Here is a 144,179-nt window from a genome sequence, read left to right as displayed (position 1 = left end):
TTTGTCTTTACTCTGCAAAACTGTATTTCCTTGTATGTTGTATTCTTACATATTCTTTCGAGAGAAAACTCTCCTGTGCCTTCTCTTTTGTAGCTACACACTTAGACATACAAGAAACCCGAAAGCTTTTCGAGTTATAATGAGTTGTTTAGGAATAACAAGATAATTTCGCACGATGCAGTATTTCCTTAAAACATGATTATCTGTAAAATTTTAACGAAAGAAAATTCTCCTATGGGTTCTCTTTTGAGGCTACACGTTGAGACGTACACGCCACACCAGTTCTTTTCGAGTTACAATGTGTTGTTTAGGAGATACAAGCTAATTTTGTACAATGCGTTATTTCTTCTCTTAAAGTGTTTCCAATACATACGTATTTGTCTTTACTCTGCAAAACTGTATTTCCTTCTAGTGTGGTATTCTTACATATTCTTTCGAGAGAAAACACTCCTGAGCCCTCTCTTTTGAGGCTACACACTTAGACATACACGAAACACGAAAGCTTTTCGAGTTACAACATGTTGTTTAGGTAAAACAAGATAATTTTGCACGATGCGGGATTTCCTTAAAACGTGATTTTCTGAAAATTTTTGACGAAAGAAAATTCTCCTATCGGTGCTCTTTTGCGACTACTCGTTTAGACTTACACGCAACACCAATTTTTTTCGAGTTAAAACGTGTTGTTTAGGAGATACAAGCTAATTTTGTAAGATGCGTTATTTCTTCTCCTAAAGTGTTTCCAATATGTGCGTATGTGTCTTTACTCTGCAAAAATGTATTTCCTTATAATGTGGTATTCTTACATATTCTTTCGAGAGAAAACTCTCCTGTGCCTTCTCTTTTCAGGCTACACACTTAGACATACACGCAACACAAAAGCTTTTCGAGTTACAACGTGTTGTTTAGGAATAACAAGATAATTTGTCATGATGCGGGATTTCCATAAAACGTGATTTTCTGAAAATTGTGACGAAGGAAAATTCTCCTATGGGTTCTCTTTTGAGGCTATATGTTTAGACGTACACGCCACACCAATTCTTTTCGAGTTACAACATGTTGTTTAGGAGATACAAGCCAATTTTGTATGATGCGATATTTCTTCTAGAAAAGTGTTTCCAATACTTATGTATTTGTCTTTACTCTGCCAAACTGTATTTCCTTATAATGTGGTATTTTACATATTCTTTCGAGAGAAAACTCTCCTGTGCCGTCTCTTTTGAGGCTACACACTTAGACATACATGCAACACGAAAGCTTTTCGAGTTACAACGTGTTGTTTAGGAATAACAAGATAATTTCGCACGATGCGGATTTCCTTAAAACGTGATTTTCTGAAAATTTTGACGAAAGAAAATTCGATGGGTACTCTTTTGATGCTACACGTTTAGACGTACACGCCACACAGAATCTTTTCGAGTTACAACGTGTTGTACAGGACATACAAGCTAATTTTGTACGATGTGTTATTTCTTCTCGTAAAGTGTTTCTAATAGGTACATATTTGTCTTTACTCTGCAACACTGTATTTCCTTATAACATGGTATTTTTACATATTCTTTCGATAGAAAACTCTCCTCTGCCTTCTTTTTTTGAGGCTACACACTTAGGCATACACGCAACACGAAAGCTTTTCGAGTTACAACGTGTTGTTTAGTCAAAACAAGATAATTTCGCAAGATATGAGATTTCTTTAAAACGTGATTTTCTGAAAAATTTTGACTAAAGAAAATTCTCCTCTGGGTTCTCTTTTGAGGCTACACGTTTACACGTACATGCCACACCAATTCTTTTCTAGTTACAACGTGTTGTTTAAGAGATACAAGCTAATTTTGTAAGATGCGTTATTTCTTCTCGTAAAGTGTTTCCAATACGTACGTATTTGTCTTTACTCTGCAAAACTGTATTTCCTTATAATGTGGTATTCTTACATATTCTTACGAGAGAAAACTCTCCTGTGCCTTCTCTTTTGAGGCTACACTCTTAGACATACACGCAACACGAAAGCTTTTCGAGTTACAACGTGTTGTTTAGGAATAACAAGATAATTTCGCACGATGCGGATTTCCTTAAAACGTGATTTTCTGAAAAATTTTGACGAAAGAAAATTCTCCTATGGGTTCTCTTTTGAGGCTACACGTTTAGATGTACACGTCACACTAATTCTTTCCGAGTTAAAACGTGTTGTATAGGAGATACAAGCTAATTTTGTACGATGCGTTATTTCTTCTCGTAAAGTGTTTCTAATATGTACATATTTGTATTTACTCTGCAACACTGTATTTCCTTATAATGTGATATTCTTACATATTCTTTGGAGAGAAAACTCTCCTCGGCCTTCTCTTTTGAGGCTACACACTTAGAAATACATGCAACATGAAAGCTTTTCGAGGTACAACGTGTTGTTTAGGAAAAACAAGATAATTTTGCAAGATGCGAGATTTCCTTAAAACGTGATTTTCTGAAAAATTTTGACGAAAGAAAATTCTCCTATGGGTTCCCTTTTGAGGCCACACGTTTAGACGTACACGCCACACCAATTCTTTTCGAGTTACAACGTGTTGTTTAGGAGATACAAGCTAATTTTGTACAATGCGTTATTTCTTCTCATAAAGTGTTTCCAATAGGTACATATTTGTCTTTACTCTGCAAAAATGTATTTCCTTATAATGTGGTATTCTTACATATTCTTTCGAGAGAAAACTCTCCTGTGCCTTCTCTTTTGAGGCTGCACACTTAGACATACACGCAACACGAAAGCTTTTCTTGTTACAACGTGTTGTTTAGGAAAAACAAGATAATTTCGCACGAAGCAGGATTTCCTTAAAACGTGATTTTCTGAAAAATTTTAACGAAAGAAAATTCTCCTATGGGTTCCCTTTTGAGGCTACTCGTTTAGACGTACATGCCACACCAATTCTTTTCGAGTTACAACGTGTTGTTTAGGAGATACTAGCTAATTTTGTAAGATGTGTTATTTCTTCTCATAAAGTGTTTCCAATACGTACGTTTTTGACTTTACTCAGCAAAACTGTATTTCCTTATAATGTGGTATTCTCACATATTCTTTCGAGTGAAAACTCTCCTGAGCCTTCTCTTTTGAGGCTACACACTTAGACATACACGCAACACGAAAGCTTTTCGATTTGCAACATGTTGTTTAGGAAAAACAAGATAATTTCGCACGATGCGGGATTTCCTTAAAACGTGATTTTCTGAAAAATTTTGATGAAAGAAAATTCTCCTATGGGTTCTCTTTTGAGGCTACACGTTTAGACGTACACGCCACACCAATTCCTTTCGAGTTACAACGTGTTGTTTAGGAGATACAAGCTAATTTTATAGGATGCGTTATTTCTTCTCGTAAAGTGTTTCCGATATGTACGTATTTGTCTTTACTCTGCAAAACTGTATTTCCTTATAATGTGGTATTCTTACATATTCTTTCGAGAGAAAACTCTCCTGTGCCTTCTCTTTGGAGGCTACACACTTAGACATACACGCAACTCGAAATCTTTTCGAGTTACAACGTGTTGTTTAGGAATAACAAGATAATAGCGCATGATGCTGGATTTCCTTAAAACATGATTTTCTGAAAAATTTTGACGAAAGAAAATTCTCCTATGGGTTCTCTTTTAAGGCTACACATTTAGACGTACATGCCACATCAATTCTTTTCGAGTTACAACGTGTTGTTTAGGAGATACAAACTAATTATGTATGATGCGTTATTTCTTCCGTAAAGTGTTTCCAATATGGACGTATTTGTCTTTACTCTGCAACATTGTATTTCCTTATAACGTTGTATTCTTACATATTCTTTGAGAGAAACCTCTCCTGTGCCTTCTCTTTTGAGGCTACACACTTAGACATACACGCAACACGAATGCTTATCGAGTTACAACGAGTTGTTTAGGAATAACCAGATAATTTCGCATGATGCGGGATTTCCTTAAAATGAGATTTTCTGAAAAATTTTGACGAAAGAAAATTCTCCTATGGGTTCTCTAATGAGGCTACAACTTTAGACGTACATGCCACACCAATTCTTTTCGAGTTACAACGTGTTGTTTAGGAGATACAAGCTAATTTTGTACGATGTGTTATTTCTTCTCGTAAAGTGTTTCCAATACGTAAGTATTTGTCTTTACTCTGCAACACTGTATTTCCTTATAACATGGTATTCTTACATATTCTTTCGAGAGAAAACTCTCCTGTGCCTTCTCTTTTGACGCTACACACTTAGGCATACACGCAACACAAAAGCTTTTCGAGTTACAACGTGTTGTTTAGGAATAACTAGGTAATTTCGCACGATGCGGGATTTCCTTAAAGCGTGATTTTCTGAAAAATTTTGACGAAAGAAAATTCTCCTCTGGGTTCGCTTTTGAGGCTACACGTTTAGACGTACACGCCACACCAATTCTTTTCGAGTTACAAGGTGTTGTTTAGGAGATACAAGCTAATTTTGTAGGTGCATTATTTCTTCTCCTAAAGTTTTTCCAATATGTATGCTTTTGTCTTTACTCTGCAAAACTGTATTTCCTTATAACGTGGTATTCTTAAATATTCTTTCGAGAGAAAACTCTCCTGTGCCTTCTCTTTTGAGGCTACACACTTTGACATACACGCAACATGAAAGCTTTTCGAGTTACAACGAGATGTTTAGGAATAACAAGATAATTTCGCACGATGCGGGATTTCTTTAAAACGTGATTTTGTGAAAAATTTTGACGAAAGAAATTTCTCCTATGGGTTTTCTTTTGAGGCTACACGTTTAGACGTACACGCCACACCAATTCTTTTCGAGTTACAACGTGTTGCTTAGGAGATACAAGCTAATTTTGTATAATGCGTTATTTCTTCTAGTAAAGTGTTTCCAATACTTACAGATTTGTCTTTACTCTTCAAAACTGTATTTCCTTATAACGTGGTATTCTTGCATATTCTTGGAGAGAAAACTCTCCTGTGCCTTCTCTTTTGAGGCTACATACTTAGACATACACGCAACACGAAAGCTTTTCGAATTACAACGTGTTGTTTAGGAAAAACGAGATAATTTCGCAGGATGCGGGATTTCCTTAAACGTGATTTTCTGAAAAATTTTGACGAAAGAAAATTCTCCTATGGGTTCTCTTTTGAGGATACACGTTTAGACGTACACGCCACACCAATTCTTTTCGAGTTACAACGTGTTGTTTAGGAGATACAAGCTAATTTTGTACGATGCGTTATTTCTTCTCATAAAGTGTTACCAATAGGTAAGTATTTGCCTTTTCTCTGCAACAGTGTTTTTCCTTATAACGTGGTATTCTTACATATTCTTTGAGAGTAAACTCTCCTGTGCCTTCTCTTTTGAGGCTACACACTTAGACATACACGCAACACGAACGCTTTTCGAGTTAAAACGAGGTGTTTAGGAATAACAAGATAATCTCGCAAGATGGGGGATTTCCATAAAATGTGATTTTCTGAAAAATTTGACGAAAGAAAATTCTCCTATGGGTTCTCTAATGAGGCTACAAGTTTAGACGTACATGCCACACCAATTCTTTTCGAGTTACAACGTGTTGTTTTAGGAGATACAAGCTAATTTTGTACGATGCGTTATTTCTTCTCGTAAAGTGTTTCCTATACATATTTGTCTTTACTCTGCAAAACTGTATTTCCTTATAACATGGTATTCTTACATATTCTTTCGAGAGAAAACTCTCCTGTGCCTTCTCATTTGACGCTACACACTTAGGCATACACGCAACACGAAAGCTTTTCGAGTTACAAAGTGTTGTTTAGGAATAACTAGGTAATTTCGCACGATGCGGGATTTCCTTAAAACGTGATTTTCTGAAAAATTTTGCCAAAAGAAAATTCTCCTCTGGGTTTGCTTTTGAGGCTACACGTTTAGACGTACACGCCACACCAATTCTTTTCGAGTTAAAAGGTGTTGTTTAGGAGATACAAGCTAATTTTGTAGGATGCATTATTTCTTCTTCTAAAGTTTTTCCAATATGTATGCTTTTGTCTTTACTCTGCAAAACTGTATTTCCTTATAACGTGGTATTCTTACATATTCTTTCGAGAGAAAACTCTCCTGTGCCTTCTCTTTTGAGGCTACACACTTTGACATACACGCAACACGAAAGCTTTTCGAGTTACAACGATATGTTTAGGAATAACAAGATAATTTTGCACGATGCGGGATTTCTTTAAAACGTGATTTTGTGAAAAATTTTGACGAAAGAAATTTCTCCTATGGGTTCTCTTTTGAGGCTACACGTTTAGACGTACACGCCACACCAATTCTTTTCGAGTTACAAAGTGTTGCTTAGGAGATACAAGTTAATTTTGTATGATGCGTTATTTCTTCTCGTAAAGTGTTTCCAATACGTACAGATTTGTCTTTACTCTGCAAAACTGTATTTCCTTATAATGTGGTATTCTTACATATTCTTTGAGAGAAAACTCTCCTGTGCCTTCCCTTTTGAGGCTACACTCTTAGACATACACGCAACACGAAAGCTTTTCGAGTTACAACGTGTTGTTTAGGAATAATAAGATAATTTCGCATGATGCGGGATTTCCTTAAAACGTGATTTTCTGAAAAATATTGACGAAGGAAAATTCTCCTATGGGTTCTCTTTTGAGGCTACACGTTTAGACGTACACGCCACACCAATTCTTTTCGAGTTACAACGTGTTGTTTAGGAGATACAAGCTAATTTTGTAGGATGCGTTATTTCTTCTCGTAAAGTGTTTCCAATACATACGTATTTGTCTTTATTCTGCAAAACTGTATTTCCTTATAATGTGGTATTCTTACATATTCTTTCGAGAGAAAACTGTCCTGTGCCTGCTCTTTTGAGGCTACACACTTTGATATACATACAACACGAAAGCTTTTCGAGTTACAACGAGATGTTTAGGAATAAAAAGATAATTTCGCACGTTGAGGGATTTCTTTAAAACGTGATTTTGTGAAAAATTTTGACGAAAGAAATTTCTCCTATGGGTTCTCTTTTGAGGCTACACGTTCAGACGTACACGCCACAACAATTCTTTTCGAGTTAAAACGTGTTGTTTAGGAGATACAAGCTAATTTTGTACGATGCGTTATTTCTTCTCGTAAAGTGTTTCCAATACGTACGGATTTGTCTTTACTCTGCAAAACTGTATTTCCTTATAATGTGGTATTCTTACATATTCTTTGAGAGAAAACTCTCCTGTGCCTTCTCTTTTGAGGCTACACGTTTTGACGTACATACCACACCAATTCTTTTCGAGTTACAACGTGTTGTTTAGGAGATACAAGCTAATATTGTACAATGCGTTATTTCTTCTCATAAAGTGTTTCCAATAGGTACATATTTGTCTTTACTCTGCAAAAATGTATTTCCTTATAATGTGGTATTCTTACATATTCTTTCGAGAGAAAACTCTCCTGTGCCTTCTCTATTGATGCTACACACTTAGACATACACGCAACACGAAAGCTTTTCTAGTTACAACGTGTTGTTTAGGAATAACAAGATAATTTCGCACGATGCGGGATTTCCTTAAAACGTGATTTCTGAAAAATTTTGACGAAAGAAAATTCTCCTATGGGTTCTCCTTTGAGGCTACACGTTTAGACGTACACGCCACACCAATTCTTTTCGAGTTGCAACGTGTTGTTTAGGAGATACAAGCTAATTTTGTACGATGCGTTATTTCTTCTCGTAAAGTGTTTCCAATAGGTACGTATTTGTCTTTACTCTGCAAAACTGTATTTCCTTATAATGTGGTATTCTTACATATTCTTTCGAGAGAAAACTCTCCTGTGCCTTCTCTTTTGAGGCTACACACTTAGACATACACGCAACAGGAAAGATTTTCGAGTTACAACGTGTTGTTTAGGTAAAACAAGATAATTTCGCACGATGCGGGATTTCCTTAAAACGTGATTTTCTATAAAAATTTGAGGAAAGAAAATTCTCCTATGGGTTCTCTTTGGAGGCTACACGTTTAGACGTACAGGCCACACCAATTCTATTCGAGTTACAACGTGTTGTTTAGGAGATACAAGCTAATTTTGTACGATGCCTTATTTCTTCTCTTAAAGTGTTTCCAATATGTAAGTATTTGTCTTTACTCTGCAACAATGTATTTCCTTATAATGTGGTATTCTTACATATTCTTTCGAGAGAAAACTCTCCTGTGCCTTCTCTTCTGACGATACACACTTAGGCATACACACATCACGAAACCTTTTCGAGTTACAACGTGTTGTTTAGGAATAACTAGATTATTTCGCACGATGCGGGATTTCCTTAAAACGTGATTTTCTGAAAAATTTTGACGAAAGAAAATTCTCCTCTCGGTTCTCTTTTGAGGCTACACGTTTAGACGTACACACCACACCAATTCTTTTCGAGTTACAACGTGTTGTTTAGGAGATACAAGCTAATTTTGTACGATGCGTTATTTCTTCTCATAAAGTGTTTCCAATACATACTTATTTGTCTTTACTCTGCAAAAATGTATTTCCTTATAATGTGGTATTCTTACATATTCTTTCGAGAGAAAACTCTCCTGTGCTTTCTCTATTGATGCTACACACTTAGACATACACGCAACACGAAAGCTTTTCGAGTTACAACGTGTTGTTTAGGAATAACAGGATAATTTCGCAAGATGCGGGATTTCCTTAAAACGTGATTTTCTGAAAAAATTTTGACGCAAGAAAATTCTTCTATGGGTTCTCTTTTGAGGCTACATGTGTAGACGTACACGCCACACCAATTCTTTTCGAATTACAACGTGTTGTTTATGAGATGCAAGCTAATATTTTACGATGCATTATTTCTTCTCCTAACGTGTTTCCAATACGTACGTATTTGTCTTTACTCTGCAAAAATGTATTTCCTTATAATGTGGTATTCTTACATATTCTTTCGAGAGAAAACTCTCCTGTGCCTTCTCTATTGATGCTACACACTTAGACATACACGCAACACGGAAGCTTTTTGAGTTACAACGTGTTGTTTAGGAATAACAGGATAATTTCCCAAGATTCGGGATTTCCTTAAAACCTGATTTTCTGAAAAAATTTTGACGAAAGAAAATGCTTCTATGGGTTCTCTTTTGAGGGTACACGTTTAGACGTACACGCCACACCAATTCTTTTCGAATTACAACGTGTTGTTACGAGATGCAAGCTAATATTTAAGATGCTTTATTTCTTCTCATAAAGTGTTTCCAATACGTACGTATTTGTCTTTACTCTGCAAAAATGTATTTCCTTATAATGTGGTACTCTTACATATTCTTTCGAGAGAAACCTCTCCTGTGCCTTCTCTGTTGATGCTACACACTTAGACATACACGCAACACGAAAGCTTTTCGAGTTACAATGTGTTGTTTAGGAATAAGAAGATAATTTCGCACGATGCGGGATTTCCATAAAACGTGATTTCCTGAAAAATTTTGACGAAAGAAAATTCTCCTATGGGTTCTCTTTTGAGGCTACACGTTTAAACGTACATGCCACACCAATTCTTTTCGAGTTACAACGTGTTGTTTAGGAGATACAAGCTAATTTTGTACCAAGCGTTATTCCTTCTCGTAAAGTGTTTCCAATATGTACGTATTTGTCTTTACTCTGCAACACTATATTTCCTTATAACGTGGTATTCTTACATATTCTTTTGAGAGAAAACTCTCCTGTGCCTTCTCTTTTGACGCTACACACTTAGGCATACACGCAACACGAAAGCTTTTCGTGTTACAACGTGTTGTTTAGGAATAACTAGAAAATTTCGCACGATGCGGGATTTCCTTAAAATGTGATTTTCTGAAAAATTTTGATGAAAGAAAATTCCCCTTGGGTTCTCTTTTGAGGCTACACGTTTAGACGTACACGCCACACCAATTCTTTTCAAGTTACAATGTGTTGTATAGGAGATACAAGCTAATTTTGTACGATGCGTTATTTCTTCTTGTAAAGTGTTTCCAATATGTAAGTATTTGCCTTTATTCTGCAAAACTCTATTTCCTTATAATGTGGTATTCTTACATATTCTTTCGATAGAAAACTCTCCTATGCCTTCTATTTTGAGGCTACACAGTTAGACATACATGCAACACGAAAGCTTTTAGAGTTACAACATGTTGTTTAGGAATAACAAGATAATTTCTCATGATGCGGGATTTCCTTAAAACGTGATTTTTTGAAAAATTTTGACGAAGGAAAATTCTCCTATGGGATTTCTTTTGAGGCTAAACGTTTAGACGTACACGGCACAGCAATTCCTTTCGAGTTACAACATGTTGTTTAGGGAATACAAGCTAATATTGTAGGATGCATTATTTCTTCTCTTGAAGTGTTTCCAATATGTACGTATTTGTCTTTACTTTGCAAAACTGTATTTCCTTTATGTTGTATTCTTACATATTCTTTCGAGAGAAAACTCTCCTGTGCCTTCTCTCTTGTAGCTACACACTTAGACATACAAGAAACCCGAAAACTTTTCGAGTTATAATGAGTTGTTTAGGAATAACAAGATAATTTCGCACGATGCAGTATTTCCTTAAAACATGATTATCTGTAAAATTTTGACGAAAGAAAATTCTCCTATGGGTTCTCTTTTGAGGCTACACGTTGAGAAGTACACGCCACACCAGTTCTTTTCGAGTTACAACGTGTTGTTTAGGAGATACAAGCTAATTTTGTACAATGCGTTATTTCTTCTCTTAAAGTGTTTCCAATACATACGTATTTGTCTTTACTCTGCAAAACTGTATTTCCTTCTAGTGTGGTATTCTTACATATTCTTTCGAGAGAAAACACTCCTGAGCCTTCTCTTTTGAGGCTACACACTTAGACATACACGCAACACGAAAGCTTTTCGAGTTACAACATGTTGTTTAGGTAAAACAAGATAATTTCGCATGATGCAGGATTTCCTTAAAACGTGATTTTCTGAAAAATTTTGACGAAAGAAAATTTTCCTATCGGTGCTCTTTTGCGACTACTCGTTTAGACTTACACGCCACACCAATTCTTTTCGAGTTACAACGTGTTGTTTAGGAGATACAAGCTAATTTTGTAAGATGCGTTATTTCTTCTCATAAAGTGTTTCCAATACGTACGTTTTTGACTTTACTCTGCAAAAATGTATTTCCTTATAATGTGGTATTCTTACATATTCTTTCGAGAGAAAACTCTCCTGTGCCTTCTCTTTTGAGGCTACACACTTAGACATACACGCAACACGAAAGCTTTTCGAGTTACAACGTGTTGTTTAGGAATAACAAGATAATTTCTCATGATGCGGGATTTCCATAAAACGTGATTTTCTGAAAATTTTGACGAAGGAAAATTCTCCTATGGGTTCTCTTTTGAGGCAATATGTTTAGACGTACACGCCACACCAATTCTTTTCGAGTTACAGCATGTTGTTTAGGAGATACAAGCCAATTTTGTATGATGCGATATTTCTTCTAGTAAAGTGTTTCCAATACGTACGTATGTGTCTTTACTCTGCAAAACTGTATTTCCTTATAATGTGGTATTCTTACATATTCTTTCGAGAGAAAACTCTCCTGTGCCTTCTCTTTTGAGGCTACACACTTAGACATACACGCAACACGAAAGCTTTTCGAGTTACAACGTGTTGTTTAGGAATAACTAGATAATTTCGCACGATGCGGGATTTCCTTAAAACGTGATTTTCTGAAAAATTTTGACGAAAGAAAATTCTCCTCTGGGTTCGCTTTTGAGGCTACACGTTTAGATGTACACGCCACACCAATTCTTTTCGGGTTACAACGTGTTGTTTAGGAGATACAAGCTAATTTTGTAGGATGCATTAATTCTTCTCCTAAAGTTTTTTCAATACGTACGTTTTTGTCTTTACTCTGCAAAACTGTATTTCCTTATAACGTGGTATTCTTACATATTCTTTCGAGAGAAAACTCTCCTGTGCCTTCCCTTTTGAGGCTACACACTTTGACATACACACAACACGAAAGCTTTTCGAGTTACAACGAGATGTTTAGGAATAACAAGATAATTTTGCACGATGCGGGATTTCTTTAAAACATGATTTTGTGAAAAATTTTGACGAAAGAAATTTCTCCTATGGGTTCTCTTTTGAGGCTATACGTTTAGACGTACACGCCACACCAATTCTTTTCGAGTTACAACGTGTTGCTTAGGAGATACAAGATAATTTTGTATGATGCGTTATTTCTTCTCGTAAAGTGTTTCCAATACGTACGGATTTGTCTATACTCTGCAAAACTGTATTTCCTTATAATGTGGTATTCTTACATATTCTTTCGAGAGAAAACTCTCCTGTGCCTTCTCTTTTGAGGCTACACTCTTAGACATACACGCAACACGAAAGCTTTTCGAGTTACAACGTGTTGTTTAGGAATAACTAGGTAATTTCGCACGATGCGGGAGTTCCTTAAAACGTGATTTTCTGAAAAATTTTGACGAAGGAAAATTCTCCTATGGGTTCTCTTTTGAGGCTACACGTTTAGACGTACACGCCACACCAATTCTTTTCGAGATACAACGTGTTGTTTAGGAGATACAAGCTAATATTGTACGATGCCTTATTTCTTCTCGTAAAGTGTTTCCAATACGTACGTATTTGTCTTTACTCTGCAAAACTGTATTTCCTTATAACGTGGTATTCTTACATATGCTTTGAGAGTAAACTCTCCTGTGCCTTCTCTTTTGAGGCTACACACTTAGACATACACGCAACACGAAAGCTTTTCGAATTACAACGTGTTGTTTAGGAAAAACAAGATAATTTCGCAGGATGCGGGATTTCCTTAAATGTGATTTTCTGAAAAATTTTGACGAATGAAAATTCTCCTATGGGTTCTCTTTTGAGGCTACACGTTTAGACGTACACGCCACACCAATTCTTTTAGAGTTACAACGTGTTGTTTAGGAGATACAAGCTAATTTTGTACGATGCGTTATTTCTTCTCGTAAAGTGTTTCCAATACGTACATATTTGTCTTTACTCTGCAAAAATGTATTTCCTTATAATGTGGTATTCTTACATATTCTTTCAAGAGAAAACTCTCCTGTGCCTTCTCTATTGATGCTACACACTTAGACATACAGGCAACACGAAAGCTTTATGAGTTACAACGTGTTGTTTAGGAAAACAAGATAATATCGCACTATGCTGGATTTCCTTAAACGTGATTTTCTGAAAAAATTTGACGAAGGAAAATTCTCCTATGAGTTCTCTTTTGAGGCTACACGTTTAGTCGTACACGCCACTCCAATTCTTCTCGAGTTACAACGTGTTGTTTAGGAGATACAAGCTAATTTTTACGATGCATTATTTCTTCTCCTAAAGTGTTTCCAATACGTAGGTATTTGTCTTTACTCTGCAAAACTGTATTTCCTTATAATGTGGTATTCTTATATATTCTTTCGAGAGAAAACTCTCCTGTGCCTTCTCTTTTGAGGCTACACACTTAGACATACACGCAACACGAAAGCTTTTCGATTTACAACGTGTTGTTTAGGAATAACAAGATAATTTCGCATGATGCGGATTTCCTTAAAACGTGATTTTCTGAAAAATTTTGACGAAAGAAAATTCTCCTCTGGGTTCTCTTTTGAAGCTACACGTTTAGATGTACACGCCACACCACTTCTTTCCGAGTTACAACGTGTTGTATAGGAGATACAAGGTAATTTTGTATGATGCGTTATTTCTTCTCGTAAAGTGTTTCTAATATGTACATATTTGTCTTTACTCTGCAACACTGTATTTCCTTATAACGTGATATTCTTACATATTCTTTCGAGAGAAAACTCTCCTCTGGCTTCTCTTTTGAGGCTACACACTTAGACATACACGCAACACGAAAGTTTTTGGAGTTACAACGTGTTGTTTAGGAAAAACAAGATAATTTTGCAAGATGCGAGATTTCCTTAAAACGTGATTTTCTGAAAAATTTTGACGAAAGAAAATTCTCCTCTGGTTTCTTTTTTGAGGCTACACGTTTAGACGTACATGCCGCACCATTCTTTTCGAGGTACAACGTGTTGTTTAGGAGATACAAGCTAATTTTGTAAGATGCGTTATTTCTTCTCGTAAAGTGTTTCCAATACATACGTATTTGAGTTTACTCTGCAAAACTGTATTTCCTTATAATGTCGTATTCTAACATACTCTTTCGAGAGAAAACTCTCCTGTGCCTTCTCTTTTGAGGCTACACACTTAGACATACACTCAACACGAAAGCTTTTCGTGTTACAACGTGTTGTTTAGGAAAAACAAGATAATTTCGCACGATGCGGGATTTCCTTAAAACGTGATTTTCTGAAAAATTTTGACGAAAGAAAATTCTCCTATGGGTTCCCTTTGGAGGCTACACGTTTAGACGTACAGGCCACACCAATTCTTTTCGAGTTACAACGTGTTGTTTAGGAGATACAAGCTAATTTTGTAGATGCGTTATTTCTTCTCATAAAGTGTTTCCTATAAGTACGTATTTGTCTTTACTCTGCAAAACTGTATTTCCTTATAATGTGGTATTGTTACATATTCTTTCGAGACAAAACTCTCATGTGCCTTCTCTATTGATGCTACACACTTAGACATACAGGCAACACGAAAGCTTTACGAGTTACAACTTGTTGTTTAGGAAAACAAGATAATAGCGCACGACGTGGGATTTCCTTAAAACGTGATTTTCTGAAAAATTTTGAGGAAAGAAAATTCTCCTATGGGATCTCTTTTGAGGATACACGTTTAGACGTACACGCCACACCAATTCTTCTCGAGTTACAACGTGTTGTTTAGGCGATACAAGCTAATTTTTAAGATGCATTATTTCTTCTCCTAAAGTGTTTCCAAAACGTAGGTATTTGTCTTTATCTGCAAAACTGTAGTTCCTTATAATGTGGTATTCTTATATATTCTTTTGAGAGAAAACTCTCCTGTGCTTTCCCTTTTGAGGCTACACACCTAGACATACACGCAACAGGAAAGCTTTTCGATTTACAACGTGTTGTTTAGGAAAAACAAGATAATTTCGCACGATGCGGGATTTCCTTAAAACGTGATTTTCTGAAAAATTTTGACGACAGAAAATTCTCCTATCGGTTCTCTTTTGAGGCTACACGTTTAGATGTACGCGCCACACCAATTCCTTCGAGTTACAATGTGTTGTTTAGGAGATACAAGCTAATTTTGTAAGATGCGTTATTTCTTCTAGTAAAGTGTTTCCAATACATACGTATTTGTGTTTACTCTGCAAAACTGTATTTCCTTATAATGTGGTATTCTTACATATTCTTTCGCGAGAAAACTCTCCTGTGCCTTCTCTTTTGAGGCTGCACATTTAGACATACACGCAACACGAAAGCTTTTCGTGTTACAACGTGTTGTTTAGGAAAAACAAGATAATTTCGCACGATGCGGGATTTCCTTAAAACGTGATTTTCTGAAAAATTTTGATGAAAGAAAATTCTCCTATGGCTTCCCTTTTGAGGCTACACATTTAGACATACACGCCACACCAATTCTTTTCGAGTTACAACGTGTTGTTTAGGAGATACAAGCTAATTTTGTACGATGCGCTATTTCTTCTCATAAAGTGTTTCCAATATGTACGTATTTGTCTTTACTCTGCAAAAATGTATTTCCTTATAATGTGGTATTCTTACATATTCTTTCGAGAGAAAACTCTCCTGTGCCTTCTCTACTGATGCTACACACTTAGACATACACGCAACACGAAAGCTTTACTAGTTACAACGTGTTGTTTAGGAAAACAAGATAATATCGCACGATGTGGGATTTCCTTAAAACGTGATTTTCTGAAAAATTTTGAGGAAAGAAAATTCTCCTCTGGGTTCTCTTTTGAGGATACACGTTTAGACGTACACGCCACACCAATTCTTCTCGAGTTACAACGTGTTGTTTAGGAGATACAAGCTAATTTTTACGATGCATTATTTCTTCTCCTAAAGTGTTTCCAATACGTAGGTTTTTGTCTTTACTCTGCAAAACTGTATTTCCTTATAATGTGGTATTCTTATATATTCTTTCGAGAGAAAACTCTCCTGTGCCTTCTCTTTTGAGGCTACACACTTAGACATACACGCAACACGAAAGCTTTTCGATTTACAACGTGTTGTTTAGGAATAACAAGATAATTTCGCATGATGCGGATTTCCTTAAAACGTGATTTTCTGAAAAATTTTGACGAAAGAAAATTCTCCTCTGGGTTCTCTTTTGAGGCTACACGTTTAGACGTACACGCCACACCACTTCTTTCCGAGTTACAACGTGTTGTATAGGAGATACAAGCTAATTTTGTATGATGCGTTATTTCTTCTCGTAAAGTGTTTCTAATATGTACATATTTGTCTTTACTCTGCAACACTGTATTTCCTTATAACGTGATATTCTTACATATTCTTTCGAGAGAAAACTCTCCTCTGGCTTCTCTTTTGAGGCTACACACTTAGACATACACGCAACACGAAAGTTTTTGGAGTTACAACGTGTTGTTTAGGAAAAACAAGATAATTTTGCAAGATGCGAGATTTCCTTAAAACGTGATTTTCTGAAAAATTTTGACGAAAGAAAATTCTCCTCTGGTTTCATTTTTGAGGCTACACGTTTAGACGTACATGCCGCACCATTCTTTTCGAGGTACAACGTGTTGTTTAGGAGATACAAGCTAATTTTGTAAGATGCGTTATTTCTTCTCGTAAAGTGTTTCCAATACATACGTATTTGAGTTTACTCTGCAAAACTGTATTTCCTTATAATGTCGTATTCTAACATACTCTTTCAAGAGAAAACTCTCCTGTGCCTTCTCTTTTGAGGCTACACACTTAGACATACACGCAACACGAAAGCTTTTCGTGTTACAACGTGTTGTTTAGGAAAAACAAGATAATTTCGCACGATGCGGGATTTCCTTAAAACGTGATTTTCTGAAAAATTTTGACGAAAGAAAATTCTCCTATGGGTTCCCTTTGGAGGCTACATGTTTAGACGTACAGGCCACACCAATTCTTTTCGAGTTACAACGTGTTGTTTAGGAGATACAAGCTAATTTTGTAGATGCGTTATTTCTTCTCATAAAGTGTTTCCTATAAGTACGTATTTGTCTTTACTCTGCAAAACTGTATTTCCTTATAATGTGGTATTCTTACATATTCTTTCGAGACAAAACTCTCATGTGCCTTCTCTATTGATGCTACACACTTAGACATACAGGCAACACGAAAGCTTTACGAGTTACAACTTGTTGTTTAGGAAAACAAGATAATAGCGCACGACGTGGGATTTCCTTAAAACGTGATTTTCTGAAAAATTTTGAGGAAAGAAAATTCTCCTATGGGATCTCTTTTGAGGATACACGTTTAGAAGTACACGCCACACCAATTCTTCTCGAGTTACAACGTGTTGTTTAGGCGATACAAGCTAATTTTTACGATCCATTATTTCTTCTCCTAAAGTGTTTCCAATACGTAGGTATTTGTCTTTATCTGCAAAACTGTAGTTCCTTATAATGTGGTATTCTTATATATTCTTTCGAGAGAAAACTCTCCTGTGCTTTCCCTTTTGAGGCTACACACTTAGACATACACGCAACACGAAAGCTTTTCGATTTACAACGTGTTGTTTAGGAAAAACAAGATAATTTCGCACGATGCGGGATTTCCTTAAAACGTGATTTTCTGAAAAATTTTGACGACAGAAAATTCTCCTATCGGTTCTCTTTTGAGGCTACACGTTTAGATGTACGCGCCACAACAATTCCTTCTAGTTACAACGTGTTGTTTAGGAGATACAAGCTAATTTTGTAGGATGCGTTATTTCTTCTCATAAAGTGTTTCCAATACATACATATTTGTGTTTACTCTGCAAAACTGTATTTCCTTATAATGTGGTATTCTTACATATTCTTTCGAGAGAAAACTCTCCTGTGCCTTCTCTTTTGAGGCTACACACTTAGACATACACGCAACATGAAAGCTTTTCGTTTTACAACGTGTTGTTTAGGAAAAACAAGATAATTTCGCACGATGCGGGATTTCCTTAAAACGTGATTTTCTGAAAAATTTTGACGAAAGAAAATTCTCCTATGGGTTCCCTTTGGAGGCTACACGTTTAGAAGTACACGCCACACCAATTCTTTTCGAGTTACAACGTGTTGTTTAGGAGATACACGCTAATTTTATACGATGCGTTATTTCTTCTCATAAAGTGTTTCCAATACGTACGTATTTGTCTTTACTCTGCAAAAATGTATTTCCTTATAATGTGGTATTCTTACATATTCTTTCGAGGCAAAGCTCTCCTGTGCCTTCTCTATTGATGCTACACACTTAGACATACATGCAACACGAAACCTTTACGAGTTACAACATGTTGTTTAGGAAAACAAGATAATATCGCACGATGTGGGATTTCCTTACAACGTGATTTTCTGAAAATTTTTGTGGAAAGAAAATTCTCCTCTGCGTTCTCTTTTGAGGATACACGTTTAGACGTACACGCCACACCAATTCTTCTCGAGTTACAACGTGTTGTTTAGGAGATACAAGCTAATTTTTACGATGCATTATTTCTTCTCCTAAAGTGTTTCCAATACGTAGGTATTTGTCTTTACTCTACAAAACTGTATTTCCTTATAATGTGGTATTCTTATATATTCTTTCGAGAGAAAACTCTCCTGTGCCATCTCTTTTGAGGCTACACACTTAGACATACACGCAACACGAAAGCTTTTCGATTTACAACGTGTTGTTTTGGAAAAACAAGATAATTTCGCACGATGCGGGATTTCCTTAAAACGTGATTTTCTGAAAAATTTTGAGGAAAGAAAATTCTCCTATGGGTTCTCTTTTGAGGCTACACGTTTAGACGTACATGCCACATCAATTCTGTTCGAGTTACAACGTGTTGTTTAGGAGATACAAGCTAATTTTTACGATGCGTTATTTCTTCTCGTAAAGTGTTTGCAATAAGTACATTTTTGTCTTTACTCTGCAACAGTGTATTTCCTTATAATGTGGTATTCTTACATATTCTTTCGAGTGAAAACTCTCCTGTGCCTTCCCTTTTGAGGCTGCACACTTATGCATACACGCAACACGAAAGCTTTTCGAGTTACAACGTGTTTTTTGGGAATAACAAGATAATTTCGCACGATGCGGGATTTCCTTAAACATGATTTTCTGAAAAATTTTGACGAAAGAAAATTCTCCTCTGAGTTCTCTTTTGAGGCTACACGTTCAGACGTACATGCCACACCAATTCCTTTAGAGTTACAACGTGTTGTTTAGGATTTACAAGATAATTTTGTACGATGCGTTATTTCTTCTCGTAAAGTGTTTCCAATAAGTACGTGTTTGTCATTACTCTGCAAAACTGTATTTAATTATAACGTGGTATTAATACATATTCTTTCGAGAGAAAACTCTCCTGTGCCTTCTCTTTTGAGGCTACACACTTAGACATACACGCAACATGAAAGCTTTTCGTGTTACAACGTGTTGTTTAGGAAAAACAAGATAATTTCGCACGATGCGGGATTTCCTTAAAACGTGATTTTCTGAAAAATTTTGACGAAAGAAAATTCTCCTATGGGTTCCGTTTCGAGGCTACACGTTTAGAAGTACACGCCACACCAATTCTTTTCGAGTTACAACGTGTTGTTTAGGAGATACAAGCTAATGTTGTACGATGCGTTATTTCTTCTCATAAAGTGTTTCCAATACGTACGTATTTGTCTTTACTCTGCAAAAATGTATTTCCTTATAATGTGGTATTCTTACATATTCTTTCGAGACAAAGCTCTCCTGTGCCTTCTCTATTGATGCTACACACTTAGACATACAAGCAACACGAAAGCTTTACGAGTTACAACGTGTTGTTTAGGAAAACAAGATAATATCGCACGATGTGGGATTTCCTTAAATGAGATTTTCTGAAACATTTTGAGGAAAGAAAATTCTCCTCTGCGTTCTCTTTTGAGGATACACGTTTAGACGTACACGCCACACCAATTCTTCTCGAGTTACAACGTGTTGTTTAGGAGATACAAGCTAATTTTTAAGATGCATTATTTCTTCTCCTAAAGTGTTTCCAATACGTAGGTATTTGTTTTTACTCTGCAAAACTGTATTTCCTTATAATGTGGTATTCTTATATATTCTTTCGAGAGAAAACTCTCCTGTGCCTTCTCTTTTGAGGCTACACACTTAGACATGCACGCAACATGAAAGCTTTTCGATTTACAACGTGTTGTTTAGGAAAAACAAGATAATTTCGCACGATGCAGGATTTCCTTAAAACGTGATTTTCTGAAAAATTTTGAGGAAAGAAAATTCTCCTATGAGTTCTCTTTTGAGGCTACATGTTTAGACGTACACGCCACATCAATTCTGTTCGAGTTACAACGTGTTGTTTAGGAGATACAAGCTAATTTTTGCGATGCGTCATTTCTTCTCATAAAGTGTTTGCAATAAGTACATTTTTATCTTTACTCTGCAACAGTGTATTTCCTTACAATGTGGTATTCTTACATATTCTTTCGAGTGAAAACTCTCCTGTGCCTTCCCTTTTGAGGCTGCACACTTATGCATACACGCAACATGAAAGCTTTTCGAGTTACAACGTGTTTTTTAGGAATAACAAGATAATTTCGCACGATGCGGGATTTCCTTAAAACATGATTTTCTGAAAAATTTTGACGACAGAAAATTCTCCTCTGAGTTCTCTTTTGAGGCTACACGTTCAGACGTACATGCCACACCAATTCTTTTAGAGTTACAACATGTTGTTTAGGAGATACAAGATAATTTTGTACGATGCGTTATTTCTTCTCGTAAAGTGTTTCCAATAAGTACGTGTTTGTCTTTACTCTGCAAAACTGTATTTCCTTAAAATGTGGTATTCTTACATATTCTTTCGAGAGAAAACTCTCCTGTGCCTTCTGTTTTGAGGCTACACACTTAGGCATACACGCAACACGAAAGCTTTTCGAGTTACAACGTGTTGTTTAGGAATAACTAGATAATTTCGCACGATGCGGGATTTCCTTAAAACGTGATTTTCTGAAAAATTTTGATGAAAGAAAATTCTCCTCTGGGTTCTCTTTTGAGGCTACACGTTTAGATGTACACGCCACACCAATTCTTCTCGAGTTACAACGTGTTGTTTAGGAGATACAAGCTAATTTTGTACGATGCATTATTTCTTCTCTTAAAGTGTTTCCAATACCTACGTATTTGTCTTTACTTTGCAAAACTGTATTTCCTTATAATGTGGTATTCTTACATATTCTTTCGAGAGAAAACTCCCTTGTGCCTTCTCTTTTGAGGCTACACACTTACTCATACACGCAACATGAAAGCTTTTCGAGTTACAACGTGTTGTTCAGGAATAACAAGATAATATCGCAAGATGCGGGATTTCCTTAAAACGTGATTTTCTGAAAAATTTTGACGAAAGAAAATTCTCCTCTGGGTTCTCTTTTGAGGCTACACGTTTAGACGTACGCGCCACACCAATTCTTTTCGAGTTACAACGAGTTGTTTAGGAGATACAAGCTAATTTTGTAAGATGTGTTATTTCTTCTCGTAAAGTATTTCCAATACGTGTGTATTTGTCTTTACTCTGCAACACTCTATTTCCTAATGACGTGGTATTCTTACATATTCTTTGAGAGAAAACTCTCCTGTGCCTTCTCTATTGATGCTACACACTTAGACATACACGCCACACGAAAGTTTTCCGAGTTACAACGTGTTGTTTAGGAATAACAGGATAATTTCGCACAATGCGGGATTTCCTTAAAACGTGATTTTCTGAAAAATTTTGACGAAAGAAAATTCTCCTATGGGATCTCTTTTGAGTCTTCACATTAAGACGTACACGCCAGACCAATTCTTTTCGAGTTACAACGTGTTGTTTAGGAGAAACAAGCTAATTTTTTAAGATGTGTTATTTCTTCTCTTAAAGTGTTTCCAATACGTACGTTTTTGACTTTACTCAGCAAAACTGTATTTCCTTATAATGTGGTATTCTTACATATTCTTTCGAGTGAAAACTCTCCTGAGCCTTCCCTTTTGAGGCTACACACTTAGACATACACGCAACACGAAAGCTTTTCGATTTACAACGTGTTGTTTTGGAAAAACAAGATAATTTCGCACGATGCGGGATTTCCTTAAAACGTGATTTTCTGAAAAATTTTGACGAAAGAAAATTTTCCTATGGGTTCTCTTTTGAGGCTACACATTTAGACGTACATGCCACACCAATTCTTTCCGAGTTACAACGTGTTGTATAGGAGATACAAGCTAATTTTGTACGATGCGTTATTTCTTCTCGTAAAGTGTTTCTAATATGTACATATTTGTATTTACTCTGCAACACTGTATTTCCTTATAACGTGATATTCTTACATATTCTTTCGAGAGAAAACTCTCCTCTGCCTTCTCTTTTGAGGCTACACACTTAGACATACACGCAACACGAAAGCTTTTCGAGGTACAACGTGTTTAGGAAAAACAAGATAAATTTGCAAGATGTGAGATTTCCTTAAAACGTGATTTTCTGAAAAATTTTGACGAACGAAAATTCTCCTCTGGTTTCTCTTTTGAGGCTACACGTTTAGACGTACATGCCACACCAATTCTTTTCGAGTTACAACGTGTTGTTTAGGAGATACAAGCTAATTTTGTAAGATGCTTTATTTCTTCTCGTAAAGTGTTTCCAATACATACGTATTTGTGTTTACTCTGCAAAACTGTATTTCCTTATAATGTGGTATTCTTACATATTCTTTCGAGAGAAAACTCTCCTGTGCCTTCTCTTTTGAGGCTACACACTCAGACATACATGCAACACGAAAGCTTTTCGTGTTATAACGTGTTGTTTAGGAATACTAAGATAATTTTGCACGATGCGGGATTTCCTTAAAACGTGATTTTCTGAAAAATTTGACGAAAGAAAATTCTCCTATGGGATCTCCTTTGTGTCTACACGTTTAGACGTACACGCCACACCAATTCTTTTCGAGTTACAACGTGTGGTTTAGGAGATACAAGCTAATTTTGTACGATGCTTTATTTCTTCTTGTAAAGTGTTTCCAATAGGTACGTATTTGTCTTTACTCTGAAAAACTGTATTTCCTTATAACGTGGTATTCTTACATATTCTTTCGAGAGAAAAGTCTCCTGTGCCTTCTCTTTTGAGGCTACACACTTAGACATACACGCAACACGAACGCTTTTCGAGTTACAAGGAGTTGTTTAGGAATAACAAGATAATTTCGCACAATGTGGGATTTCGTTAAAACGTGATTTTCTGAAACATTTTGACGCCAGAAAATTCTCCTATGGGTTCTCCTTTGAGGCTACACATTTAGACGTACACGCCACACCAATTCTTTTCGAGTTACAACGTGTTGTTTAGGAGATACAAGCTATTTTTTTACAATGTGTTATTTCTTCTGGTAAAGTGTTTCCAATACGTACGTATTTGTCTCTACTCTGCAAAACTGTATTTCATTCTAATGTGGTATTCTTACATATTCTTTCGAGAGAAATCTCTCCTGTGCCTTCTCTTTGGAGGCTACACACTTAGACATACACGCAACATTAAAGCTTGTCGAGTTACAACGTGTTGTTTAGGTAAAACAAGATAATTTCGCAAGATGTGGGATTTCCTTAAAATGTGATTTTCTGAAAAATTTTGAGGAAAGAAAATTCTCCTATTTGTATTCTTTTGAGGCTACACATTTAGACTTACACGCCACACCAATTCTTTTCGAGTTACAACGTGTTGTTTAGGAGATACATGCTAATTTTCTACGATGCGTTATTTCTTCTCATAAAGTGTTTCCAATACTTTCATATTTGTCTTTACTCTGCAAAACTGTATTTCCTTATAATGTGGTATTCTTATATATTCTTTCGAGAGAAAACTCTCCTTAGCCTTGTCTTTTGAGGCTACACACTTAGACATACACGCAACACGAAAGCTTTTCGAGTTACAACGTGTTGTTTAGGAAAAACAAGATAATTTCGCACGATGCGGGATTTCGTTAAAACTTGATTTTCTGAAAAATTTTGACGAAAGAAAATTCTCCTATGGGTTCTCTTTTGAGGCTACACGATTAGACGTTCACGCCACACCAATTCCTTTCGAGTTACAACGTTTTATTTAGGAGATACAAGCTAATTTTGTAGGATGCTTTATTTCTTCTCATAAAGTGTTTGCATTACGTATGTATTTGTCTTTACTCTGCAAAATATATTTCTTTATAATGTGGTATTCTTACATATTCTTTCGAGAGAAAACTCTCCTGTGCCTTCTCTTTTGAGGCTACACACTTAGACATACACGCAACGCGAAAGTTTTTCGAGTTACAACGTGTTGTTTAGGAATAACAAGATAATTTCGCCCGATGCGGGATTTCCATAAACGTGATTTTCTGAAAAATTTTGACGAAAGAAAATTCTCCTATGGGTTCTCTTTTGAGGCTACACGTTTAGACGTACACGCCACACCAATTCTTTTCGAGTTACAACGAGTTGTTTAGGAGATACAAGCTAATTTTGAATGATGCGTTATTTCTTCTCGTAAAGTGTTTCTAATACTTACGTATTTGTCTTTACTCTGCAAAATTGTATTTCCTTATAATGTGGTATTCTTACATATTCTTTCGAGAAAAAACTCTCCTGAGCCTTCTCTTTTGAGAGTACACACTTAGACATACACGCAACACGAAAGCTTTTCGAGTTACAACCTGTTGTTTAGGAAAAACAAGATAATTTTGCACGATGCGGGATTTCCTTAAAACGTGATTTTCTGAAAAATTTTGACGAAAAAAAATTCTCCTATGGGTTCTCTTTTGAGGCTACACGTTTAGACGTACACGCCACACCAATTCTTTTCGAGTTACAACGTGTTGTTTACGAGATACAAGCTAATTTTCTAGGATGCGTTATTTCTTCTCGTAAAGTGTTTCCAATACGTACATATTTGTCTTTACTCTGGAAAAAAGTATTTCCTTATAATGTAGTATTCTTACATATTCTTTCCAGAGAAAACTCTCCTGTCCCTTCTCTTTTGAGGCTACACACTTAGACATACACGCAACACCAAATATTTTCGAGTTACAACGTGTTGTTTAGGAAATACAAGATAATTTTGTAAGACGCATTATTTCTTCTTGTATAATTTTAGTATTTCTAAAATGTACATATTTGTCTTTACTCTGCAAAACTGTATTTCCTTGTAACGTGGTATTCTTACATATTCTTTCTAGAGAAAACTCTCCTGTGCATTCTCTGTTGAGGCTACACACTTAGACATACACGCAACTCCAAAGCTTTTCCAGTTAAAACGTGTTGTTTAGGAAAAACAAGATAATTTAGCACGATGCGGGATTTCCTTAAAACTTGGTATTCTGACATATTTTTTAGACAGAAAACTCTCCTTTCCGTTCTCTTTTGAGGCTAAACGCTTAGACATACACGCAACACCAAATATTTTCGAGTTACAACGTGTTGTTTAGGAAATACAAGATAATTTTGTACGGTGCGTTATTTCTTCCCATAAAGTTTAAGTATTTCTAATATATACGTATTTGTCTTTAATCTGCAAAACTGTATTTCCTTATAACATGGTATTCTTACATATTCTTTCGAGAGAAAACTCTCCTGTGCATTCTCTTTTGACGCTACATGCTTAGACATACACGCAACACCAAAGCTTTTTGAGTTACAACGTGTTGTTTAGGAAAACCAAGATAATTTTCCACGGTGCGTTATTTCTTCTCGTGAAGTTTAAGTATTTCTAATATGTAAGAATTTGTCTTTACTCTGCAATACTGTACTTCCTTATAACGTGGTATTCTTACATATTCTTTTGAGAGAAAACTCCTGTGCATTCTTTTTTTATGTTACACGCTTAGACATACACGCAACACCAAAGCTTTTCGAGCTCCAACGTGTTGTTTAGGCAAAACAAGATAATTTTGTACGATGAGTTATTTCTTCTTGTAAAGTTTAAGTATTTATAATATGTACATATTTGCCTTTACTCTGCAAAACTGTATTTCCTTCTAACATGGTATTCTTACATATTCTTGCGAGAGAAAACTCTCCTGTGCATTCCCTTTGAAGCTACACACTTAGACATACACGCAACACCAAAGCTTTTTGAGTTAAAACATGTTGTTTAGGAAAAACAAGATAATTTCGCACAATGCAGGATTTCCTTATAACGTGGTATTCTGACATATTTTTTAGAGAAAAAAATCTGCTGTGCATTTTCTTTTGAGGCTACATGCTTAGACAAACACGCAACACCAAATCTTTTCGAGATACAATGTGTTGTTTAGGAAAAACAAGATAATATTGCACGATGCTTTATTTCTTCTGATAAAGTTTAAGTATTTCTAATAAGTGTGTATTTGCCTTTACTATGCAACTCTGTATTTCCTTATAATGTGGTATTCCTAAATATTCTTTCGAGAAAAAACACTCCTGTGCGTTCTGTTCTGAGGCTACACGCTTAGACATACATGCAACACTAAAGCTTTTCGAGTTATAACGTGTTGTTTAAGAAAAATAAGATAATTTCACACGATGAGGGATATCCTTATAACGTGGTATTCTGACATATTTTTTCGAGAGAAAACTCTCCTGTTCGTTCTCTTTTGAGGCTACACGCGTAGACATAAACGCAACACCAAAGCATTTCGAGTTACATGTTGTTAAGGAAAAAGAAGATAATTTCTCAGGATGCAGGATTTCCTTAAAATGTGGTATTCTGACATATTTTTTTTTCAGACAAAACCCTCCTGTGCCTTCTCTTTTGAGGCTACAAGCTTAGACATACACGCAACACCAAAGGTTTTCGACCTCCAACGTGTTGTTTAGGAAAAACAAGATAATTTTGTACGATGCGTTATTTCTTCTTGTAAAGTTTAAGTATTTCTAATATGTACGTATTTGCCTTTACTCTGCAAAACTGTATTTCCTTGTTAAGTGGTATTCTTACATATTCTTGCGAGAGAAAACTCTCCTGTGCATTCTCTTTTGAGGCTACACACTTAGACATCCACGCAACACCAAAGCTTTTCGAGTTAAAACATGTTGTTTAGGAAAAACAAGATAATTTCGCACGATGCAGGATTTCCTTATAACGTGGTATTCTGACATATTTTTCCGACAAAAAACACTCCTGTGCATTCTCATTTGAGGCTACACGCTTAGACATACACGCAACACCAAATCTTTTTGAGTTACAACGTGTTGTTTAGGAAAAACAAGTTAATTTTCACGATGCGTTATTTCTTCTTGTAAAGTTTAAGTATTTCTAATAAGTACGTATTGTGCTTACTCTGAAACACTGTATTTCCTTATAACGTGGTATTCTTACATATTCCTTCGAGAGAAAACTCTCCTGTGCGTTCTCTTTTGAGGCTACACACTTAGACATACACGCAACACCAAAGCTGTTCGAGTTACAACGTGTTGTTTAAGAATAACAAGATCATTTCACACGAAGCAGGATTTCCTTAAAACATGGTATTCTGACATAATTTTTCTAGAGAAAACTCTCCTCTGCATTCTCATTTGAGGGTACATGCTTAGACATACACGCAACACCAAATATTTTCTAGTTACAACGTGTTGTTTAGGAAAAACAAGATAATATTGCACGATGCATTATTTCTTCTCATAATGTTTAAGTAATTCTAATAAGTACTTATTTGTCTTTACTCTGCAACACTGTATTTCCTTATAATGTGGTATTCTTACATATTCTTTCGAGAGAAAACTCTCCTGTACGTTCTGTTTTGAGGCTACACGCTTAGACATACACGCAACATGAAAGCTTTTCTAGTTACAACCTGTTGTTTAAGAAAAACATGATAATTTCACACGATGCGGGATATCCTTAAAACGAGGTATTCTGACATATTTTTTCGAGAGAAAACTCTCCTGTGCTTTCTCTTTTGAGGCTATACGCTTAGACTTAAACGCAACACCAAAGCATTTCGAGTTACATGTTGTTTAGGAAAAACAAGATAATTTTTCACGATGCGGGATTTCCTTAAAACGTGGTATTCTGACATATTTTTTCAGAGAAAACTCTCCTGTGCATTCTCGTTTGAGGCTACAAGCTTAGATGTACACGCAACACCAAATCTTTTCAAGTTACAACGTGTTGTTTAGGTAAAACAAGATAATTTTGCACAATGCGTTATTTCTTTTGGTAAAGTTTAAGTATTTCCAATACGTATGTATTTGTCTTTACTCTGCAACACTATATTTCCTTATAACGTGGTATTCTTACATATTCTTTCGAGAAAAAACTCTCCTGTGCATTCTCTTTTGAGGCTACTCGCTTAGACATACACGCAACACCAAACCTTTTCGAGTTACAACATGTTGTTTAAGAAAAACAAGATAATTTCGCACGATGCGGGATTTCCTTACAACGTGGTATTCTGACATATTTTTTCGAGAGAAAACTATTCTGTGCGTTCGCTTTTGAGGCGACATGCTTAGATATACACGCAACACCAAATCTTTTCGAGTTACAACGTGTTGTTTAGGAAATACAAGATAATTTCGCAGGATGATGGATTTCCTTAAAACGTATTCTGACATATTTTGTCGAGAGAAAATTCTCCTGTGGGTTCTCTTTTGAGGCTACATGTTTAGGCATACACGCAAGACCAAATCATTTCGAGTTATAAAGTGTTGTTTAGGAAAAACAAGATAATTTTGCACGATGCATTATTTCTTCTCGTAAAGTTTAAGTATTTCCAATACGTACATATTTGTCTTTATATTCTGCAACACTGTATTTCCTTATAACATGGTATTCTTACATGTTCTTCCGAGAGAAAACTCTCCTGTGCATTCTTTTTTGAGGCTGCACGCTTAGGCAAAAACGCAACACCAAAACTTTTCGAGTTACAACAAGTTGTTGAGGTAAAACAAGATAATTTCGCACGATGCAGGATTTCCTTAAAATGTAGTAATCTGACATATTTTTTCGAGAGAAAACTCTCCTGGCATTCTCTTTTGAGGCTATACGCTTAGACATACACTCAACACCAAAGCTTTTTGAGTTACAACGTGTTGTTTAGGAAAACAAGATAATTTCGCACGATGCAGGATTTCCTTAAAACGTGGTATTCCTACATATTTTTTCAAGGGAAAATTCACCTGTGTGTTCTCTTTTGAGGCGACACGTTTAGACATACACGCAACACCAAATCTTTTCGAGTTACAACGTGTTTTTTAGGAAATACAAGATAATTTTGTAAGATGCAATATTTCTTCTCGTAAAGTTTAAGTATTTCTAATACGTACGTATTTTTCTTTACTCGGCCACACTGTGTTTCCTTATAACGTGGTATTCTTAAATATTCTTTCATGAGAAAACTCTCCTGTGCGTTCTCTTTTGAGGCTGCACGCTTAGACAAAAACGCAACACCAAAGCTTTTCGAGTTACAGCAAGTTGTTTAGGAAAAACAAGATAATTTCGCACGATGAGGGATTTCCTTAAAACGTGGTATTCTGACATATTGTTTCGAGAGAAAACTCTCTTGTGCCTTCTCCTTTGAGGCTACTCGCTTAGACATACACGGAACACCAAATCTTTTCGAGTTACAACGTGTTTTTTTAGGAAATGCAAGATAATTTTGTACGATGCGTAATTTCTTCTCGTAAAGTTTAAGTATTTCTTATAAGTACTTATTTGTCTTTACTCTGCAACACTGTATTTCCTCATAACGTGGTATTCTTACATATTCTTTTGAGAGAAAACTCTCCTGTGTATTATCTTTTGAGGCTGCATGCTTAGCCAGACACGCAACACCAAACCTTTTCGAGGTACAACGTGCTGTTTATGAAAAACATGATAATTACCCACGATGGAGGATTTACTTAAACGTGGTATTCTGACATATTGTTTCCAGAGAAAACTCTCCTGTGCGTTCTCTTTTGATGCAACACGCTTAGTCATATATGCAACACCAAATCTTTTCGAGTTACAACGAGTTGTTTCAGAAAAACAAGATAATTTTGCATGATGTGTTATTTCTTCTCGTAAAGGTTATGTATTTCTAATACGTACGTATTTGTCTTTACTCTGCAACACTGTATTTCCTTGTAACGTGGTATTCTTACATGTTCTTTTGAGAGAAAACTCTCCTGTGCGATCTCATTTGAGACTAAACACTTAGACAAACACGCAACACCAAAGCTTTTCGAGTTAAAACATGTTGTTTAGGAAAAACTGGATAATTTCCCATGATGCGGGATTTCCTTAAAACGTGGTATTCTGACATATTTTTTCGAGAGAAAACTCTCCTGTGAGTTCTCTTTTGAGGCTACACGCTTAGACATACACGCAACACCAAATATTTTCGAGTTACAACGTGTTGTTTAGGAAAAACAAGATAATTTTGCATGATGCTTTATTTCTTCTCAAAAAGTTTAATTATTTCTAATTCGTAAGTATTTGTCTTTACTCTGCAACACTGTATTTCCTCATAACGTGGTATTCTTACATATTCTTTCAAGAGAAAACTCTCCTGTGCGTTCTCTTTTGAGGCTGCGCACTTAGAGAAAAACGCAACACCAAAGCTTTTCGAGTTACAACAAGTTGTTTAGGAAAAACAAGATAATTTCGCACAATGAGGGTTTTCCTTAAAACGTGGTATTCTGACATATTGTTTCGATAGAAAACTCTCTTGTGCCTTCTCCTTTGAGGCTACTCGCATAGACATACACGCAACACCAAATCTTTTCGAGTTACAACGTGTTTTTTAGGAAATACAAGATAATTTTGTACTATGCTAAATTTCTTCTCATAAAGTTTAAGTATTTCTAATAAGTAGGTATTTGTCTTTACTCTGCAACAGTGTATTTCCTTATAAACAGGTATTCTTACACATTCTTTTCAGAGAACACTCTCCTGTGCATTCTCTTTTGAGGCTACAAGCTTAGACATACATGCAACACCAAAGCTTTTCGAATTACACCATATTGTTTAGGAAAACCAGATAATTTTGCACGATGCATTATTTCTTCTCGAAAAGTTTAGGTATTTCCAATACGTATGTATTTGTCTTTACTCTGCAACACTGTATTTTCTTATAACGTGGTATTCTTACATATTCTTTCGAGAGAAAACTCTCCTGTGCGTTCTCTTTTGAGGCTACACACTTAGACAAACACGCAACACCAAAGCTTTTCGAGTTAAAACATGTTTTTTAGGAAAAACAAGATAATTTCCCACGATGCGGGATTTCCTTAAAACGTGGTATTCTGACATATTTTTTCGAGGGAAAACTCTCCTGTGCATTAGCATTTGAGGCTAAACGCTTAGACATACACGCAACACCAAATCTTTTCGAGTTACAGCCTCTTCTTTAGGTAAAACAAGATAATTTTGCACGATGCTTTATTTCTTCTCATAAAGTTTAAGCATTTCTAATACTTACGTATTTGTATTTTTTTCTGAAACACTGTATTTCCATGTAATGTGGTATCTTACATATTCTTACGAGAGAAAACTCTCCTCTTCATTCTCATTTGAGGCTACACGCTTAGACATACAGGCAACACCAAAGATTTTTGAGTTACAACGTGTTGTTTAGGAAAAACAAGATATTTCCGCACGATGCGGGATTTCCTTAAAATGTGGTATTCTGACATATTTTTCGAGAGAAAACTCTCCTGTCGGTTCTCTTTTGAGGCTACACATTTAGACATACAGGCAACACCAAATCTTTTGAGTTACAACGTGTTGTTTAGGAAATACAAGATAAATTTGTACGATGCATTATTTCCTCTTGTAAAGTTTAAGTATTTCTAATAGGTACGTATTTGTCTTTACTATGCAACACTGTATTTCCTTATAACGTGGCATTCGTACTTATTCTTTCGAGAGAAAACGCTCCTGTGCATTCTCTTCTGAGGCTATACGCTTAGACATACACACAACACCAAATCTTTTGGAGTTACAACGTGTTGTTTAGGAAATACAAGATAATTTTGTACGATGCGTTATTTCTTCTCATAAGGGTAAGTATTTCTAATACGTTGTATTTGACTATTCTGCAACACTGTATTTCCTTGTAATGTGGTATTCTTACATAATCTTTCGAGAGAAAACTCTCCTGTGCGTTCTCTTTTGAGGCTACAAGCTTAGAAATACACGCAACACCAAAGCTTTTCTAGTTATACCGTGTTGTTTAGGAAAAACAAGATAATTTTGCAGGATGCATTATTTCTTCTCATAAAGTTTAAGAATTTCCAATACATAAGTATTTGTTTTTACTCTGCAACACTGTATTTCATTATAAGGTGGTATTCTTACATATTCTTTCTAGAGGAACCTCTCCTTTGCGTTCTCTTTTGAGGCTGCATGCTTAGACAAAAACGCAACACCAAAGATTTTCAAGTTACAACAAGTTGTTTAGGAAAAACAAGATAATTTCGCATGATGTGGGATTTCTTTAAAACGTGGTATTCTGAAATTTTTTTTTCGAGAGAAAACTCTCCGGGCCTTCTCTTTTGAGGCTACACGCTTAGACATACAGGCAACACCAAATCTTTTCGAGTTACAATGTGTTGTTTAGGAAAAACAAGATAATTTTGCACGAGGCACGATTTCCTTAAAACGTGGTATACTTACATATTTTTTCAAGGGAAAATTCACCTGTGTGTTCTCTTTTGAGGCGACACGTTTCGTTTAGACATACACGCAACACCAAATCTTTTCGAGTTACAACGTGTTTTTTAGGAAATACAAGATAATTTTGTAAGATGCGTTATTTTTTCTCGTAATGTTTAATTATTTCTAATACGTACACATTTTTCTTTACACTGCAACACTGTATTTCCTTGTAACGTGGTATTCTTACATATTATTTCGAGAGAAAACTCTCCTGTGCGTTCTCTTTTGAGGCTACACACTTAGACATACATGCAACACCAAGGCTTTTTGAGTTACAACGTGTTGTTTAGGAAAAGCAAGATATTTCGCACGATGCGGGATTTCCTTAAAACATGGTATTCTGACATATTTTTTCGAGAGAAAACTCTCCCATGCATTCTCTTTTGAGGCTACAAGATTAGATATCCACTCAACACCAAATCTTATCTAGTTACAATGTGTTGTTTAGGAAAAACAAGATAATTTTGCACAATGTGTTATTTCTTCTAGTAAAGTTCAAGTATTTCCTATACGTACCTATTTGTCTTTAATCTGCAACACTGTATTTCCTTATAACATGTTATTATTACATATTCTTTCGAGAGAACACTCTCCCGTGCATTCTCTTTTGAGGCTGCATGCTTAGACATTCACGCAACACCCAGGCATTTCGAGTTACAACGTGTTGTTGAGGAAAAACAAGATAATTTCGCACGATGCCGGATTTCCTTAAAACGTGGTATTCTGACATATTGTTTCGAGAGAAAACTCTCCTGTGTGTTCTCTTTTGAGGCTGCATGCTTAGACAGACACGCAACAACAAAGGTTTTCGAGTTACAACGTGTTGTTTAGGAAAAACAAGATAATTTCGCACGATGCAGGATTTCCTTAAAACGTGGTATTCTGACATATTTTTTCAAGAATAAATTCTCCTGTGTGTTCCCTTTTGAGGCTACACGTTTAGACATACACGCAAAACCAAAACTTTTCGACTTAGAACATGTTGTTTAGGAAATACAAGATAATATTCTACGATGCGTTATTTCATCTCCTAAAGTTTAAATATTTCTAATACGTACGTATTTGTCTTTACTCTGCAACACTGTATTTCCTTGTAAGGTGGTATTCTTACAAATTATTTCGAGAGAAAACTCTCCTGTGCGTTCTCTTGAGGCAACACACTTAGACATACATGCAGCATCAAAGCTTTTCGAGTTAAAACGTGTTGTTTAGGAAAAGCAAGATATTTCGCACGATGCAGGATTTCCTTAAACATGGTATTCTGACATATTTTTTCTAGAGAAAACTCTCCTATGCATTCTCTTTTGAGGCTACAAGCTTAGACATCCACGTAACACCAAATCTTTTCGAGTTTCAATGTGTTGTTTAGGAAAAACAAGATAATTTTGGATGATGCGTTATTTCTTCTCATAAAGCTTAAGTGTTTCCAATACGTATGTATTTGTCTTTACTCTGCAACTCTGTATTTCCTCATAACGTGGTATTTTTACATATTCTTTCGAGAGAAAACTCTCCTGTGCGTTCTCTTTTGAGGCTACACGCTTAGACATACACGCAACACCAAACCTTTTCGAGTTACAATGTGCTGTTTAGGAAAAACAAGATAATTTCGCACGATGCGGGATTTCCTTAAAAGTGGTATTCTGACATATTTTTTCGAGAAAAAACTCTCCTGTGGGTTCTCTTTTGAGGCTACACGTTTAGACATACATGCAACACCAAATCTTTTCAAGTTACAACATATTGTTTAGGAAACACAAGATAATTTTGTTCGATGTGTAATTTCTACTCGTAAGGTTTAAGTATTTCTAATACATACATAATTGTCTTTACTCTGCAACACTGTATTTCCTTATAAACTTGTATTCTTACCTATTCTTTCGAGAGTAAACTCTCCTGTGCGTTCTCTTTTGAGACTACACACTTAGACATACATGCAACACCAAAGCTTTTGGAGTTAAAACATGTTGTTTAGGAAAAACAGGATAATTTTCCACGATGCGAGATTTCCTTAAAACGTGGTATTCTGATATTTTTTCGATAGAAAAATCTCCTGTGCATTCTCTTTTGAGGCTACACGCTTAGAAATACATGCAACACCAAATCTTTTCGAGTTACAACATGTTGTTTAGGAAAAACAAGATAATTTTGCACGATGCTTTATTTCTTCTCAAAAAGTTTAAGTATTTCTAATATGTAAGTATGTCTTTACTCTGCAACACTGTATTTCCTTATAACGTGGTATTTTTACATATTCTTTCAAGAGAGAACTCTCTTGTGCATTCTCTTTTGAGGCTGCGCGCTTAGACAGAAACGCAATACCAAAGCTTTTCGAGGTACAACAAGTTGTTTAGGAAATACAAGATTTCGCACGATGCAGGATTTCCTTAAAATGTGGTATTCTGACATATTGTTTCGAGAGAAAACTCTCTTGTGCCTTCTCTTTGGGGCTACTCGCTTAGACATACACGCAACACCAAATCTTTTCGAGTTACAACGTGTTTTTTAGGAAATGCAAAATAACTTTGTGTGATGCATAATTTCTTCTCATAAAGTTTAAGTTTTTCTAATACGTACGAATTTGTCTTTACTCTGCAACACTGTATTTCTTTGTAACGTGGTATTCTTACATATATGCGTTCTCTTTTGAGGCTACACACTTAGACATACATGCAACACCAAAGCTTTTCGAGTTAAAAAGTGTTGTTTAGGAAAAACAAGATACTTTCGCATGATGCGGGATTTCCTTAAAAGTGGTATTCTGACATATTTTTTCGATAAAAAACTCTCCTGTGCATTCACTTTTGAGGCTACATGCTTAGTCATACACGCAACACCAAATCTTTTTGGGTTCCAATGTGTTGTTTAGGAAAAACAAGATAATTTTGCACGATGTGTTATTTTTTCTCGTAAAGGTTATGTATTTCAAATACATCCGTATTTGTCTTTACTCTGCAACTCTGTATTTCCTTGGACGTGGTATTCTTCCATATTCTTTTGAGAGAAAACTCTCCTGTGCGTTCTCTTTTGAGACTACATACTTAGACATACACGCAACACCAAAGCTTTTCGAGTTAAAACATGTTGGTTAGGAAAAAAAGGATAATTTCCCACGATGCGGGATTTCCTTAAAACGTGGTATTCTGACATATTTTTTCGAGAGAAAACGCTCCCGTGCGTTCTCTTTTGAGGCTACACGCTTAGACATACACGCAACACCAAAGCTTTTCTAGTTACAACGTGTTGTTTAGGAAAAACATGATAATTTTGCACGATGCTTTATTTCTTCTCAAAAAGTTTAAGTATCTCTAATACGTAAGTATTTGTTTTTACTCTGCAACTCTGTATTTCTTTATAACGTGGTATTCTTACATATTCTTTCAAGAGAAAACTCTCCTGTGCGTTCACTTTTGAGGCTGCGTGCTTAGAGAAAAACGCAACACCAAAGCTTTTCGAGTTACAACAAGTTGTTTAGGAAAAACAAGATAATTTAGCACGATGAGGGATTTCTTTAAAACGTGGTATTCTGACATATTGTTTCGAGAGAAAACTCTCTTGTGCCTTCTCCTTTGAGGCTACTCGCTTAGACATACACACAACACCAAATCTTTCGAGTTACAACGTGTTTTTTAGGAAATGCAAGATAATTTTGTACGATGCTTAATTTCTTCTCATAAAGTTTAAGTATTTCTAATAAGTACGTATTTGTCTTACTCTGCAACACTGTATTTCCTTATAACGTGTTATTCTTACATATTCTTTTGAGAGAACACTCTCCTGTGCATTCTCTTTTGAGGCTGCACACTTAGACATACACGCAACACCCAAAACTTTACGAGTTACAACGTGTTGTTTAGGAAAAACAAAATAATTTCGCACGATGCAGGATTTCCGTAAAACGTGGTATTCTGACATATTTTTTTGAGAGAAAATTCTCCTGTGGGTTCTCTTTTGAGGCAACACATTTAGACATACAGGCAACACCAGATCTTTTGAGTTACAACGTGTTGTTTAGGAAATACAAGATAATTTTGTATGATGTGTTATTTCTTCTTGTAAAGTTAGAGTATTTCTAATACATACGTATTTGTCTTTCCTCTGCAACACTGTATTTCCTTTTAAAGTGGTATTCGTACATATTCTTTCGAGAGAGAGGCTACAAGCATAGAAATACACGCAACACCAAAGCTTTTCGAGTTACACCGTGTTGTTTAGGAAAAACAAGATAATTTTGCACGATGCATTATTTCTTCTTATAAAGTTTAAGTATATCCAATACGTACGTATTTGTCTTTACTCTGCAACACTGTATTTCATTATAACGTGGTATTCTTATATATTGTTTCGAGAGAAAAGTCTCCTGTCCGTTCTCCTTTGAGGCTGCACGCTTAGACAAAAACGCAACACCAAAGCTTTTCGAGTTACAACAACAAGTTGTTTAGGAAAAACAAGATAATTTCGCACGATGCAGGATTTCTTTAAAACGTGGTATTCTGAAATATTTTTTCGAAAGAAAACTCTCCTGTCGTTCTTTATTGAGGCTACATGCTTAGACATACACGCAACACCAAAGCTTTTCGAGTTACAACTTGTTTAGGAAAAACAAGATAATTTCGCACGAGGCACGATTTCCTTAAAACGTGGTATTCTTACATATTTTTCAACGGAAAATTCACCTGTGTGTTCTCTTTTGAGGCGACACGTTTCGTTTAGACATACACGCAACACCAAATGTTTTCGAGTAACAACGTGTTTTTTAGGAAATTAAAGATAATTTTGTAAGATGCGTTATTTCTTCTCATAAAGTTTAAGTATTTCTAATACGTATGTATTTTTCTTTACTCTGCAACAATGTATTTCCTTGTAACGTGGTATTCTTACATATTATTTCGAGAGAAAAATTCCCTGGGCCTTCTCTTTTGAGGCTACACACTTAGACATACATGCAGCACCAAATCTTTTCGAGTTACAACGTGTTGTTTAGGAAAAGCAAGATATTTCGCACGATGCGGGATTTCTTAAAACGTGGTATTCTGACATATTTTTTGGAGAGAAAACTCTCCTATGCATTCTCTTTTGAGGCTACAAGCTTAGGCATCCACGCACCACCAAATCTTTTCAAGTTACAATGTGTTGTTTAGGAAAAACAAGATAATTTTGCACGATGCGTTATTTCTTCTCATAAAGTTTAAGTATTTCCGATACGTACATATTTGTCTTTACTCTGCAACACTGTATTTCCTTATAACGTGATATTCTTACAGATTCTTTCGAGACTAAACTCTCCTGTGCGTTGTCTTTTGAGGTTGCATGCTTAGACATACACGCAACACCAAAGTATTTCGAGTTACAACGTGTTGTTTAGGAAAAACAAGATAATTTCGCAGGATGCGGGATTTCTTTAAAACATGGTATTCTGACATATTTTTCGAGACAAAACTCTCCTGTGCGTTCTCTTTTACGATACACACTTAGACATACACGCAACCCCAAATCTTTTCGAGTTAAAACGCGTTGTTTAGGGAATACAAGATAATTTTGTACCATGCGTTATTTCTTCTCTTAAAGGTTAAGTATTTCTAAAGGTATGTATTTGTGTTTACTCTGTAACACTGTATTTCCTTGTAACGTGGTATCCTTACATATTATTTTGAGAGAAAACTCTCCTGTGAGTTCTCTTTTGAGGCTACACACTTAGACATACATGCAGCACCAAAGGTTTTCAAGTTACAACGTGTTGTTTAGGAAAAACATGATAATTTTGCACGATGCGTTATTTCTTCTCGTAATGTTTAAATATTTCCAATACGTACGTATTTGTCTGTATTCTGTAACACTGTATTTCCTTATATTGTGGTATTCTTACATATTCTTTCGAGAAAAAACTCTCCTGTGTATTCTGCAACACTGTATTTCCTTATAATGTGGTATTCTTACATATTCTTTTGAGAGAAAACTCTCCTGTGCAATATCTTTTGAGGCTGCATGCTTAGACATACATGCAACACCAAGGCATTTCGAGTTACAACATGTTGTTTAGGAAAAACAAGATAATTTCGCACGATGCCGGATTTCCTTAAAATGTGGTATTCCCACATATTTTTCGAGAGAAAACTCTCCTGTACGTGCTCTTTTGAGGCTATACAATGAGACATGCACGCAACACCAAAGCTTTTCGAGTTACAACGTGTTGTTTAGGAAAAACAAGATAATTTCTCACGATGTAGGATTTCCTTAAAACGTGGTATTCTGACCTATATTTTCAAGGGAAAATTCTCCTCTGTGTTCTCTTTTGAGGCTGCACGTTTAGACATACACGCAACATCAAATCATTTCGAGTTACAACATGTTGTTTAGGAAATACAAGATGATTTTTCACGATACGTTATTTCTTCTTGTAAAGTTTAAGTATTACTAATACGTACTGATTTGTCTTTACTATGCAACAATGTATTTCCTTGCAACGTGGTATTCTTACATATTATTTCGAGAGAAAACTCTCCTGTGCGTTCTCTTTTGAGGCTAGACACTTAGACATACATGCAGCATCAAAGCTTTTCGAGTTACAACGTGTTGTTTAGGAAAAGCAAGATATTTCGCACAGTGCAGGTTTTCCTTAAAACATGGTATTCTGACATATTTTCCCGAGAGAAAACTCTCCTGTGCGTTCTCTTTTGAGGCTACACTCTTTGACATACACTCAACATCAAATCTTTTCGAGTTACAACGTGTTGTTTAGGAAAAACAAGATAATTTTGCACGATGCTTTATTTCTTCTCAAAAAATTTAAGTATTTCTAATATGTACATATTTGTCTTTACTGTTCAACACTGTATTTCCTTATAACGTGCTATTCTTACAGATTCTTTCGAGACAAAACTCTCCTGTGCATTCTCCTATGAGGCTGCAAGCTTAGACATACACGCAACACCAAAGCATTTCGAGATACAACGTGTTGTTTAGGAAAAACAAGATAATTTCACAAGATGCGGCATTTCCTTAAATCGTGGAATTCTTACATATTCTTTCGAGAGAAAACTCTCATGTGCTTTCTCCTTTGAGGCTAGACACTTAGACATACACGCAACGCCAAAGCTTTTCTAGTTAAAACGTGTTGTTTAGGAAAAACAAGATAATTTCACATGGTGCGGGATTTACTTAAACGTGGTATCCTTACATATTCTTTCGAGAGAAAACTCTCCTGTGCGTTCTCTTTTGAGGCTACACAATTAGACATACACGCAACACCAAAACATTTCGAGATACAACGTGTTGTTTAGGAAAAACAAGATAATTTCACAAGATGCGGCATTTCCTTAAATCGTTGAATTCTTACATATTCTTTCGAGAGAAAACTCTCATGTGCTTTCTCCTTTGAGGCAAGACACTTAGACATACACGCAACGCCAAAGCTTTTCTAGTTAAAACGTGTTGTTTAGGAAAAACAAGATAATTTCACATGGTGCGGGATTTACTTAAACGTGGTATCCTTACATATTCTTTCGAGAGAAAACTCTCCTGTGCGTTCTCTTTTGAGGCTGCATGCTTACACATACACGCAACACCAAAGCATTTCGAGTTACAACATGTTGTTTAGGAAAAACAAGATAATTTCGCACGATGCGGGATTTCTTTAAAACGTCGTATTCTGACATACATTTTAAGTGAAAATTCTCCTGTGCGTTCTCTTTTGAGGCTACACAATTAGACATACACGCAACACCAAAGCTTTTCGAGTTACAACATGTTGTTTAGGAAAAACAAGATAATTTCGCACGATGTAGGATTTCCTTAAAACGTGGTATTCTGATATATTTTTTCAAGAGAAAATCCTCCTGTGTGTTCTCTATTGAGGCTACACGTTTAGACATACACGCAACACCAAATCTTTTCGAGTTACAACGTGTTGTTTAGGAAATACAAAATAATTTTGTACGAAGCATTATTTCTTCTTGTAAAGTTTAAGTATTTCTAATATGTACGTACTTGTCTTTACTCTGCAACACTGTATTTCCTTGTAACGTGGTATTCTTACATATTATTTTGAGAGAAAACTCTCCTGTGCGTTCTCTTTTGAGGCTAGACACTTAGACATGCATGCAGCATCAAAGCTTTTCGAGTTACAACATGTTGTTTGGAAAAACAAGATAATTTCGCATGATCCGGGATTTCCTCATGACGTGGTATTCTGACATATTTTTTCGAGAGAAAACTCTCCTGTGCGTTCACTTTTGAGGCTACACAATTAGATATACACGCAACACCAAAGCTTTTCGAGTTACAACCTGTTTTTTAGGAAAAACAAGTTAATTTCGCACGATGCGGATTTCCTTAAAACTTGGTATTCTGACATATTTTTTCGAGAGAAAACTCTCCTGTGCATTCTCTTTTGAGGCTATACAATTAGACATACACGCAACACCAAAGATTTTCGAGGTACAACGTGTTGTTTAGGAAAAACAAGATAATTTCGCATGATGCGGGATTTCCTTATGACGTGGTATTCTGACATATTTTTTCGAGAGAAAACTCTCCTGTGCGTTCTCTTTTGAGGCTACACAATTAGATATACACGCAACACCAAAGCTTTTCGAGTTACAACCTGTTTTTTAAGAAAAACAAGTTAATTTCGCACGATGCGGATTTCCTTAAAACTTGGTATTCTGACATATTTTTTCGAGAGAAAACTCTCCTGTGCATTCTCTTTTGAGGCTATACAATTAGACATACACGCAACACCAAAGATTTTCGAGTTACAACGTGTTGTTTAGGAAATACAAGATAATTTTGTACGATGCCTTATTTCTTCTTCTAAAGTTTACGTATTTCTAATACGTACGTACTTATCTTTACTCTGCAACACTGTATTTCCTTGTAACATGGTATCCTTACATATTATTTCAAGAGAAAACTCTCCTGTGTGTTCTCTTTTGAGGCTAGACACTTAGACATACATGCAGCATCAAAGCTTTTCGAGTTACAACGTGTTGTTTTGGAAAATCAAGATATTTCGCACGATGCCGGATTTCTTTAAACATGGTATTCTGACATATTTTTTTCGAGAGAAAACTCTCCTGTGCGTTCTCTTTTGAGGCTACACTCTTAGACATACACTCAACACCAAATTTTATCGAGTTACAACGTGTTGTTTAGGAAAAAAAAACAATTTAATTTTGCACGGTGCATTATTTCTTCTCAAAAAATTTAAGTATTTCTAATACGTACGTATTTGTCTTTATTCTGCAACACTGTATTTCCTTATAACATGGTATTCTTACATATTCTTTCAAGAGAAAACTCTCATGTGCGTTCTCTTTTGATGCTGCGTGCTTAGACAAAAACGCAACACCAAAGCTTTTCGAGTTACAACAATTTGTTTAGAAAAAACAAGATAATTTCGCATGATGCGGGATTTCCTTATGACGTGGTATTCTGACATATTTTTTCGAGAGAAAACTCTCCTGTGCGTTCTCTTTTGAGGCTACACAATTAGACATACACGCAACACCAAAACATTTCGAGATACAACGTGTTGTTTAGGAAAAACAAGATAATTTCACAAGATGCGGCATTTCCTTAAATCGTTGAATTCTTACATATTCTTTCGAGAGAAAACTCTCATGTGCTTTCTCCTTTGAGGCAAGACACTTAGACATACACGCAACGCCAAAACTTTTCTAGTTAAAACGTGTTGTTTAGGAAAAACAAGATAATTTCACATGGTGCGGGATTTACTTAAACGTGGTATCCTTACATATTCTTTCGAGAGAAAACTCTCCTGTGCGTACTCTTTTGAGGCTGCATGCTTAGACATACACGCAACACCAAAGCATTTCGAGTTACAACATGTTGTTTAGGAAAAACAAGATAATTTCGCACGATGCGGGATTTCTTTAAAACGTCGTATTCTGACATACATTTTAAGTGAAAATTCTCCTGTGCGTTCTCTTTTGAGGCTACACAATTAGACATACACGCAACACTAAAGCTTTTCGAGTTACAACCTGTTGTTTAGGAAAAACAAGATAATTTCGCACGATGTAAGATTTCCTTAAAACGTGGTATTCTGATATATTTTTTCAAGAGAAAATCCTCCTGTGTGTTCTCTATTGAGGCTACACGTTTAGACATACACGCAACACCAAAGCTTTTTGAGTTACAACGTGTTGCTTTGGAAAATCAAGATATTTCGCACGATGCCGGATTTCCTTAAAACATGGTATTCTGACATATTTTTTCGAGAGAAAACTCTCCTGTGCGTTCTCTTTTGAGGCTACACTCTTAGACATACACTCAACACCAAATTTTTTCAAGTTACAACGTGTTGTTTAGGAAAAAAACAATTTAATTTTGAACGATGCATTATTTCTTCTCAAAAAATTTAAGTATTTCTAATACATACGTATTTGTCTTTACTCTGCAACACTGTATTTCCTTATAACGTGGTATTCTTACATATTCTTTCAAGAGAAAACTCTCATGTGCGTTCTCTTTTGATGCTGCGTGCTTAGACAAAAACGCAACACCAAAGCTTTTCGAGTTACAACAATTTGTTTAGGAAAAACAAGATAATTTCGCATGATTCGGGATTTCCTTATGACTTGGTATTCTGACATATTTTTTCGAGAGAAAACTCTCCTGTGCATTCTCTTTTGAAGCTACACAATTAGACATACACGCAACACCAAAGCTTTCAGAGTTACTACCTGTTGTTTAGGAAAAACAAGTTAATTTCGCATGATGCGGGATTTCCTTAGAACTTGGTATTCTGACATATTTTTTCGAGAGAAAACTCTCCTGTGCAATCTCTTTTGAGGCTACACAATTAGACATACACGCAACACCAAAGATTTTCGAGGTACAACGTGTTGTTTAGGAAAAACAAGATTATTTCGCACGATGTAGTATTTCCTTAAAACCTGGTATTCTGACATTTTTTTTCAAGAGAAAATTCTCCTGTGTGTTCGCTTTTGGGGCTACACGTTTAGACGTACACGCAACCCCAAATCTTTTCGAGTTACAACGTGTTGTTTAGGAAATACAAGATAATTTTGTACGATGCCTTATTTCTTCTTGTAAAGTTTAAATATTTCTAATACGTACGTACTTGTCTTTACTCTGCAACACTGTATTTCCTTGTAACATGGTCTCCTTACATATTATTTCAAGAGAAAACCCTCCTGTGTGTTCTCTTTTGAGGCTAGACACTTAGACATACATGCAGCATCAAAGCTTTTCGAGTTACAACGTGTTGCTTTGGAAAATCAAGATATTTCGCACGATGCCGGATTTCCTTAAAACATGGTATTCTGACATATTTTTTCGAGAGAAAACTCTCCTGTGCGTTCTCTTTTGAGGCTACACTCTTAGACATACACTCAACACCAATTTTTTTCGAGTTACAACGTGTTGTTTAGGAAAAAAACAATTTAATTTTGCACGATGCACTATTTCTTCTCAAAAAATTTAAGTATTTCTAATACGTACTTATTTGTCTTTACTCTGCAACACTGTATTTCCTTATAACGTGGTTTTCTTACATATTCTTTCAAGAGAAAACTCTCATGTGCGTTCTCTTTTGATGCTGCGTGCTAAGACAAAAACGCAACACCAAAGCATTTCGAGTTACAACAATTTGTTTAGGAAATAAAAGATAATTTCGCATGATGCGGGATTTCCTTATGACGTGGTATTCTGACATATTTTTTCGAGAAAACTCTCCTGTGCGTTCTCTTTTGAGGCTACACAATTAGACATACACGCAACACCAAAGCTTTTCGAGTTACAACCTGTTTTTTAGGAAAAACAAGTTAATTTCGCATGATGCGGGATTTCCTTAAAACTTGGTATTCTGACATATTTTTTCGAGAGAAAACTCTCCTGTGCATTCTCTTTTGAGGCTACACAATTAGACATACACGCAACACCAAAGATTTTCGAGGTACAACGTTTTGTTTAGGAAAAACAAGATTATTTCGCACGATGTAGTATTTCCTTAAAACCTGGTATTCTGACATTTTTTTTTCAAGAGAAAATTCTCCTGTGTGTTCGCTTTTGAGGCTACACGTTTAGACGTACACGCAACCCCAAATCTTTTCGAGTTACAACGTGTTGTTTAGGAAATACAAGATAATTTTGTACGATGCCTTATTTCTTCTTGTAAAGTTTAAGTATTTCTAATACCTACGTACTTGTCTTTACTCTGCAACACTGTATTTCCTTGTAACATGGTCTCCTTACATATTATTTCAAGAGAAAACTCTGCTGTGTGTTCTCTTTTGAGGCTAGACACTTAGACATACATGCAGCATCAAAGCTTTTTGAGTTACAACGTGTTGCTTTGGAAAATCAAGATATTTCGCACGAAAACGTATTTCCTTAAAACATGGTATTCTGACATATTTTTTCGAGAGAAAACTCTCCTGTGCATTCTCTTTTGAGGCTACACTCTTAGACATACACTCAACACCAAATTTTTTCGAGTTACAACGTGTTGTTTAGGAAAAAAAACAATTTAATTTTGCATGATGCACTATTTCTTCTCAAAAAATTTAAGTATTTCTAATACGTACTTATTTGTCTTTACTCTGCAACACTGTATTTCCTTATAAAGTGGTATTCTTACATATTCTTTCAAGAGAAAACTCTCATGTGCGTTCTCTTTTGATGCTGTGTGCTTAGACAAAAACGCAACACCAAAGCTTTTCGAGTTACAACAATTTGTTTAGGAAAAGCAAGATAATTTCGCATGATGCGGGATTTCCTTATGACGAGGTATTCTGGCATATTTTTGAGAGAAAACACTCCTGTGCGTTCTCTTTTGAGGCTACACAATTAGACATACACGCAACACCAAAGCTTTTCGAGTTACAACCTGTTGTTTAGGAAAAACAAGTTAATTTCTCATGATGCGGGATTTCCTTAGAACTTGGTATTCTGACATATTTTTTCGAGAGAAAACTCTCCTGTGCATTCTCTTTTGAGGCTACACAATTAGACATACACGCAACACCAAAGATTTTCGAGGTACAACGTGTTGTTTAGGAAAAACAAGATTATTTCGCACGATGTAGTATTTCCTTAAAACCTGGTATTCTGACATTTTTTTTCAAGAGAAAATTCTCCTGTGTGTTTGCTTTTGAGGCTACACGTTTAGACTTACATGCAACACCAAATCTTTTCGAGTTACAACGTGTTGTTTAGGAAATACAAGATAATTTTGTATGATGCCTTATTTCTTCTTGTAAAGTTTAAATATTTCTAATACGTACGTACTTGTCTTTACTCTGCAACACTGTATTTCCTTGTAACATGGTATCCTTACATATTATTTCAAGAGAAAACTCTCCTGTGTGTTCTCTTTTGAGGCTAGACACTTAGACATACATGCAGCATCAAAGCTTTTCGAGTTACAACGTGTTGTTTTGGAAAATCAAGATATTTCGCTCGATGCCGGATTTCCTTAAAACATGGTATTCTGACATATTTTTTTCGAGAGAAAACTCTCCTGTGCGTTCTCTTTTGAGGCTACACTCTTAGACATACACTCAACACCAAATTTTTTCGAGTTACAATGTGTTGTTTAGGAAAAAAACAATTTAATTTTGCACGATGCATTATTTGTTCTCAAAAAATTTAAGTATTTCTAATACGTACTTATTTGTCTTTACTCTGCAACACTGTATTTCCTTATAACGTGGTATTCTTACATATTCTTTCAAGAGAAAACTCTCATGTGCGTTCTCTTTTGATGCTGCGTTCTTAGACAAAAACGCAACACCAAAGCTTTTCGAGTTACAACAATTTGTTTAGGAAATAAAAGATAATTTCGCAGGATGCAGGATTTCCTTATGACGTGGTATTCTGACATATTTTTTCGAGAGAAAACTCTCCTGTGCGTTCTCTTTTGAGGCTACACAAGTAGATATACACGCAACACCAAAGCTTTTCAAATTACAACCTGTTTTTTAGGAAAAACAAGTTAAATTCGCAAGATGCGGATTTCCTTAAAACTTGGTATTCTGACACATTTTTTCGAGAGAAAACTCTCCTGTGCATTCTCTTTTGAGGCTACACAATTAGACATACACGCAACACCAAAGATTTTCGAGGTACTACGTGTTGTTTAGGAAAAACAAGATTATTTCGCACGATGTAGTATTTCCTTAAAACCTGGTATTCTGACATTTTTTTTCAAGAGAAAATTCTCCTGTGTGTTCTCTTTTGAGGCTACACGTTTAGACGTACACGCAACCCCAAATCTTTTCGAGTTACAACGTGTTGTTTAGGAAATACAAGATAATTTTGTACGATGCCTTATTTCTTCTTCTAAAGTTTACGTATTTCTAATACGTACGTACTTGTCTTTACTCTGCAACACTGTATTTCCTTGTAACATGGTATCCTTACATATTATTTCAAGAGAAAACTCTCCTGTGTGTTCTCTTTTGAGGCTAGACACTTAGACATACATGCAGCATCAAACCTTTTCGAGATACAACGTGTTGTTTTGGAAAATCAAGATATTTCGCACGATGCCGGATTTCCTTAAAACATGGTATTCTGACATATTTTTTTCGAGAGAAAACTCTCCTGTGCGTTCTCTTTTAAGGCTACACTCTTAGACATACACTCAACACCAAATTTTTTCGAGTTACAACGTGTTGTTTAGGAAAAAAAAACAATTTAATTTTTCATGATGCATTATTTCTTCTCAAAAAATTTAAGTATTTCTAATACGTACTTATTTGTCTTTACTCTGCAACACTGTATTTCCTTATAACGTGTTATTCTTACATATTCTTTCAAGAGAAAACTTTCATGTGCGTTCTCTTTTGATGCTGCGTGCTTAGACAAATTCGCAACACCAAAACTTTTCGAGTTACAACAATTTGTTTAGGAAATAAAAGATAATTTCGCATGATGCGGGATTTCCTTATGACGTGGTATTCTGACATATTTTTTCGAGAGAAAACTCTCCTGTGCGTTCTCTTTTGAGGCTTTACAATTAGATATACACACAACATCAAAGCTTTTCGAGTTACAACCTGTTTTTTAGGAAAAACAAGTTAATTTCGCATGATGCGGGATTTCCTTAGAACTTGGTATTCTGACATATTTTTTCGAGAGAAAACTCTCCTGTGCATTCTCTTTTGAGGCTACACAATTAGACATACACGCAACACCAAAGATTTTCGAGGTACAACGTGTTGTTTAGGAAAAACAAGATTATTTCGCACGATGTAGTATTTCCTTAAAACCTCGTATTCTGACATTGTTTTTCAAGAGAAAATTCTCCTGTGTGTTTGCTTTTGAGGCTACACGTTTAGACGTACACGCAACCCCAAATCTTTTCGAGTTACAACGTGTTGTTTAGGAAATACAAGATAATTTTGTACGATGCCTTATTTCTTCTTGTAAAGTTTAAGTATTTCTAATACGTACGTACTTGTCTTTACTCTGCAACACTGTATTTCCTTGTAACATGGTGTCCTTACATATTATTTCAAGAGAAAACTCTCCTGTGTGTTCTCTTTTGAACCTAGACACTTAGACATATATGCAGCATCAAAGCTTTTCGAGTTACAATGTGTTGCTTTGGAAAATCAAGATATTTCGCACGATGCCGGATTTCCTTAAAACATGGTATTCTGACATATTTTTTCGAGAGAAAACTCTCCTGTGCATTCTCTTTTGAGGCTACAATCTTAGACATACACTCAACACCAAATTTTTTCGAGTTACAACGTGTTGTTTAGGAAAAAAACAATTTAATTTTGCACGATGCACTATTTCTTCTCAAAAAATTTAAGTATTTCTAATACGTACTTATTTGTCTTTACTCTGCAACACTGTATTTCCTTATAACGTGGTATTCTTACATATTCTTTCAAGAGAAAACTCTCATGTGCATTCTCTTTTGATGCTGCGTGCTTAGACAGAAACGCAACACCAAAGCTTTTCGAGTTACAACAATTTGTTTAGGAAAAGCAAGATAATTTCGCATGATGCGGGATTTCCTTATGACGTGGTATTCTGACATATTTTTGAGAGAAAACTCTCCTGTGCGTTCTCTTTTGAGGCTACACAATTAGACATACACGCAACACCAAAGCTTTTCGAGTTACAACCTGTTGTTTAGGAAAAACAAGTTAATTTCGCATGATGCGGGATTTCCTTAGAACTTGGTATTCTGACATATTTTTTCGAGAGAAAACTCTCCTGTGCATTCTCTTTTGAGGCTACACTCTTAGACATACACTCAACACCAAATTTTTTCGAGTTACAACGTGTTGTTTAGGAAAAAAACAATTTAATTTTGCACGATGCACTATTTCTTCTCAAAAAATTTAAGTATTTCTAATACGTACTTATTTGTCTTTACTCTGCAAAACTGTATTTCCTTATAACGTGGTATTCTTACATATTCTTTCAAGAGAAAACTCTCATGTGCATTCTCTTTTGATGCTGCGTGCTTAGACAGAAACGCAACACCAAAGCTTTTCGAGTTACAACAATTAGTTTAGGAAAAGCAAGATAATTTCGCATGATGCGGGATTTCCTTATGACGTGGTATTCTGACATATTTTTGAGAGAAAACTCTCCTGTGCGTTCTCTTTTGAGGCTACACAATTAGACATACACGCAACACCAAAGCTTTTCGAGTTACAACCTGTTGTTTAGGAAAAACAAGTTAATTTCGCATGATGCGGGATTTCCTTAGAACTTGGTATTCTGACATATTTTTTCGAGAGAAAACTCTCCTGCGCATTCTCTTTTGAGGCTACACAATTAGGCATACACGCAACACCAAAGATTTTCGAGGTACAACGTGTTGTTTAGGAAAAACAAGATTATTTCGCACGATGTAGTATTTCCTTAAAACCTGGTATTCTGACATTTTTTTTCAAGAGAAAATTCTCTTGTGTGTTCGCTTTTGAGGCTACACGTTTAGACGTACACGCAACCCCAAATCTTTTCGAGTTACAACGTGTTGTTTAGGAAATACAAGATAATTTTGTACGATGCCTTATTTCTTCTTGTTAAGTTTAAATATTTCTAATACGTACATACTTGTCTTTACTCTGCAACACTGTATTTCCTTGTAACATGGTCTCCTTACATATTATTTCAAGAGAAAACCCTCCTGTGTGTTCTCTTTTGAGGCTAGACACTTAGACATACATGCAGCATCAAAGCTTTTCGAGTTACAACGTGTTGCTTTGGAAAATCAAGATATTTCGCATGATGCCGAATTTCCTTAAAACATGGTATTCTGACATATTTTTTCGAGAGAAAACTCTCCTGTGCGTTCTTTTTAGTGGCTACACTCTTAGACATACACTCAACACCAAATTTTTTCGAGTTACAACGTGTTGTTTAGGAAAAAAAACAATTTAATTTTGCACGATGCACTATTTCTTCTCAAAAAATTTAAGTATTTCTAATAGGTACTTATTTGTCTTTACTCTGCAACACTGTATTTCCTTATAACGTGGTATTCTTACATATTCTTTCAAGAGAAAACTCTCATGTGCGTTCTCTTTTGAGGCTACACAATTAGACATACACGCAACACCAAAGATTTTCGAGGTACTACGTGATGTTTAGGAAAAACAAGATTATTTCGCACGATGTAGTATTTCCTTAAAACCTGGTATTCTGACATTTTTTTTCAAGAGAAAATTCTCCTGTGTGTTCTCTTTTGAGGCTACACGTTTAGACGTACACGAAAGCCCAAATCTTTTCGAGTTACAACGTGTTGTTTAGGAAATACAAGATAATTTTGTACGATGCCTTATTTCTTCTTCTAAAGTTTACGTATTTCTAATACGTACGTACTTGTCTTTACTCTGCAACACTGTATTTCCTTGTAACATGGTATCCTTACATATTATTTCAAGAGAAAACTCTCCTGTGTGTTCTCTTTTGAGGCTAGACACTTAGACATACATGCAGCATCAAACCTTTTCGAGTTACAACGTGTTGTTTTGGAAAATCAAGATATTTTGCACGATGCCGGATTTCCTTAAAACATGGTATTCTGACATATTTTTTTCGAGAGAAAACTCTCCTGTGCATTCTCTTTTGAGGATACACTCTTAGACATACACTCAACACCAAATTTTTTTCGAGTTACAACGTGTTGTTTAGGGAAAAAAAAACAATTTAATTTTGCACGATGCATTATTTCTTCTCAAAAAATTTAAGTATTTCTAATACGTACTTATTTGTCTTTACTCTGCAACATTGTATTTCCTTATAACGTGGTATTCTTACATATTCTTTCAAGAGAAAACTTTCATGTGCGTTCTCTTTTGATGCTGCGTGCTTAGACAAAAACGCAACACCAAAATTTTTCGAGTTACAACAATTTGTTTAGGAAATACAAGATAATTTCGCATGATGCGGAATTTCCTTATGACATGGTATTCTGACATATTTTTTTCGAGAGAAAACTCTCCTGTGCGTTCTCTTTTGAGGCTACACAATTAGATATACACGCAACACCAAATCTTTTCGAGTTACAACCTGTTTTTTAGGAAAAACAAGTTAATTTCGCATGATGCGGGATTTCCTTAGAACTTGGTATTCTGACATATTTTTTCGAGAGAAAACTCTCCTGTGCATTCTCTTTTGAGGCTACACAATTAGACATACACGCAACACCAAAGATTTTCGAGGTACAACGTGTTGTTTAGGAAAACAAGATTACTTCGCACGATGTAGTATTTCCTTAAAACCTGGTATTCTGACATTTTTTTAAAGAGAAAATTCTCCTGTGTGTTCGCTTTTGAGGCTACACGTTTAGACGTACACGCAACCCCAAATCTTTTCGAGTTACAACGTGTTGTTTAGGAAATACAAGATAATTTTGTACGATGCCTTATTTCTTCTTGTAAAGTTTAAGTATTTCTAATACGTACGTACTTGTCTTTACTCTGCAACACTGTATTTCCTTGTAACATGGTGTCCTTACATATTATTTCAAGAGAAAACTCTCCTGTGTGTTCTCTTTTGAGGCTAGACACTTAGACATACATGCAGCATCAAAGCTTTTCGAGTTACAACGTGTTGCTTTGGAAAATCAAGATATTTCGCACGATGCCGGATTTCCTTAAAACATGGTATTCTGACATATTTTTTTCGAGAGAAAACTCTTGTGCATTCTTTTTAGAGGCTACACTATTAGACATACACTCAACACCAAATTTTTTTCGAGTTACAACGTGTTGTTTAGGAAAAAAACAGTTTAATTTTGCACGATGCACTATTTCTTCTCAAAAAATTTAAGTATTTCTAATACGTACTTATTTGTCTTTACTCTGCAACACTGTATTTCCTTATAACGTGGTATTCTTACATATTCTTTCAAGAGAAAACTCTCATGTGCGTTCTCTTTTGATGCTGCATGCTTAGACAAAAACGTAACACCAAAGCTTTTCGAGTTACAACAATTTGTTTAGGAAAAGCAAGTTAATTTCGCATGATGCGGGATTTCCTTATGACGTGGTATTCTGACATATTTTTTCGAGAGAAAACTCTCCTGTGCGTTCTCTTTTGAGGCTACACAATTAGATATACACGCAACACCAAAGCTTTTCGATTTACAACCTGTTTTTTAGGAAAAACAAGTTAATTTCGCAAGATGCGGATTTCCTTAAAACTTGGCATTCTGACATATTTTTCGAGAGAAAACTCTCCTGTGCATTCTCTTTTGAGGCTACACAATTAGACATACACGCAACACCAAAGATTTTCGAGGTACTACGTGATGTTTAGGAAAAACAAGATTATTTCGCATGATGTAGTATTTCCTTAAAACCTGGTATTCTGACATTTTTTTTCAAGAGAAAATTCTCCTGTGTGTTCTCTTTTGAGGCTACACGTTTAGACGTACACGCAAGCCCAAATCTTTTCGAGTTACAACGTGTTGTTTAGGAAATACAAGATAATTTTGTACGATGCCTTATTTCTTCTTCTAAAGTTTACGTATTTCTAATACGTACGTACTTGTCTTTACTCTGCAACACTGTATGTCCTTGTAACATGCTATCCTTACATATTATTTCAAGAGAAAACTCTCCTGTGTGTTCTCTTTTGAGGCTAGACACTTAGACATACATGCAGCATCAAACCTTTTCGAGTTACAACGTGTTGTTTTGGAAAATCAAGATATTTTGCACGATGCCGGATTTCCTTAAAACATGGTATTCTGACATATTTTTTTCGAGAGAAAACTCTCCTGTGCGTTCTCTTTTGAGGATACACTCTTAGACATACACTCAACACCAAATTTTTTTGAGTTACAACGTGTTGTTTAGGAAAAAAAACAATTTAATTTTGCACGATGCACTATTTCTTCTCAAAAAATTTAAGTATTTCTAATACGTACTTATTTGTCTTTACTCTGCAACATTGTATTTCCTTATAACGTGGTATTCTTACATATTCTTTCAAGAGAAAACTTTCATGTGCGTTCTCTTTTGATGCTGCGTGCTTAGACAAAAACGCAACACCAAAACTTTTCGAGTTACAACAATTTGTTTAGGAAATACAAGATAATTTCGCATGATGCGGGATTTCCTTATGACATGGTATTCTGACATATTTTTTTCGAGAGAAAACTCTCCTGTGCGTTCTCTTTTGAGGCTACACAATTAGATATACACGCAACACCAAATCTTTTCGAGTTACAACCTGTTTTTTAGGAAAAACAAGTTAATTTCGCATGATGCGGGATTTCCTTAGAACTTGGTATTCTGACATATTTTTTCGAGAGAAAACTCTCCTGTGCATTCTCTTTTGAGGCTACACAATTAGACATACACGCAACAACAAAGATTTTCGAGGTACAACGTGTTGTTTAGGAAAACAAGATTACTTCGCACGATGTAGTATTTCCTTAAAACCTGGTATTCTGACATTTTTTTTTAAGAGAAAATTCTCCTGTGTGTTCGCTTTTGAGGCTACACGTTTAGACGTACACGCAACCCCAAATCTTTTCGAGTTACAACGTGTTGTTTAGGAAATACAAGATAATTTTGTACGATGCCTTATTTCTTCTTGTAAAGTTTAAGTATTTCTAATACGTACGTACTTGTCTTTACTCTGCAACACTGTATTTCCTTGTAACATGGTGTCCTTACATATTATTTCAAGAGAAAACTCTCCTGTGTGTTCTCTTTTGAACCTAGACACTTAGACATATATGCAGCATCAAAGCTTTTCGAGTTACAACGTGTTGTTTTGGAAAATCAAGATATTTCGCACGATGCCGGATTTCCTTAAAAGATGGTATTCTGACATATTTTTTTCAAGAGGAAACTCTCCTGTGCATTCTCTTTTGAGGCTACACTCTTAGACATAGACTCAACACCAGATTTTTTTGAGTTACAACGTGTTGTTTAGGAAAAAAACAATTTAATTTTGCATGATGCATTATTTCTTCTCAAAAAATTTAAGTATTTCTAATACGTACGTATTTGTCTTTATTCTGCAACACTGTATTTCCTTATAACGTGGTATTCTTACATATTCTTTCAAGAGAAAACTCTCATGTGCATTCTCTTTTGATGCTGCGTGCTTAGACAAAAACGCAACACCAAAGCTTTTCGAGTTACAACAAGTTGTTTAGGTAATACAAGATAATTTCGCATGATGCGGGATTTCCTTATGACGTAGTATTCTGACATATTTTTTCGAGAGAAAACTCTCCTGTGCGTTCTCTTTTGAGGCTACACAATTAGATATACAGGCAACACCAAAGCTTTTCGAGTTACAACCTGTTTTTTTAGGAAAAACAAGTTAATTTCGCACGATGCGGATTTCCTTAAAACTTGGTATTCTGACATATTTTTTCAAGAGAAAACTCTCCTGTGCATTCTCTTTTGAGGCTACACAATTAGACATACACGCAACACCAAAGATTTTCGAGGTACAACGTGTTGTTTAGGAAAAACAAGATTATTTCGCACGATGTAGTATTTCCTTAAAACCTGGTATTCTGACATTTTTTTTCAAGAGAAAATTCTCCTGTGCGTTCTCTTTTGAGGCTACACGTTTAGACATACACGCAACCCCAAATCTTTTCGAGTTACAACGTGTTGTTTAGGAAATACAAGATAATTTTGTACGATGCCTTATTTCTTCTTGTAAAGTTTAAGTATTTCTAATACGTACGTACTTGTCTTTACTCTGCAACACTGTATTTCCTTGTAACATGGTCTCCTTACATATTATTTCAAGAGAAAACTCTCCTGTGTGTTCTCTTTTGAGGCTAGACACTTAGACATACATGCAGCATCAAAGCTTTTTGAGTTACAACGTGTTGCTTTGGAAAATCAAGATATTTCGCACGATGCTGGATTTACTTAAAACATGGTATTCTGACATATTTTTTCGAGAGAAAACTCTCCTGTGCATTCTCTTTTGAGGCTACACTCTTAGACATACACTCAACACCAAATTTTTTCGAGTTACAACGTGTTGTTTAGGAAAAAAACAATTTAATTTTGCACGATGCACTATTTCTTCTCAAAAAATTTAAGTATTTCTAATACGTACTTATTTGTCTTTACTCTGCAACACTGTATTTCCTTATAACGTGGTATTCTTACATATTCTTTCAAGAGAAAACTCTCATGTGTGTTCTCCTTTGATGCTGCGTGCTTAGAGAAAAACGCAACACCAAAGCTTTTCGAGTTACAACAATTTGTTTAGGAAAAGCAAGATAGTTTCGCATGATGCGGGATTTCCTTATGACGTGGTATTCTGACATATTTTTGAGAGAGAAAACTCTCCTGTGAGTTCTCTTTTGAGGCTACACAATTAGACATACACACAACCCCAAAGCTTTTCGAATTACAACCTGTTGTTTAGGAAAAACAAGTTAATTTCGCACGATGCGGATTTCCTTAAAACTTGGTATTCTGACATATTTTTTCGAGAGAAAACTCTCCTGTGCATTCTCTTTTGAGGCTAAACAATTAGACATACACGCAACACCAAAGATTTTTAGGTACAACGTGTTGTTTAGGAAAAACAAGATTATTTCGCACGATGTAGTATTTCCTTAAAACGTGGTATTCTGACATTTTTTTTCAAGAGAAAATTCTCCTGTGTGTTCTCTTTTGAGGCTACACGTTTAGACGTACACGCAACCCCAAATCTTTTCGAGTTACAACGTGTTGTTTAGGAAATACAAGATAATTTTGTACGATGCATTATTTTTTCTTGTAAAGTTTAAGTATTTCTAATACATACATATTTGTCTTTACTCTGAAACACTGTATTTCCTTGTAATGTGGTATTCTTACATATTATTTCGAGAGAAAACTCTCCTGTGCGTTCTCTTTTGATGCTAGACACTTAGACATACATGCAGCATCAAAGCTTTTCAAGTTACAACGTGTTGTTTAGGAAAAGCCAGATATTTTGCACGATGCAGGATTTCCTTAAAACATGGTATTCTGACATATTTTTTTTTTTGAGAGGAAACTCTCCTGAGTGTTCGCTTTTGAGGCTATACTCTTAGACATACTCTCAACACCAAATCATTTCTAATTACAACGTGTTGTTTAGGAAAAAAACAATTTAATTTTGGACGATGCTTTATTTCTTCTCAAAAAATTTAAGTATTTCTAATACATACTTATTTGTCTTTACGCTGCAACACTGTATATCCTTATAATGTGGTATTCTTACATATTCTTTCAAGAGAAAACTCTCATGTGCGTTCTCTTTTGAGGCTGCACACTTAGACAAAAACGCAACATCAAAGCTTTTCGAGTTACAACATGTTGTTTAGGAAAAACAAGGTAATTTCGCACGATACTGGATTTCCTTAAAACGTGGTATTCTGACGTATTTTTTCGAGACAAAACTCTCCTGTCCGTTCTCTTTTGAGGCTACACAATTAGACATACACGCAACACCAAAGATTTTCAAGTTACAACATGTTGTTTAGGAAAAACAAGATAATTTCGCACGATGTAGTATTTCCTTAAAAGGTGGTATTCTGACATTTTTCAAGAGAAAATTCTCCTGTGTGTTCTCTTCTGAGGCTACACGTTTAGACATACACGCAACACCAAATCTTTTCGAGTTACAACGTGTTGTTTAGGAAATAAAAGATAATTTTGTACGATGCCTTATTTCTTCTAAAGTTTAAGTATTTCTAATACGTACGTACTTGTCTTTACTCTGCAACACTGTATTTCCTTGTAACATGGTATTCTTACATATTATTTCGAGAGAAAACTCTCCTGTGCGTTCTCTTTTGAGGCTAGACACTTATACATACATGCAGCATCAAAGCTTTTCGAGTTACAATGTGTTGTTTTGGAAAATCAAGATAATTCGCACGATGCCGGATTTCCTTAAAACATGGTATTCTGACATATTTTTATTCGAGAGAAAACTCTCCTGTGCGTTCCCTTTTGAGGCTACACTCTTAGACATACACTCAACACCAAATCTTTTCAAGTTACAACGTGTTGTTTAGGAAAAAAACAATTTAATTTTGCACGATGCCTTATTTCTTCTCAAAAAATTTAAGTATTTCTAATACGTATGTATTTGTCTTTACTCTGCAACATTGTATTTCCTTATAACGTGGTATTCTTTCATATTCTTTCAAGAGAAATCTCTCATTTGCATTCTCTTTTGAGGCTGCGCGCTTAGACAAAAACGCAACACCAAAGCTTTTCGAGTTACAACAATTCATTTAGGAAAAACAAGATAATTTCGCATGATGCGGGATTTCCTTAAAACGTGGTATTCTGAAATATTTTTTCGAGAGAAAACTCTCCTGTGCGTTCTCTTTTGAGGCTACACAATGAGACATACACGCAACACCAAAGCTTTTCGAGTTACAACCTGTTGTTTAGGAAAAACAAGTTAATTTCGCACGATGCGGGATTTCCTTAAAACGTGGTATTCTGACATATTTTTTCGAGAGAAAACTCCCCTGTGCAATCTCTTTTGAGGCTACACAATTAGACATACACGCAACACCAAAGATTTTTGAGTTACAACGTGTTGTTTAGGAAAAACAAAATTATTTCGCACGATGTAGTATTTCCTTAAAACCTGGTATTCTGACATATTTTTTCAAGAGAAAATTCTCCTGTGTTTTCTCTTTTGAGGCTACACGTTTAGACATACACGCAACACCAAATCTTTTCGAGTTACAACGTGTTGTTTAGGAAATACAAGATAATTTTGTACGATGCATTATTTCTTCTTGTAAAGTTTAAGTATTTCTAATACGTACGTTTTTGTCTTTACTCTGCAACACTGTATTTCCTTGTAACGTGGTATTCTTACATATTATTTCGAGAGAAAACTCTCCTGTGCATTCTCTTTTGAGGCTAGACACTTAGATATACATGCAACATCAAAGCTTTTCGAGTTACAACGTGTTGTTTAGGAAAAGCAAGATATTTCGCACGATGCAGGATTTCCTTAAAACATAGTATTCTGACATATTTTTTTGAGAGAAAACTCTCCTGTGTGTTTGCTTTTGAGGCTACACTCTTAGAAATACACTCAACACCAAATCATTTCAAGTTACAACGTGTTGTTTAGGAAAAAAACAATTTAATTTTGCACGATGCTTTATTTCTTCTCAAAAAATTTAAGTATTTCTAATACGTACTTATTTGTCTTTACTCTGCAACACTGTATGTCCTTATAATGTGGTATTCTTACATATTCTTTCAAGAGAAAACTATCATGTGCGTTCTCTTTTGAGGCTGTGCGCTTAGACAAAAATGCAACACCAAAGCTTTTTGAGTTACAACAATTTGTTTAGGAAAAACAAGATAATTTCGCACGATGTGGGATTTCCATAAAACGTGGTATTCTGACATATTTTTTCGAGAGAAAATTCTCCTGTGGGTTCTCTTTTGAGGCTACACATTTAGACATACAGGCAACACCACATCTTTCGAGTTACAACGTGTTGTTTAGGAAATACAAGATAATTTTGTATGAAGTGTTATTTCTTCTTGTAAAGTTTAAGTAGTTCTAATACGTACGTATTTGTCTTTACTCTGCAACATTTTATTTCCTTATAACGTGGTATTCGTACATATTCTTTCTAGAGAAAACTCTCCTGTGCGTTCTCTTTTGAGGCTACATGCTTAGATATACACGCAACACCAAAGCTTTTCGAGTTTTACACCATGTTGTTTAGGAAGAACAAGATAATTTTGCAAGATGCATTATTTCTTCTCGTAAAGTTTAAGTATTTCCAATACGTATGTATGTGTCTTTACTCTGCAACACTGTATTTCCATATAACGTGGTATTCTTATATATTCTTTCAAAAGAAAACTCTCCTGTGCGTTCTCTTTTGAGGCTTCATGCTTAGACAAAAACGCAACACCAAAGCTTTTCGAGTTACAACAAGTTGTTTAGGAAAAACAAGATAATTTCGCACGAGGCGGGATTTCTTTAAAACGTGGTATTCTGAAATATTTTTTCGAAAGAAAACTCTCCTGTCGTTCTCTATTGAGGCTACACGCTTAGACATACACGCAACACCAAAGCTTTTCGAGTTACAACTTGTTTAGGAAAAACAAGATAATTTCGCACGAGGCACGATTTCATTAAAACGTGGTATTCTTACATATTTTTCAAGGGAAAATTCACCTGTGTGTTCTCTTTTGAGGCGACACGTTTCGTTTAGACATACACGCAACACCAAATGTTTTCGAGTTACAAGGTGTTTTTTAGGAAATTAAAGATAATATTGTAAGATGTGTTATTTCTTCTTGTAAAGTTTAAGTATTTCTAATACGTACTTATTTGTCTTTACTCTGCAACAATGTATTTCCTTGTAACGTGGTATTCTTACATATTATTTCGAGAGAAAACTCTCCTGTCCGTTCTCTTTTGAGGCTAGACACCTAGACATACATGCAGCATCAAAGCTTTTCGAGTTACAACTTGTTGTTTAGGAAAAGCAAGATATTTCACACAATGCTGGTTTTCCTTAAAACATGGTATTCTGACATATTTTCTCGAGAGAAAACTCTCCTGTGCGTTCTTTTTTGAGGCTACACTCTTTGACATACACTCAACACCAAATCTTTTCGAGTTACAACGTGTTGTTTAGGAAAAACAAGATAATTTTGCACGATGCTTTATTTCTTCTCAAAAAATTTAAGTATTTCTAATATGTACATATTTGTCTTTACTGTGCAACACTGTATTTCCTTATAACATGGTTTTCTTACATCTTCTTTTGAGACAAAACTCTCCTGTGAGTTCTCCTTTGAGGCTCCAAGCTTAGACATACACGCAACACCAAAGCATTTCGAGATACAACGTGTTGTTTAGTAAAAAACAAGATAATTTTGCAAGATGCGGCATTTCCTTAAAACGTGGAATTCTTACATATGCTTTCGAGAGAAAACTCTCATGTGCGTTCTCTTTTGAGGCTAGACACTTAGACATACACGCAACGCCAAAGCTTTTCTAGTTAAAACGTGTTGTTTAGGAAAAACAAGATAATTTCGCATGGTGCGGGATTTACTTAAACGTGGTATTCTTACATATTCTTTCGAGAGAAAACTCTCCTGTTCATTCTCTTTTGAGGCTGCATGCTTAGACATACACGCAACACCAAAGCATTTCGAGTTACAACATGTTGTTTAGGAAAAACAAGAAAATTTCGCACGATGCGGGATTTCTTTAAAACGTGGTATTCTGACATACTTTTTTGAGTGAAAATTCTCCTGTGCATTCTCTTTTGAGGCTACACAATTAGACGTACACGCAACACCAAAGCTTTTCGAGTTACAACGTGTTGTTTAGTAAATACAAGATAATTTTTTACGATGTGTTATTTCTTCTCGTAAAGTTTAAGTATTTCTAATAGGTACGTATTTGTCTTTACTCTGCAACACTGTATTTCCTTATAAAGTGGTATTCTTACATATTCTTTCGAGAGAAAACTCTCCTTGCATTCTCTTTTGAGGCTGCACGCTTAGACATACACACAACACCAAAGCTTTTCGAGTTACAACGTGTTGTTTAAGAAAAAAAAAGATAATTTCGCACGATGCGGGATTTCCTTAAACGTAGTATTCTTATATATTCTTTCTAGAGAAAACTCTCCTGTGCATTCTCTTTTGAGGCTGCATGCTTAGACAAAAACGCAACAACAAATCTTTTCGAGTTACAACAAGTTGTTTAGGAAAAAAAGATAATTTCGCACAATGCAGGATTTCCTTAAAACGTGGTATTCTGACATATTTTTTAGAGAGAAAATTCTCCTGTGGGTACTCTTTTGAGGCTACACGTTTAGACATACACGCAACAACAAATCTTTTCGAGTTACAACGTGTTGTTTAGGAAATATAAGATCATTTTGTATGATGCGTTATTTCTTCTCGTAAAGTTTAAGTATTTCTAATATGTACGTATTTGTCTTTACTCTGCAAAACTCTATTTCCGTATAACATGCTATTCTTACATATTCTTGCGAGAGAAAACTCTCCTGTGCATTCTCTTTTGAGGCTACACACTTAGACATACACGCAACACCAAAGGTTTTCGAGTTTAAACATGTTGTTTAGGAAAAACAAGATAATTTTGCACGATGAAGGATTTCCTTAAAACATGATATTCTGAAATATTTTTTCGAGAGATAATTCTCCTGTGGGTTCTCTTTTGAGGCTACACGTTTAGACATACACGCAACACCAAATCTTTTTGAGTTACAACGTGTTGTTTAGGAAAAACAAGATAATATTGCACGATGCGTTATTTCTTCTTGTAAAGTTTAAGTATTTCTAATAAGTACGTATTTGTCTTTACTCTGCAACACTGTATTTCCTTTTAACGTGGTATTCTTACATATTCTTTCGAGTGAAAACTCTCCTGTGCGTTCTGTTTTGAGGCTACACGCCTAGACATACACGCAACACCAAAGGTTTTCAAGTTACAAGGTGTTGTTTAGGAAAAACCAGATAATTTGGCACGATCGGGGATTTCCTTAAAACGTGGTATTCTGACATATTTTTTGACAGAAAACTCTCCTGTGCGTTCTCTTTTGAGGCTACAAGCTTAGACATACATTCAACACCAAATCTATTCGAGTTACAATGTGTTTTTTATGAAAAGCAAGATAATTTCGCACGATGCGGGATTTTCTTAAAACGTGGTATTCTGACATATTTTTTCGAGAGAAAATTCTCCTGTGGGTTCTCTTTTGAGGCTACACATTTAGACATACAGGCAACACCAGATCTTTCGAGTTACAACGTGTTGTTTAGGAAATACAAGATAATTTTGTACGATGCGTTATTTCTTCTTGTAAAGTTTAAGTATTACTAATATGTATGTATTTGTCTTTAATCTGCAAAATTGTATTTCCTTGTAACGTGGTATTCTTACATATTCTTAAGAGAGAAAACTCTCCTGTGCATTCTCTTTTGAGGCTACACACTTAGACATACACGCAACACCAGAGCTTTTCAAGTTAAAACATGTTGTTTAGGAAAAACAAGATAATTTCGCACAATGCAGGATTTCCTTATAACGTGGTATTCTGACATGATTTTTCGAGAAAAAAATCTCCTGTGCGTTCTCTTTTGAGGCTACACGCTTAGACAAACACGCAACACCAAATCCTTTTGAGTTACAACGTGATGTTTAGGAAAAACAAGATAATTTTGCACGATGCTTTATTTCTTCTCGTAAAGTTTAAGTATTTCTAATACCTACGTATTTTTCTTTACTCTGAAACACTGTATTTCCTTATAACATGGTATTCCTACATATTCTTTCAAGAGAAAACTCTCCTGTGCGTTCTCTTTTGAGGCTACACACTTAGACATATTCGCAACATCGAAGCTTTTCGAGTTACAACGTGTTGTTTAAGAAAACAAGATAATTTCGCACGATGCAGGATTTCCTTAAAACGTGGTATTCTGACATATTTTTTCGAGAGAAAACTCTCCTGGGCGTTCTCTTTTGAGGCTACAAGCTTAGACATACAGGCAACACCAAATCACTTCGAATTACAACATGTTGTTTTGGAAAAACCAGATAATTTTGCACGATGTGTTATTTCTTCTGGTAAAGTTTAAGTATTTCAATTATGTACGTTTTTGTCTTTAATCTGCAACACTATATTTCCTTATAACGTGGTATTCTTACATATTCTTTCGAGAGAAAACTCTCCTGTGAGTTCTCTTTTAAGGATGCACGCTTAGACAAATACAGAACACCAAAGCTTTTCGAGTTACAACAAGTTGTTTAGGAAAAACAAGATAATTTCTCACGATGCGGGATTTTCTTAAAACGTGGTATTTTGACGTGTTTTTTTCGAGAGAAAACTCTCCTGTGCATTCTCTTTTGAGGCTAAACGCTTAGACATACACGCAACACCAAAGCTTTTCGAGATACAACGTGTTTTTTAGGAAATACAAGATAATTTTGTATGATGTGTTATTTCTTCTCGTAAATTTTAAGTATTTCTAATATGTACGTATTTGTCTTTACTCTGCAAAACTGTATTTTCTTGTAACGTGGTATTCTTACATATTCTTGCGAGAGAAAACTCTCCTGTGCATTTTCTTTTGAGGCTATACTCCTAGACATACACGCAACACCAAAGCTTTTCGAGTTACAACAAGTTGTTTAGGATAAAAAAGATAATTTCGCACGATGCAGGATTTCCTTAAAATGTGGTTTCTGACATATTTTTTTCGAGAGAAAACTCTCCTGTGCATTCTCTTTTGAGGCTACACGCTTAGACATACATGCAACACCAAAGCTTTTCGAGTTACAACGTGTTGTTTAAGAAAAACAAGATAATTTTGCATGATGCTTTATTTCTTCTCGTAAAGTTTAAGTATTTCTAATACGTACATATTTTTCTTTACTCTAAAACACTGTATTTCCTTATAACGTGGTATTCTGACATATTTTTTCGAGAGAAAATTCTCCTGTGGGTTCTCTTTAGAGGCTACACGTTTAGACATACACGCAACACAAAATCTTTTCGAGTTAAACGTGTTGTTTAGGAAAACCAAGATAATTTTGCACAACGCGTTATTTCTTCTTGTAAAGTTTACATATTTGTAATATGTACGTAGTTGCCTTTACTCTGCAATTCTATATTTCCTTATAACGTGGTATTCTTACATATTCTTTCGAGAGAAAACTCTCCTGTGCGTTCTCTTTTGAGGCTACACACTTAGACATACACTGAACACCAAAGCTTTTCGAGTTACAACGTGTTGTTTAAGAAAATCAGGATAATTTCTCATGATGCGGGATTTCCTTAAAATGTGGTATTCTGACAGATTTTGTTGAGAGAAATTTCTTCTGTGGGTTCTCTTTTGAGGCTACACGTTTACACATACACGCAACTCCATATCTTTTCGAGTTACAACGTGTTGTTTAGGAAAAACAATATAATATTGCACGATGCGTTATTTCTTCTCCTAAAGTTTAAGTATTTCTAATACGTACTTATTTGCCTTTAATCTTCAACACTGTATTTCCTTCTAACATGGTATTCTTGCATATTCTTTCGAATTAAAACTCTCCTGTGCGTTCTCTTTTGAGGCTACACGCTTTGACATACACGCAACACCAAAGCTTTTCGAGTTACAACATGTTGTTTAGGAAAACCAAGATAATTTTGCACGATGCGTTATTTCTTCTCGTTAAGTTTTAGACAAACATGCAACACCAAATCTTTTCGAGTTACAATGTGTTGTTTAGGAAAAACAAGATAATATTGCATGATGCGTTATTTCTTCTCATAAAGTTTAAGTATTTCTAATAACTATGTATTTTTCTTTACTCTGCAACACTGTATTTCCTTATAATGTGGTATTCTTACATATTCTTTCGAGAGAAAACTCTCCTGCGCGTTCTGTTTCGAGCCTACACGCTTAGACATACACGCAACACCAAAGCTTTTCAAGTTATAACGTGTTGTTCAAGTAAAACAAGATAATTTCCCACGATGCAGGATATCCTTAAAACGTGGTATTCTGACATATTTTTTCGAGAGAAAACTCTCCTGTGCGTCCTCTTTTGAGGCTACACACGTAGACATAAACGCAACACCAAAGCTTTTCGAGTTACAAGTTGTTTAGGAAAAACAAGATAATTTCTCACGATGCGGGATTTCCTAAAAATGTGGAATTCTGACATATTTTTTCAGAGAAATCTCTCCTGTGCGTTCTCTTTTGAGGCTACAAGCTTAGACATACACGCCACACCAAAGCTTTTTGAGCTCCAACGTGTTGTTTAGGAAAAACAAGATAATTTTGTACGATTCATTATTTCTTCTTGTAAAGTTTAAGTATTTCTAATATGTACGTATTTGCCTTTATTCTGCAAAACTGTATTTCCTTGTAACGTGGTATTCTTACATATTCATGCGAGAGAAAACTCTCCTGTGCATTCTCTTTTGAGGCTACACACTTAGACATACACGCAACACCAAAGATTTTTGAGTTAAAACATGTTGTTTAGGAAAAACAAGATAATTTCGCACGATGCAGGATTTCCTTATAACGTGGTATTCTGACATATTTTTTTGAGAAAAAACTCTCCTGTGCATTCTCATTTGAGGCTACACGCTTAGACATACACGCAACACCAAATCTTTTTGAGTTACAACCTGTTGTTTAGGAAAAACAAGTTAATTTTGCACGATGTGTTATTTCTTCTCGTAAAGTTTAAGTATTTCTAATACGTACGTATTGTCTTTACTCTGAAACACTGTATTTCCTTATAACGTGCTATTCTTACCTATTCCTTCGAGAGAAAACTCTCCTGTGCATTCTCTTTTGAGGCTACACACTTAGACATACACGCAACACCAAAGCTATTTGAGTTACAACGTATTGTTTAAGAATAACAAGATAATTTCAAACGAAGCAGGATTTCCTTAAAACGTGGTATTCTGACATATTTTTTCGAGAGAAAACTCTCCTCTGCATTCTCATTTGAGGCTACATGCTTAGACATACACGCAACACCAAATCTTTCCTAGTTACTACGTGTTGTTTAGGAAAAACAAGATAATATTGCGCGATGCATTATTTCTTCTCATAAAGTTTAAGTATTTCTAATAAGTACGTATTTGTCTTTACTCTGCAACACTGTATTTCCTTATAATGTGGTATTCTAACATATTCTTTCGAGAGAAAACTCTCCTGTGCGTTCCGTTTTGAGGCTACACAGTTAGACTTACACGCAACACCAAAGCTTTTCAAGTTATAACGTGTTGTTTAAGAAAAACAAGATAATTTCGCACGATGCAGGATATCCTTAAAACGTGGTATTCTGACATATTTTTTCGAGAGAAAACTCTCCTGTGCTTTCTCTTTTGAGGCTACACGCTTAGACATAAACACAACACCAAAGCATTTCGAGTTACATGTTGTTTAGGAAAAGCAAGATAATTTCTCACGATGTGGGATTTCCTTAAAGCGTGGTATTCTGACATATTTTTTCAGAGAAAACTCTCCTGTACGTTCTCCTTTGAGGCTACAAGCTTAGACATACACGCAACACCAAATCTTTTTGAGTTACAACGTGTTGTTTAGGAAAAACAAGATAAGTTTGCACAATGCGTTATTTCTTCTGGTAAAGTTTAAGTAATTACAATACGTATGTATTTGTCTTTACTCTGCAACACTATATTTCCTTATAACGTGGTATTCTTACATATTCTTTCGAGAGAAAACTCTCCTGTGCATTCTCTTTTGAGGCTACACGCTTAGACCTACACGCAACACCAAACATTTTCGAGTTACAACATGTTGTTTAAGAAAAACAAGATAATTTCGCACGATGCGGGATTTCCTTAAAACGTGGAATTCTGATTTATTTTTTCGAGAGAAAAATCTCCTGTGGGTTCTCTTTTGAGGCTACACGTTTAGACATACACGCAACTCCATATCTTTTCCAGTTACAACGTGTTGTTTAGGAAAATCAAGATAATATTGCACGATGCGTTATTTCTTCTAGTAAAGTTTAAGTAATTCTAATACGTACGTATTTGTCTTTACTCTGCAACAATGTATTTCCTTATAACGTGGTATTCTTACATATTCTTTCGAATTAACACTCTCCTGTGCGTTCTCTTTTGAGGCTAGATGCTTAGACATACATGCAACAACAAAGCTTTTCGAGTTACAACGTGTTGTTTGGGAAAAACAAGAGAATTTCTCACGATGCAGGATTTCCTTAAAACGTGGTATTCTGACATATTTTTTCGAGAGAAAATTCTCCTGTGGGTACTCCTTTGAGTCTACACGTTTAGACACAGATGCAACACCTAAGCTTTTCGAGTTACAACGTGTTGTTTAGGAAAAACAAGATAATTTCGCACGATGCAGGATTTCCTTAAAACGTGGAATTCTGACATATTTTTTCGAGAGAAAATTCTCCTGTGGGTTCTCTTTTGAGGATACACGTTTAGACATACACGCAACACCATATCATTTCAAGTTACAATGTATTGTTTAGGAAAACAAGATAATATTGCACGATGCATTATTTCTTCTCGTAAAGTTTAAGTATTTCTAATATGTACGTATTTGTCTTTACTCTGCAACACTGTATATCCTTATAACGTGGTATTCTTACATGTTCTTTCGAATTAAAACTCTCCTGTGCGTTCTCTTTTGAGGCTACACGCTTAGACATAAACGCAACACCAAAGCTTTTCGAGTTACAATGTGTTGTTTAGGAAACCAAGATAATTTTGCAGGATGCGTTATTTCTTCTCGTAAAGTTTAAGTATTTCCAATAAGTAGGCATTTGTCTTTACTCTGCCACACTGTATTTCCTTCTAATGTGGGATTGTTACATATTCTTTTGAGACAAAACTCTTCTGTGCGTTCTCTTTTGAGGCTGCACGCTTAGAAATATATGCAACACCAAAGCTTTTCGAGTTACAACAATTTGTTTAGGAAAAACAAGATAATTTCGCACGATACGGGATTTCCTTAAAACGTGGTATTCTGACATAATGTTTCAAGAGAAACCTCTCCTGTGCGTTCTCTTTTGAGGCTAAACGCTTAGACATACACGCAACAACAAAGCTTTTCTAGTTACAATGTGTTGTTTGGGAAAAACAAGATAATTTAGCACGATGCAGGATTTCCTTAAAACGTGGTATTCTGACATATTTTTTCGAGATTTCTCCTGTGGGTTCTCTTTGGAGGCTACACCTTTAGACATACACGCAACACCAAATCTTTTCGAGTTACAACGTGTTGTTTAGGAAATACAAAATAAATTTTTTAAGATACATTATTTCTTCTGATAAAGTTTAAGTATTTCTAATACGTATGTATTTGTCTTTTCTCTGCAACACTGTATTTCCTTAAAACGTGGTATTCTTACATATTCTTTCGAGTGAAAACTCTCCTGTGTGTTCTCTTTTGAGGCTACACGCTTAGACATACAGACAACACCAAAGCTTTTCGAGTTACAACGTGTTGTTTACGAAAAAAAGATCATTTCACACGATGCGGGATTTCCTTAAAACGTGGAGTTTTGACATATTTTTTGAGAGAAAACTCTTCTGTGCATTCTCTTTTGAGGCTACATGCTGAGACATACAAGCAACACCAAAGCTTTTCGGGTTACAACGTGTTGTTTAGGAAAAACAAGAGAATTTCACATGATGCAGGATTTCCTTAAAACGTGGTATACTGACATATTTTTTCGAGAGAAAATTCTCCTGTGGGTACTCCTTTGAGTCTACACGTTTAGACATACACGCAACACCAAATCTTTTCGAGTTACAACATGTTGTTTAGGAAATACAAGATAATTTTGTACGATTCGTTATTTCTTCTCCTAAAGTTTAAGTATTTTTAATACGTACATATTTGTCCTTACTATGCAACACTGTACTTCCTTATAACGTGGTATTCTTACATATTCTTTCTAGAGAAAACTCTCCTGTGCGTTCTCTTTTGAGGCTACACGCTTAGACACACACGCAACACCAAAGCTTTTCGAGCTACCACGTGTTGTTTAGGAAATACAAGATAATTTTGAACGTTGCGTTATTTCTTCTTGTAAAGTTTAAGTATTTCTAATATGTACGTATTTGTCTTTACTCTGCAAAAGTGTATTTCCTTGTATCGTGGTATTCTTACATATTCTTGCCAGAGAAAACTCTCCTGTGCATTCTCTCTTGAGGCTACACTCTTAGACATACACGCAACACTAAAGCTTTTCGAGTTACAACAAGTTGATTGGGGAAAAAAGGTAATTTCCCACGATGCGTGAATTCCTTAAAACGTGGTATTCTGACATATTTTTTCGAGAGAAAACTCTCCTGTGCGTTCTCCCTTGAGGCTACATGCTTAGACATACACGCAACACCAAAGCTTTTCGAGTTACAACGTGTTGTTTAGGAAAACCAAGATAATTTTGCAGGATGCGTTATTTCTTCTCTTAAAGTTTAAGTATTTCCAATAAGTACGTATTTGTCTTTGCTCTGCAAAACTGTGTTCCCTTATAACGTGGCATTCTTACATATTCTTTCAAGAGAGAACTCTGCTGTGCGTTCTCTTTTGAAGCTGCACGCTTATACAAAAATGCAACAACAAAGCTTTTTGAGTTACAACAAGTTGTTTAGGAAAAAAAAGATAATTTCGCACGATGCGGGATTTCCTTAAAAAGTGGTATTCTGGCATATTTTTTCGAGAGAAAACTCTCCTCTGCATTCTCTTTTGAGGCTACATGCTGAGACATACAAGCAACTCCAAACCTTTTTGAGTTACAACGTGTTGTTTAGGAAAAACAATATAATTATGCATGATGCATTAATTCTTCTCGTAAAGTTTAAGTATTTCCAATATGTACGTATTTGTCTTTACTCTGCAACATTGTATTTCCTTATAACGTGGTATTCTTACATATTCTTTCTAGAGAAAACTCTCCTGTGTGTTCTCTTTTGAGGCTACACGCTTAGACATACACGCAACACCAAAGCTTTTCGAGTTACAAGATGTTGTTTAAGAAAAACAAGATAATTTCGAACGATGCGGGATTTCCTTAAAACGTGATATTCTGACATATTTTTTCAAGAGAAAACTCTCCTGTGCGTTCCCTTTTGAGGCTAGACGCTTAGACATACACGCAACAACAAAGCTTTTCGAGTTGCAACGTGTTGTTTGGGAAAAACAAGATAATTTCGCACGATGCAGGATTTCCTTAAAACGTGGTATTCTGACATATTTTTCGACATTTCTCCTGTGGGTTCTCTTTTGAGGCTACACCTTTAGACATACACGCAACACCAAATCTTTTCGAGTTACAACGTGTTGTTTAGGAAATACAAGATAATTTTTTAAGATACATTATTTCTTCTCGTAAAGTTTAAGTATTTCTAATACGTATGTATTTGTCTTTTCTCTGCAACACTCTATTTCCTTAAAACATGGTATTCTTACATATTCTTTCGAGTGAAAACTCTCCTGTGTGTTCTCTTTTGAGGCTACACGCTTAGACATACACGCAACACCAAAGCTTTTCGAGTTACAACGTGTTGTTTAGGAAAACCAAGATAATTTTGCACGATGCATTATTTCTTCTTGTAAAGTTTAAGTATTTCCAATAAGTACGTATTTGTCTTTACTCTGCAAAACTGTATTTCCTTATAACGTGGTATTCTTACATATTCTTTCGAGAGAAAGCTCTGCTGTGTGTTCTCTTTTGAGGCTGCACGCTTAGAGAAAAATGCAACACCAAAGCTTTTCGAGTTACAGCAAGTTGTTTAGGAAAAAAAGATAATTTTGCAAGATGCGGGATTTCCTTTAAACGTGGTATTTTGACATATTTTTGAGAGAAAACTCTCCTGTGCATTCTCTTTTGAGGCTACATGCTGAGAAATACAAGCAACACCAAAGCTTTTCGGGTTACAATGTGTTGTTTAGGAAAAACAAGAGAATATCTCACAATGCAGGATTTCCTTAAAACGTGGTATTCTGACATATTTTTTCGAGAGAAAATTCTCCTGTGGGTACTCCTTTGAGTCTACACGTTTAGACATATACGCAACACCAAATCTTTTCGAGTTACAACATGATGTTTAGGAAATACAAGATAATTTTGTACGATTCGTTATTTCTTCTCCTAAAGTTTAAGTATTTCTAATAAGTACGTATTTGTCCTTACTCTGCAACACTGTACTTCCTTATAACGTGGTATTCTTACATATTCTTTCTAGAGAAAACTCTCCTGTGCGTTCTCTTTTGAGGCTACACGCTTAGACATACACGCAACACCAAAGCTTTTCGAGTTACCACGTGTTGTTTAGGAAATACAAGATAATTTTTAACGTTGCGTTATTTCTTCTTGCAAAGTTTAAGTATTTCTAATATGTACGTATTTGTCTTTACTCTGCAAAAGTTTATTTCCTTGTATCGTGGTATTCTTACATATTCTTGCCAGAGAAAACTCTCCTGTGCATTCTCTCTTGAGGCTACACTCTTAGACATACACGCAACACTAAAGCTTTTCGAGTTACAACAAGTTGTTTAGGAAAAAAAGGTAATTTCCCACGATGCGTGAATTCCTTAAAACGTGGTATTCTGACATATTTTTTCGAGAGAAAACTCTCCTGTGCGTTCTCCTTTGAGGCTACACACTTAGACATACACGTAACACCAAAGCTTTTCGAGTTACAATGTGTTGTTTAGGAAAACCAACATAATTTGGCAGCATGCGTTATTTCTTCTCTTAAAGTTTAAGTATTTCCAATAAGTACGTATTTATCTTTGCTCTGCAAAACTGTATTCCCTTATAACGTGGTATTCTTACATATTCTTTCGAGAGAAAACTCTGCTGTGCGTTCTCTTTTGAACCTGCACGCTTATACAAAAACGCAACAACAAATCTTTTCGAGTTACATCAAGTTGTTTAGGAAAAAAAAGATAATTTCGCACGATGCGGGATTTCCTTAAAAAGTGGTATTCTGACATATTTTTCCGAGAGAAAACTCTCCTCTGCATTCTCTTCTGAGGCTACATACTGAGACATAAAAGCAACACCAAACCTTTTTTAGTTACAACGTGTTGTTTAGGAAAAACAACATAATTATGCACGATGCATTAATTCTTCTCTTAAAGTTTAAGTATTTCCAATATGTACGTATTTGTCTTTACTCTGCAACACTGTATTTGCTTATAACGTGGTATTCTTACATATTCTTTTGAGAGAAAACTCTGCTGTGCGTTCTCTTTTGAGGCTGCACGCTTAGACAAAAACGCAACACCAAAGCTTTTCGAGTTACAGCAAGTTGTTTAGGAAAAAAAGATAATTTCGCACGATGCGTGATTTCCTTAAAACGTGGTATTTTGACATATTTTTTTTGAGAGAAAACTCTCCTGTGCACTCTCTTTTGCGGCTACATGCTGAGACATACAAGCAACACCAAAGCTTTTCGAGTTACAACGTGTTATTTAGGAAAAACAAGATAATTTTGCATGATGCGTTATTTCTTCTCATAAAGTTTAAGTATTTCCAATACGTACGTATTTTTCTTTACTCTGCAATACTGTATTTCCTTATAACATGGTATTCTTACATATTCTTTCAAAAGAAAACTCTCCTGTGCATTCTCTCTTGAGGCTACACACTTAGACATACACGCAGCACCAAAGCTTTTCGAGTTACAACGTGCTGTTTAAGAAAAACAAGATAATTTTGCACGATGCGGGATTTCCTAAAAACGAGGTATTCTGACATATTTTTTGAGAGAAAACTCTCCTGTGCGTTCTCTTTTGAGGCTACATGCTTAGACATACACGCAACACCAAATCCTTTCGAGTTACAACGTGTTGTTTAGGAAATACAAGATAATGTTGTACGATGCTTTATTTTTTCTCGTAATGTTTAAGTATTTCTAATAACGTATGTATTTGTCTTTACTCTGCAGCTCCTTTACTCTCCTTATAACGTGGTATTCTTACATATTCTTTCGAGAGAAAACTCTCCTGTGCGTTTTCTTTTGAGGCTGCATGCTTAGACAAAAAGTCAACACAAAAGCTTTTCGAGTTACAACACTTTGTTAAGGAAAAAAAAGATAAATTCGCACGATGCAGGATTTCCTTCAAACGTGGTATTCTGACATATTTATTCGATAGAAAACTCTCCTGTGCGTTCTCTTTTGAGGCTACACGCTGAGACATACAAGCAACACCAAAGCTTTTCGAGTTACAATGTGTTGTTTAGGAAAAACAAGATAATTTCGCATGATGCAGGATTTCCTCAAAACATGGTATTCTGACATATTTTTTCAAGAGAAAATTCTCCTGTGCTTTCCGTTTTGAGGCTACACTTTTAGACATACACGCAACACCAAATCTTTTCGAGTTACTATGTGTGGTTTAGGAAAAACAAGGTAATTTTTCACGTTGCATTATTTCTTCTCGTAAAGTTTAAATATTTCCTTATAACGTGGTATTCTTACATATTCTTTCGAGAGAAATCTCTCCTGTGCATTCTCTTTTGAGGATGCACACTTAGACAAAAACACAACACCTAAGCTTTTCGAGTTACACAAGTTGTTTAGGAAAAACAAGATAATTTCTCACGATACAGGATTTTCATAAACGTGGTATTCTGACTTATTTTTTCGAGGGAAATCTCTCCTGTGTGTTCTGTTTTGACGCTACAACCATAGACATACACGTAACACAAAATCCTTTCGAGTTACGTGTTGTTTAGGAAAAACAACATAATTTTGCATGATGCGTTATTTCTTCTCGTAAAGTTTAAGTGTTTCCAATATGTACATATTTGTCTTTACGCTGCAACACTATATTTCCTTATAATGTGGGATTCTTACATATTCTTTCTAGAGAAAACTCTCCTGTGCATTCTCTTTTTGAGGCTACACGCTTAGACATACACGCAACACCAAATATTTTCGAACTACAACATGTTGTTTCGGAAAAACCAGATAATTACGCACTATGCGTGATTTCCTTAAAACGTGGTATTCTGACATATTTTTTAGAGAGAAAACTCTGCTGTGCGTTCTTTTGAGGCTAAACGCTTAGACATACACGCAACTCCAAATCTTTTCGAGTTACATCGTGTTGTTTAGGAAATACAAGATAATTTTGTACGATCGTTATTTCTTCTCGTAAAGTTTAAGTATTTCTAATACGTATGTACTTGTCTTTAATCTGAAACACTGTATTTTCTTATAAAGTGGTATTCTTACATATTCTTTCTAGAGAAAACTCTCCTGTGCATTCTCCTTTTGAGGCTACACGCTTAGACATACACGCAACACCAAATATTTTCGAACTACAACATGTTGTTTCGGAAAAACCAAATAATTACGCACTATGCGTGATTTGCTTAAAACGTGGTATTCTGACATATTTTTTCGAGAGAAAACACTCCTGTGCGTTCTCTTTTGAGGCTACATGTTTAGATATACATGTCACACCAAATCCTTTCGAGTTACAATGTGTTGTTTAGGAAATACAAGATAATTTTGTACGATGCGTTATTTCTTCTCGTAAAGTTTAAGTATTTCTAATATGTACGTTTTGTTCTTTACTCTGCAAAACTGTATTTCCTTGTAACATGGTATTCTTACACTTTCTTGCGAGAGAAAACTCTCCAGTCTATTCTCTTTTGAGGCTACACACTTAGACATACACGCAACATCAAAACTTTTCGAGTTAAAACATGTTGTTTGGGAAAAACAAGATAATTTCGCACGATGAAGGATTTCCTTAAAACGTGGTATTCTGACATATTTTTTCGACAGAAAACTCTCCTGTGCGTTGTCTTTTGAGGCTATACGCTGAGACATACAAGCAACACCAAACCTTTTCGAGTTACAACGTGTTGTTTTAGAAAACCAAGATAATTTTGCACGATGCAGGATTTCCTTAAATCGTGGTATTCTGACATATTTTTTCTAGAGAAAATTCTCCTGTCGGTTCTCTTTTGAGGCTACCCGTTTAGACATACACGTAACACAAAATCTTTTTGAGTTACAACGTGTTGTTTAGGAAATACAAGATAATTTTGTATGATGTGTTATTTCTTCTCATAAACTTTAAGTATTTCTAATATGTAGGTATTGGTTTTTACTCTGAAACTCTGTATTGCGCTATAACGTGGAATTCTTACATATTATTTCGAGAGAAAACTTTCCTGTGCATTCTCTTTTGAGGCTACACGCTTAGACATACACGCAGCACCAAAGCTTTTCGAGTTACAAAGTGTTGTTTAAGAAAAAAAAGGTAATATAGCACGATGCGGGATTTCCTTAAAATGTGGTATTCTGACATATTTTTACGACAGAAAACTCCCCTTTGCGTTCTGTTTTGAGGCTAAATGCTTAGACATACACGCAACACCAAATATTTTCGAGTTACAATGTGTTGTTTAGGAAATACAAGATAATTTTGTAAGACGCATTATTTCTTCTTGTAAAGATTTAGTATTTCTAAAATGTACATATTTGTCTTTACTCTGCAAAACTGTATTTCCTTGTAACGTGGTATTCTTACATATTCTTTCTAGAGAAAACTCTCCTGTGCATTCTCTGTTGAGGCTACGCACTTAGACATACACGCAACTCCAAAGCTTTTCCAGTTAAAACGTGTTGTTTAGGAAAAACAAGATAATTTCGCACGATGCGGGATTTCCTTAAAACTTGGTATTCTGACATATTTTTTAGACAGAAAACTCTCCTTTCCGTTCTCTTTTGAGGTTAAACGCTTAGACATACAAGCAACACCAAATATTTTCGAGTTACAACGTGTTGTTTAGGAAATACAAGATAATTTTGTACGGTGCGTTATTTCTTCCCATAAAGTTTAAGTATTTCTAATACATACGTATTTGTCTTTAATCTGCAAAACTGTATTTCCTTATAACATGGTATTCTTACATATTCTTTCGAGAGAAAACTCTCCTGTGCATTCTCTTTTGACGCTACATGCTTAGACATACACGCAACACCAAAGCTTTTTGAGTTACAATGTGTTGTTTAGGAAAACCAAGATAATTTTGCACGGTGCGTTATTTCTTCTCGTGAAGTTTAAGTATTTCTAATATGTAAGAATTTGTCTTTACTCTGCATTACTGTACTTCCTTATAACATGGTATTCTTACATATTCTTTCGAGAGAAAACTCCTGTGCGTTCTTTTTTTATGTTACACGCTTAGACATACACGCAACACCAAAGCTTTTCGAGCTGCAACGTGTTGTTTAGGCAAAACAAGATAATTTTGTACGATGAGTTATTTCTTCTTGTAAAGTTTAAGTATTTATAATATGTACGTATTTGCCTTTACTCTGCAAAACTGTATTTCCTTCTAACTTGGTATTCTTACATATTCTTGCGAGAGAAAACTCTCCTGTGCATTCCCTTTGAGGCTACACACTTAGACATACACGCAACACCAAAGCTTTTTGAGTTAAAACATGTTGTTTAGGAAAAACAAGATAATTTCGCACAATGCAGGATTTCCTTATAACGTGGTATTCTGACATATTTTTAGAGAAAAAAATCTGCTGTGCATTTTCTTTTGAGGCTACATGCTTAGACAAACACGCAACACCAAATCTTTTCGAGTTACAATGTGTTGTTTAGGAAAAACAAGATAATATTGCACGATGCTTTATTTCTTCTGATAAAATTTAAGTATTTCTAATAAGTATGTATTTGCCTTTACTATGCAACTCTGTATTTCCTTATAATGTGATATTCCTAAATATTCTTTCGAGAAAAAACACTCCTGTACGTTCTGTTCTGAGGCTACACGCTTAGACATACATGCAACACCTAAGCTTTTCGAGTTATAACGTGTTGTTTAAGAAAAATAAGATAATTTCACACGATGCGGGATATCCTTATAACGTGGTATTCTGACATATTTTTTCGAGAGAAAACTCTCCTGTTCATTCTCTTTTGAGGCTACAGGCGTAGACATAAACGCAAGACCAAAGCATTTCGAGTTACATGTTGTTTAGGAAAAAGAAGATAATTTCTCAGGATGCCGGATTTCCTTAAAATGTGGTATTCTGACGTATTTTTTTCAGACAAAACCCTCCTGTGCCTTCTCTTTTGAGGCTACAAGCTTAGACATACACGCAACACCAAAGGTTTTCGAGCTCCAACGTGTTGTTTAGGAAAAACAAGATAATTTTGTACGATGCGTTATTTCTTCTTGTAAAGTTTAAGTATTTCTAATATGTACGTATTTGCCTTTACTCTGCAAAACTGTATTTCCTTGTTACGTGGTATTCTTACATATTCTTGCGAGAGAAAACTCTCCTGTGCATTCTCTTTTGAGACTACACACTTAGACATACACGCAACACCAAAGCTTTTCGAGTTAAAACATGTTGTTTAGGAAAAACAAGATAATTTCGCACGATGCAGGATTTCCTTATAACGTGGTATTCTGACATATTTTTCCGACAAAAAACACTCCTGTGCATTCTCATTTGAGGCTACACGCTTAGACATACACGCAACACCAAATCTTTTTGAGTTACAACGTGTTGTTTAGGAAAAACAAGTTAATTTTGCACGATGCATTATTTCTTCTCGTAAAGTTTAAGTATTTCTAATAAGTACGTATTGTCTTTACTTGAAACACTGTATTTCCTTATAACGTGGTATTCTTACATATTCCTTCGAGAGAAAACTCTCCTGCGAGTTCTCTTTTGAGGCTACACGCTTAGACATACACGCAACACCAAATATTTTCGAGTTACAACGTGTTGTTTAGGAAAAACAAGATAATTTTGCATGATGCTTTATTTCTTCTCAAAAAGTTTAATTATTTCTAATTCGTAAGTATTTGTCTTTACTCTGCAACACTGTATTTCCTCATAACGTGGTATTCTTACATATTCTTTCAAGAGAAAACTCTCCTGTGCGTTCTCTTTTGAGGCTGCGCACTTAGAGAAAAACGCAACACCAAAGCTTTTCGAGTTACAACAAGTTGTTTAGGAAAAACAAGATAATTTCGCACAATGAGGGATTTCCTTAAAACGTGGTATTCTGACATATTGTTTCGATAGAAAACTCTCTTGTGCCTTCTCCTTTGAGGCTACTCACGTAGACATACATGCAACACCAAATCTTTTCGAGTTACAACGTGTTTTTTAGGAAATACAAGATAATTTTGTACTATGCTGAATTTCTTCTCATAAAGTTTAAGTATTTCTAATAAGTAGGTATTTGTCTTTACTCTGCAACACTGTATTTCCTTATAAACAGGTATTCTTACACATTCTTTTCAGAGAACACTCTCCTGTGCGTTCTCTTTTGAGGCTACAAGCTTAGACATACATGCAACACCAAAGCTTTTCGAATTACACCATATTGTTTAGGAAAACCAGATAATTTTGCACGATGCATTATTTCTTCTCGAAAAGTTTAGGTATTTCCAATACGTATGTATTTGTCTTTACTCTGCAACACTGTATTTTCTTATAACGTGGTATTCTTACATATTCTTTCGAGAGAAAACTCTCCTGTGCGTTCTCTTTTGAGGCTACACACTTAGACAAACACACAACACCAAAGCTTTTCGAGTTAAAACATGTTTTTTAGGAAAAACAAGATAATTTCCCACGATGCGGGATTTCCTTAAAACGTGGTATTCTGACGTATTTTTTCGAGGGAAAACTCTCCTGTGCATTAGCATGTGAGGCTAAACGCTTAGACATACACGCAACACCAAAGCTGTTCGAGGTACAACGTGTTGTTTAAGAATAACAAGATAATTTCACACGAAGCAGGATTTCCTTAAAACATGGTATTCTGACATATTTTTTCGAGAGAAAACTCTCCTCTGCATTCTCATTTGAGGGTACATGCTTAGACATACACGCAACACCAAATATTTTCTAGTTACAACGTGTTGTTTAGGAAAAACAAGATAATATTGCACGATGCATTATTTCTTCTCATAATGTTTAAGTAATTCTAATAAGTACTTATTTGTCTTTACTCTGCAACACTGTATTTCCTTATAATGTGGTATTCTTACATATTCTTTCGAGAGAAAACTCTCCTGTACGTTCTGTTTTGAGGCTACACGCTTAGACATACACACAACACCGAAGCTTTTCGAGTTATAACGTGTTGTTTAAGAAAAACAAGATAATTTCACACGATGCGGGATATCCTTAAAACGAGGTATTCTGACATATTTTTTCGAGAGAAAACTCTCCTGTGCTTTCTCTTTTGAGGCTATACGCTTAGACTTAAACGCAACACCAAAGCATTTCGAGTTACATGTTGTTTAGGAAAAAGAAGATAATTTCTCATGATGCGGGATTTCCTTAAAACGTGGTATTCTGACATATTTTTTCAGAGAAAACTCTCCTGTGCGTTCTCGTTTGAGGCTACAAGCTTAGATGTACACGCAACACCAAATCTTTTCGAGTTACAACGTGTTGTTTAGGTAAAACAAGATAATTTTGCACAATGCCTTATTTCTTTTGGTAAAGTTTAAGTATTTCCAATACGTATGTATTTGTCTTTACTCTGCAACACTATATTTCCTTATAACGTGGCATTCTTACATATTCTTTCGAGAAAAAAACTCTCCTGTGCATTCTCTTTTGAGGCTACTCGCTTAGACATACACGCAACACCAAACCTTTTCGAGTTACAACATGTTGTTTAAGAAAAACAAGATAATTTCGCACGATGCGGGATTTCCTAACAACGTGGTATTCTGACATATTGTTTCGAGAGAAAACTATTCTGTGCGTTCGCTTTTGAGGCGACATGCTTAGATATACACGCAACACCAAATCTTTTCGAGTTACAACGTGTTATTTAGGAAATACAAGATAATTTCGCAGGATGATGGATTTCCTTAAAACGTATTCTGACATATTTTGTCGAGAGAAAATTCTCCTGTGGGTTCTCTTTTGAGACTACATGTTTAGACATACACGCAAGACCAAATCATGTCGAGTTATAAAGTGTTGTTTAGGAAAAACAAGATAATTTTGCACGATGCATTATTTCTTCTCGTAAAGTTTAAGTATTTCCAATACATACATATTTGTCTTTATTCTGCAACACTGTATTTCCTTATAACGTGGTATTCTTACATGTTCTTCCGAGAGAAAACTCTCCTGTGCATTCTTTTTTGAGGCTGCACGCTTAGGCAAAAATGCAACACCAAAACTTTTCGAGTTACAACAAGTTGTTGAGGTAAAACAAGATAATTTCGCACGATGCTGGATTTCCTTAAAATGTGGTAATCTGACATATTTTTTGGAGAGAAAACTCTCCTGGCATTCTCTTTTGAGGCTATACGCTTAGACATACACTCAACACCAAAGCTTTTCGAGTTACAACGTGTTGTTTAGGAAAACAAGATAATTTCGCACGATGCAGGATTTCCTGAAAACGTGGTATTCCTACATAATTTTGCAAGGGAAAATTCACCTGTGTGTTCTCTTTTGAGGCGACACGTTTAGACATACACGCAACACCAAATCTTTTCGAGTTACAACGTGTTGTTTAGGAAAACAAGATAATTTCGCACGATGCAGGATTTCCTTAAAACGTGGTATTCCTACATATTTTTTCAAGGGAAAATTCACCTGTGTGTTCTCTTTTGAGGCGACACGTTTAGACATACACGCAACACCAAATCTTTTCGAGTTACAACGTGTTTTTTAGGAAATACAAGATAATTATGTAAGATGCAATATTTCTTCTCGTAAAGTTTAAGTATTTCTAATACGTACGTATTTTTCTTTACTCGGCCACACTGTGTTTCCTTATAACGTGGTATTCTTAAATATTCTTTCAAGAGAAAACTCTCCTGTGCGTTCTCTTTTGAGGCTGCACGCTTAGACAAAAACGCAACACCAAAGCTTTTCGAGTTACAGCAAGTTGTTTAGGAAAAACAAGATAATTTCGCACGATGAGGGATTTCCTTAAAACGTGGTATTCTGACATATTGTTTCGAGAGAAAACTCTCTTGTGCCTTCTCCTTTGAGGCTACTCGCTTAGACATACACGGAACACCAAATCTTTTCGAGTTACAACGTGTTTTTTAGGAAATGCAAGATAATTTTGTACGATGCGTAATTTCTTCTCGTAAAGTTTACGTATTTCTTATACGTACTTATTTGTCTTTACTCTGCAACACTGTATTTCCTCATAACGTGGTATTCTTACATATTCTTTTGAGAGAAAACTCTCCTGTGTATTATCTTTTGAGGCTGCACACTTAGCCAGACACGCAACAACAAACCTTTTCGAGGTACAACGTGCTGTTTACGAAAAACATGATAATTACCCACGATGCAGGATTTATTAAACGTGGTATTCTGACATATTGTTTCAAGAGAAAACTCTCCTGTGCGTTCTCTTTTGATGCAACACGCTTAGTCATATATGCAACACCAAATCTTTTCGAGTTACAACGAGTTGTTTCGGAAAAACAAGATAATTTTGCACGATGTGTTATTTCTTCTCATAAAGGTTATGTATTTCTAATACGTACGTATTTGTCTTTACTCTGCAACACTGTATTTCCTTGTAACGTGGTATTCTTACATGTTCTTTTGAGAGAAAACTCTCCTGTGCGATCTCTTTTGAGACTAAACACTTAGACAAACATGCAACACCAAAGCTTTTCGAGTTAAAACATGTTGTTTAGGAAAAACTGGATAATTTCCCACGATGCGGGATTTCCTTAAAACGTGGTATTCTGACATATTTTTTCGAGAGAAAACTCTCCTGTGAGTTCTCTTTTGAGGCTACATGCTTAGACATACACGCAACACCAAATATTTTCGAGTTACAACGTGTTGTTTAGGAAAAACAAGATAATTTTGCATGATGCTTTATTTCTTCTCAAAAAGTTTAATTATTTCTAATTCGTAAGTAATTGTCTTTACTCTGCAACACTGTATTTACTCATAACGTGGTATTCTTACATATTCTTTCAAGAGAAAACTCTCCTGTGCGTTCTCTTTTGAGGCTGCGCACTTAGAGAAAAACGCAACACCAAAGCTTTTCGAGTTACAACAAGTTGTTTAGGAAATACAAGATAATTTTGTACTATGGTAAATTTCTTCTCATAAAGTTTAAGTATTTCTAATAAGTAGGTATTTGTCTTTACTCTGCAACACTGTATTTCCTTATAAACAGGTATTCTTACACATTCTTTTCAGAGAACACTCTCCTGTGCGTTCTCTTTTGAGGCTACAAGCTTAGACATACATGCAACACCAAAGCTTTTCGAATTACACCATATTGTTTAGGAAAACCAGATAATTTTGCACGATGCATTATTTCTTCTCGAAAAGTTTAGGTATTTCCAATACGTATGTATTTGTCTTTACTCTGCAACACTGTATTTTCTTATAACGTGGTATTCTTACATATTCTTTCAAGAGAAAACTCTCCTGTGCGTTCTCTTTTGAGGCTACACACTTAGACAAACACGCAACACCAAAGCCTTTCGAGTTAAAACATGTTTTTTAGGAAAAACAAGATAATTTCCCACGATGCGGGATTTCCTTAAAACGTGGTATTCTGACATATTTTTTCGAGGGAAAACTCTCCTGTGCATTAGCATGTGAGGCTAAACGCTTAGACATACACGCAACACCAAATCTTTTCGAGTTACAGTGTCTTCTTTAGGTAAAACAAGATAATTTTGCACGATGCTTTATTTCTTCTCATAAAGTTTAAGCATTTCTAATACTTACGTATTTGTATTTTTTTCTGAAACACTGTATTTCCATGTAATGTGGTATCTTACATATTCTTACGAGAGAAAACTCTCCTCTTCATTCTCATTTGAGGCTACACGCTTAGACATACAGGCAACACCAAAGATTTTTGAGTTACAACGTGTTGTTTAGGAAAAACAAGATATTTCCGCACGATGCAGGATTTCCTTAAAATGTGGTATTCTGACATATTTTCGAGAGAAAACTCTCCTGTCGGTTCTCTTTTGAGGCTACACATTTAGACATACAGGCAACACCAAATCCTTTGAGTTACAACGTGTTGTTTAGGAAATACAAGATAAATTTGTACGATGCGTTATTTCCTCTTGTAAAGTTTAAGTATTTCTAATAGGTACGTATTTGTCTTTACTATGCAACACTGTATTTCCTTATAACGTGGTATTCGTACTTATTCTTTCGAGAGAAAACTCTCCTGTGCATTCTCTTCTGAGGCTATACGCTTAGACATACACGCAACACCAAATCTTTTGGAATTACAACGTGTTGTTTAGGAAATACAAGATAATTTTGTACGATGCGTTATTTCTTCTCATAAGGGTAAGTATTTCTAATACGTTGTATTTGTCTATTCTGCAACACTGTATTTCCTTGTAATGTGGTATTCTTACATAATCTTTCGAGAGAAAACTCTCCTGTGCGTTCTCTTTTGAGGCTACAAGCTTAGAAATACACACAACACCAAAGCTTTTCTAGTTATACCGTGTTGTTTAGGAAAAACAAGATAATTTTGCAGGATGCATTATTTCTTCTCATAAAGTTTAAGAATTTCCAATACATAAGTATTTGTTTTTACTCTGCAACACTGTATTTCATTATAAGGTGGTATTCTTACATATTCTTTCTAGAGAAACCTCTCCTGTGCATTCTCTTTTGAGGCTGCATGCTTAGACAAAAACTCAACACCAAAGATTTTCGAGTTACAACAAGTTGTTTAGGAAAAACAAGATAATTTCGCATGATGCGGGATTTCTTTAAAACGTGGTATTCTGAAATTTTTTTTCGAGAGAAAACTCTCCGGACCTTCTCTTTTGAGGCTACACGCTTAGACATACAGGCAACACCAAATCTTTTCGAGTTACAATGTGTTGTTTAGGAAAAACAAGATAATTTTGCACGAGGCACGATTTCCTTAAAACGTGGTATTCTTGCATATTTTTTTCAACGGAAAATTCACCTGTGTGTTCTCTTTTGAGGCGACACGTTTCGTTTAGACATACACGCAACACCAAATCTTTTCGAGTTACAACGTGTTTTTTAGGAAATACAAGATAATTTTGTAAGATGCGTTATTTTTTCTCGTAAAGTTTAATTATTTCTTATACGTACACATTTTTCTTTACACTGCAACACTGTATTTCCTTGTAACGTGGTATTCTTACGTATTATTTCGAGAGAAAACTCTCCTGTGCGTTCTCTTTTGAGGCTACACACTTAGACATACATGCAACACCAAGGCTTTTCGAGTTACAACGTGTTGTTTAGGAAAAGGAAGATATTTCGCATGATGCGGGATTTCCTTAAAACATGGTATTCTGACATATTTTTTAGAGAGAAAACTCTCCCATGCATTCTCTTTTGAGGCTACAAGATTAGATATCCACGCACCACCAAATCTTATCGAGTTACAATGTGTTGTTTAGGAAAAACAAGATAATTTTGCACAATGCGTTATTTCTTCTAGTAAAGTTCAAGCATTTCCTATACGTACCTATTTGTCTTTACTCTGCAACACTGTATTTCCTTATAACATGTTATTATTACATATTCTTTCGAGAGAACACTCTCCCGTGCATTCTCTTTTGAGGCTGCATGCTTAGACATTCACGCAACACCCAGGCATTTCGAGTTACAACGTGTTGTTGAGGAAAAACAAGATAATTTCGCACGATGCTGGATTTCCTTAAAACGTGGTATTCTGACATATTGTTTCAAGAGAAAACTCTCCTGTGTGTTCTCTTTTGAGGCTGCATGCTTAGACAGACACGCAACAACAAAGGTTTTCAAGTTACAACGTGTTGTTTAGGAAAAACAAGATAATTTCGTACGATGCAGGATTTCCTTAAAACGTGGTATTCTGACATATTTTTTCAAGAATAAATTCTCCTGTGTGTTCCCTTTTGAGGCTACACGTTTAGACATACACGCAAAACCAAATCTTTTCGACTTACAACATGTTGTTTAGGAAATACAAGATAATATTCTACAATGCGTTATTTCATCTCCTAAAGTTTAAGTATTTCTAATACGTACGTATTTGTCTTTACTCTGCAACACTGTATTTCCTTGTAAGGTGGTATTCTTACAAATTATTTCGAGAGAAAACTCTCCTGTGCGTTCTCTTGAGGCAACACACTTAGACATAGATGCAGCATCAAAGCTTTTCGAGATAAACGTGTTGTTTAGGAAAAGCAAGATATTTCGCACGGTGCGGGATTTCCTTAAACATGGTATTCTGACATATTTTTTCTAGAGAAAACTCTCCTATGCATTCTCTTTTGAGGCTACAAGCTTAGACATCCACGTAACACCAAATCTTTTCGAGTTTCAATGTGTTGTTTAGGAAAAACAAGATAATTTTGGATGATGCGTTATTTCTTCTCATAAAGCTTAAGTGTTTCCAATACGTATGTATTTGTCTTTACTCTGCAACTCTGTATTTCCTCATAACGTGGTATTTTTACATATTCTTTCGAGAGAAAACTCTCCTGTGCGTTCTCTTTTGAGGCTACACGCTTAGACATACACGCAACACCAAACCTTTTCGAGTTACAATGTGTTGTTTTGGAAAAACAAGATAATTTCGCACGATGCGGGATTTCCTTAAAAGTGGTATTCTGACATATTTTTTCGAGAAAAAAATCTCCTGTGGGGTCTCTTTTGAGGCTACACGTTTAGACATACATGCAACACCAAATCTTTTCAAGTTACAACATATTGTTTAGGAAACACAAGATAATTTTGTTCGATGTGTAATTTCTACTCGTAAGGTTTAAGTATTTCTAATACATACATAATTGTCTTTACTCTGCAACACTGTATTTCCTTATAAAGTTGTATTCTTACCTATTCTTTCGAGAGTAAACTCTCCTGTGCGTTCTCTTTTGAGACTACACACTTAGACATACACGCAACACCAAAGCTTTTGGAGTTAAAACATGTTGTTTAGGAAAAACAGGATAATTTTCCACGATGCGAGATTTCCTTAAAACGTGGTATTCTGATATTTTTTCGATAGAAAAATCTCCTGTGCATTCTCTTTTGAGGCTACACGCTTAGAAATACATGCAACACCAAATCTTTTCGAGTTACAACATGTTGTTTAGGAAAAACAAGATAATTTTGCCCAATGCTTTATATCTTCTCAAAAAGTTTAAGTATTTCTAATATGTACGTATTTGTCTTTACTCTGCAACACTGTATTTCCTTATAACGTGGTATTTTTTACATATTCTTTCAAGAGAGAACTCTCTTGTGCATTCTCTTTTGAGGCTGCGCGCTTAGACAGAAACGCAATACCAAAGCTTTTTGAGGTACAACAAGTTGTTTAGGAAAAACAAGATTTCGCACGATGCAGGATTTCCTTAAAATGTGGTATTCTGACATATTGTTTCGAGAGAAAACTCTCTTGTGCCTTCTCCTTTGAGGCTACTCGCTTAGACATACACGCAACACTAAATCTTTTCGAGTTACAACGTGTTTTTTAGGAAATGGAAAATAACTTTGTGTGATGCATAATTTCTTCTCGTAAAGTTTAAGTTTTTCTAATACGTACGAATTTGTCTTTACTCTGCAACACTGTATTTCTTTGTAACGTGGTATTCTTACATATATGCATTCTCTTTTGAGGCTACACACTTAGATATACATGCAACACCAAAGCTTTTCGAGTTAAAACGTGTTGTTTAGGAAAAACAAGATATTTTCGCACGATGCGGGATTTCCTTAAAAGTGGTATTCTGACATATTTTTTCGATAAAAAACTCTCCTGTGCATTCTCTTTTGAGGCTACATGCTTAGTCATACACGCAACACCAAATCTTTTCGGGTTCCAATGTGTTGTTTAGGAAAAACAAGATAATTTTGCACGATGTGTTATTTTTTCTCGTAAGGTTATGTATTTCAAATATATCCGTATTTCTCTTTACTCTGCAACTCTGTATTTCCTTGGACGTGGTATTCTTCCATATTCTTTTGAGAGAAAACTCTCCTGTGCATTCTCTTTTGAGACTACATACTTAGACATACACGCAACACCAAAGCTTTTCGAGTTAAAACATGTTGTTTAGGAAAAACAGGATAATTTCCCACGATGCGGAATTTTCTTAAAACGTGGTATTCTGACATATTTTTTCGAGAGAAAACGCTCCTGTGCGTTCTCTTTTGAGGCTACACGCTTAGACATACACGCAACACCAAAGCTTTTCTAGTTACAACGTGTTGTTTAGGAAAAACATGATAATTTTGCACGATGCTTTATTTCTTCTCAAAAAGTTTAAGTATCTCTAATACGTAAGTATTTGTTTTTACTCTGCAACTCTGTATTTCTTTATAACGTGGTATTCTTACATATTCTTTCAAGAGAAAACTCTCCTGTGTGTTCACTTTTTAGGCTGCGTGCTTAGAGAAAAACGCAACACCAAAGCTTTTCGAGTTACAACAAGTTGTTTAGGAAAAACAAGATAATTTAGCATGATGAGGGATTTCCTTAAAACGTGGTATTCTGACATATTGTTTCGAGAGAAAACTCTCTTGTGCCTTCTCCTTTGAGGCTACTCGCTTAGACATACACACAACACCAAATCTTTCGAGTTACAACGTGTTTTTTAGGAAATGCAAGATAATTTTGTACGATGCTTAATTTCTTCTCATAAAGTTTAAGTATTTCTAATAAGTACGTATTTGTCTTACTCTGCAACACTGTATTTCCTTATAACGTGTTATTCTTACATATTCTTTTGAGAGAACACTCTCCTGTGCATTCTCTTTTGAGGCTGCACACTTAGACATACATGCAACACCAAAGCTTTTGGAGTTAAAACATGTTGTTTAGGAAAAACAGGATAATTTTCCACGATGCGAGATTTCCTTAAAACGTGGTATTCTGATATTTTTTCGATAGAAAAATCTCCTGTGCATTCTCTTTTGAGGCTACACGCTTAGAAATACATGCAACACCAAATCTTTTCGAGTTACAACATGTTGTTTAGGAAAAACAAGATAATTTTGCCCAATGCTTTATATCTTCTCAAAAAGTTTAAGTATTTCTAATATGTACGTATTTGTCTTTACTCTGCAACACTGTATTTCCTTATAACGTGGTATTTTTTACATATTCTTTCAAGAGAGAACTCTCTTGTGCATTCTCTTTTGAGGCTGCGCGCTTAGACAGAAACGCAATACCAAAGCTTTTTGAGGTACAACAAGTTGTTTAGGAAAAACAAGATTTCGCACGATGCAGGATTTCCTTAAAATGTGGTATTCTGACATATTGTTTCGAGAGAAAACTCTCTTGTGCCTTCTCCTTTGAGGCTACTCGCTTAGACATACACGCAACACTAAATCTTTTCGAGTTACAACGTGTTTTTTAGGAAATGGAAAATAACTTTGTGTGATGCATAATTTCTTCTCGTAAAGTTTAAGTTTTTCTAATACGTACGAATTTGTCTTTACTCTGCAACACTGTATTTCTTTGTAACGTGGTATTCTTACATATATGCATTCTCTTTTGAGGCTACACACTTAGATATACATGCAACACCAAAGCTTTTCGAGTTAAAACGTGTTGTTTAGGAAAAACAAGATATTTTCGCACGATGCGGGATTTCCTTAAAAGTGGTATTCTGACATATTTTTTCGATAAAAAACTCTCCTGTGCATTCTCTTTTGAGGCTACATGCTTAGTCATACACGCAACACCAAATCTTTTCGGGTTCCAATGTGTTGTTTAGGAAAAACAAGATAATTTTGCACGATGTGTTATTTTTTCTCGTAAGGTTATGTATTTCAAATATATCCGTATTTCTCTTTACTCTGCAACTCTGTATTTCCTTGGACGTGGTATTCTTCCATATTCTTTTGAGAGAAAACTCTCCTGTGCATTCTCTTTTGAGACTACATACTTAGACATACACGCAACACCAAAGCTTTTCGAGTTAAAACATGTTGTTTAGGAAAAACAGGATAATTTCCCACGATGCGGAATTTTCTTAAAACGTGGTATTCTGACATATTTTTTCGAGAGAAAACGCTCCTGTGCGTTCTCTTTTGAGGCTACACGCTTAGACATACACGCAACACCAAAGCTTTTCTAGTTACAACGTGTTGTTTAGGAAAAACATGATAATTTTGCACGATGCTTTATTTCTTCTCAAAAAGTTTAAGTATCTCTAATACGTAAGTATTTGTTTTTACTCTGCAACTCTGTATTTCTTTATAACGTGGTATTCTTACATATTCTTTCAAGAGAAAACTCTCCTGTGTGTTCACTTTTTAGGCTGCGTGCTTAGAGAAAAACGCAACACCAAAGCTTTTCGAGTTACAACAAGTTGTTTAGGAAAAACAAGATAATTTAGCATGATGAGGGATTTCCTTAAAACGTGGTATTCTGACATATTGTTTCGAGAGAAAACTCTCTTGTGCCTTCTCCTTTGAGGCTACTCGCTTAGACATACACACAACACCAAATCTTTCGAGTTACAACGTGTTTTTTAGGAAATGCAAGATAATTTTGTACGATGCTTAATTTCTTCTCATAAAGTTTAAGTATTTCTAATAAGTACGTATTTGTCTTACTCTGCAACACTGTATTTCCTTATAACGTGTTATTCTTACATATTCTTTTGAGAGAACACTCTCCTGTGCATTCTCTTTTGAGGCTGCACACTTAGACATACATGCAACACCCAAAACTTTACGAGTTACAACGTGTTGTTTAGGAAAAACAAAATAATTTCGCACGATGCAGGATTTCCGTAAAACGTGGTATTCTGACATATTTTTTTGAGAGAAAATTCTCCTGTGGGTTCTCTTTTGAGGCAACACATTTAGACATACAGGCAACACCAGATCTTTCGAGTTACAACTTGTTGTTTAGGAAATACAAGATAATTTTGTATGATGCGTTATTTCTTCTTGTAAAGTTAGAGTATTTCTAATACATACATATTTGTCTTTCCTCTGCAACACTGTATTTCCTTTTAAAGTGGTATTCGTACATATTCTTTCGAGAGAGAGGCTACAAGCATAGAAATACACGCAACACCAAAGCTTTTCGAGTTACACCATGTTGTTTAGGAAAAACAAGATAATTTTGCACGATGCATTATTTCTTCTTATAAAGTTTAAGTATATCCAATACGTACGTATTTGTCTTTACTCTGCAACACTGTATTTCATTATAACGTGGTATTCTTATATATTGTTTCGAGAGAAAAGTCTCCTGTTCGTTCTCCTTTGAGGCTGCACGCTTAGACAAAAACGCAACACCAAAGCTTTTCGAGTTACAACAAGTTGTTTAGGAAAAACAAGATAATTTCGCACGATGCAGGATTTCTTTAAAACGTGGTATTCTGAAATATTTTTTCGAAAGAAAACTCTCCTGTCGTTCTTTATTGAGGCTACATGCTTAGACATACAAGCAACACCAAAGCTTTTCGAGTTACAACTTGTTTAGGAAAAACAAGATAATTTCGCACGAGGCACGATTTCCTTAAAACGTGGTATTCTTACATATTTTTTCAACGGAAAATTCACCTGTGTGTTCTCTTTTGAGGTGACACGTTTCGTTTAGACATACACGCAACACCAAATGTTTTCGAGTAACAACGTGTTTTTTAGGAAATTAAAGATAATTTTGTAAGATGTGTTATTTCTTCTCATAAAGTTTAAGTATTTCTAATACGTACGTATTTTTCTTTACTCTGCAACAATGTATTTCCTTGTAACGTGGTATTCTTACATATTATTTCGAGAGAAAAATTCCCTGGGCCTTCTCTTTTGAGGCTACACACTTAGACATACATGCAGCACCAAATCTTTTCGAGTTACAACGTGTTGTTTAGGAAAAGCAAGATATTTCGCACGATGCGGGATTTCTTTAAAACGTGGTATTCTGACATATTTTTTGGAGAGAAAACTCTCCTATGCGTTCTCTTTTGAGGCTACAAGCTTAGACATCCACGCACCACCAAATCTTTTCAAGTTACAATGTGTTGTTTAGGAAAAACAAGATAATTTTGCACGATGCATTATTTCTTCTCATAAGTTTAAGTATTTCCGATAAGTACATATTTGTCTTTACTCTGCAACACTGTATTTCCTTATAACGTGATATTCTTACAGATTCCTTCGAGACAAAACTCTCCTGTGCGTTGTCTTTTGAGGTTGCATGCTTAGACATACACGCAACACCAAAGTATTTCGAGTTACAACGTGTTGTTTAGGAAATACAAGATGATTTCGCAGGATGCGGGATTTCCTTAAAACATGGTATTCTGACATATTTTTTTCGAGACAAAACTCTCCTGTGCGTTCTCTTTTACGATACACGCTTAGACATACACGCAACCCCAAATCTTTTCGAGTTAAAATGCGTTGTTTAGGGAATACAAGATAATTTTGTACCATGCGTTATTTCTTCTCTTAAAGGTTAAGTATTTCTAATAGGTATGTATTTGTCTTTACTCTGTAATACTGTATTTCCTTGTAACGTGGTATCCTTACATATTATTTTGAGAGAAAACTCTCCTGTGAGTTCTCTTTTGAGGCTACACACTTAGACATACATGCAGCACCAAAGGTTTTCAAGTTACAACGTGTTGTTTAGGAAAAACATGATAATTTTGCACGATGCGTTATTTCTACTTGTAATGTTTAAATATTTCCAATACGTACGTATTTGTCTGTATTCTGTAACACTGTATTTCCTTATAATGTGGTATTCTTACATATTCTTTCGAGAAAAAACTCTCCTGTGTATTCTGCAACACTGTATTTCCTTATAATGTGGTATTCTTACATATTCTTTTGAGAGAAAACTCTCCTGTGCGTTCTCTTTGGAGGCTGCATGCTTAGACATACATGCAACACCAAGGCATTTCGAGTTACAACATGTTGTTTAGGAAAAACAAGATAATTTCGCACGATGCGGGATTTCCTTAAAATGTGGTATTCTGACATATTTTTTCGAGAGAAAACTCTCCTGTACGTGCTCTTTTGAGGCTATACAATGAGACATGCACGCAACACCAAAGCTTTTCGAGTTACAACGTGTTGTTTAGGAAAAACATGATAATTTCTCACGATGTAGGATTTCCTTAAAACGTGGTATTCTGACCTATATTTTCAAGGGAAAATTCTCCTCTGTGTTCTCTTTTGAGGCTGCACGTTTAAACATACACGCAACATCAAATCATTTTGAGTTACAACGTGTTGTTTAGGAAATACAAGATAATTTTTCACGATACGTTGTTTCTTCTTGTAAAGTTTAGGTATTTCTAATACGTACTGATTTGTCTTTACTCTGCAACAATGTATTTCCTTGCAACGTGGTATTCTTACATATTATTTCGAGAGAAAACTCTCCTGTGCATTCTCTTTTGATGCTAGACACTTAGACATACATGCAGCATCAAAGCTTTTCGAGTTACAACGTGTTGTTTTGGAAAAGCAAGATATTTCGCACAATGCAGGTTTTCCTTAAAACACGGTATTCTGACATAATTTCTCGAGAGAAAACTCTCCTGTGCGTTCTCTTTTGAGGCTACACTCTTTGACATACACTCAACACCAAATCTTTTCGAGTTACAACGTGTTGTTTAGGAAAAACAAGATAATTTTGCACGATGCTTTATTTGTTCTCAAAAAATTTAAGTATTTCTAATATGTACATATTTGTCTTTACTGTGCAACACTGTATTTCCTTATAACGTGGTATTCTTACAGATTCTTTCGAGACAAAACTCTCCTGTGCGTTCTCCTATGAGGCTGCAAGCTTAGACATACACGCAACACCAAAGCATTTCGAGATACAACGTGTTGTTTAGGAAAAACAAGATAATTTCGCACGATGTAGGATTTCCTTAAAACGTGGTATTCTGATATATTTTTTCAAGAGAAAATCCTCCTGTGTGTTCTCTATTGAGGCTACACGTTTAGACATACACGCAACACCAAATCTTTTCGAGTTACAACGTGTTGTTTAGGAAATACAAAATAATTTTGTACGATGCATTATTTCTTCTTGTAAAGTTTAAATATTTCTAATATGTACGTACTTGTCTTTACTCTGCAACACTGTATTTCCTTGTAACGTGGTATTCTTACATATTATTTCGAGAGAAAACTCTCCTGTATGTTCTCTTTTGAGGCTAGACACTTAGACATGCATGCAGCATCAAATCTTTTCGAGTTACAACGTGTTGTTTGGAAAAACAAGATAATTTCGCATGATGCGGGATTTCTTTAAAACGTGGCATTCTGACATATTTTTTCGAGAAAAACTCTCCAATGCGTTCGCTTTTGAGGCTACACAATTAGACATACACGCAACACCAAAGCTTTTCGAGTTACAAGGTGTTGTTTAGGAAAAACAAGATAATTTCGCACGATGCGGGATTTCCTTAAAACGTGGTATTCTGACATATTTTTTCGAGAGAAAACTCTCCTGTCCGTTCTCTTTTGAGGCTACACAATTAGACATACACTCAACACCAAAGATTTTTGAGTTACAATATGTTGTTTAGGCAAAACAAGATAATTTCGCATGATGTAGTATTTCCTTAAAACCTGGTATTCTGACATATTTTTTCAAGAGAAAATTCTCCTGTGTTTTCCCTTGTGAGGCTACACGTTTAGACATACACGCAACAACAAATCTTTTCGAGTTACAACGTGTTGTTTAGGAAATACAAGATAATTTAGTATGATGCATTATTTCTTCTTGTAAAGTTTAAGTATTTCTAATACGTATGTATTTGTCTTTACTCTGCAACACTGTATTTCCTTGTAACGTGGTATTCTTACATATTATTTCGAGAGAAAACTCTCCTGTGCGTTCTCTTTTGAGGCTAGACACTTAGACATACATGCAGCATCAAAGATTTTCGAGTTACAACGTGTTGTTTAGGAAAAGCAAGATATTTCGCACGATGCCGGATTTCCTTAAAACATGGTATTCTGACATATTTTTTTTCGAGAGAAAACTCTCCTGTGGGTTCTCTTTTGAGGCTACACTCTTAGACATACACTCAACACCAAATGTTTTCTAGTTACAACGTGTTGTTTTGGAAAAAAACAACTTAATTGCACGATGCTTTATTTCTTCTCAAAAAATTTAAGTATTTCTAATACGTACTTATTTGTCTTTACTCTCAACAGTGTATTTCCTTATAACGTGGTATTCTTACATATTCTTTCAAGAAAAAACTCTCATGTGCGTTTTCTTTTGAGGCTGCGTGCTTAGACAAAAACGCAACACCAAAGCTTTTCAATTTACAACAATTTGTTTAGGAAAAACAAGATAATTTCGCACGATGCTGGATTTCCTTAAAACGTGGTATTCTGACATATTTTTTCGAGAGAAAATTCTCCTGTGGGTTCTCTTTTGAGGCTACACATTTAGACATACAGGCAACACCAGATCTTTCGAGTTACAACGTGTTGTTTAGGAAATACAAGATAATTTTGTACGATGTGTTATTTCTTCTTGTAAAGTTTAAGTAGTTCTAATACGTACTTATTTGTCTTTACTCTGCAACACTGTATTTCCTTATAACGTGGTATTCGTATATATTCTTTCTAGAGAAAACTCTCCTGTGCGTTCTCTTTTGAGGCTACACGCTTAGACATACACGCAACACTAAAGCTTTTCGAGTTACATCATGTTGTTTAGGAAGAACAAGATAATTTTGCACGATGCATTATTTCTTCTCGTAAAGTTTAAGAATTTCCAATACGTACGTAAGTGTCTTTACTCTGCAACACTGTATTTCCTTATTACGTGGTATTCTTACATATTCTTTCGAAAGAAAACTCTCCTGTGCATTCTCTTTTGAGGCTGCATGCTTAGACAAAAATGCAACACCAAAGCTTTTCGAGTTACAACAAGTTGTTTAGGAAAAACAAGATAATTTCGCACGATGCGGGATTTCCTTAAAACGTGGTATTCTGACATATTTTTCGAGAGAAAACTCTCCTGTGCGTTCTCTTTTGACGATACACGCTTAGACATACACACAACCCCAAATCTTTTCGAGTTACAACGTGTTGTTTAGGAAATACAAGATAATTTTGTACGATGCGTTATTTCTTCTCGTAAAGGTTAAGTATTTCTAATATGTACGTATTTGTCTTTACTCTGCAACACTATTTCCTTGTAACGTGGTATCCTTACATATTATTTCGAGAGAAATCTCTCCTGTGCGTTCTCTTTTGAGGCTACATACTTAGACATACATGCAGCACCAAAGGTTTTCGAGTTACAACGTGTTGTTTAGGAAAAGCAAGATTTTTTTTGCACGATGCAGGATTTCCTTAAAACGGTGTATCTGACATATTTTTTCAAGGGAAAATTAACCTGTGTGTTCTCTTTTGAGGCTACAGGTTTAGACATACACGCAATATCAAATCCTTTCGAGTTACAACCTGTATTTTAGGAAATAAAAGATAATTTTGTATGATGCGTCATTTCTTCTCCTAAAGTTTAAGTATTTCTAATACGTACATATTTGTCTTTACTCTGTCACACTGTATTTCCTTGTAACTTGGTATCCTTACATATTATTTGGAGAAAAACCTCTCCTGTGCGTTCTCTTTTGAGGCTACACACATAGACATACATACAGCACCAAAGGTTTTCGAGTTACAGCGTGTTGTTTAGGAAAAGCAAGATTTTTTTTTTGCACGATGCAGGATTTCCTTAAAACGTGGTATTCTGACAATTTTTTTGGAGAGAAAACTCTCCTATGTGTTCTATTTTGAGGCTACACACTTAGAAATCCAAAAACACCAAATCTTTTCGAGTTACAATGTGTTGTTTAGGAAAAACAAGATAATTTTGCACGATGCGTTATTTCTTCTCGTAAAGTTTAAATATTTCCAATACGTACGTATTTGTCTGTACTCTGCAATACTGTATTTCCTTATAATGTGGTATTCTTACATATTCTTTCGAGAGAAAACTCTCCTGTGCATTCTCTTTTGAGGCTGCAAGCTTAGACATACACGCAACACCAAAGCATTTTGAGTTACAACATGTTGTTTAGGAAAAACAAGATAATTTCGCACGATACGGGATTTCCTTAAAACGTGGTATTCTGACATATTTTTTTCGAGAGAAAACGCTCCTGTCCGTTCTCTTTTGAGGCTACACAATTAGACATACACGCAACTCCAAAGATTTTCGAGTTACAAGGTGTTGTTTAGGAAAAACCAGATAATTTCGCACTATGTAGTATTTCCTTAAAACGTGGTATTCTGACATTTTTTGAAGAGAAAATTCTCCTGTGTGTTCTCTTCTGAGGCTACACGTTTAGACATACACGCAACACCAAATCTTTTCGAGTTACAACGTGTTGTTTTGGAAATACAAGATAATTTTGTACGATGCCTTATTTCTTCTTGTAAAGTTTAAGTATTTCTAATACGTACGTACTTGTCTTTACTCTGCAACACTGTATTTCCTTGTAACATGGTATCCTTACATATTATTTCAAGAGAAAACTCTCCTGTGTGTTCTCTTTTGAGGCAGGACACTTAGAAATACATGCAGCATCAAAGCTTTTCGAGTTACAACGTGTTGTTTTGGAAAATCAAGATATTTCGCACGATGCCGGATTTCCTTAAAACATGGTATTCTGACATATTTTTTTCGAGAGAAAACTCTCCTGTGCGTTCTCTTTTGAGGCTACACTCGTAGACATACACTCAACACCAAATTTTTTCGAGTTACAACGTGTTGTTTAGGAAATACAAGATAACTTTGTACGATGTGTTATTTCTTCTTGTAAAGTTTAAGTAGTTCTAATACGTACTTATTTGTCTTTACTCTGCAACACTGTATTTCCTTATAACGTGGTATTCGTATATATTCTTTCTAGAGAAAACTCTCCTGTGCATTCTCTTTTGAGGCTACATGCTTAGACATACACGCAACTCTAAAGCTTTTCGAGTTACATCATGTTGTTTAGGAAGAACAAGATAATTTGCACGATGCATTATTTCTTCTCGTAAAGTTTAAGTATTTCCAATACGTACGTGTCTTTACTCTGCAACACTGTATTTCCTTATTACGTGGTATTCTTACATATTCTTTCGAAAGAAAACTCTCCTGTGCATTCTCTTTTGAGGCTTCATGCTTAGACAAAAATGCAACACCAAAGCTTTTCGAGTTACAACAAGTTGTTTAGGAAAAACAAGATAATTTCGCACGATGCGGGATTTCCTTAAAATGTGGTATTCTGACATATTTTTTCGAGAGAAAACTCTCCTGTGCGTTCTCTTTTGACGATACACGTTTAGACATACACGCAACCCCAAATCTTTTCGAGTTACAACGTGTTGTTTAGGAAATCCAAGATAATTTTGTACGATGCGTTATTTCTTCTCGTAAAGGTTAAGTATTTCTAATATGTACGTATTTGTCTTTACTCTGCAACACTATTTCCTTGTAACGTGGTATCCTTACATATTATTTCGAGAGAAATCTCTCCTGTGCATTCTCTTTTGAGGCTACATACTTAGACATACATGCAGCACCAAAGGTTTTCGAGTTACAACGTGTTGTTTAGGAAAGGCAAGATTGTTTTTGCACGATGCAGGATTTCCTTAAAACGTGGTATTCTGACATATTTTTTTGGAGAGAAAACTCTCCTATGTGTTCTATTTTGAGGCTACACACTTAGAAATCCAAAAACACCAAATCTTTTCGAGTTACAATGTGTTGTTTAGGAAAAACAAGATAATTTTGCACGATGCGTTATTTCTTCTCGTAAAGTTTAAATATTTCCAATACGTACGTATTTGTCTGTACTCTGCAATACTGTATTTCCTTATAATGTGGTATTCTTACATATTCTTTCGAGAGAAAACTCTCCTGTGCATTCTCTTTTGAGGCTGCAAGCTTAGACATACACGCAACACCAAAGCATTTTGAGTTACAACATGTTGTTTAGGAAAAACAAGATAATTTCGCACGATACAGGATTTCCTTAAAACGTGGTATTCTGACATATTTTTTTCGAGAGAAAACTCTCCTGTCCGTTCTCTTTTGAGGCTACACAATTAGACATACACGCAACTCCAAAGATTTTCGAGTTACAACGTGTTGTTTAGGAAAAACCAGATAATTTCGCACGATGTAGTATTTCCTTAAAACGTGGTATTCTGACATTTTTTCAAGAGAAAATTCTCCTGTGTGTTCTCTTCTAGGGCTACACCTTTAGACATACACGCAACACCAAATCTTTTCGAGTTACAACGTGTTGTTTAGGAAATACAAGATAATTTAGTACGATGCCTTATTTCTTCTTGTAAAGTTTAAGTATTTCTAATACTTACGTACTTGTCTTTACTCTGCAACACTGTATTTCCTTGTAACATGGTATCCTTACATATTATTTCAAGAGAAAACTCTCCTGTGTGTTCTCTTTTGAGGCAGGACACTTAGACATACATGCAGCATCAAAGCTTTTCGAGTTACAACGTGTTGTTTTGGAAAATCAAGATATTTCGCACGATGCCGGATTTCCTTAAAACATGGTATTCTGACATATTTTTTTCGAGAGAAAACTCTCCTGTGCTTTCTCTTTTGAGGCTACACTCTTAGACATACACTCAACACCAAATTTTTTCGAGTTACAACGTGTTGTTTAGGAAATACAAGATAATTTTGTACGATGTGTTATTTCTTCTTGTAAAGTTTAAGTAGTTCTAATACGTACTTATTTGTCTTTACTCTGCAACACTGTATTTCCTTATAACGTGGTATTCGTATATATTCTTTCTAGAGAAAACTCTCCTGTGCATTCTCTTTTGAGGCTACACGCTTAGACATACACGCATCACTAAAGCTTTTCGAGTTACATCATGTTGTTTAGGAAGAACAAGATAATTTTGCACGATGCAATATTTCTTCTCGTAAAGTTTAAGTATTTCCAATACGTACGTAAGTGTCTTTACTCTGCAACACTGTATTTCCTTATTATGTGGTATTCTTACATATTCTTTCGAAAGAAAACTCTCCTGTGCATTCTCTTTTGAGGCTGAATGCTTAGACAAAAATGCAACACCAAAGCTTTTCGAGTTACAACAAGTTGTTTAGGAAAAACAAGATAATTTCGCACGATGCGGGATTTCCTTAAAATGTGGTATTCTGACATATCTTTTCGAGAGAAAACTCTCCTGTGTGTTCTCTTTTGACTATACACGCTTAGACATACACGCAACCCCAAATCTTTTCGAGTTACAACGTGTTGTTTAGGAAATACAAGATAATTTTGTACGATGCGTTATTTCTTCTCGTAAAGGTTAAGTATTTCTAATATGTACGTATTTGTCTTTACTCTGCAACACTATTTCCTTGTAACTTGGTATCCTTACATATTATTTCGAGAGAAATCTCTCCTGTGAGTTCTCTTTTGAGGCTACATACTTAGACATACATGCAGCACCAAAGGTTTTTGAGTTACAACGTGTTGTTTAGGAAAAGCAAGATTTTTTTTTGCACGATGCAGGATTTCCTTAAAACGTGGTATCTGACATATTTTTTCAAGGGAAAATTAACCTGTGTGTTCTCTTTTGAGGCTACAGGTTTAGACATACACGCAATATCAAATCCTTTCGAGTTACAACCTGTATTTTAGGAAATAAAAGATAATTTTGTATGATGCGTCATTTCTTCTCCTAAAGTTTAAGTATTTCTAATACGTACATATTTGTCTTTACTCTGCCACACTGTATTTCCTTGTAACTTGGTATCCTTACATAATATTTCGAGAAAAACCTCTCCTGTGCGTTCTCTTTTGAGGCTACACACATAGACATACATGCAGCACCAAAGGTTTTCGAGTTACAACGTGTTGTTTAGGAAAAGCAAGATTTTTTGCATGATGCAGGATTTCCTTAAAACGTGGTATTCTGACATATTTTTTTGGAGAGAAAACTCTCCTATGTGTTCTATTTTGAGGCTACACACTTAGAAATCCAAAAACACCAAATCTTTTCGAGTTACAATGTGTTGTTTAGGAAAAACAAGATAATTTTGCACGATGCGTTATTTCTTCTCGTAAAGTTTAAATATTTCCAATACGTACGTATTTGTCTGTACTCTGCAATACTGTATTTCCTTATAATGTGGTATTCTTACATATTCTTTCGAGAGAAAACTCTCCTGTGCATTCTCTTTTGAGGCTGCAAGCTTAGACATACACGCAACACCAAAGCATTTTGAGTTACAACATGTTGTTTAGGAAAAACAAGATAATTTCGCACGATACGGGATTTCCTTAAAACGTGGTATTCTGACATATTTTTTTCGAGAGAAAACTCTCCTGTCCGTTCTCTTTTGAGGCTACACAATTAGACATACACACAACTCCAAAGATTTTCGAGTTACAACGTGTTGTTTAGGAAAAAACAGATAATTTCGCACGATGTAGTATTTCCTTAAAACGTGGTATTCTGACATTTTTTCAAGAGAAAATTCTCCTGTGTGTTCTCTTCTGAGGCTACACGTTTAGACATACACGCAACACCAAATCTTTTCGAGTTACAACGTGTTGTTTAGGAAATACAAGATAATTTTGTACGATGCCTTATTTCTTCTTGTAAAGTTTAAGTATTTCTATTACGTAAGTACTTGTCTTTACTCTGCAACACTGTATTTCCTTGTAACATGGTATCCTTACATATTATTTCAAGAGAAAACTCTCCTGTGTGTTCTCTTTTGAGGCTAGACATTTAGACATACATGCAGCATCAAAGCTTTTCGAGTTACAACGTGTTGTTTGGGAAAATCAAGATATTTCGCACGATGCCGGATTTCCTTAAAACATGGTATTCTGACATATTTTTTTCGAGAGAAAACTCTCCTGTGCGTTCTCTTTTGAGGCTACACTCTTAGACATACACTCAACACCAATTTTTTTCGAGTTACAACGTGTTGTTTAGGAAAAAAACAATTTAATTTTGCACGATGCATTATTTCTTCTCAAAAAATTTAAGTATTTCTAATAAGTAAGTATTTGTCTTTACTCTGCAACACTGTATTTCCTTATAACGTGGTATTCTTACATATTCTTTCAAGAGAAAACTTTCATGTGTGTTCTCTTTTGATGCTGCGTGCTTAGACAAAAACGCAACACCAAAGCTTTTCGAGTTACAACAGTTTGTTTAGGAAAAGCCAAGATAATTTCGCATGATGCGGGATTTCCTTATGACGTGGTATTCTGACATATTTTTTCGAGAGAAAACTCTTCTGTGCGTTCTCTTTTGAGGCTACACAATTAGACATACACGCAACACCAAAGCATTTCGAGTTACAACCTGTTGTTTAGGAAAAACAAGCTAATTTCGCACGATGCGGGATATCCTTAGAACTTGGTATTCTGAAATATTTTTTCGAGAGAAAACTCTCCTGTCCATTCTCTTTTGAGGCTACACAATTAGACATACATGCAACACCAAAGATTTTCGAGGTACAACGTGTTGTTTAGGAAAAACAAGATTATTTTGCACGATGTAGTATTTCCTTGAAACCTGGTATTCTGACATTTTTTTCAAGAGAAAATTCTCCTGTGTGTTCTCTTTTGAGGCTACATGTTTAGACGTACACGCAACCCTAAATCTTTTCGAGTTACAACGTGTTGTTTAGGAAATACAAGATAATTTTGTACGATGCCTTATTTCTTCTTGTAAAGTTTAAGTATTTCCAATACGTACGTACTTGTCTTTACTCTGCAACACTGTATTTCCTTGTAACATGGTATCCTTACATATTATTTCAAGAGAAAACTCTCCTGTGTGTTCTCTTTTGAGGCTAGACACTTAGACATACATGCACCATCAAAGCTTTTCGAGTTACAACGTGTTGTTTGGGAAAATCAAGATATTTCGCACGATGCCTGATTTCCTTAAAACATGGTATTCTGACATATTTTTTTTCGAGAGAAAACTCTCCTGTGCGTTATCTTTTGAGGCTACATTCTTAGACATACACTCAACACCAAATTTTTTCGAGTTACAACGTGTTGTTTAGGAAAAAAACAATTTAATTTTGCACGATGCATTATTTCTTCTCAAAAAATTTAAGTATTTCTAATAAGTAAGTATTTGTCTTTACTCTGCAACACTGTATTTCCTTATAACGTGGTATTCTTACATATTCTTTCAAGAGAAAACTCTCATGTGCGTTCTCTTTTGATGCTGCGTGCTTAGACAAAAACGCAACACCAAAGCTTTTCGAGTTACAACAATTTGTTTAGGAAAAGCAAGATAATTTCTCATGATGCGGGATTTCCTTATGACGTGGTATTCTGACATATTTTTTCGAGAGAAAACTCTCCTGTGCATTCTCTTTTGAGGCTACACAATTAGACATACACGCAACACCAAAGCTTTTCGAGATACAACGTGTTTTTTAGGAAATACAAGATAATTTTGTATGATGTGTTATTTCTTCTCGTAAATTTTAAGTATTTCTAATATGTACGTATTTGTCTTTACTCTGCAAAACTGTATTTCCTTGTAACGTGGTATTCTTACATATTCTTGCGAGAGAAAACCCTCCTGTGCATTTTCTTTTGAGGCTATACTCCTAGACATACACGCAACACCAAAGCTTTTTGAGTTACAACAAGTTGTTTAGGATAAAAAAGATAATTTCGCACGATGCAGGATTTCCTTAAAATGTGGTCTTCTGACATATTTTTTTCGAGAGAAAACTCTCCTGTGCATTCTCTTTTGAATCTACACGCTTAGACATACATGCAACACCAAAGCTTTTCGAGTTACAACGTGTTGTTTAAGAAAAACAAGATAATTTTGCACGATGCTTTATTTCTTCTCATAAAGTTTAAGTATTTCTAATACGTACATATTTTTCTTTACTCTAAAACACTGTATTTCCTTATAACGTGGTATTCTGACATATTTTTTCGAGAGAAAATTCTCCTGTGGGTTCTCTTTAGAGGCTACACGTTTAGACATACACGCAACACAAAATCTTTTCGAGTTACAACGTGTTGTTTAGGAAAACCAAGATAATTTTGCACAATGCGTTATTTCTTCTTGTAAAGTTTACATATTTGTAATATGTATGTAGTTGCCTTTACTCTGCAATACTGTATTTCCTTATAACGTGGTATTCTTACATATTCTTTCGAGAGAAAACTCTCCTGTGCGTTCTCTTTTGAGGCTACACACTTAGACATACACTGAACACCAAAGCTTTTCCAGTTACAACGTGTTGTTTAAGAAAATCAAGATAATTTCTCATGATGCGGGATTTCCTTAAAACGTGGTATTCTGACAGATTTTGTTGAGAGAAATTTCTTCTGTGGGTTCTCTTTTGAGGCTACACGTTTACACATACACGCAACTCCATATCTTTTCGAGTTACAACGTGTTGTTTAGGAAAAACAATATAATATTGCACGATGCGTTATTTCTTCTCCTAAAGTTTAAGTATTTCTAATACGTACTTATTTGCCTTTAATCTTCAACACTGTATTTCCTTCTAACATGGTATTCTTGCATATTCTTTTTAATTAAAACTCTCCTGTGCGTTCTCTTTTGAGGCTACACGCTTAGACATACACGCAACACCAAAGCTTTTCGAGTTACAACATGTTGTTTAGGAAAACCAAGATAATTTTGCACGATGCGTTATTTCTTCTCGTTCAGTTTTAGACAAACATGCAACACCAAATCTTTTCGAGTTACAACGTGTTGTTTAGGAAAAACATGATAATATTGCACGATGCGTTATTTCTTCTCATAAAGTTTAAGTATTTCTAATAACTATGTATTTTTCTTTACTCTGCAACACTGTATTTCCTTATAATGTGGTATTCTTACATATTCTTTCGAGAGAAAACTCTCCTGTGCCTTCTGTTTCGAGGCTACACGCTTAGACATACACGCAACACCAAAGCTTTTCAAGTTATAACGTGTTGTTTAAGAAAAACAAGATAATTTCCCACGATGCGGGATATCCTTAAAACGTGGTATTCTGACATATTTTTTCGAGAGAAAACTCTCCTGTGCGTCCTCTTTTGAGGCTAAACACGTAGACATAAACGCAACACCAAAGCTTTTCGAGTTACAAGTTGTTTAGGAAAAACAAGATAATTTCTCACGATGCGGGATTTCCTAAAAATGTGGAATTCTGACATATTTTTTCAGAGAAATCTCTCCTGTGCGTTCTCTTTTGAGGCTACAAGCTTAGACATACACGCCACACCAAAACTTTTTGAGCTCCAACATGTTGTTTAGGAAAAACAAGATAATTTTGTACGATTCATTATTTCTTCTTGTAAAGTATAAGTATTTCTAATATGTACGTATTTGCCTTTATTCTGCAAAACTGTATTTCCTTGTAACGTGGTATTCTTACATATTCATGCGAGAGAAAACTCTCCTGTGCATTCTCTTTTGAGGCTACACACTTAGACATACACGCAACACCAAAGATTTTTGAGTTAAAACATGTTGTTTAGGAAAAAAAAGATAATTTCGCACGATGCAGGATTTCCTTATAACGTGGTATTCTGACATATTTTTTTGAGAAAAAAACTCTCCTGTGCATTCTCATTTGAGGCTACACGCTTAGACATACATGCAACACCAAATCTTTTTGAGTTACAACCTGTTTAGGAAAAACAAGTTAATTTTGCACGATGTGTTATTTCTTCTCGTAAAGTTTAAGTATTTCTAATACGTACCTATTGTCTTTACTCTGAAACACTGTATTTCCTTATAACGTGATATTCCTACATATTCCTTCGAGAGAAAACTCTCCTGTGCATTCTCTTTTGAGGCTACACACTTAGACATACACGCAACACCAAAGCTATTTGAGTTACAACGTATTGTTTAAGAATAACAAGATAATTTCAAACGAAGCAGGATTTCCTTAAAACGTGGTATTCTGACATATTTTTTCGAGAGAAAACTCTCCTCTGCATTCTCATTTGAGGCTACATGCTTAGACATACACGCAACACCAAATCTTTCCTAGTTACTACGTGTTGTTTAGGAAAAACAAGATAATATTGCACGATGCATTATTTCTTCTCATAAAGTTTAAGTATTTCTAATTAGTATGTATTTGTCTTTACTCTGCAACACTGTATTTCCTTATAATGTGGTATTCTAACATATTCTTTCGAGAGAAAACTCTCCTGTGCGTTCCGTTTTGAGGCTACACAGTTAGACTTACACGCAACACCAAAGCTTTTCGAGTTATAACGTGTTGTTTAAGAAAAACATGATAATTTCGCACGATGCGGGATATCCTTAAAACGTGGTATTCTGACATATTTTTTCGAGAGAAAACTCTCCTGTGCTTTCTCTTTTGAGGCTACACGCTTAGACATAAACACAACACCAAAGCATTTCGAGTTACATGTTGTTTAGGAAAAGCAAGATAATTTCTCACGATGTGGGATTTCCTTAAAGCGTGGTATTCTGACATATTTTTTCAGAGAAAACTCTCCTGTGTGTTCTCCTTTGAGGCTACAAGCTTAGACATACACGCAACACCAAATCTTTTTGAGTTACAACGTGTTGTTTAGGAAAAACAAGATAAGTTTGCACAATGCGTTACTTCTGGTAAAGTTTAAGTATTTACAATACGTATGTATTTGTCTTTACTCTGCAACACTATATTTCCTTATAACGTGATATTCTTACATATTCTTTCGAGAGAAAACTCTCCTGTGCATTCTCTTTACACGCTTAGACCTACACGCAACACCAAACATTTTCGAGTTACAACATGTTGTTTAAGAAAAACAAGATAATTTCGCACGATGCGGGATTTCCTTACAACGTGGTATTCTGACATATTTTTTTGAGAGAAAACTCTCCTGTGCGTTCACTTTTGAGGCGACATGCTTAGACATACATGCAACACCAAATCTTTTCGAGTTACAACGTGTTGTTTAGGAAATACAAGATAATTACGCACAATGCTGGATTTCCTTAAAACATTGTATTCTGACATATTTTGTCAAGAGAAAATTCTCCTGTGGGTTCTCTTTTCAGGCTACACGTGTAGACATACACGCAAGACCAAATCTTTTCGAGTTACAACGTGTTGTTTAGGAAAAGCAAGATGATATTGCACGATGCGTTATTTCTTCTCGTAAAGTTTAAGCACTTCTAATATGTACGTATTTGTTTTTACTCAGCAACACTGTATTTCCTTATAACGTGGTATTCTTACAGATTCTTTCGAGAGAAAACTCTCCTGTGCGTTCTCTTTTGAGTCTACAGGCTTAGAAATAGACCCAACACAAAAGCTTTTCGAGTTACAACATGTTGTTTATGAAAAACAAGATAAATTCGCATGAAGAGGGATTTCCTTGAAACGTGGTATTCTGACATATTTTTTTTTGAGAGAAAACTCTCCTGTGCGTATTTGTCTTTACTCTGCAACACTATATTTCATTAAAACGTGGTATTCTTACATATTCTTTCAAGAGAAAACTATCCTGTGGGTTTTCTTTTGAGGCTGAACGCTTAGACAAAAATGGAACACCAAAGCTTTTCGAGTTACAACAAGTTGTTTAGAAAAAAAAAGATAATTTCACACGATGCGGCATTTCCTTAAAACGTGGCATTCTGAAATATTTTTTCGAGAGAAAACTCTCCTGTGTGTTCCCTTTTGAGGCTATACACTGAGACATACAAGCAACACCAAAGCTTTTCGAGTTACAACGTGTTGTTTAGGAAATACAAGATAATTTCGCTCGATGTCGGATTTCCATAAACGTGGTATTCTGACATATTTTTTTGAGAGAAAATTCTCCTGTGGGTTCTCTTTTGAGGCTACACACTTAACATACACGCAACACCAAAACTTTTTGAGTTACAACATGTTGTTTAGGAAAAACAAGATAATTTCACACGAAGCGGAATTTCCTTAAAACTTGGTATTCTGACATATTTTTTCAAGAGAAAACTCTCCTGTGCATTCTCTTTTGACCTTACAAGCTTAGACATACACGCAACACGAAATCTTTTCGAGTTACAAGTTGTTGTTTAGGAAAAACAAGATAATTTTGCACGATGAGTTATTTCTGCTGGTAAAGTTTAAGTATTTCCAATAAGTACGAATTTGTCTTTACTCTGCAACACTGTATTTCCTTATAAAGTAGTATTCTTACATATTCTTTCGAGAGAAAACTCTCCTGTGCATTCTCTTTGAGGCTAGACGCTTAGACATACACGCAACAACAAATCATTTCGAGTTACAACGTGTTGTTTAGGAAAAAATAGATAATTTTGTATGATGCGTTATTTCTTCTCATAAAGTTTAAGTATTTCTAATAAGTACGTATTTGTCTTCATTCTGCCACACTGTATTTTCTTGTAACGTTGTATTCTTACATATTCTTTCGAGAGAAAACTCTCCTGTGCGTTTTCTTTTGAGACTACACACTTAGACATACATGCAACACCAAAGCTATTCGAGTTAAAACATGTTTTTAGGAAAAACAGGATAATTTCCCACAATGCGGGATTTCCTTAAAACGTGGTATTCTGACATATTTTTTCGAGAGAAAACTCTCCTGTGCTTTCTCTTTTGAGGCTACACGCTTAGACATACACGCAACACCAAATCTTTTCGAGTTACAACGTGTTGTTTAGGAAAAACAAGATAATTTTGCATGATGCTTTATTTCTTCTCAAAAAGTTTAAGTATTTCTAATATGTAAGCATTTGTCTTTACTATGCAATACTGTATTTCCTTATAACGTGGTGTTCTTACATATTCTTTCAAGAGAAAACTCTCCTGTGTGTTCTCTTTTGAGACTGCGCCCTTAGAAAAAAACACAACACCAAAGCTTTTCGAGTTATAACAAGTTGTTTAGTAAAAACAAGATAATTTCGCAAGATGCAGGATTTCCTTAAAACGTGGTATTCTGACATATTTTTTTGGAGAGAAAACTCTCCTATGTGTTCTCCTTTGAGGCTACAAGCTTAGACATCCACGCACCACCAAATCTTTTCGAGTTACAATGTGTTGTTTAGGAAAAACAAGATAATTTTGCACGATGCATAATTTCTTCTAGTAAAGTTTAAGTATTTCTAATACGTACGTATTTGTCTTTACTCTGCAACACTGTATTTCCTTAAAACGTGGTATTCTGACATATTTTTTCGAGAGAAAACTCTCCTGTGCGTTCTCTTTAAAGGCTACACGCTTAGACATACACGCAACCCCAAATCGTTTCGAGTTAATACGTGTTGTTTAGGAAATACAAGATAATTTTTTTCGATGCGTAATTTCTTCTCGTTAAGTTTAAGTATTTCTAATACGTAGGTAATTGTCTTTACTCTGCAACACTGTATTTCCTTATAAAGTTGTGTTCTTACATATTCTTTCGAGAGAAAACTCTCCTGTGCATTCTCTTTGAGACTACACACTTAGACATACATGCAACACCAAAGCTTTTCGAGTTAAAACATATTGTTTAGGAAAAACAGGATAATTTCCCACGATGCGAGATTTCCTTAAAACGTGGTATTCTGACATATTTTTCGATAGAAAACACTCCTGTGCATTCTCTTTTGAGGCTACACGCTTAGAAATACATGCAACAACAAATCTTCTCGAGTTACAACGTGTTGTTTAGGAAAAAACAAGATAATTTTGCACTATGCTTTATTTCTTCTCAAAAAGTTTAAGTATTTCTACTACTTAATTATTTGTCTTTACTATGCAAAACTGTATTTCTTTATAACGTGGTATTCTTACATATTCTTTCAAGAGAAAACTCTCCTGTGCTTTCTCTTTTGAGACTGCGCGCTTAGACAAAAATGCAACACCTAAGCTTTTCGAGTTACAACAAGTTGTTTAGGAAAAACAAGATAATTTCGCACGATGCAGTATTTCCTTAAAACGTGATATTCTGACATATTGTTTCGAGAGAAAACTCTCTTGTGCCTTCTCCTTTGAGGCTACTCGCTTAGACATACACGCAACACAAAATCTTTTCGAGTTACAACGTGTTTTTTAGGAAATGCAAAATAATTTTGTAAGATGCATAATTTCTTCTCGTAAAGTTTAAGTATTTCTAATACGTACGAATTTGTCTTTACTCTATAACATTGTATTTCCTTGTAACGTGGTATTCTTTAATGTTCTTTTGAGAAAAAACTCTCCTGTGCATTCTCTTGTGAGGCTACATGCTTAGACATACACGTAACCCCAAATCTTTTCAAGTTACAACGTGTTGTTTAGGAAATACAAGATAAATTTGTTCGATGCGTTATTTCTTCTTGTAAAGGTTAAGTATTTCTAATATGTATGTATTTGTCTTTTCTCTGCAACACTGTATTTCCTTATAACGTGTTATTCTTACATATTCTTTCGAGAGAAAACTCTCCTGTGCGTTCTCTTTTGAGACTACACACTTAGACATACATGCACCACCAAAGCTATTCGAGTTAAAACATGTTTTTAGGAAAAACAGGATAATTTCCCACGATGCGGGATTTCTTTAAAACGTGGTATTCTGACATATTTTTTTTGAGAGAAACCGCTCCTGGCATTCTCTTTTGAGGCTACACGCTTAGACATACACGCAACACCAAATCTTTTCGAGTTACAACGTGTTATTTAGGAAAAACAAGATAATTTCGCACGATGCAGGATTCCCTTAAAACATGGCATTCCTACATATTTTTTCAAGGGAAAATTCACCTGTGTGTTCTACTTTGATGCGACACGTTTAGGCATACATGCAACACCAAATCTTTTCGAGTTACAAAGTGTTTTTTAGGAAATACAAGATAATTTTGTAAATGCATTATTTCTTCTCGTAAAGTTTCAGTATTTCTAATATGTACGTATTTGTCTTTATTCTGCTACACTGTATTTCCTTGTAACGTGGTATTCTTACATATTATTTCGAGAGAAAACTATCCTGTTCATTTTCTTTTGAGGCTACACACTTAGACATACATGCAGCACCAAACCTTTTCTTGTTACAACGTGTTGTTTAGGAAAAGCAAGATATTTCGCACGATGCGGGATTTCCTTAAAACGTAGTATTCTGACATATTCTTTTGGAGAGAAACCTCTGCTATGCTTTCTCTTTTGAGGCTACAAGCTTAGACATACACGCAACACCAAGTCTGTTCGAGTTACAACTTGTTTTTTAGGAAATGCAAGATAATTTTGTACGATGCATAATTTCTTCCTGTAAAGTTTAAGTATTTCTAATACGTACATATTTGTCTTTACTCTGCAACACTGTATTTCCTCATAACGTGGTATTTTTACATATTCTTTCGAGAGAAAACTCTCCTGTGCATTCTCTTTTGAGGCTGCACGCTTAGACATACACGCAACACCAAACCTTTTCGAGGTACAATGAGTTGTTTAGGAAAAATAAGATAATTTTGCACGATGCTGGATTTCCTTAAACGTGGTATTCTGACATATTTTTTCGAGAGAAATCTCTCGTGTGCATTCTCTTTTGAGACGACATGCTTAGTCATACAGGCAACACCAAATTTTTTCGAGTTACCACGAGTTGTTTCGGAAAAACAAGATAATTTTGCACGATGTGTTATTTCTTCTCGTAAAGGTTATGTATTTCAAATATGTACATATTTGTCTTTACTCTGCAACACTGTATTTCCTTGTAATGTGGTATTCTTACATTTTCTTTTGAGAGAAAACTCTCATGTGCGTTCTCTTTTGAGACTAACCACTTAGACATACACACAACACCAAAGCTTTTCGAGTTAAAACATGTTGTTTAGGAAAAACAGGATAATTTCCCACGATGCGGGATTTCCTTAAAACGTGGTATTCTGACATATTTTTTTGAGAGAAAACTCTCCTGTGTGTTCTTTTTTGAGGCTACACGCTTAGACATACACGCAACACCAAATCTTTTCGCGTTACAACATGTTGCTTAGGAAAAACAAGATAATTTTGCACGATGCTTTATTTCTTCTCAAAAAGTTTAAGTATTTCTAATACGTAAGTATTTGTCTTTACTTTGCAACACTGTATTTCCTTATAACGTGGTATTCTTAAATATTCTTTCAAGAGAAAACTCTCCTGTGCTTTCTCTTTTGAGGCTGCGCACTTAGACAAAAACGCAACACCAAAGCTTTTCGAGTTACAACAAGTTGTTTAGGAAAAACAAGATAATTTCGCACGATGAGGGATTTCCTTAAAACGTGGTATTCTGACATATTGTTTCCAGAGAAAACTTCCTTGTGCCATCTCCTTTGATGCTACTCACTTAGACATACACGCAACACCAAATCTTTTCGAGTTACAACATGTTTTTTAGGAAATGCAAGATAATTTTGAAGGATGCGTAATTTCTTCTCATAAGTTTAAGAATTTCTAATACGTACGTATTTGTCTTTACTCTGCAACACTCTATTTCCTCATAACGTGGTATTCTTACATATTCTTTCGAGAGAAAACTCTCCTGTTTATTGTCTTTTGAGGCTGCACGCTTAGACATTTACGCAACACCAAACCTTTTCGAGGTCCAACGTGTTGTTTACGAAAAATAAGATAATTTCGCACGATGCGGGATTTCCTTAAACGTGGTATTCTGACATATTTTTTCGAGAGAAAACTCTCCTGTGCATTCTCTTTTGAGGCAGCACGCTTAGTCATACATGCAACACCAAATCTTTTCGAGTTACAATGAGTTGTTTCGGAAAAACAAGATAATTTTGCACGATGTGATATTTCTTCTCGTAAAGGTTATGTATTTCTAATACGTACGTATTTGTCTTTACTCTGCAACACTGTATTTCCTTATAACATGGTATTCTTACAGATTCTTTTGAGAGAAATCTCTCCTGTGCATTCTCCTTTGAGGCTGCATGCTTAGACATACACGCAACACTAAAGCATTTCGAGTTACAACGTGTTGTTTAGGAAAAACAAGATAATTTCGCATGATGCGGGATTTCCTTAAAACGTGGTATTATGACATATGGTTTCGAGAGAAAACTCTCCTGTGCGTTCTCTTTTGAGGCTACAAGCTTAAACATACACGCAAAAACAAAGCTTTTCAAGTTACAAAGTGTGGTTTAGGAAAAACATGATAATTTCGCACGATGCAGGATTTCCTTAAAACGTGCTATTCTGACATATTTTTTCAAGAGAAAATACTCCTGTGGGTTCTCTTTTGAGGCTACACATGTAGACATACAGGCAAAACCAAATCTTTCGAGTTTCAATGTGTTGTTTAGGAAATACATGATAATAATGTACGATGCGTTGTTTCTTCTTGTAAGGTTTAAGTATTTCTAATACGTACGTATTTGTCTTTCCTCTGCAACACTGTATTTCCTTATAACGTGGTATTCATACATATACTTTCGAGAGAAAACTCTCCTGTGCGTTCTCTTTTGAGGCTACACGTTTATACATACACGCAACACGAAAGTTTTTCGAGTTACACCGTGTTGTTTAGGAAAAACAAGAATATTTTGCAGGATGCATTATTTATTCTCATAAAGTTTAAGTATTTCCAATACGTACATATTTGTCTTTATTCTGCAACACTGTATTTCCTTATAACGTGGTATTCTTACATATTCTTTCGAGAGAAAACTCTCCTGTGCGTTCTATTTGAGGCTGCACGTTTAAGCAAAAACGCAACACCAAAGCTTTTCGAGTTACAAGTTGTTGAGGAAAAACAAGATAATTTCGCACGATGCGGGATTTACTTAAAAGATGGAAATCTGACATATTTTTTCAAGAGAAAACTCTCCTCGCATTCTCTTTTGAGGCACAATGCTTAGACATACAATCAACACCAAAGCTCTTCGAGTTACAACGTGTTGTTTAGGAAAAAGAAGATAATTTCACACGATGCGAGATTTCCTTAAAACGTGGTATTCTGACATATTTTTTCGAGATTAAATTCTCCTGTGGGTTCTCTTTTGAGGCTACATATTGAGACATACACGTAACACCAAATCTTTTCGAGTTACGTGTTGTTTAGGAAAAACGTGATAATTTTGCATGATGCGTTATTTCTTCTCGTAAAGTTTAAGTATTTCTTATACGTAAGTATTTGTCTTTACTCTGCAACATTGTATATCCTTATAACGTGGTATTCTTACATATTCTTTCGAGAGAAAACTCTCCTGTGCATTCTCTTTTGAGGCTACAAGCTTAGACATACATTCATCACCAAATCTTTTCGAGTTACAAAGTGTTGTTTAGGAAAAACAAGATAATTTTGCACGATGCGTTATTTCTTCTCGTAAAGTTTAACTATTACCTATACGTAGGTATTTGAATTTACGCTGCAACACTGTATTTCCTTATAACGTTGTATTCTTACATATTCTTTCGAGAGAAAACTCTCCTGTGCGTTCTCTTTTGAGGCTGCACCCTTAGACATACACGCAACACCAAATCTTTTCGAGTTAAAACGTGTTGTATAGGAAATACAAGATAATTTTGTACAATGCATTATTTCTTCTCATAAAGTTTAAGTATTTCTAATATGTATGTATTTGTATTTAATCTGCAACACTGTATTTCCTTATAACGTGGTATTCGTACATATTCTTTCGAGATAAAACACTCCTATGCATGCTATACTGAGGCTGCACGCTTAGACATACACGCAACACCAAAGATTTTAGAGTTACAACATGTTGATTAGGAAATACAAGATAATTCTCTACGATGCGTTATTTCTTCTTGTAAAGTTTAAGTATTTCTAAAAGTACATATTTGTCTTTACTCTGCAACACTGTATTTCCTTGTAACTTGGTATTCTTACATATTCTTTGGAGAGAAAACTCTCCTGTGCATTCTCTTTTGAGGCTGCATGCTTAGACACACACGCAACACCAAAGCTTTTCGAGTTCCAACGTGTTGTTTAGGAAAAACAAGATAATTTCGCGCGATGCGGGAATTCCATAAAAGGTGGTATTCTGACATATTTTTTCGAGCGAAAACTCTCCTGTGTGTTCTCTTATGAGGCTACAAGCTTAGACATACACGCAACACCAACTCTTTTCGAGTTACAACGGGTTGTTTAGGAAATACAAGATAAATCTCTAAGATGCTTTATTTCTTCTCGTAAAGTTTAAGTATTTCTAATATGCACGTATTTGTCTTTACTCTGCAACACTGTATTTCCTTGTAACATGGTATTCTTACATATTCTTTGGAGAGAAAACACTCCTGTGCGTTCTCTTGTGAGGCTACAAGCTTAGACATACATGCAACTCCAAATTTTTTCGAGTTGCAACGTGTTGTTTAGGAAAAACAATATAATTTTGCATGATGCATTATTTCTTCTCGTAAAGTTTAAGTATTACCTATACGTAGGTATTTGTCTTTACACTGCAACACTGTATTTCCTTATAATGTGGTATTCTTACATATTCTTTCGAGAGAAAACTCTCCTATGCGTTATCTTTTGAGGTTGCACCGTTAGACATACACGCAACACCAAATCCTTTCGAGTTACAATGTCGTGTATAGGAAATACAACATAATATTGCACGATGCATTATTTCTTCTCATAAATTTTAAGTATTTCTAATATGTACGTATTTGTATTTAATCTGCAACACTGTATTTCCTTATAACGTGGTATTTTTACATATTCTTTCGAGAGAAAACTCTCCTGTGCGTTCTCTTTTTTGAGGCTGCACGCTTAGACATACACGCAACACCAAATCTTTTAGAGTTACAATGTGTTGTTTAGGAAAAAGAAGATAATTTCGAATGATGTGGAATTTCCATGAATTGTGTTAATCTGACATATTTTTTCGAGAGACAACTCTCCTGTTCGTTCCCTTTTGAGGCTACAAGCTTAGACATACACGCAACACCAAATCCTTTCGAGTTACAATGTGTTGTTTAGGAAAAACAAGATAATTTCGCACGATGCGCGATTTTCTAAAAATGTGGTATTCGGACATATTTTTTAGAGAGAAAAATCTCCTGTGCATTCTCTTTTGAGGCTACAAGCTTAGACATACGCGCAATACCAAATCTTTTCGAGTTACAAAGTCTTGTTTAGGAAAAACAAGATAAATTTGCACGAAGCGATAATTCTTCTCATAAAGGTTAAGTATTTCTAATACGTACGTATTCGCCTTTACTCTGCAACACTGTATTTCCTTATAACGTGGTATTCTTACATATTCTTTCGAGAGAAAACTCTCCTGTGCATTCTATTCTGAGGCTGCACGCTTAGACATACACACAACACCAAAGCTTTTAGAGTTACAACGTGTTGTTTAGGAAAAAGAAGATAATTTCACACGATGCGAGATTTCCTTAAAACGTGGTATTCTGACATATTTTTTCGAGATTAAATTCTCCTGGGGGTTCTCTTTTGAGGGTACATGTTTAGACATACACGCAACACCAAATCATTTGGAGTTACAACGTTTTGTTTGGGAAATACAGTATAATTTTGAATGATGCATTATTTCTTCTCGTAAAGTTTAAGTATTTCTAATATGTTCATATTTGTCTTTACTTTGCAACACTGTATATCCTTATAACGTGGTATTCTTACATATTCTTTCGAGAGAAATCTCTCCTGTGCGTTCTATTTGAGGCTACATGTTTAGACATACAGGCAACACCAAAGCTTTTCGAGTTACGTGTTGTTTAGGAAAAACGCGATAATTTTGCATGATGCGTTATTTCTTCTCGTAAAGTTTAAGTATTTCTTATACATAGGTATTTGTCTTTACTCTACAACACTGTATTTGCTTATAACGTGGTATTCTTGCATATTCTTTCGAGAGAAAACTCTCCTGTGAATTCTCTTTTGAGGCTGCACCCTTATACATACACGCAACACCAAACCTTTTCCAGTTACAACGTGTTGTATAGGAAATACAAGATAATTTTGTAAGATGCCTTATTTCTTCACATAAAGTTTAAGTATTTCTAATACGTACGTATTTGTATTTACTCTGCAACACTGTATTTCCTTATAATGTGGTATTTTTACATATTCTTTCGAGAGAAACCTCTCCTGTGAGTTCTCTTCTCAGGCTGCACGCTTACCCATACACGTAACACCAAAGCTTTTCGAGTTACAACGTGTTGTTTAGGAAAACCAAAATAATTTCGCATGATGCGGAATTTCCTTAAAACGTGGCATTCTGACATATTTTTTCGAGAGAAAATTCTCCTGTGGGTTCTCTTTTGAGGCTTCATGCTTAGACATACAAGCAATACCAAACGTTTTCGAGTTAAAACGTTTTGTTTTTTAAAATCAAGATAATTTTGCATGATGCCTTATTTCTTCTCGTAAGTTTAAGAATTTCCAATACGTACGTATTTGTCTTTACTCTGCAACACTTATTTGCTTATAACGTGGTATTCTTACATATTCTTTCGAGAGAAAACTCTCCTGTGCGTTCTCTTATGAGGCTGCTCGCTTAGACATACACGCAACACCAAACTTTTCGAGTTACAAAATGTTGTTTAGGAAAAAGAAGATAATTTCGCACGATGCAGGATTTCCTTAAAACGTGGTATTCTGACATATTTTTTCTAGAGAAAACTCTCCTGTGCGTTCCCTTTAGGGGCTACAAACTTAGATATACACGGAACACCAAAACTTTTCGAGTTACAACGTGTTGTTTAGGAAAAACAAGATAATTTTGAACAATACTTTACTTCTAGTAAAGTTTAAGTATTTCTAATACGTACTTATTTGTCGTTACTCTGCAACAGTGTATTTCCTTGTAAGGAGGTATTCTCACATATTATTTTGAGTGAAAACTCTCCTGTGCGTTCTCTTCTGACGCTACACACTTACACGCAACACCAAAGCTTTTCGAGTTAAAACGTGTTGTTTAGGAAAAAACAAGATAATTTTGCACAATGCGGGATTTCCTTAAAACGTGGTATTCTGACATATTTTTTCTAGAGAAAACTCTCCTGTGCATTCCCTTTAGAGGCTACAAGCTTAGACATACATGGAACACCAAATCTTTTCGAGTTACACCGTGTTGTTTAGGAAAAACAAGATAATTTTGCACGATGTGCTATTTCTTCTCGTAAAGTGTAAGTATTTCTAATACATACGTATTTGTCTTTACTCTGCAACACTGTATTTCCTTATAACTTCGTATTCTTCCATATTCTTTCGAGAGAAAATTCTCCTGTGCATTCTCTTTTGAGGCTACAACCTTAGACAGACATGCAACACCGAAGTTTTTCGAGTTACAACTGGTTGTTTAGGAAAAACAAGATAATTTCGCACGATGCGGGATTTCCTTTAACGTGGTATTCTGTCATATTTTTTGGAGAGAAAACTCTCCTCTGCATTCTCTTTTGATGCTAGACGCTTAGACATACACGCAACACCAAATCTTTTCGAGTTACAACGTGTTGTTTAGGAAAAACAAGATAATTTCTCACGATGCGGGATTTCCTTAAAAGGTGGTATTCTGAAATATTTTTTGAGAGAAAGCTCTCCTGTGCATTCTCTTTTGAGGCTACATGCTTAGTCATACATGCAACACCAAATCTATTCGAGTTACAACATGTTGTTTAGGAAAAACAAGATAACTTCGCACGATGCGCGATTTCCTAAAAACGTGGTATTCTGACATATTTTTTAGAGAGAAAAATCTCCTGTGCATTCTCTTTTGAGGCTACAAGCTTAGACATACACGCAATACCAAATCTTTTCGAGTTACAAAGTTTTGTTTAGGAAAAACAAGATAATTTTGCACGAAGCGATAATTCTTCTCATAAAAGTTAAGTATTTCTAATACGTACGTATTCGCCTTTACTCCGCAACACTGTATTTCCTTATAACGTGGTATTCTTACATATTCTTTCGAGAGAAAACTCTCCTGTGCATACTATTCTGAGGCTGCACGCTTAGACATACACACAACACCAAAGCTTTTAGAGTTACAACGTGTTGTTTAGGAAAAAGAAGATAATTTCACACGATGCGAGATTTCCTTAAAACGTGGTATTCTGACATATTTTTTCGAGATTAAATTCTCCTGTGGGTTCTCTTTTGAGGCTACATGTTTAGACATACACGCAACACCAAATCATTTGGAGTTACAACGTTTTGTTTAGGAAATACAAGATAATTTTGTATGATGCGTTATTTCTTCTCGTAAAGTTTAAGTATTTCTAATACGTTAGTATTTGTCTTTACTCTGAAACACTGTATATCCTTATAACGTGTTATTCTTACATATTCTTTCGAGAGAAATCTCTCCTGTGCGTTCTATTTGAGGCTACATGTTTAGACATACAGGCAACACCAAAGCTTTTCGAGTTACTTGTTGTTTAGGAAAGACGCGATAATTTTGCATGATGCGTTATTTCTTCTCGTAAAGTTTAAGTATTTCTTATACATAGGTATTTGTCTTTACTCTGCAACACTGTACTTGTTTATAACGTGGTGTTCTTGCATATTCTTTCGAGAGAAAACTCTCCTGTGCATTCTCTTTTGAGGCTGCACCCTTATACATACACGCAACACCAAACCTTTTCCAGTTACAACGTGTTGTATAGGAAATACAAGATAATTTTATACGATGCGTTATTTCTTCTCATAAAGTTTAAGTATTTCTAATAAGTACGTTTTTGTATTTACTCTGCAACACTTTATTTCCTTATAACGTGGTATTCTTACATATTCTTTCGAGAGAAAACTCTCCTGTGAGTTCTCTTCTCAGGCTGCATGCTTAGACATACACGTAACACCAAAGCTTTTCGAGTTACAACGTGTTGTTTAGGAAAAACAAGATAATTTCGCACGATGCGGGATTTCCTTAAAACGTGGCATTCTGACATATTTTTTCAAGAGAAAATTCTCCTGTGGGTTCTCTTTTGAGGCTTCATGCTTAGACATACAAGCAACACCAAATGTTTTAGAGTTAAAACGTTTTGTTTTTTAAAATCAAGATAATTTTGCTCGATGCCTTATTTCTTCTCGTAAGTTTAAGAATTTCCAATATGTACGTATTTGTCTTTACTCTGCAACACTTATTTCCTTATAACGTGGTATTCTTACATATTCTTTCGAGAGAAAACTCTCCTGTGCGTTCTCTTATGAGGCTGCTCGCTTAGACATACACGCAACACCAAAGCTTTTCGAGTTACAACATGTTGTTTAGGAAAAAGTAAATAATTTCGCACTATGCAGCATTTCCTTAAAACGTGGTATTCTGACAAATTTTTTCTAGAGAAAACTCTCCTGTGCGTTCCCTTTAGAGGCTACAACCTTAGACATATTTTTATGAGAGAAAATTCTCCTGTAGGTTCTCTTTCGAGGCTACACATTTAGACTTACAAGCAACACCAAATCTTTTCAGGTTACAACGTGTTGTTTAGGATATAAAAGATAATTTTTTATGGTGCATTATTTCTTCTAGTACAGTTTAAGTATTTCTAATACGTATGTATTTGTCTTTACTCTGCAACACTGTATTTGTTTATAACGTGGTATTCTTACATATTCTTTGGACAGAAATCTCTCCTGTGCGTTCTCTTTTGAGGCTACACACTTAGACATACACGCAACACCAAAGCTTTTCAAGTTACAACGTGTTGTTTAGGAAAAACAAGATAATTTCACATGATGTGCGATTTCCTTTAAACGGGGTATTCTGACATATTTTTTCGAGAGAAAACTCTCCTGTACGTTCTCTTTTGAGGCTAGAAGCTTAGACTTATACGCAATACCAAATCTTTTCGAGTTACAACATGTTATTTAGGAAAAACAAGATAATTTTGCATGATGCTTTATTTCTTCTCATAAAGTTTAAGTATTTCCAATATGTACGTATTTGTCTTTAATATGCAACACTGTATTTCCTTATAACGTGGTATTCTCACATATTCTTTCGAGTGAAAATTCTCCTGTGCATTCTCTTTTGAGTCTTCATGCTTAGACATACACGCAAAACCTAAGCTTTTCGAGTTACAACGTGTTGTTTAGGAAAAACAAGATAATTTCGCACGATGTGGGATTTCCTTAAAACGTGGTATTCTGACATATTATTTTGAGAGAAAACTGTCTGTGCATTCTCTTTTGAGGCTACACACTTAGACATACATGCAACACCAAAGCTTTTCGAGTTACAACGTGTTGTTTAGGAAAAACAAGATAATTTTGCATGATGCGTTATTTCTTCTCGTAAAGTTTAAGTATTTCTAATACGTACGTTATTGTCTTTACTCTACAACACTGTATTTCCTTATAACGAGGTATTCTTACATATTCTTTCGAGAGAAAACTCTCCTGTGTGTTCTCTTTTAGGCTACACGCTGAGACATGCAAGCTACAACAAAGCTATTCGAGTTACAACGTGTTGTTTAGGAACAACAAGATAATTTCGCAATATGCAGGATTTCCTTAAAACATGGTATTCTGACATATTTTTTCGAGAGCAAACTCTCCTGTGCGTTATCTTTTCAGGCTACAAGCTTAGACATACACGCAACACCAAATCCTTTTGAGTTACAACGTGTTGTTTAGGAAAAACAAGATAATTTTGCACGATGCATTACTTCTTCTCGTAAAGTTTAAGTGTTTCTAATACGTACGTATTTGTCTTTACTCTGCAACACTGTATTTTCTCATAACGTGGTATTCTTACATATTATTTTGAGAGAAAACTCTCCTTTCCATTTTCTTTTGAGGCTACACGCTTAGACATACATGTAACACCAAAGCTTTTCAAGTTACATCGTGCTGTTTACGAAAAACAAGATAATTTCACACGATGCAGGATTTCCTTAAAACATGGTATTCTGACATATTTTTTCGAGAGAAAACTCTCATGTGTGTTCTCGTTGAGGCTACATGCTGAGACATGCAAGCTACACCAAAGCTTTTCGAGTTACATTGTGTTGTTTAGGAAAAACAAGATAATTTCGCATGATGCAGGATTTCCTTAAATTGTGGTATTCTGACATATTTTTTCGACAGAAAACTCTCCTGTACATTCTCTTTTGAGGTTAAACGCTTAGACATACACGCAACACCAAATCATTTTGAGTTACAACGTGTTGTTTAGGAAATACAAGATAATTTTGTACGATGCGTTACTTCTTCTTGTAATGTTTAAGTATTTCTAATATATACGTATTTGTCTGTACTCTGCAACACTCTATTTCCTTGTAACGTGGTATTCTTACATATTCTTTTGAGAGAAAACTCTCCTGTGCGTTCTCTTTTGTGGCTAAACGCTTAGACATACACGAATCACCAAAGCTTTTCGAGTTACAACGTGTTGTTAAAGAAAAAAAAGATAATTTTGCACGATGCGGGATTTCCTTAAAACGTGGTATTCTGACGTATTTTGTCGAGAAAAAATTCTCCTGTGGGTTCTCTTTTGAGGCTACACGTTTAGACATACACACATCACAAAATTTTTTCGAGTTACAACTTGCTTTTTAGGAAAAACAAGATAATTTCGCACTATGCGGGATTTCCTTAAAACGTGGCATTCTGACATATTTTTTTGAGAGAAAACTCTCCTGTGCGTTCTCTTTGGAGTGTACAAGCTTAGACATAAACGCAACACCAAATCTTTCTGGGTTACAACGTGTTGTTTAGGAAAAAAACAAGATAATTTTGCACGATGCGTTATTTCTTCTGGTAAATTTTAAATATTTCTAATAAGTACGTACTTCTCTTTACTCTGCAACACTATTTTTCCTTATAACGTGGTATTCTTACATATTCTTTCGAGAGAAAACTCTCCTGTGCGTTCTCTTTTGAGGCTGCACGCTTAGACAAAAACGCAACACCAAAGATTTTTGAGTTAAAACAAGTTGTTTAGGAAAAACAAGATGATTTCGCTCGATACGGCATTTTCTTAAAACGTGGTATTCTGACACATTTTTTGGGAGAAAACTCTCCTGTGCGTTCTCTTTTGAGGCTACAGTCTTAGACATACACGCAACACCAAAGCTTTTTGAGTTAAACCATGTTGTTTAGGAAAAACAAGATAATTTCGCATGATGCAGGATTTCCTTAAAACGTGGTATTCTGACATATTTTTTCGAGAGAAAACTCTCCTGTGCATTCTTCTTTGAGGCTAGAAGCTTATACATACATGTAACACAAAATCTTTTCGAGTTACAACGTGTTGTTTATGAAAAACAAGATAATTTTGCATGATGTGTTATTTCTTCTCGTAAAGTTTAAGTATTTCTAATACTTACGTATTTGTCTGTACTCTGCAACACTGTATTTCCTTATAACGTGGTATTCTTACATATTCTTTCGAGAGTAATCTCTTTTGTGCGTTCTCTTTTGAGGCTACTCGTTTAGACATACACGCAACACCAAAGCGTTTCGAGTTAAAACATGCTATTTAGGAAAAACAAAATAATTCCTCACGATGGGGGATTTCCTTAAAACATGGTATTCTGACATATTTTTTCGAGAGAGAACTCTCCTGTGCATTCCCTTTTGAGGCTACACACTGAGACATACAGGCAACACTAAATCTTTTCGAGTTACAACATGTTGTTTAGGAAAAACAAGATAAGTTTGCACGATGCAGGATTTCCTTAAAACGTGGTATTCTGACATATTTTTTCGAGAGAAAACTCTCCTGTGTGTTCTCTTTTGAGGCTACACGCTGAGACATGCAAACTACACCAACGCTTTTCGAGTTACAACCTGTTGTTTAGGAAAAACAAGATAATATCTCAATATGCAGGATTTCCTTAAAACGTGGTATTCTGACATATTTTTTTCGAGAGAAAACTCTCCTGTGCATTCTCTTTTGAAGCTACAAGCTTAGTCATACACGCAACACCAAATCCTTTCGATTTACAACGGCTTATTGAGGAAAAACAAGATAATTTTGCACGATGCGTTATTCTTCTCCTAAAGTTTAAATATTTCCAAAACGTATGTATTTGTCTTTACTCTGCAACTCTATATTTCCTTATAACGTGGTATTCTTACATATTCTTTTGAGAGAAAACTCTCCTGTGCATTCTCTTTTGAGGCTGCACGCTTAGACAAAAATGCAACACCAAAGCTTTTCGAGTTACAACAAGTTGTTTAGGAAAAAAAAGATAATTTCGCACGATGCAGGATTTCCCTAAAACGTGGTATTCGGACATATTTTTTCGAGAGAAAACTCACCTTTGCGTTCTCTTTTGAGGCTACACGCTTAGACATACATGCAACACCAAAGATTTTCGAGTTACAACGTGTTGTTTAGGAAAAACAAGATAATTTCGCACGATGCAGGATTTCCTTAAAACGTGGTAATCTGACATATTTTTTCGAGAGAAAATTCTCCTGTGGGATCTCTTTTGAGGCTACACATTTAGACATACACACAACACCAAATCCTTTCGAGTTACAACGTGTTGTTTAGGAAATACAAGGTAATTTTTTATGATGCGTTATTTCTTCTCATAAAGTTTAAGTATTTCTAATACGAACTTATTTGTTTTTACTCTGCAACATTGTATTTCCTTATAATGTGGTATTCTTACATATACTTTCTAGAGAAAACTCTCTTGTGCGTTCTCTTTTGAGTCTACACCCTTAGACATACATGCAACACAAAAGCTTTTCGAGTTACAACGTGTTCTTTAAGAAAAACAAGATAATTTCGCACGATGCGGGATTTCCTTAAAACGTGGTATTCTGACATATTTTTTCGAGAGAAAACTCTTCTGTGCGTTCTCCTTTGAGGCTACAAGCTTAGATATACATGTAACACAAAATCTTTTCGAGTAACAACGTGTTTTTTAGGAAAAACAAGATAATTTTGCACGATGCATTATATCTTCTCGTAAAGTTTAAGTATTTCTAATACGTACGTATTTGTCTTTACTCTGCAACACATATCTCCTTATAACGTGGTATTCTTACATATTCTTTTGTGAGAAAACTCTCCTGTGCATTCTCTTTTGAGGCTACATTTTTTAGACATACATGCAACACAAAAGCTTTTCGAGGTAAATCATGTTGTTTAGGAAAAACAAGATAATTTCGCACGATGCAGGATTTCCTTAAAACGTGGTATTCTGACATATTTTTTGAGAGAAAACTCTCCTGTGCATTCTCTTTTGAGGCTACACACTGAGACATACAAGCAAGACCAAAGCTTTTCGAGTTACAACATGTTGTTTAGGAAAAACAAGATAATTTTGCACGATGCAGGATTTCCTTAAAACGTGGTATTCTGACATATTTTTACGAAAGAAAACTCTCCTGTGCGTTCTCTTTGAGGCTATACGCTTAGACATACATACAACACCAAAGATTTTCTAGTTACAACGTGTTGTTTAGGAAAAACAAGATAAATTCGCATGATGCAGGATTTCCTTAAAACGTGGTATTCTGACATATTTTTTTCGAGAGAAAATTCTCCTGTGGTTCTCTTTTGAGGCTACACATTTAGACATACGCACAACAACAAATCTTTTCGAGTTATAATGTGTTGTTTAGGAAATACAAGATAATTTTTTACGATGCGTTATTTCTTCTGGTAAAGTTTAAGTATTTCTAATACGTACACATTTGTCTTTACTCTGCAACTCTATATTTCCGTATAATGTGGTATTCTTACACATTCTTCCGAGAGAAAACTCTCCTGTGCGTTCTCATTTGAGGCTACAGGCTTAGACATACATGCAATACCAAAGCTTTTCGAGTTACAACGTGTTGTTTAAGATAAACAAGTTAATATCGCACGATGCGGGATTTCCTTAAAACGTGGTATTCTGACATATTTTTTCGAGAGAAAACTCTCCTGTGTGTTCTCTTTTGAGGTTAAATGCTTAGACATACACGCCACACCAAATCTTTTCGAGTTACAATGTGTTGTTTAGGAAATACAAGATAATTTTGTACGATGCGTTATCTCTTCTCGTAAAGTTTAAGTATTAATAATATGTACGTTTTTGTCTTTACTCTGCAAACCTGTATTTCCTTGTAACATGGTATTCTTACATGTCCTTCGAGAGAAAACTCTCCTGTGCATTCTCTTTTGAGGCTACACACTTAGACAGAAACGCAACACCAAAGCTTTTCGTGTTAAAACATGTTGTTTAGGAAAAACAAGATTATTTCACAATATGCAGGATTTCCTTAAAACGTGGTATTCTGACATAGTTTTTCGAGAGAAAACTCTCCTGTGTGTTCTCTTTATAGGCTACAAGCTTAGACATACACGCAACAACAAATCTTTTCGAGTTACAACATGTTGTTTAGGAAAAACAAGATAATTTTGCACGATGCGTTATTTTTTCTCGTAAAGTTTAAGTATTTCTAATACGTACGTTATTGTCTTTACTCTGCAACACTGTATTTCCTTATAACGAGGTATTCTTACATATACTTTCGAGAGAAAACTCTCCTTTGCGTTCCCTTTTGTGGCTACACACTTAGACATACATGCAATTCCAAAGCTTTTCGAGTTACATCGTGTTGTTTAGGAAAAACAAGATAATTTCACACGATGCAGGATTCCCTTTAAACGTGGTATTCTGACATTTTTACGAGAGAAATCTCTCCTGTGTGTTCTCTTTGAGGCTACACGCTGAGACATGCAAGCTACAACAAAGCTTTTCGAGTTACAACGTGTTGTTTAGGAAAAACAAGATAATTTCGCAATATGCAGGATTTCTTTAAAACGTGGTATTCTGACATATTTTTCCGAGAGAAAACTCTCCTGTGCATTCTCTTTTGAGGCTACACATTTAGACATACACGCAACACCAAATCTTTTTGAGTTACAACGTGTTGTTTAGGAAATACAAGATAATTTTTTACGATGCGTTATTTATTCTCATAAGGTTTAAGTATTTCTAAGACGTACGTATTTGTCTTTACTCTGCAACACTTATTTCCTTATAATGTGGTATTCTTACATATTCTTTCAAGAGAAAACTCTCCTGTGCATTCTCTTTTGAGTCTACACCCTTAGACATACATGCAACACAAAAGCTTTTCGAGTTAAAACGTGTTCTTTAAGAAAAACAAGATAATTTCGCACGATGTGGGATTTCCTTAAAACGTGCTATTCTGACATATTTTTTCGAGAGAAAACTCTTTTGTGCGTTCTCCTTTGAGGCTACAAGCTTAGATATACATGTAACACAAAATCTTTTCGAGTAACAACGTGTTGTTCAGGAAAAACAAGATAATTTTGCAGGATGCATTATTTCTTCGAGTAAAGTTTAAGTATTTCTAATACGTACGTATTTGTCTTTACTCTGCAACACAGTATTTCCTTATAACATGGTATTCTTACATATTCTTTCGTGAGAAAACTCTCCTGTGCATTCTCTTTTGAGGCTACATGCTTAGACATAAACGCAACACCAAAGCTTTTCCAGTTAAAACATGTTGTTTAGGAAAAACAAGATAATCGCACGATGCAGGATTTCCTTAAAACGTGGTATACTGACATATTTTTTCGAGAGAAAACTCTCCTGTTCGTGCTCTTTTGAGGCTACACACAGAGACATACAAGCAACACGAAAGCTTTTCAAGTTAGAACATGTTGTTTAGGAAAAACAAGATAATTTTGCACGATGCAGGATTTCGTTAAAACGTGGTATTCTGACATATTTTTTCGAGATAAAATCCTCCTGTTCTTTTTCTTTTGGGGATACACGTTTAGACATACACGCAACACCAAATCATTTCGAGTTACAACGTGTTCTTTAGGAAATACACGTTAATTTTGTACGATACGTTATTTCTTCTCTTAAAGTTTAAGTATTTCTAATACGTACGTATTTGTCTTTACTCTGCAACACCGGTTTCCTTATAACGTGGTATTCTTACATATTCTTTTGAGAGAAAACTCTCCTGTGCATTCTCTTTTGAGGCTGCACGGTTATACAAAAACGCAACACCAAAGCTTTTCGAGTTACGACAAGTTGTTTAGGAAAAAAAAGATAATTTCGCACGATGCACAATTTCCTTAAAACATGGTATTCTGACATGTTTTTTTCGAGAGAAAACTCTCCTGTGTGTTCTCTTTTGAGGCTACACGCTGAGACATGCAAGCTACACCAACGCTTTTCGAGGTACAACGTGTTGTTTAGGAAAAACAAGATAATATCTCAATATTCAGGATTTCCTTATAACGTGGTATTCTGACATATTTTTTCGAGAGAAAACTCTCCTGTGCATTCTCTTTTGAAGCTACAAGCTTAGACATACACGCAACACCAAATCTTTTCGAGTTACAACGGGTTATTTAGGAAAAACAAGATAATTTCTCGTAAAGTTTAAATATTTCCAATACGTAAGTATTTGTCTTTACTCTGCAACACTATATTTCCTTATAACGTGGTATTCTTACATATTCTTTTGAGAGAAAACTCTCCTGTGCGTTCTCTTTTGAGCCTGCACGCTTAGACAAAAACGCAACACCAAAGCTTTTCGAGTTACAACAAGTTGTTTAGGAAAAAAAAGATAATTTGGCAAGATGCAAGATTTCCTTAAAACGTGGTATTCGGACATATTTTTTCGAGAGAAAACTCACCTGTGCGTTCTCTTTTGAGGCTACACGCTTAGACATACACGCAACACCAAAGATTTTTGAGTTACAACGTGTTGTTTAGGAAAAACAAGATAATTTCGCATGATGCAGGATTTCCTTAAAACGTGGTAATCTGACATATTTTTTCGAGAGAAAATTCTCCTGTGGATTCTCTTTTGAGGCTACACATTTAGACATACACACAACACCAAATCTTTTCGAGTTACAACGTGTTGCTTAGGAAATACAAGATAATTTTTTACGATGCGTTAATTCTTCTCGTAAATTTTAAGTATTTTTAATATGTACGCATTTGTCTTTACTCTACAACACTGTATTTCCTTATAATGTGGTATTCTTACATATCTTTTGAGAAAAAAGTCTCCTGTGCGTTCTCTTTTGAGGCTACAGGCTTAGACATACACGCAACACCAAAGCTTTTCGAGTCACAACGTGTTGTTTAAGAAAAACATGTTAATATCGCACGATGCGGGATTTCCTTAAAACGTGGTATTCTGACATATTTTTTCGAGAGAAAACTCTCCTGTGCGTTCTCTTTTGAGGGTACACGCTTAGACATACACACCACACCAAATCTTTTCGAGTTACAATGTATTGTTTAGGAAATAGATGATAATTTTTTAAGATGCGTTATTTCTTCTCGTAAAGGTTAAGTATTTCTCATATGTACATATTTGTCTTTGATCTGCAAAACTGTATTTCCTTGTAACATGGTATTCTTATATATTCTTATGAGAGAAAACTCTCCTGTTCATTCTCTTTTGAGACTACACACTTAGACATACACGCAACACCAAAGCTTTTCGAGTCAAAACATGTTGTTTAGGAAAAACAAGATAATTTCGCAATATGCAGGATTTCCTTAAAACGTGGTATTCTAACATATTTTTTCGAGTGAAAACTCTCCTGTGCATTCTCTTTTGAGGCTACAAGCTTAGATATACATGCAACACCAAATCTTTTCGAGTTACAACGTGTTGTTTAGGAAAAACAAGATAATTTTGCATGATGCGTTACTTCTTCTTGTAAAGTTTAAGTATTTCTAATACGTACGTATTTTCTTTACTCTGCAACACTGTATTTCCTTATAACCTGGTATTCTTACATATTCTTTTGAGAGAAAACTCTCCTTTGCGTTCTCTTTGGAGGCTACACGCTTAGACATACATGCAACACCAAAGCTTTTCGAGTTACATCGTGTTGTTTAGGAAAAACAACATAATTTCACACGATGTAGGATTTCCTTAAAACGTGGTATTTTGACATATTTTTTGGAGAGAAAACTCTGCTTTGCGTTCTCTTTGAGGCTACACGCTGAGACATGCAAGCTAAACCAAAGCTTTTCAAGTTACAACGTTTTGTTTAGGAAAAAAAAAGATAAGTTCGCACGATGCAGTATTTCCATGAACGTGGTAGTCTGACATATTTTTTCGAGGGAAAACTCTCCTGTGCGTTCTCTTTTGAGGCTAGAAGCTTAGACATACACGCAACACCAAATCTTTTCGAGTTACAACGTTTTGTTTAGGAAATACAAGATAATTTTTATGATGCTTTATTTCTTCTCATAAAGTTTAAGTATTTCTAATATGTATGTATTTGACTTTACTCTGCAAAACTGTATTTCCTTGTAACGTTGTATTCTTACATATTCTTGCGAGAGAAAACTCTCCTGTGCATACTCTTTTGAGGCTAAACAACACGTTGTAACTCGAAATGATTTGGTGTGGAGTGTATGTCTAAGCGTGTAGCCTCAAAAGAGAACGCACAGGAGAGTTTTCTCTCAAAAGAGTATGTGAGAATAACATGTTATAGGGAAATACAGTGTTGCAGATTAAAGACAAGTACGTACTTATTAGAAATACTTAAACTTTACGAGAAGAAATAATGCATCGTACAAAATTATCTTATTTTTCCTAAACAACACATTGCAACTCGAAAAGATTTGGTGTTGCATGTATGTCTAAGCATGTATCCTCAAAAGAGTACGCAAAGGAGAGTTTTCTCTCAAAAAAAACATGTCAGAATACCACGTTTTAAGGACATCACGCATCGTGAGAAATTATCTTGTTTTTCCTTAACAACATATTTTAACTCGAAAAGCTTTGGTGTTGCGTGTATGTCTAAGCGTGTAGCCTCAAAAGAGAATGCACAGGAGAGTTTTCTCACGAAAGAATATGTAAGAATACCACGTTACAAGGAAATACAGTGTTGCAGAGTAAAGACAAATACATACATATTAGAAATACTTAAACTTTACTAGAAGAAATAACGCATCGTACAAAATTATCTTGTATTTCCTAAACAATACGTTGTAACTCGAAAAGATTTGGTGTTGCGTGTACGTCTAAACGTGTAGCCTCAAAAGAGAAACCACAGGAGAATTTTCTCTCGAAAAAATATGTCAGAATACCACGTTTTTAGGAAATCCTGCATCGTGCGAAATTATCTTGTTTTTCCTAAACAACACATTGTAACTCGAAAAGCTTTGGTGTTGCTTGTATGTCTCAGCATGTAGCCTCAAAAGAGAACGCACAGGAGAGTTTTCTCTCGAAAAAATATCTCAGAATACCACGTTTTAAAGAAATCCTGCATCGTGCGAAATTATGTTGTTTTTCCTAAACAACATGTTTTAACTCTTAAAGCTTTGGTGTTGCGTGTATGTTTAAGTGTGTGGCCTAAGAAGAGAATGCGCAGGAGAGTTTTCTCTCGCAAGAATATGTAAGAATACCACGTTACAAGGCAATACAGTTTTGCAGAGTAAAGACAAATACGTACATATTAGAAATACTTAAACTTTACGAGAAGAAATAAAGCATCGTATAAAATTATCTTGTATTTCCTAAACCACACGTTGTAACTCAAAAAGACTTGGTGTGGCGTGTATGTCTAAGTGTGTAGCCTCAAAAGAGAATGAACAGGAGAGTTTTCTCTCGAAAAAATATGTCAGAATACCACGTTTTAAGGAAATCCCGCATAGTGCGAAATTATCTTGTTTTTCCTAAACAACACGTGGTAATTCGAAAATATTTGGAGTTGCGTGTATGTCTAAGCGTGTAGCATCAAAAGACAATGCACAGGAGAGTATTCTCTCGAAAGAATATGTAAGAATACCACGTTATAAGGAAATACAGTGTTGCAGATTAAAGACAAATACTTACGTATTAGAAATACTTAAACTTTACGAAAAGAAATAACACATTGTAAAAAAATTATCTTGTATTTCCTAAAGAACACGTTGTAACTCGAAAAGATTTGGTGTTGTGTGTATGTCTGAATGTGTAGCCTCAAAGAGAACCCACAGGAGAATTTTCTCTCAAAAAATATGTCAGAATACCACGTTTTAAGGAAATCCTGCATCGAGCGAAAATATCTTGTTTTTCCTAAAAAACACATTGTAACTCAAAAAGCTTTGGGATTGCGTGTATGTCTAAGTGTGTACCCTCAAAAGAGAATGCACAGGACAGTTTTCCATCGAAAAAATATGTCAGAATACCACGTTTTAAGAAAATCCCGTATCGTGCGAAATTATTTTTTTTTCCTAAACAACTTGTTGTAACTCGAAAAGCTATGGTGTTGCGTTTTTGTCTAAGCGTGCAGCCTCAAAAGAGAACACACAGGAGAGTTTTCTCTCGAAAGAATATGTAAGCATACCACGTTATGAGGAAATATAGTTTTGCAGAGTAAAGACAAATACGTACGTATTGGAAATGCATAAACTTTACGAGAAGAAATAACGCATCATGCAAAATTATCTTGTTTTTCCTAAACAACACGTTGTAACTCAAAAAGATTTGGTGTTGCGTGTATTTCTAAGCTTGTAGCCACAAAATAGAATGCACAGGAGAGTTTTCTCTCGAAAAAATATGTAAGAATACCACGTTATAAGGAAATACAGTGTTGCAGAGTAAAGACAAATACGTACATACTGGGAATATTTAAAGTTTACGAGAAGAAAAAACGGATCGTGCAAAATTATCTTGTTTTTCCTAAACAACACATTGTAACTCGAAAGTTTGGAGTTGCGTGTATATCTAAGCATGTAGCCTCAAAAGAGAATGCACAGGAGAGTTTTCTCTCAATAGAATATGTAAGAATAACACATTATAAGGAAATACAGTGTTGCAGAGTAAAGACAAATACGAACGTATTTAAAATACTTAAACTTTACAAGAAGAAATCCCGCATCATGCAAAATTATCTTGTTTTTCCTCAAGCACACATTGTACTCGAAAAGATTTGGTGGTGCGTGTATGACTAAGCATGTAGCCTCCAAGGAGAACGCACAGGATAGTTTTCTCTCAAAAAAATATGTCAGAATACCACGTTTTAAGGAAATCCCACATCATGCGAAATTATCTTGTTTTTCCTAAACAACACATTTTAACTCTAAAAGCTTTGGTGTTGCGTGTATGTCTAAGCATTTAGCCTAAAAAGAGAATGCACAGGAGTGTTTTCTCTCCAAAGAATGTGTAAGAATACCACGTTACAAGGAAATATAGTGTTGCAGAGTAAAGACAAATATGTACGTATTAGAAATACTTAAACTTTATGAGAAGAAATAACACATCGTACAAAATTATCTTGTATTTCCTAAACAACACGTTGTAACTCGAAAATATTTGGTGTTGCGTGTATGACTAAGAGTGTAGCCTCAAAAGAGAATACACAGGAGAGTTTTCTCTCGAAAGAATATGTAAAAATACCACGTTACAGGGAAATACAGTGTTGAAGAGTAAAGACAAATACGTATGTATTAGAAATACTTACACTTTAAGAGAAGAAATAACGCATCGTGTAAAATTATCTTGTTTTTCCTGAACAACACGTTGTAACTGGAAACCTTTGGTGTTGCGTGTATATCTAACCATGTAACCTCAAAAGAGAATGCACAGGAGAATTTTCTCTCGAAAAAATATGTCAGAATACCACGTTTTAAGGAAATCGTGCATCATGCGAAATTATCTTGCTTTTCCTAAACAACAAGTTGTAACTCAAAAAGTTTTGGTATTGCGTGTATGTCTAGGCGTGTAGCTTCAAAGAGAACGCACAGGAGAGTTTTCTCTCGAAAGAATATGTAAGAATACCACGTTATAAGGAAATTCAGTGTTGCAGAGTAAAGACAAATACGCAAGTATAAGAAATACTTAAACATTACAAGAAGAAATAAAGCATCATACAAATTTTTCTTGTATTTTTAAAACAACACGTTGTAACTCGAAAAGGTTTGGTGTTGCGAGTACGTCTAAGCATGTAGCCTCAAAAGAGAATGCAAAGGACAGTTTTCTCATGAAAAAATATTTCAGAATACCACGTTTTAAGGAAATCCCGCATCGTGAGAAATTATCTTGTTTTTCCTAAACAACACGTTGTACCTCGAAAACCATTGGTGTTGCGTGTGTGTCTAAGGATGCAGCCTCAAATGAGAACGCACAGGAGAGTTTTCTCTCGAAAGAATATGTAAGAATACCAAGTTATAAGGAAATACAATGTTGCAGAGTATAGACAAATACCTACGTATTGGAAATACTTAAACTTTACGAGAAGAAATAATGCATCGTGCAAAATTATCTTGTTTTTCCTAAACAACACGTTGTAACTCGAAAAGCTTTGGTGTTGCGTATATGTCTAAGCTTGTAGCCTCAAATGAGAATGCACAGGAGAGTTTTCTCTCACAAGAATATGTTAGAGTACAACGTTACAAGGAAATAAAATTTTGCAGAGTAGAGACAAATACGTACATATTAGAAATACTTAAACTTTACGAGAAGAAATAACGCATCATACAAAATTATCTTGTATTTACTAAACAACACGTTGTAACTCGAAAAGATTTGGTGTGGCATGTATGTCTAAGCGTGTAGCCTCAAAAGAGAACACACAGGAGATTTTTTTCGGAAGAATATGTAAGAATACCAAGTTATAAGGAAATACAGTGTTGCAGATTAAAGACAAATACGTACGCATTAGAAATTCATAAACTTTACAAGAAGAAATAACGCAACTTACAAAATTATCTTGTATTTCTTAAACAACACATTGTAACTCGAAAGGATTTGGTGTCGCGTGTATGTCTAAGCTTGTAGCCTCAATAGAGAACGCACAGGAGAGTTTTCTCTCGAAAAAATATGTCAGAATACCATGTTTATGGAAATCCTGCATCGTGTGAAATTATCTTGTTTTTCCTAAATAACATGTTTTAATTTGAAAAGCTTTGGTGTTGTGTGTATGTCTAAGTGTGTAGCCTCAAAAGAGAATGCACAGGAGAGTTTTCTCTCGCAAGAATATGTAAGAATACCACGTTTCAAGGAAATACAGTTTTGCAGATTAAAGACAAATACGTACATATTAGAAATACTTAAACTTTACGAGAAAAAATAAAGCATCGTAAAATATTATCTTGTATTTCCTAAACAACACGTTGTAACTCGAAATGATTTGGTGTGGAGTGTATGTCTAAGCGTGTAGCCTCAAAAGAGAACGCACAGGAGAGTTTTCTCACAAAAGAACATGTAAGAATAACATGTTATAGGGAAATACAGTGTAGCAGATTAAAGAGAAATACGTACTTATTAGAAATACTTAAACTTTACGAGAAGAAATAATGCATCGTTCAAAATTATCTTGTTTTTCCTAAACAACACATTGTAACTCGAAAAGATTTGGTGTTGCGTGTATGTCTAAGCGTGTAGCCTCAAAAGTGTACGCAAAGGAGAGTTTTCTCTCAAAAAAAAAAACATGTCAGAATACCACGTTTTAAGGACATCACGCATCGTGAGAAATTATCTTGTTTTTCCTTAACAACATATTTTAACTCGAAAAGCTTTGGTGTTGCGTGTATGTCTAAGCGTGTAGCCTCAAAAGAGAATGCAGAGGAGAGTTTTCTCACGAAAGAATATCTAAGAATACCATGTTACAAGGAAATACAGTGTTGCAGAGTAAAGACAAATACATACATATTAGAAATACTTAAACTTTACTAGAAGAAATAAGGCATCATATAAAAATTATCTTGTATTTCCTAAACAACACGTTGTAACTCGAAAAGATTTGGTGTTGCGTGTATGTCTAAATGTGTAGCCTCAAAAGAGAACCCACAGGAGAATTTTCTCTAGAAATAATATGTCAGAATACCACGTTTTTAGGAAATCCTGCATCGTGCGAGATTATCTTGTTTTTCCTAAACAACACGTTGTAACTCACAAAGCTTTGGTGTTGCTTGTATGTCTCAGCGTGTAGCCTCAAAAGAGAACGCACAGGAGAGTTTTCTCTCGAAAAAATATCTCAGAATACCACGTTTTAAGGAAATCCTGCATCGTGCGAAATTATGTTGTTTTTCCTAAACAACATGTTTTAACTCGTAAAGCTTTGGTGTTGCATGTATGTTTAAGTGTGAAGCATAAAAAGAGAATGCACAGGAGAGTTTTCTCTCGCAAGAATATGTAAGAATACCACGTTACAAGGAAATACAGTTTTGCAGAGTAAAGACAAATACGTACATATTAGAAATACTTAAACTTTACGAGAAGAAATAACGCATCGTATATAATTATTTGTATTTCCTAAACCACACGTTGTAACTCGAAAAGATTTGGTGTGGCGTGTATGTCTAAGCGTGTAGCCTCAAAAGAGAATGAACAGGAGAGATTTCTCTTGAAAAAAAATGTCAGAATACCACGTTTTATGGAAATCCCGCATAGTGAGAAATTATCTTGTTTTTCCTAAACAACACGTGGTAATTCGAAAATATTTGGAGTTGCGTGTATGTCTAAGCGTGTAGCATCAAAAGACAATGCACAGGAGAGTATTCTCTCGAAAGAATATGTAAGAATGCCACGTTATAAGGAAATACAGTGTTGCAGATTAAAGACAAATATTTATGTATTAGAAATACTTAAACTTTATGAAAAGAAATAACACATCGTAAAAAAATTATCTTGTATTTCCTAAAGAACACGTTGTAACTCGAAAAGATTTGGTGTTGTGTGTATGTCTAAATGTGTAGCCTCAAAGAGAACCCACAGGAGAATTTTCTCTCGAAAAATTTGTCAAAATACCATGTTTTAAGGAAATCCTGCATCGTGTGAAAATATCTTTTTTTTCCTAAAAAACACATTGTAAGTCGAAAATCTCTGGGGTTGCGTGTATGTCTAATTGTGTAGCCTCAAAAGTGAATGCACAGGACAGTTTTCCATCGAAAAAATTTGTCAGAATACCACATTTTAAGAAAATCGCGTATCGTGCTAAATTATCTTGATTTTTCTAAACAACTTGTTGTAACTCAAAAAGCTATGGTGTTGCGTTTTTGTCTAAGCGTGCAGCCTCAAAAGAGAACGCACAGGAAAGTTTTCTCTCGAAAGAATATGTAAGCATACCACGTTATGAGGAAATATAGTTTTGCAGAGTAAAGACAAATACATACGTATTGGAAATGCATAAACTTTACGAGAACAAATAACGCATCGTGCAAAATTATCTTGTTTTTCCAAAACAACACGTTGTAACTCAAAAAGATTTGGTGTTGCGTGTATGTCTAAGCTTGTAGCCTCAAAATAGAACGCACAGGAGAGTTTTCTCTTGAAAGAATGTGTAAGAATACCACGTTATAAGGAAATACAGTGTAGCAGTGTAAAGACAAATAGGTACATATAGGGAATATTTAAACTTTACGAGAAGAAAAAACGGATCGTGCAAAATTATCTTGTTTTTCCTAAACAACACATTGTAACTCGAAAGTTTGGAGTTGCGTGTATATCTAAGCATGTAGCCTCAAAAGAGAATGCCCTTGAGAGTTTTCTCTCAATAGAATATGTAAGAATAACACGTTATAAGGACATACAGTATTGCAGAGTAAAGACAAATACGAACGTATTTAAAATACTTAAACTTTACAAGAAGAAATCCCGCATCGTGCAAAATTATCTTGTTTTTCCTAAAGCACACATTGTAACTCGAAAAGATTTGGTGGTGCGTGTATGACTAAGCGTGTAACCTCCAAAGAGAACGCACAGGATAGTTTTCTCTCAAAATATTATGTCAGAATATGACGTTTTAAGGAAATCCCGCTTCATGCGAAATGATCGTGTTTTTCGTAAACAACACGTTTTAACTCTAAAAGCTTTGGTGTTGCGTGTATGTCTAAGCATTTAGCCTAAAAAGAGAATGCACAGGAGAGTTTTCTCTCGAAAGAATGTGTAAGAATACCTCGTTACAAGGAAATATAGTGGTGCAGAGTAAAGACAAATACGTACATATTAGAAATACTGAAACTTTACGAAAAGAAATAACACATCGTACAAAATTATCTTCTATTTCCTAAACAACACGTTGTAACTAGAAAATATTTGGTATTGCATGTATGACTAAGAGTGTAGCCTCAAAAGAGAACACACAGGAGAATTTTCTCTCGAAATAATATGTAAAAATACCATGTTACAAGAAAATACACTGTTGCAGAGTAAAGACAAATACGCATGTATTAGAAATACTTAAACTTTAGGAGAAGAAATAACTCATCGTGCAAAATTATCTTGTTTTTCCTAAACAACACGTTGTAACTGGAAACCTTTGCTGTTGCGTGTATATCTAACCATGTAGCCTCGAAAGAGAATGCACAGGAGAATTTTCTCTCGAAAATATATGTCAGAATACCACGTTTTAAGGAAATCCTGCATCATGCAAATTATCTTGCTTTTCCTAAACAACACGTTGTAACTCGAAAAGTTTTGGTATTGCGTGTATGTCTAGGCATGTAGCTTCAAAAGAGAACGCACAGGAGAGTTTTCTCTCGAAAGAATATGTAAGAATACCACGTTATAAGGAAATACAGTGTAGCAGTGTAAAGACAAATAGGTACATATAGGGAATATTTAAACTTTACGAGAAGAAAAAACGGATCGTGCAAAATTATCTTGTTTTGCCTAAACAACACATTGTAACTCGAAAGTTTGGAGTTGCGTGTATATCTAAGCATGTAGCCTCAAAAGAGAATGCACAGGAGAGTTTTCTCTCAATAGAATATGTAATAATAACACGTTATAAGGAAATACAGTGTTGCAGAGTAAAGACAAATACGAACGTATTTAAAATATTTAAACTTTACAAGAAGAAATCCCGCATCGTGCAAAATTATCTTGTTTTTCCTAAAGCACACATTGTAACTCGAAAAGATTTGGTGGTGCGTGTATGACTAAGCGTGTAACCTCCAAAGAGAACGCACAGGATAGTTTTCTCTCAAAATATTATGTCAGAATATGACGTTTTAAGGAAATTCCGCTTCATGCAAAATGATCGTGTTTTTCCTAAACAACACGTTTTAACTCTAAAAGATTTGGTGTTGCGTGTATGTCTAAGCATTTAGCCTAAAAAGAAAATGCACAGGAGAGTTTTCTCTCGAAAGAATGTGTAAGAATACCACGTTACAAGGAAATATAGTGGTGCAGAGTAAAGACAAATATGTACATATTAGAAATACTGAAACTTTACGAAAAGAAATAACACATCGTACAAAATTATCTTGTATTTCCTAAACAACACGTTGTAACTCGAAAATATTTGGTGTTGCGTGTATGACTAAGAGTGTAGCCTCAAAAGAGAACACACAGGAGAATTTTCTCTCGAAAGAATATGTAAAAATACCATGTTACAAGAAAATACACTGTTGCAGAGTAAAGACAAATACGCATGTATTAGAAATACTTAAACTTTAGGAGAAGAAATAACTCATCGTGCAAAATTATCTTGTTTTTCCTAAACAACACGTTGTAACTGGAAACCTTTGCTGTTGCGTGTATATCTAACCATGTAGCTTCGAAAGAGAATGCACAGGAGAATTTTCTCTCGAAAAAATATGTCAGAATACCACGTTTTAAGGAAATCCTGCATCATGCAAATTATCTTGCTTTTCCTAAACAACACGTTGTAACTCGAAAAGTTTTGGTATTGCGTGTATGTCTAGGCGTGTAACTTCAAAAGAGAACGCACAGGAGAGTTTACTCTCGAAAGAATATGTAAGAATACCACGTTATAAGGAAATACTGTATTACAGGATAAAGACAAATGCGTACGTATTAGAAATACTTAAACATTACAAGAGGAAATAACGCATCATACAAAATTTTCTTGTATTCTTAAACAACACGTTGTAACTCGAAAAGGTTTGGTGTTGCGAGTACGTCTAACCGTGTAGCCTCAAAAGAGAATGCAAAGGACAGTTTTCTCATGAAAAAATATTTCAGAATACCACGTTTTAAGGAAATCCCGCATCGTGCGAAATTATCTTGTTTTTCCTAAACAACACATTGTAACTCAAAAACCATTGGTGTTGCGTGAATGTCTAAAGATGCAGCCTCAAAAGAGAACGCACAGGAGAGTTTTCTCTCGAAAGAATATGTAAGAATACCAAGTTATAAGGAAATACAATGTTGCAGAGTTAAGGCAAATACCTACGTATTGGAAGTACTTAAACTTTACGAGAAGAAATAATGCATCGTGCAAAATTATCTTGTTTTTCCTAAACAACACGTTGTAACTCAAAAAGCTTTGGTGTTGCGTGTATGTCTAAGCTTGTAGCCTCAAATGAGAATGCACAGGAGAGTTTTCTCTTGCAAGAATATGTTAGAGTACAACGTTACAAAAAAATAAAATTTTGCAGCGTAGAGACAAATACGTACATATTAGAAATACTTAAACTTTACGAGAAGAATTAACGCATCATACAAAATTATCTTGTATTTCCTAAACAACACATTGTAACTCGAAAAGATTTGGTGTGGCATGTATGTCTAAGCGTGTAGCCTCCAAAGAGAACACACAGGAGTTTTTTTTTTTTTTTCGAAAGAATATGTAAGAATACCAAGTTATAAGGAAATACAGTGTTGCAGATTAAAGACAAATACGTACGTATTAGAAATTCTTAAACTTTACAAGAAGAAATAACGCAACTTACACAATTATCTTGTATTTCTTAAACAACACGTTGCAACTCGAAAGGATTTGGTGTCGCGTGTATGTCTAAGCTTGTAGCTACAATAGAGAACGCACAGGAGAGTTTTCTCTGAAAAAAATATGTCAGAATACCATGTTTATGGAAATCCTGCATCGTGTGAAATTATCTTGTTTTTCCTAAACAACATTTTTTAACTTGAAAAGCTTTGGTGTTGCGTGTATGTCTAAGTGTGTAGCCTCAAAAGAGAATGCACAGGAGAGTTTTCTCTCGCAAGAATATGTAAGAATACCACGTTACAAGGAAATACACTTTTGCAGAGTAAAGACAAATACGTACATATTAGAAATACTTAAACTTTATGAGAAGAAATAACGCATCGTATAAAATTATCTTGTATTTCCTAAACAACACGTTGTAACTCGAAAGGATTTGGTGTGGCGTGTATGTCTAAGCATGTAGCCTCAAAAGCGAATGCACAGGAGAGTTTTCTCTCAAAAAAATATGTCAGAATACCACATTTTAAGGAAAGCGCACATCGTGAGAAATTGTTTTGTTTTTCATAAACAAAACGTTGTAACTCGAAAAGCTTTGGTATTGCGTGTATGTCTAAGCATGTAGCCTCAAAAGAGAATGCACAGGTGAGTTTTCTCTCGAAAGAATATGTAATAATACCACGTTATAAGGGAATATAGTGTTGCAGAGTAAAGACAAATACGTACATATTGGAAATACTTAAACTTTACAAGAAGAAATAATGCATCGTGCAAAATTATCTTGTTTTTCCTAAATAACACATTGTAACTCGAAATGACTTGGTGTTGCGTGGATGGCTAAGCGTGTAGCCACAAAAGACAACCCACAGGAGAATTTTCTATCGTAAAAATATGTCAGAATGCCACATTTTAGGGAAATCCTGCATCATGCGAAATTATCTTGTTTTTCCTAAAAAAAAAAAAAAAAAAAAAAAAAAGTTGTAACTCGAAAAGATTTGGTGTTGCCTTTAGGTCTAAGCGTGTAGCCTCAAAAGAGAATGCACAGGAGAGTTTTCTCTTGAAACAATATGTAAGAATACCACGTTATAAGGAAATACAGTGTTGCAGAGTAAAGACAACTAAGAACGTATTTGAAATACTTCAACTTTACGAGAAGAAATCCCGCATCGTGCAAAATTATCTTGTTTTTCCTAAACAACACGTTGTAACTCGAAAAGATTTGGTGTTGCATGTATGACTAAGCATGTAGCCTCACAAAAGAACGCACAGGAGTGTTTTCTGTCGAAAGAATATGTAAAAATACTACGTTACAAGGAAATACAGTGTTGCAGAGTAAAGAAAAATACGTATGTATTAGAAATACTTACACTTTACGAGAAGAAAGAACGCATCATGCAAAATTATCCTGTTTTTCCTAAAAAACACGTTGTAACTCGAAAAGATTTGGTGTTGCGTGTATGTATAAGCATGTAGCCTCAATAGAGAATGCACAGGAGAGTTTTCTCTCGAAAGAATATGTAAGAATACAACATTATAGGGAAATCCAGTGTTTCAGAGTAAAGACAAATACGTATGTATAAGAAATGCTTAAACTTTACTAGAAGAAATAACGCATCGTAAAATATTTTCTTTTATTTCCTAAACAATACGTTTTAACTCGAAATGAGTTGGTGTTGCGTGTATGTCTAAACGTGTAGCCTCAAAAGAGAACCCACAGGAGAATTTTCTCTCGAAAATATATGTCAGAATACAACATTTAAAAGAAATCCCGCATCGTACGAAATTATCTTGTTTTTCCTAAACAACACGTTGTAACTCGAAAAGCTTTGGTTTTGGGTGTATGTCTATGCATGTAGCCTAAAAAGAGAACGCACAGGAGAGTTTCCCTCAAAAGAATATGTAAGAATACCACGTTATAAGTAAATACAATGTTGCAGAGTAAAGATAACTACGAATGTATTTGAAATACTTAAACTTTACGAGAAGAAATCCTGCATCCTGCAAAATTATCTTGTATTTCTGAAACAACACGTTGTAACTCAAAAAGATTTTTTGTTGCGTGTATGTCTAAGCGTGTAGCCTCAAAAGAGAATGCACAGGAGAGTTTTCTCTCGAAAGAATATGTAAAACTACCACGTTATAAGGAAATACAATGTTGCAGAGTAAAGACAAATATGTATGTATTAGAAATACTTAAACTTTATGAGAAGAAATAACGCATCGTACAAAATTATCTTGTTTTTCCTAAACAACACATTGTAACTTGTAAAGATTTGGTTATGCGTGTATGTTTAAGTGTGTAGCCTCATAAGAGAACACACAGGAGAGTTTTCTATCGAAAAAATATGTCAGAATACCACGTTTTAAGGAAATCCCACGTCGTGCGAAATTATCTTGTTTTTCCTAAACAACACGTTGTAACTCGAAAAGCTTTGGTGTTGCGTGCATGTCTAAGCGTTTAGCCTCAAAAGAAAACGCACAGGAGAGTTTTCTCTCAAAAGAATATGTAAGAATACCATGTTACAAGGAAATATATTGTTGCAGAATAAAGACAAATACGTACGTAATAGAAATACTTAATCTTTACGAGAAGAAATAACGCATCATACAAAATTGTCTTGTAGTTCCTAAACAACACATTGTAACTCTAAATGATTTGGTGTTGCTTGTATGTCTAAACGTGTAGCCTCAAAAGAGAACCGACAGGAGAATTTTCTCTCGAAAAAATATGTCAGAATACCACGTTTTAAGGAAATCCTGCATCGTGCGAAATTATCTTGTTTTTCCTAAACAACACGTTGTAACTCGAAAAGCTTTGGTGTTGCATGTATGTCTAGGCGTGTACCCTCAAAAGAGAACGCACAGGAGAGTTTTCTCTCGAAAGAATATGTAAGAATACCACGTTATAAGGAAGTACAGTGTTGCAGAGTAAAGACAACTAAGAACGTATTTGAAATACTTAAACTTTACGAGAAGAAATTCCGCATCGTGCAAAATTGTCTTGTTTTTCCTAAACACACGTTGAAACTTGAACAGATTTGGTGTTGCGTGTATGACTAAGCGTGTAGCCACAAAAGAGAACGCACAGGAGAGGTTTCTCTAGAAAAAATATGTCAGAATACCACGTTTTAAGTAAATCCCGCATAGTGCGAAATTATCTTGTTTTTCCTAAACAACAAGTATTAACTCGAAAAGCTTTGGTGTTGCGAGTATGTCTGAGTGTATAGCCTCAAAAGAGAATGCACAGGAGAGTTTTCTCTAGAGAGAATATGTAAGAATACCACATTACAAGGAAATAGAGTGTTGTTGAGTAAAGACAAATATGTACATATTAGAAATACTTAAACTTTACCAGAAGAAATAATGCATTGTACAAAATTATCTTGTATTTCCTAAACAACACGTTGTTACTCAAAAAGATTTGGTGTTGAGTGTATGTCTAAGCATGTAGTCTCAAAAGAGAACCCACAGGAGAATTTTCTCTCAAAATAATATGTCAGAATAACACATTTTAAGAAAATCCCGCATCGTGCAAAATTATTTTGTTTTTCATAAACAACACATTGTAACTCGAAACATTTGGTGTTGCGTGTATATCTAAACATGTAGCCTCAAAAGAGAATGCACAGGAGAGTTTTCTCTCAAAAGAATATGTAAGAATAACACGTTATAAGGAAATACAATGTTGCAGAGTAAAGACAAATACGAACGTATTAGAAATACTTAAACTTTATGAGAAGAAATCCGGCATCATGCAAAATTATCTTGTTTTTCCTAAACAACAGGTTGTAACTCGAAAAGATTTGTTGTTGCGTGTATGACTAAGCATGTAGCCTCAAAAGAGAACGCACAGGATAGTTTTCTCTCAAAAAAATATGTCAGAATACCACATTTTAAAGAAATCCGAAATCGTGCGAAATTATCTTTTTTTCCTAAACAACACTTTTAACTCGAAAAGCTTTGGTGTTGCGTGTATGTCTAAGTGTGTAGCCTCAAAAGAGAACGCACAGGAGAGTTTTCTATAGAAAGAATATGTAAGAATACCACGTTACAAGCAAATACAGTGTTGCAGAGTAAAGATAAATACATACGTACTAGAAATTCTTAAACTTTACGAGAAGAAATAACAAACCGTACAAAATTATCTTATATTTCCTAAACAATACGTTGTAACTAGAAAAGATTTGGTGTTCGTGTATGACTAAGTGTGTAGCCTCAAAAGAGAATGCACAGGAGAGTTTTCTCTCAAAAGAATATGTAAGAATACCATGTTATAAGGAAATACAGTGTTGCAGGGTAAAGACAAATACGTACATATTAGAAATACTTAAACATTACAAGAAGAAACAACGCATCCTACAAAATTTTCTTGTATTCCTAAACAACACGTTGTAACTCAAAAAGATTTGGTGTTGCGTGTATGACTAAGCATGTAGCCTCAAAAGAGAATGCACAGGAGAATTTTCTCTTGAAAGAATATGTAAAAATACCACGTTATAAGGAAATACAGTGTTGCAGAGTAAAGACAAATACATACATATTGGAAATACTTAAACTTTACAAGAAGAAATAACGCATTGTGCAAAATTATCTTGTTTTTCCTAAACAACACATTGTAACTCGAAAAGATTTTGTGTTACGTGTATGTCTAAGCTTGTAGACTCAAAAGGGAACGCACAGGAGAGTTTTCTATCGAAAGAAATATGTCAGAATACCACGTTTTAAGGAAATCCCACATCGTGCGAAATTATCTTCTTTTTCTTAAAGAACACTTTGTATCTTGAAAAGCTTTGGTGTTGCGTGTATGACTAAGCGTGTAGCCTCAAAAGAGAACGCACACCACAGTTTTCTCTCGAAAGAATATGTTAGAATGTCACATTATAAGGAAATAGAGTGTTGCAGATTAAAGACAAATACGTACGTATTAG

This window comes from Apodemus sylvaticus, chromosome 18 (genome assembly GCF_947179515.1).
Source record: "Apodemus sylvaticus chromosome 18, mApoSyl1.1, whole genome shotgun sequence".
Taxonomy (NCBI): Eukaryota; Metazoa; Chordata; class Mammalia; order Rodentia; family Muridae; genus Apodemus; species Apodemus sylvaticus.
The sequence above is the reverse complement of the archived record's forward strand: the minus strand, read 5'-3'. Positions refer to the sequence as shown.